The sequence below is a fragment of the Neopelma chrysocephalum genome, unplaced genomic scaffold (assembly GCF_003984885.1).
Source record: "Neopelma chrysocephalum unplaced genomic scaffold, ASM398488v2 Primary Assembly neopelma1_43, whole genome shotgun sequence".
In the NCBI taxonomy this organism is placed as follows: domain Eukaryota; kingdom Metazoa; phylum Chordata; class Aves; order Passeriformes; family Pipridae; genus Neopelma; species Neopelma chrysocephalum.
The window spans coordinates 8,384,627-8,498,050 of record NW_020897702.1 but is presented as its reverse complement, the minus strand read 5'-3'; the positions used below and the strand labels follow the sequence as shown (position 1 = coordinate 8,498,050).

Here is a 113,424-nt window from a genome sequence, read left to right as displayed (position 1 = left end):
ATTCAACCTAAGGCGACTGAAGGCCCACACCAAGACCCTAAACCATCTTGTCCGGGAGCTGCTTTACGCTGATGACACTGCCCTTGTTGCCCACACAGAAGCAGCTCTGCAGCGTTTAACATCCTGCTTTGCAGATGCTGCTGAGCTCTTTGGGCTGGAAGTCAGCTTAAAGAAGACTGAAGTTCTCCATCAACCTGCACCTCAGGAAGTCCTCCATCATCCCCACATCACCATCGGCCAGTCAGAACTCAAATCAGTCCAACAGTTTAATTACTTAGGCAGCCTCATCTCCTCAGATGGTAAGATCAACGGGGAGATAGATAATAGGTTAGCGAAGGCATATAGTGCCTTTGGAAAACTCCATAAAAGAGTATGGCGTAATAAACACTTGAAGAAAAGTACCAAGATCAGTGTTTACAGAGCCATAGTGCTGTCTACTCTTTTATATGGTTCCGAATCATGGGTCATCTACCGCCACCACCTGCGTCTCCTAGAACGCTTCCATCAACGCTGCCTCCGTACAATCCTGAACATCCGCTGGTCAGATTATGTGACCAATACATCTGTTCTTGAACAGGCAGCAATCACAAGTATTGAGGCCATGTTACTGAGAACACAGCTGCGATGGGCAGGGCACGTCTCCAGGATGAAGGACCACCGCCTCCCTAAGATCCTGCTTTATGGTGAACTTGCCTCCGGCTGCCGCAAGAGAGGAGCTCCGAAGAAAAGATACAAGGACTCCCTGAAGCAACAACTCAGCCTCGGGCATATTGATCACCATAACTGGTCTACTCTGGCCTCCAATCGGGAGACCTGGAGACAGACCATTTATAACGCTGCTGATGCTTTTGAGAAGGCACGCAGGATCACTCTTGAGGAGAAAAGACAACGCAGAAAGAATCGAGCCTTGCAGAATATACCATCTAAGGAGTCTTTCTGCTGTATCTTTTGCAACCGGACGTGTCTATCTCGTATTGGCCTTTTTAGCCACCAACGCGCTTGCATGAAAAATGGGTAGAGCCCTTCCCAAATCTTCGTTCGCGAAGCCTAGCCATGATGAAGATAAGGGAAGGTTTTAATGAAGATACAAACCACGTGTGCACTCCCTGACCCAAGCGTTATAATTTTATAATGATGTCCAGCCAATCCCCATTCGTCCATCCCCTGGCCTTTGCCCCCTTCCGCCCCCACCCCACCCCTCAGGAATTGAGTCTGGGAGTGTTTTGGGACCCTCTCTTCCTCATCTTCTTCTTCTTCACAGCACGTAAAGTCCTTGGAGGCTTTCCAAAGTCCTGGGTGATATCTTGTTGTCTAGGCCAGGGGGCAGATATTCTTAACCAGAATGAAAGCCTACCTTGAAAAGAAGACTAAATATGCTACTGGAATTTAGGGGAATTGATATGGAATTGGGGTAATAGGGTTGGGTATATGTGTAACTACTATGCTAAAGGGTAAGGGATGTAATACAGCTACTTCTAAAACTTACATTCACTACATAACTACTTCTAAAACCTATAAAAATTAAAAAATCAGAAACTCCAAGGCAACACTACATACAAAACTCATGTCTGAACAGCTTCATCCAGGGCTACATCCTCTGTACGCTGCCTCTGCCAGGCATGGCTCTCTTCCAGTGCTGATAACTTTGATGTGCTCCTTAAAAACATTATCATACTTGCTTCTGAAGAGATGAAGCAGCAGAAATCTGGGGCCTGCTTCTCCATTTACTCCCAGGTGTATTCATGGCTCTGATGCCATCTGTAATGTCAAAGTACTCTTTTTCTAACTTCATAGCCTTGGTATTAGGGCTTTTGGCAAAAATCCCCATTGCTGACAACAACTTTTCAAGGTCCTGGCTGGGAGCTTTTTGATTTCCAAACTGAATTTCAGGCTACATTATTTTCACAATTACCACTTTTATTTTCTCATTGAAAATGTGAAATAAACTGCTGAATAAAATAATTCTCTTTTTCTTGAAAAAAAGTGTGAAATTTGAATATTTTTCTTTTTGGATTGCTCTTCATACAGTGAAATCTGTTCATTTAAAAGGCATGTGCAGAAAATCAATTCTGCTGGTTTACACATGATACCATTTAATTCTGATAAGCTTATTCATAATGTTTTCCAAATCTGAATGCTGAAATTATCTCACTATAGCACAGGCTCTAAAATATCTTTTCTAACATTGCAATGTTTTCCAAAATGACAGGCAGAGGACTATAAACCCCAGATATTTGGCTGGGGAGTCACACAATCTCAGAACAGTTTGGGTTGAAAGGCACCTTCAGAGAGCACCCACTTGAGCCGCCTGTGTACTTGATTAGGCAACTGCATAAACTTTGTGCATCTGATGAGATTATTGCATAAAATTTCTAGTGTATCTGATAAGTTTATTGCCAAACTTGTCCAGATTTTTTGAGGAAATGGATTGTATTGAAAGTTGTTGTGTTTTCAAAGACTTCATTGGTTTAATATGCTAAATAATTCATGACACATTACAAACCTGTTGTCATTAACATCTTTTTTTACTCGAGTATAATGCCAGGAGTGTTACACACATGTGACAATTTCTCAATATGATCTATAGGGGGAAAAATTTAAATTTTTTTCCAATTAAAAAACCAAGAAGTATAACAAGTAAAGCAAAAAGAACTGGAGGTGTGGATCCCATCTTCCTGGCGAAGAGCTTATTGCAATTATAAGTCCATGGTAGGCGGCCACTAGACAACTCTCAACATGTTTGAAGGGTAACAGAGAGAATTAGTGTCATGTTGGACATCGTCTTGTTATGGTTTAACCCCAGCCAGCAACTGAGTACCAGCACCCCTGAGGGAATGAGCCACCGCAGGGACTTGGTATTCACAGGAAGAGTCCGGATACAAGATGGCTTCAGCAGCTGAGCAGTAAAAAGTATTACAGATGAAAACATTAAGAATGGATTTAAAGAAAGGAGCTATCAGTCAGAAGCCTACCAGGAAAAGTCAGTCAGCATTGGCAATTTGTAGAGAAAAGTCTAATGAAAGCTGTGCAGATCAAATTGCTACTTCTCAGCTGTGTTTGCTCATAAAGAGTCAAGTACCAATAAATCTAAAAGTTACCCTAAACTACAGCCCGTTGCACTGTCACCAGATCCTTGGAGGATCCTGGGATATAAAAGTGGGTTTGTTTTTCTTTTTCATAAATAAAATCCCAGGAACAAGGATTCAGTTGAAGAGTTAGTTTAAAGGTTATTTTAAGTGTAGAGCTTCTGGTGTGATATATGTGAACCCAATGTGCCCTTCCCTGACGTGAGCTGAGTAGCCACCTCAGGAATATGTTGCTTTAGGAGGCAGAACTGTTCTCTTAGCAAATGAAAAAAATCTGAAAAAAGCTCTTCAGACATCAGGGCTGAGAAGGGGAAATAATAATTGTTAGACACTACCTAGTTGGAAAAACCAGGTTCATAGAGTCCATGATATTTAGTGTCTGAAGTAATCATGAATATCTCTTCCAAGTTTTACTTTTTGAAAGTGGCTGTATCCCTTGAGAATCAGAAGCTGAGAGCCAGAAATGGAGTGCTGTGAATTACCATCTCTTGTGGGTAACTGGATACTTCTGGGTCTTTATCAGCTCTCCCAGTTAGTCAGTTTTAGTCACTAATGGTCATTTAGTTTTTATTCATATAATTTCCACAAAGGCATTTTGATTGAACACAACTATCACCCATGGTTTTTAGTGTTTCTATCACGAGGACACATTGTAGAGCTGTATCAGCCTGTTTTGCATGTGCTTTGGCAAGATCTATCTCCATTAGGTGTTTGCGGAAGACTAGGTATCTTGCTTCTGCTGATGAGATTGGAATGGCTGGGAGGTGCCTGGAGGGCGAGAGAGGTTGTGGAGAAAAAAAGGTAGGTCTAAGAAAAGTTATTTTAAAGTATGACCTTTAAACTAGGTTGTAGTTATTCAAAATTTTTCAAGATATACCCAGAAAGATGAGAAAACATATGATCTTGGAGGGATAGATGGGTCTTATTGTTTTCCTGTCAGTCTGCACAAAGTATGTAAAAACTCAGATGTTATCATTTGTCTTGGGAAATTAAAGAAATTGGAGTGGGAGGATTAAAGACATTTTTAATTGGCCCTGGCCCTTCATCCAAGGATTTTTTTTGCGATTCACCTTCATCATGGGCAAGGAACTTCTATGCTGTACCTCAGAGTGTGCAAACCCTCAGGTCCATTTGCCACTGCTGAAGGGTTGACTTCTAATCTCTCCGTTTGTGGATCTGGGGCTGTTTTAGTTGTCTGCCTGTAGGGAGCTTGATATGGTGCACCTCTGCCCCCCGGGCTGTGTACCCCCTCCCTACCTGCACTGCCCTGCCTTGCCCAGCCCCTCATGGGAGGCTGCGGCTCAGGGACAGCGCAAGGACACACTGACAGCCCTGTGACCACTAAGGTACCTACATAAGATAAGTATGTGTGTCTCTCCAAAACCTTCTGTCTGACAAAGTCCATATGACAGAGGATGAGGGGTTATCGGAGGAGTTTCATGGTTCACTTCTTTCCCTGTAATCTCTGGAGGCAGGTGCCTTGTTGGTCTTTTTGATTTTGGGGGTTTTTTGGGGGGTATTGATGAAGGGTGACAGTCATCTTAGGTCTAGCCGAGTACCTCACAACAGATCTTTCTGCTCACTGGGTGTTTGCTATGCCTGTGTTTGGTTTAGGTTTTATATCTCATATTTGATGGAGCTCTATGCTCAAAATATTTACTAATCCCAGTTTTATCAGGGACTATAAAACCAAGTGCCTTAATGCATACTCTCTGCTTAATCCTTGTAGTTCAAATGGAATTTGAAGCCCAAATTGATGTCTTAGGAAACTTGGAAGGTGCCCTGAGAGTGTATAAATACAACAATGTTGGAAATAGAAATGTGACATTTACTTATTGGGCCAAATATCAAGAAGTAAGCAGAGAGTTAAAAGGATAATACAGCAACTGTGTTATTTAAATGAATTTAGTTGGTAATGCTGATGAGTAGTGAGGACATTATTGGAAAGCTTTTGTTACAGGGAAGGATAAAAATAGAATATCTCCCACAGGCAATTACTTTTAAAAATCACAGCTTGTTCCCTGTGTCAGAAGCTCAGTGGGACGATGGAGCTCTTGTGGGAGAACAGAAAGGACAAAAATGATAAAACTTGACCCTTACTTTGTGCCAGGTTTCTGCCGGTGAATTTCACCGCACCCTACCACATTTTGCTCTTACCTCTACAAGACCAAGAGTAGGCCACCCCTAGGCAGCTCAAGGGATTCAAAGGGCACCTGCACACACAGGAGCTCCCTCGGTAGTCCAAGGCAGGTTATGTGGTGGGTGACAGCTGCAGCGCTTTTGCTAAAGGCACCTCTGGCTTCAGGCGGCCTCTGGGATGTGCAATGCACAGACCCCCTAAGTTGCTCTCTGCAGGCACCTGATCTTAGTGTATGGTGAACAGAGAGCAGAAGAGGCTCTGGATTAGGCTTTGGAAATTTTAGTCCCCAGCAAGGGAGCCTCAGTGTCATAGCACCACTTGGCTTAACTTGGAAGTACCTCCATCTACCTGGCAGGCAGGTGGTGGTACTAAATCAGTGGTCAAGGCACTTTTTGGGGGGGTTGAAGAAGGCACTCATTCATCACAAAGAACAGCTCAGAGTGGGAGAAGACACCTCTGGACAATCCTTCAGCTGTAGAGGAAACCTGGCACCAATCTAACACTAATTCTTGGATAGATAAAACCTCACCCAGGCCTTAGGAGAGTGGGTCATCTCCTTCAGTTAGCAGCATCAAATTCAGGCCCAAATAGGCCTAATAAGGTTAACACTCAATCTGTGTGTAAATGACCTGGTTCAGCAGTGAGAAGAAAACAGCAGCTGTGTTTGGAAACTCCCAGCAATGAGCCTATTTTTTTCTCAGATGAAGGCACAGCTAAAAAAAAAAATGCATTTTTTGCATGTTTACTTATTAAACATTAAGGACACAACTATCTCTTTGTTGGTAGTCCCTGTGTGTTTGTCCTGAACAAAATAAGTAAGCATTATGGAGTTGTAAGCAGCTACTGAGGACTGGGAGTCTGATTAAAGTCTGTTCCTGGGTAAGTCGTGCATGTCCTGTATCCTCACCGTGGTCCCTTGGGCTGTCATGTGTGGCAGGCCCCTGGTTTACAACACTTCCCTAGGCAGGATTTTCATTAAAAACTGTGAAGTATGGCTCAGAAGAAAATCTGAGGTGGCCATGACCAGAAGGTCTGAAAACTGTGGAAATAACAGATGCGAATGTTATCCCACAGTCCTCCTTAGGTCTCCAATGCATGGCACCTTCAGCAGCTTTGGCTCCTTTGTTTTCCTCAGTCACTGCACACATCTGAGTCCCAGATTCTCCCACCATCAATCATGGCTCCTTGTCTTACATGCAAGCATCACCACTGAAGTCTTTTCCCGTTAGTGAATGACTAGTCCCCATGGACTATGTTAGAAAAAAATCTCTCTGCTACATGGGGGAACATCAACTCTGTCCTACAGCTGACTGCCCAGGTTTAATTTAAAAAGGGGTTTAAGACATTCTGGCAGCCACAAAATCAACAGAGCTAGGACAGGGGCACCCAACCTCCCTGTTTGCTGCCCCTGCACCCCTGAACTGCTTCCCAAGAATTTAATAAGCACAGAAACAATTTGATCTACAGAGAGTCCCAAAGACAGTCCTTGAGGGTGAAATGTGCTCTTGGTCTAAAAGAATAGCAGCTCAATTTTTCTTTAGCTTATGACAGAGATTCCCTCAGTGAACTCTCCATACAAAAGCTAGAGCAGATTTTCTGTAGGAAAGGATCTGAGAAATGTAAATAAATTGGATTGATGCAGTTAGTTAAGGGCATGTTATAGGAATGTTTGATGCTTTCCGTGGAATTATCTTCTTTTACAAAACAAAACTTTTGGCAGTTGCAAGGACTGGCAGGCAAAGGAGTAAGTCGTTGTAACTCCATTGCTGGCTGTTTTCCCCGTTGCTGGCACAGCCATACCACATTGGGTAAAGTACCAGTTCTTCCTCCCTTCCCTTCTCCAAAAAGTACATAATCCTGGGTGGAAAGCTATTGAGTACAGCTTGCAGTGGAAATGTCTTTCTTGACACCATTCAACAACATCTAAGCAAAGGAGCTTTGAAATAGAATAGTGCACCATCTCAAGAAGGAATTATTAAGAAGCAACATCCCTATTTCTGCAGCATGTTAGCATGAGTTCCCCCTCATTGATGTCCAAGCACAGCCTCACAGCATGAGGAAGTGTTCATTTTTGTCACGTCACACTGGAGTCCAAAACTGTGTAATAAACTGCTTTAAAGTAAGTACAGTTTCAGAGAAAAACACAGGCTGGATCCAGCCCCGCAGATCCTTCAGCTGCAAGGCAGCTTTGCCTTGAGCCAGCTCACAGATTAAGGCAAGGGACACTATTCCTGAGAGCCCCTATAACTTTGTGGTATATGTGTGATGGCTGGGATGGGTGCCTTGTGCTCCCAGACCATCATGCTGAGTTGAGACCTCCCACATCACTTGCTCTGGAGCAGGAACTTATTGGGAGCTTGCAGGGTTGCAGGAACAACAGAGGGGCTTGAAAACACCCCAGGAGACAACCATGAGTGCATTGTACATGTGTGCTTAGTGTGAGATGAGCTACCCCTCCTCCCGAGCTGGGCTGTGGTCACTTGTCCCTCATGGTTAATGAGAAAAAACTTTTCCAATAATTATTCCTAGAGCAAGATGCTGAATGTAGAGCTCTGACCTTTGTGTTTCAGAGCATTATGAGATCAGCGTGCTTTGCTCTCCTTGTCTGAGCTAATTTCTCTGATACAGAGAGATTCTCACTCTTCTTGCTCCATTAGATGCTGTTCAGCATGTCACTGGCTCCTGAGGGTGCACACTAATGGTCATTGTAAAAGCATTTTCTCAGTGGCCTAACTAAGGAGGAAGAGTTCATTTGACTAGAGAGAAATAATAAATAAAGCCTGAGCTACTGTTCTGTGAAAAGTTCCCCATAATATCCGTGAGAGGGAGAGTAATGATGGTTCTGGATGCAGAGCAGGTCTCCCCGGCTGAGCCCAGTGGAGTTCTCCTGCTCTGCAAGCACACACGTGCTGGCCGGGACCAGCAAAACTTTACCCAATTCAAACAGCAATAGAAATCTGGAAAAAAACCCAAAACACTTCATTCAGAAAAATCTATTGTAAAAAATACTTCTTGTCTGTCTATTCTGTCTCCTCATTATTTTCTTACTCTGAGAATTACCTCAATAAAAGGAGATGAAGGAGGCAGTAGATACTCTCTATCTTGGGTTTGATGCCAAGCAGCATGACATACTTACAGGGAATAGTGGAAATATGGCATGGACAAACAGCTACCTTTTTGTTTTGCTGGAGAATTGTCACCAGCAGATGGAAGGCCCCATGACTGTCTGCATGGGAAGGGGCTCCACAAGGTTCCTTCCTTCCCTGCTTGCCTCTGAACCTCAAGACTGTTTAGAGATTTGAACTGAGAAAATGCTTTTACAGACAATGGTAAGATAAAAGGGATGTGAGTCTGGGATTCAGGCTGGGTGTGGGCTCTTTGGGTGCCCATCAAGGATTAGGGGTGTACACACAGGTGTCCACATGTGAGCTAAGTGCTGATTTCCCATGGTAGCTCCTGGGGATATAGCCACTGTGGTCAGAAGAGTCCAGAGAATGAATCCACTCCTCTAAAGCAAGCACCAGGAAAGTATCTGGCTGCCAAACCACAGATGCCTAGTGCCATATTGGAGATTGTAGACCCTATTTGGTCTCCAGGTGCAGTCCCAGGGGCTCAGGGGCCCTGCACGTCCTCTGTGGCATCTTCCAGCCCTGTGCAGATTCATCTACCATCCTAGGACATTTCAAATAAATGATTCTTGGGCAAGATATCTCACCTGCCAAACCCCTCTACACACCAATAGGAAAATCTAAATTCATAAGGACCTGATAACACTGGAGTTATAACAAGACATCAGGAAGCTGATGTTCAGCCATGAGGGGCTGTAGGACATCCAGGGCAGGATAGTTGTCTGGATCATAGCACAGGAGGACTATCTGACCATCTTGGACTCAGGGCAGGGAGCCAGGTCTTTTTCTCCAAATATATCCTAGCCAGATATTTTTTCAGTTAAATATGGCACTTTACATCCCATGTCCTGCCCCTTGTCAGGGACCTGTCTCCAGATTCAGACTGAGCTGGTTGGTGTAGCATTGTTTGATTGCTGAAAGCTCTCTCCCTTGCTCAGCCACCCCACATCCTCTTCCCAGCAGGTTGCTAGGGCTGCAAAACCTTAGAGGCTTCTCAACAAAAAGAGAAATGGAAGGAAATCACATGGAATCAAATGGAACCTTTAATTCCACTTATGATATTGATTTTCGAACTTTTTTCTTGACATTTGTAAAAGTATGTCATAAATTGAAGCAAGATCTGATGAAGAATTTAATTTTTCTTTTTTTCATCTAAAATGTCAGAAGAAAATGTGGATTTTCATGGATAAAGGGAACAGGGCTTCAGCATTTCTTGAAGAGAAAAAATGAAAAAAATGCATGTGTATTTATGAAATATTTCAATATAACCAAAACCCTTGTCTTCCAACAGAAAAATATTTGGACCGAAAATCTAAATCTCCACCCACCCTTTTTTTCTGACCTACAGCATCACCCACAAAGGGCATACTGTAGCAGCTGAAGACAAGCTCCGTAACCACCCAGCACAAGCCCCCTATCTCCCTTTCTGCTTGCAAAGGGCAGCTCTCTAGTCACTACTGCAGCAGTAATGATAATTGCCAAGAATTTGCATTTCTGCTTATCCTAAAGCTTCGTATTTCAAAGCAGAGAGTTCAGAGAACTAATTAGCACAGAGGTTCATTAAATCTAAAAAACGCTCTCACTAAGTAGATGGAGCATCCAGACCCTTTACCCATTTCCCAAAGGGAAATACCTTTCTGCCTCCCAAGGCATTACCAAGAGCAATCTGAATCCCTTATGCAATATACCAGCTTTTTGCCTCAGCACTGGGAGGCCTGGGCGCTGCCCCAGGGCCATCATGGGGCTGTCAGGCAGCACTAACCCAGTGCTGCAGCGCCGTGGGGCAGGACCCCCAGCACAGCCTGACCACGAGGGCAAGGGGGCAGTGCGTTCAGTTCATCCCTCCCTTCTGTAATAAGCGACCTGCCTGTGCTCCAGCACAGGATGGTGCTGCCAAAAATGTTGTTGTGAGCCAAGATCAGCCTGCAGCCAATGGGCGTCTGCAGAGAGACAGAAAACCAAAGGGACATTATAGCAGCTCTGTGCTCTCATTCTTTCTCAGAACCTAAAGAAATGGATGTGGTTTTGTGTAGAAGTTAATTAATGGTAGTAAATAATATTCCTTTGTGCTAGGAGTGAATAGTGCTCTTTATGTGGGGATCTCAGTGCGCTTAATACTCTGTATTTAATCCAGCTTCACAGCAAAAGCTAGCTGAATTATTCATTGCAAATAAATTATCTGAAGAATACAGTCCTTTTTTCACTGCCTGTGAGCCCAGCCTGCTTTCTTTGATGCCCTTTTCCATAGCCAGCAGTGTCTTTACAACAATTTGGACAACTGACCCACAGTGCACTGCTCATTGTGCTGTCTGCTAATTGTCAGAGTGTGTGTGCACGTGTCAGGGAGGCAGCAGGAGGGGGGAGACAGCCTCCAGGTCCTGCTAGCGGTCTGAGTAAACCTTTGAATGGGAAAGAAAGCAATAAACAATGCTGAGCATGTTCCTCATCTGCCTACATAGATGAATACACAGACATGCATATGTATATAGAGCTTTTCATATGCACCATGCTGGTGGTTCACGCAGTGCCCAGACTCCAGTTAGAACCAATTGCATATGGTAAATGCACAAATAAGGAACTGAGATGACATCCTTCTGAACTGATTTTGGTATGAGGCTCAATGTTACGTGTAGAAGACATCCACTTCCTGATATTCAGACAAATTAAAACCTCTCCCCAATACTCTCAACCAGCAAAAAGCTCTGTACTGAAAAGTGGAGAGATGTGGTTACTCAAAGCGAGTGTGAACTCCATTGCTTCAGGAAAGCAATAGGTGGGATGTGACTCAGCTGCTTGAGGAGGACAAGGTCCTGCAGTACATAGGCTCAGGCCTATCAACATCTTGATCCCAGGGCTTTTTTGATGCCCTGGGCCTGGGGACACTTTGGTTGTGATTTTAGCCGGCCCTTCATCAACACTTTGTTGCAGGTGGCAGGTCTGACACAAAGCCCCAGGATGCCTTTTTTATGCAGGTAGAGCTCAGCCATGAACTCGCTGCTACCAGCAGGTTTGAGATGTCAAAAGCTGATGTGGGCCCCAAAAGCTTTTTGCCTAATTCACCTACATAGAAAAGTGCAGGCATCACTGTGCAAGGAGGCAGAGATGGCCCTCCTCTCCCATGTACCCACTAACTGCCCTCAAGGAGGGAAAAGGGAAGCAGAGTCAAAGCTGCGGGGAAGTTCTTCCCATATGAATGGTCCAATCACCGAACAGATGCATGGGACAACCCTGTCCTCACCTTCCCACCTCCAGAAAGAGTTGCTGCTCTGGGAAATTTTGTCAAGAATATTGGTTACTTGAGTATTTGATGCCATCTGTGTTCTTGAGCAATGAACCATCCAGATCTGAGAACCACTGGGGAGCCTCTCAAGGACAGCTCTCAGTGGGGAATGTTAGGAGCTGGACTGGACATGGATATTCCCCAATAAAGAGCTGAAATGCTGCACACATGGCAATGTGTCACTAAATGCCTAGATTAAGTCTCATGGTAAATGAGTGCAGGACTAAAAATTATCTTTTTAACATAAAATTTTTGCTTGCTGTTTTTTGTTGTTGTTTTGTCTGTTTATTTCTTTTAAACAGTAAACTCACCTTTGTAAGAAGGGCTTGGTATTTTGTTTAAAAAGATCATTCTATGCAAATTTTTTACCTTTGGAAACAGCTAAACTGACAGAAAAAGAAATCTTAGGTGCATGTTTTTGTCAGTTCCTTTTCATCAATAACACCCCTGTAAAAAAAAGCCAAAATCAGCAAGGAAACAGGATGAATCCATAACAGTTGGGCTGGTATTTTGTAATAACATTTGTCAAGAAGAAAATAAATGAAAGCAATCCAGCCTCCTGCCTAAAACCTGATGTGTTATCTGCTCTCCAAGCACCTGGTAAGAAAAGCACGCAGACACCTTGGCTGGGTTCAGTGAGGATGTGATACTCAAGAGATGACAACAGCAAGATTTCCCCATCCTAGGAATGAACTTTTGAGGTGGGATAACCTTGTCTGAGTGCTAGGTACCCACCAAAGTCCTTCCATCACTCCCCTCCACAACTGGACAGAGGAGAGAAAATATAACAAAAGGCTCATGAGTTGAGATAAGGACAGGGAGAGATCACAAACCAATTATTGTCACAGGCAAAACAGACTCAACTTGGGAATAGCAATTGAATTTACTACCAGTCAAAATCCCCCACCCCTCCCTCCTCCTCAAGTTCTACCTCCTGCCCCTCCATGGCGCAGCGAGACAGGGAATGGGGGTTATGGTCAGTTCATCACAGGTTGTTTCTACCGCTGCTCAGGGAGAGGAGTCCTTCCCCTGCTCCAGTGTGGGGTCCCTCCCGCAGGCTGCAGTCCTTCAAGAACAACCTACTGCAGCATGGGCTGTTACTACCATCTCTGATGGGCTTGGCCTTGGCCAGCAGGGCATCTGTCTTGGTGCTGGCTAATATTGACTCTGTTGAACATGGGGAAAGCTTCTGACAGCTTCTCACAGAAGCCAACCCTTTAGTCTCCCCTCCACTACCAAAACCTGGCCATGCAAATCCAATACATCCCTTTTTTTAGAAAACAATCCAGAAGACATTTTTGAACTGTTTCTCTTGCAAACAAGCAGCAAAAGGTCTCCTGGGATGCTTCAAGGACGCAGAAGCAGATCAGTGTTCGTTCTGCACCTGAATCCAGGTTCCAAGTGTCCCTGACCACCTCTGTCCCTATCCTGCTCTAGAGGACTGTCCTTTCACTGTCCCTCCTCCGGAGGTATTTCATATCCCAGCTGATGATATAGACCTGAAGAGCAGAGAGGTGTTGTCCCCTGCATTTGAAAGTTTGGCAGCCAATCCTGCCTTCACCCATTCATTGCAATATACCCCAATAAAATAAATTTGTTTTAAAATAATAGGTCTCAGGGCCTGATTCTGCATCGGTCACAGAAGAAAATCAGATTTCAGAGCACTCATCGTTTCATGAGAGCCTAAGCATTTCCAAGAGAAAGCTAAGTATGGGGACTGTATTAAGGCTATAAATACCCTGGAGTGATGAGCCTGGACTAACAACCTATTTTACAATGGGACCCACTCTGCACCTGCATCGTGTGGGTCTCCTCACCCCAAGGCAGGGCTGAGATTTTATTCACAGAGACATGTTTTAAGAATTATGACTTTTATGAGCTTTTTGAATGTGAGAAAAGTGAAGAATTTACACAGTAAAAATTCTTGGCAAAGTTGGAACCTCCAGTTTCTGTGTAATAAACCAATTACTACGCTGTTGAATTTACACACGTCAGACAAGTGGACCGTAAACTTATATCCCAAGATAAAAAAATGCAAGAAATTCAGACTTTGGCTTTGCCAAACATTTTATTAGACAAATTCTTCTTTTTTTATTATTTTTTTAAATTAAAACTAGGCAGAATGCATAAGTATTGAATACTTTTTATTATTTCTTACACAATGAAAGAGTATTTTGAAGTCTCTACTTTATAAAATAATGGATAGATCTCTGTAATATAAGTTAAAATTGTAAATGGAAACTTCATAGGAATCTTTTTTTTTTTTCAGCAATGCAGGAACATCTAGTATAGTTTTTAATTTATTTAGAAAATAGGCACATGGGCTCCAGTCCAGTAAGGAATTTAAGTGCAGAAGCACTCTTATTTCACTTCTCTGGGACTATTTACACATTTAAGCTAAGACCAAGCCCCACGCTCTGCTGAAGGTGACCTGCCAGACTCCTCATGCTATCTCTGTATGAAAAGTATGATGTCAATTAGATGCTGCACATTTCTGCAAGTATTTAGATATTTAGTAGAGGAATAGCAATGCCACAGAAGTATTCAGATGGGCCTGAGCAATGAAGAGCATATTTCAATGACAACCATCTGTGGAAACCAAGTCCTGCTTGGAAAGGTGACTTTGGAGCATGAACTTCCTTGGCTGCCTGGGCACCTCTGGTTCCTCAAGTCAAAGGCACTTGTGGGCGTGGTGTGAGATATGCCTTTCCCAATCAGATATGCCAATAAAGCATCTAAGCACAGCCCCACCTCCTTCCTGCCACCCCCACCAAGTCAGACCCCCAGCTCTGCTAGGGGAACTTTCAGTGGTGCTTTCAGTGGTGTTTTAGATAAAACCAGTTTGTTCAGATAAAACATTTAAGTAGTAGCATTAACAAAGCTGCTATTACTTACTGTGAGGTCAGGGTCCATCTGACCTGCTGCCTGTAGTGACTAACCCCTTGGTGGCTTTGACTGATTCTATGGAGATCATCCCCCTCCTGCACTAAGTCCTTACAAAGCATTTTATACTACATCCCCTGTGCAAGCTATCCATGGGGCACTTGACTTTTAAAAACCCCCTTCTTGATCAAAGCTGTTCACTGACTGTTGTAAGGCAGTCCCTTGCACACAGTGCTTGCACAGTGAACAAGCACAGGTGACAGATATTGCTTCTCTCCAGCTCCGCAGGATTGGTGTCTGCTTGTGAAATCTGTACTCACACATGGAAAATGGGTCTCTGCTACCTGGCATTAGCTACTCACTCTGCCCCAGAACTGGCCTCCCTCAGGGCTGTTTTCCCAGGTTCTGGCACTGGCACCCTCCAGACTCTGAGGTTTGGGTTGCGTTCCAGTTGCCAGCACTTGGCTCAAGTGCTGCTGCCCACTCATCCAGCTTGAAGGTTGCTGGTGGTCTCTCACACGTGCTCAGAATAGAGTGTGTGCCCACACAGAAGGTTAACAGAGAATGTAAGAGTAATTATTATTAGTAATAAGTAATTAATTGCGTTATTATGTACAAATATTTAGTAAGACTATAGGGCAGGCTGTGGTGATGTGGTACTGGGCTCAGTTAGAGGAGTGTGTACTGACCAGCTGTCACTTGTCACCCAGACCAGCCCCTTTTTATTCCCTTTTCCCTCTATTTTCTCATGTGGGTTCCTCCCCAGTCCACCTTGATCCCTCCTTTTCCCTGTCTTTGATCCTTACCCTAAACATCCCTTAACAAGTCCTGTACATTCCTACAGCCCCCTTAAAACACATTCTGAGGTTGTCTAGTGTCCTCAAATACTTCCCCCCCCAGCCCCCTGAGTCTTGTGCCCCTGCAAGCACTGATCCCTGCCATTCTGCAGGGTCTTCTGGGGAGGGGCAGACCCACTAGTGCCTTGGTGGGGGAACCCCAAGCTGACCACCCCTCTCTGACAATCCAAGAGAATGGGTTGGGGCTCCCCTGGAGCAGGTGGGGTGACTGGCATCCCACAGGCAGCATCACACTCTAATCCCTGGGGGGATCCTCTTGAGTCCAGGCTTTAACCGCCAGCAGGTCACAGGTCACTCTTCCTTCATCAGCCCTTACTGTCAGGGCTCATTGTCTAAACTCTCAGCTGGGATTGTGTAGCCTCAGCTGTGCACATTGGCAGCACAGTCCCGTCCCTTCCCTTCCTGGTTGACATTGGGGCTGGTAGACCACCCAGCCCCCACTGCTCGTCCCAGTCCTCAGGGCAGCAGGGAATCCTATGGATGTTCTCCAAACCCAGGAGGAGGAGAAGGAGGAAGAGGAGGCAGCCTTGCCTTCAATGGTCGCATCAGAATTACTTCTGCGCCTGAGAGTAGGTTTGTAGCATGTTGACGGAAATACTTAGTGACAGGAGAATCAAGTGCAGAGAAATAATTTCTGTACTGAAAACACCTCTCCAATGTAGGGTCATAGAATGGCTAAATTCTGAAATATTTAACTTAATGCAACTGGCAGCAGCTACCGAGTACTTGTCCTCAAGGAACTGCTGACATTTGCAGTGAAGCCACAATGAAACCGACAAAACAGGGCCTGGAGCAAACTTATTATCGAGGAAAAATCATTGCAGACTGCATTGTACATATTTATAAGTCACAAATGATGTCCAAAACCTTTAGGTCCTGTGTGGCAACCATGTCCTAACAGAAATATGCAACACCTTTAACCAAAGGGTCCCCCCTTTTGGACACCAGTGGGTCAATTAGTTTAGCTTGACAGTGGCCTCAATACAGAGACATCAGTAGCTAATCTTGAGAGTAAGTGAAATCATGCAAGCGCATCTGTGAATGAGAGAGCTGGCTCCCTTCCCGTGATGTTTATGTAGGGCTCTGCTTAGCTGGCAGACATCAGGCTCCACTGCCTCTTACACTTGGCAGGAGCAAAAGACTCTTCCATGGGGAAGTGGGCTTGCACAAATGCCAAGGAGGAGGCTCAATGCAGCTGCAGCCACTTGCTCAGGCTCTTCCCATATTAGCCCTTGATGAAGGAGAAGCATCTAGTGTCAGTGATGCCTTGAGTCTCCCTCTAGATGATTCCTCGAAACACTGTGAGTGCATGAGGATGTCCAGTGGTGTCACTGAGCCTAGTTCCTTATGCATACTCAGGTTTTCTGGATACAGGAGATGGGGAGATGTTAAATAATGAGAAAAAAACATGTATCATAGCCTCTGTTCCTAATATATAAGCTTATTGGATAACCTGAAGATTGGGTGTAAGACTATAGCTTTTCTGGTTTCTCAGACATTTTCTGGGTTATTTAAGAAATCATCATTATAATCTGTCCCAAAACATTTTATTTATTTGTCTGACTTAGCTACTTTTAGCAAAATTTTCTGGCTGTGATGAACATTGCTATTCCTCCTCTGGACATGAGCTACATGTCTTTGACACAAGCCTTCGACACTGTCTCCTGAAGCATTCTCCTGGAGCAAACTGCTTCTCATGGCTTGAACAAATGAACTCTTCACAGAACGAAAAACTGGCTGGATGTCTGAGCCAAGATAGTGGAGGGGAATAGAGTTAAATCCAACTGGTGGCCAGTTACAAGTGATGTCCCAAGGAGGAATGTAGCTGGAAAGCTGCCCAGCGGAAATGGACCTGGGGGATGCTGATTGACAGTGTCTGAACATGAGCCAGCAGCATGCCCAGGTGTCCAAGAAGGCCAACGGCATCCTGGATTGTATCAGCACCATTGTCCATTTCCCCCACCTCCAGTACCCAACCCTCTGCTGGGTGCTGCGCAAACACCAGCAACCACCAACCTGTCCCAGCAAACCAGGATATTTAGAGAAAAGACTAGTGATGCAAAACAGGGAGCAGAGGAGGCAAATAACTTTGCCAAGTGTCATAGAGCAGATCAGAAACAGAGCTGGAAATGAGATGTAGACCACCAGGTCCTGGGACCACATATGTCCCTAGAACAAAAAAGGAGCTGGAACATTAGGTCTTAACAGAAATCCAGTGATTTAGAGTCATGGATAGAGAGACACCTTCAGTTTAAAAGTCATGCTTCATTTCCCAGACCTATAATCTATTTCGCTTGAACTCTACAAACAGCTTAAACAAGAATTAGATGGTACATGTCTTTCCACTTCCTGGATTGGGCTGTTCTGGAGAGAGAAAATTTACAGGGATGAAGGAATAGCATTTATGAGCTCGATGAAGAAGATTGGAAAAGCACACAAAAAACCCCCTGATAAACCCAAACAGTAATATTTCAGGCACAGAAGTCTTTTACCAGGGCTAAAAAAAGACAAAGACTTTCAATGTAGGTTGGGAATAAATTGCTCTAAATTTATGTTATATTAATCTCTGAAGTTATCTGAAAGAAATAATGGTTAGTACTTGTGAAACAGAGGCAGGATGATCATTAACAATGCAAACATGAACCCTTGTGGGACAGAATGTCCGAACAAGCAAGGTAATTTTTCAGTTTGCTTCATTTTGTGTCCTTGAAAGCAGTGGATGAGGAGTCACTGCCATGTTTCTTCCTTAACTCAGTCATCTTTTTATTCGATTGTTTCCTGCAAGGTTTTGCTACTTCATGAAAGAAGAAAATATTTGGGAAACATCTCACCTACCATTTGTCACTAAAATTTGGGCACTTCCTCCAAAGCAGCCACTGCAGTTTATGGAGGCAGATAAACTGGGCCCATTTGCTGACAGGACTTGTGACCCTGCAAGGGACCTACTCAGTCTGTTCCTGAGGGATTGCACCCCATGGAAGGGACCCACACTGGAGCAATTAATGAAGAACTGGAGCCTGTGCGAAGGACTCACATTGGAGAAGTTTGTGGAGAACTGCCTCCTGTAAGAGGGACCACAGACTGAAGCAGGGGAAGAGTGTGAGGAGCCTCCTCCTGAGGAGGAAGGAGCAGCAGAGAAAACATGTGATGAACTGACCAAAGCTCCCATTCCCTGTCCCCATGTGCTACCGGTAGGAAGGAGGTAGAGAAAATTTGAAGTTGAGCCTAGCAAAAAGGGAGGGATGGGAGGAAGAAGTTTTAAGAACTGGGTTTTTATTGATCATTACCCTACTCTGATTTGTTTGGTAGTAAACTAATTTCCCCAAGCTGAGTCTGTTTTGCCCATGGCAGTAGTTGGTGAGTGATCTCTCCCTGGTGTTATCTCCCATGAGCCTTTTGTTGTAATTTCTCTCCCCTGCCCAGCTGAGGAGGGGAGTGATAAAACAGCTTTGGTGGGCATCCAGACAGGGTAACCCCCCACAAAGGCCATCAGCAAAGACATAAAAAAAGTTACAAAACTTTATTTTTATTATTACTTGGACCCAAGATTCCATTCCAGCCCACCAGGGTGCCCAGGGAAGGAGAACAGCTGGGACCCCCGTACATTAAATTGTTGGCTTCCCAACAATAACATACCTAAAGCTGCTGCTTACTGCAGTGTTTAGAGTCGCATCTGACACTCTGAAAACATTCACTACAATTCATTTTGGATCCTAACAGCATTTAATTGCTTCACTGAGGCATTGCAGACAGTGATCTTCTCCATTAGCGCTCTTTTTTGTGCTCGTCACAGAACATGCCTTGTGCAGCAGCAGGGTGTATGTCTTGTAAGAAGAAGTGCATTTTAAATTGTGCTGGGTCTACATCCAACTTGTTGGCTATATATTTAAAGCTGAAAGCACTCTAGCATTAGCTACAGGTCAAAAGCAGACACATAATTTGTTTCACATCGAAGCACACTTGGATATACTCTTACCTCAGACTAGCAGAGATAAATGGCTTGCTGGAAGATACCATTTGTAGGACAGAACATTTATTTTGCAGAGACTAGAGATTTTCTGAAGCTTTATTATTGTTGCAATGAATCAGTATTTGCTACTTGATGTAATCTTGGCAGCTTAGCAATACGCTTTTTACCATTTCAAAAAGAAATGCAGAGTAGCTGTTTTATTTCAAAATAGCATCTTTTTTTGTTTGTTTTGAAGGAGGTGCATATGTAGGGCTATTAGATGACAGGTCTCAAAATGCATACGAAGTATTTTACCTTCGGAAGGTGACTATTACAGATCAGATTCTGCATAGTACTGTTTTCATTAAAATAGGTGAATGTGAAAAAGAAGAACAAATTGCAGTCAAGTCTTTGAGCCTGCACACAATTATACATGCTGGTATTGTTCTAAGCACATGATGGCTTATTGCATTACGTGGGTCTCCACAAATGCAGCTCTGCTTACAACATTTGCAGGACTAGAGCCCAAAATAATAGCCTTCTGATTCTATATTTTCAAGCAAAGGTATTTCTAACCTTATTAACAGACTTTCTTCACTCTTCTGCATCAGCTGGAGAGTATCCATTCTGTTTCATATACAGCTAAAAGCCCGTTATGTTGATAATACCTGGAAGCAGCTTAGTGCGCTGGACAGTGTTTACATTTTTCAGACATGTGAGTGACTTAGGAACATCAGCACCTTTAGGACAGCATAGTTAAGCAGAACAGGATCTGAAACTCCAGTACCGGCCAGTATTAATTTTAGTTGGGGAGGGCTTTTGAAAACAGAAAGCTAAGGGAACAATCAGTGCAATTTCAGAAGCACTGTATACATGCACACACATTCAGATGTGTTTAGTTTATCCCTGCCATTCTTGCTTTCTCTATAACACTCCTAAATTTAAAGAATAAATCTTGATTTCATCCAGTGACTTGCTCCTCTCCTTTCCTTGCTCCTGACTGTAATATCTATTACCCCAAAAGATCTCTCTTCACCTCCATATTGTTAACTGCATCCCATTAGCTGAAAGCACCCTCCTACCTCTAGATGAAGAAAAAAAGAGTAGGTATTCTTGTTTGACTATTACTATAATTTACAAAAGTCCACAGGATGATGGCATGTAGTATGAATTATGCCACCCAAAGCAGAAGAAAAATGCTTCAGTCCCTCCTCACACAAGATTTGCAGTGGCATCACTGGGACTTTTGCTTCAGCAATAGCTTGTAGAACTGACAGATAAAAAAAATTACACAGAATATAAATTGAATTTATGACATAACAAATAATATTTAATAGATAGCATTGAATGCATATACATATCAATACCAGTGCTGTAACAACAAAACAGAACTTGTAAAATTAGCAGCAGATTTTGCAAGTACAAAAATACACATTTTATTCAGAACATATATAAAAGCAAAATTTAACAGGATATATTATACAAACTCAAAGCATTTAGATAATGCATCACTTTAATATATTCTATGATGTATGACACAGACAGTGAGATCATCGAGTGCACCCTCAGCAATTTTGCAGATGACATGATGCTGAGAGGTGCAGTTGACACAACAGAAGGACGGGATGCCACCTAGAGGTACCTACACAAGCTCAAGAAGTGGATCCACGGGAATCTCATGAGGTTCAACAAGTCTAAGTGCAAGGTGTTGCACCTTGCCCTGGGTTGGGACAATCCCAGATATGGGTACAGACTGGGAGAAGAACTCCTTGAGAGCAGTCCTGTGGAGAAGAGCCTGGGGGTGCTGGTGGATGAAAGGCTGGACATGAGGTGACAATGTGCACTCTCAGCACAGAAAGCCAGTTATATCCTGGGCTGCATCAAAAGCAGTGTGGCCAGCAGGGCAAGGGAGGGGATTCTGCCTCTCTACTGGTAAGACTCCAACTGTAGTGCTGCATCCAGCTCTGGGGTCCACAGCACAGGAAAGACATGGACCAGTTAGAGGCGTCAACAAGAGGGCCACAAGAACATTAGAGGAAAGGAACATCTCTTCTATGAGGAAATGCTGAGAGAGTTAGGGTTGTTAAGCCTGGAGAACAGGTGGCTTCAGAAGACCTCACTTCAGCCTTCTGGGGCTTTTATAAGGGGGCTTATAAAAAGGAGGGACATTATTTTTTTTATGTGGGAAGACAGTGACAGGACACAGGGTAATGGTTTTAAATTGAAAGAGGGCAGGTTTAGATTAGATGTTAGGAAAAAATTCTTTCCTATGAGGGTGCGGAAGCACTGGAACTGGTTGTCCCAAGAAGTTATAAATGTCCCATCCGTGGAAGTATTAAAGGCCAGGTTGGATGGGGCTTTGAGAAACCTGATCCAGTGGAAGGTGTTCCTGCCCATGGCAGCAGGGTTGGAACTAGATGATTTTTAAGGTCCCTTCCAACCCAAACCATTCTATGATTCTGTGTTTTAGATGCTGCATAATAAAATTACGTGTGTTCTGCTTGCAATAATACATAATGCCATTTACAGCAACCTTAAGAAAATATCCACAACTTAAACATAAACAGAACAGCCAACAAAGCACAATAAATGAAACACACAGAGTTGCAGGGTGTTAGTTACAAATTTCTGCATTTCCCTTTACATATTGAGCTTACTTTTGTCTTTCTTTTGCAGTGTGAAAGGAATAACTACACCTATCAAACATACCACATAAACATACAGAAAAAAATACACTTACTCCTTGGAGGACAATGAAGGGAATATTTATCAGTTTCAGAACAGTAGTATAATACCACAGTTATGGAATCTATGCTGACTTTGCACACTACATCAAAAGCACAACGGACTGGGACTCACATCTTCAAGGCTCAACACTCGAGTGGTCAAGAGGAGAGGCCCAGCAGGCACCCTGCTGCCCTGGCAGGGTCAGAGAACAGGGCACTGGCCTTGGTTACCTCCTGGGTCCCTTCCAGATTTTCAGGAGACTTCTGTTTGCTTGCTTTTTAGCAATTTTTATTATTCTTACAATGTTCTTGCAAAGCTTTATGTCGGAACATTACTCAAACAGTTTCTTAAAAAAAGAAAACTTGTGAGTCTGGGGACTGCTCAATTAAATTTGAACAACCTGGATGTTAAACTTAAAATGAACACACATTAACACCAAAGGCATTTTCTTTATGGTGTTTATTTTAAGCATTAATATTCCTCTGCAAAAAAGCTTTGGTCAGTCTCTTTAAACTTTGGATTGCTGTAATGTTTTTCTAGACTTCCTCTTTGATCATGAAGACTGTCTCTTCCTGTGACTTTCAGAGGCAATGCCTGAATTTTAGGCTTAATCAAATAGCCATCAACTCCATCAGTAGGTTTCAGGGGGGCTGGCCTGCTGTTGGGCTCCACCAAGCCCCTCTCAGCCACAGTGTCAGTAGGTTGTGGAGATGGTGGCACCTTGGTCGGTGTAACCAAACAGTCACCAGCCACAGCAGCAGCAGTAGCGTCTTCGTGTTTCTTTAGCAATTGAAAAGTGCTGTCGAAAGGGCAGGAGGTTTCACTTAGGGTAAACAGAGTCTGGTCTGAAAACTGCGAGAAAGCACTGTCCAAAGAGCAAATTGATGACACAGATGGAGATGTCCCAGAAGAAGACTGGCTAGAACAGCTAAATCCTGAGCAAATATTTAATCCCTCTGGCGTTGGAGGCAGGAGACAATGGGACAGGTCTTTCCTTTCAACGTTTTGATTTGTGTTGTCACTTTTACCAACATTAATCCCCATAATCAAGCTCCGATTGCTAAGCTTTTGCCTTTCCATCTGCAACGACCGAAGCTGACAGAGATAGTCTTCATCTTCATGAGACAGGACAACATCACAGCTGGCTTTGCGTGTTGCCTTCTCATGACCATCATCAATGTGGACAAAACTGGAGGTGAGGAGGGCAACTGCAGGCTCGGAGGAGCGTCTGTGTCTCCTTGAAGTTTTGAGAGCACCCGAGGTAGTGGCTGAGGAGAAACCCAGTGTGCCAGAGCACAGAGACTCATTCTGTGAGTTTTCTTGCGATGAAAACTTCAGGTCCATGCCAACAGAAATTGTCAACTGCTTTGATTTGGTCTCGTTTTGGATTTCAAACACCTCTGTCTGCTCCGAATCACCATCACTCAGAGTGAAGACAGACTCCCTGCTCCGGTTATCTTGATCGCGGGTTTTAATCCAGTCACTAGAAGAAGAGTCAGCTTCATCATTTGCCTCATTTTCCAGGCTGTCATAGGAAGAGTCATTCTGATGGAGAGAAGCAACATCTGCAAGGACAAAACCAAGTGTTAACACATCAGTGACTGAACCACCCTATTGACAAGCAGCTTCCTTTTTTAAATTTTTTTTGGCAAGTATCCTTTACTTTCAGGAGTATTTGCCCTTTAAAGATTCTTCAAGCAGAAATACCAATAATTTCAGAAAAAATTACTGTCTAATTTTGAAATGGAAAAGATCAAGTGAGTGCTAAGCTGCAGTTCAGTCAAGAAATACAGGATAATAGCACAATTAAAGGTTAGAGGGTTTTTTTTGTTGTGGTTTCCTTGGCTTGATTTGGTTTGGTTTTTTTAAGTGGTGAACTTTAGTAGTAGACAATCTAGCTGCAAACAATTATTTACATACATACATGTATTTAACTGGTAACTATTGAATTTTTCTTTTCACTATTGAATATTGAAAACAACATTTAACCTTTCTTTCCTTCTTTTAGACAAATGAAGAAAACAGGGCATACTTCATATTTCCATGGTCTTCCAGAAAATAATTTTCTTCCAGGATATATATTTTTAAGAGCAACATGGTGAGTTTTAGTCTCAGTTTAAACAGGCACCTCGTTTCCACTGAGCAGTGCACACCTGGGTCCTAATCTGTATTTGCGATAATTGGAATTACATTAAATCTCTTTTGCTCCGGGCCACTCTAAGCTGACTTATCTCACATTTGCAGCAGACATAGCTCCCACAAGGGCAGTTACCACACCTCAGTGCATGCCTGAAAACTTGTTCAGCTGCCATAACCTATTGTGAGTCTGAGCTCTCAGTCCCAGCACATCCCAGCACAGCAGATCCCATGTGCTTCACTCCTGGGGAGGGGGCAGGCCAAATTTCACTGGATTTCATCAAATCTCACCTGGAGCATGAGGAGTTCAGAACAGCCACACTGAGTCAGTCTGGCATGCCAATGCAAGTGCCATTACCACTTTCAGTATAGGCCAGCCGTGACAAAATCTATTTTACAAAAAATGCTGCTTTAGAAACACTTTAAGGAGAGACACAAAACTCCAGTCAAAATCAATGCTGTCACAAAGTTGGAGAGAAAAAGAGCACTAAGAATAATCTGGAGAGTTCTGTCAACTAGTCTGTCAGACAATTTCAGTCACCGGTTCCATCATTTTTCTGTGCTAGTAGCAAAATCTGGATGTCCCATTGAAATTATGGAGGTCTCTCGATAGTGAAGAATAGACACTTTCAATCCTAATATAATGGTGTGACATGACAGCTGCATTATAACCATCGTTGATCACTGACTTCATGATATTCTGGAGGCTGAGGCAAAAATTCTAGACTTAAGATGAAGCTTTCTCCATATTTTTTTTCTTTTTTTTTTCTTTGTTTCCCCTTCCTCTTTTTTTTATCATAGTGGCTCAAATGACTGGTACAGGAGCAAGAAATTCTTTGCAAGAGCATTCTATGATATGGCTCAGGTCTTTGGTAAGTTGAATCAGTTTTCATGACCAATACTTTGGGCAGAGGAAAGAGAAAAACAGTATCTGGAAACACTGCATCAAAAGGGAACAGCATTTTTCCTTGGAATAGACTGATCTTTTGTATGGATAAGTTTAGCTGTCTTAAGGAGATCAAAACATCAATCTGTATTACCTGAGCTGTTCTCTCTACTGCATGTCATCAGTATTTCTCCAAAGAGGGAGGTAATTTCATCTCCAAAAATCCTGCAGCAATTCTCAATGAGGAACTGTACCAGACTGGAAATCTGCAACAAAGCAATGGGAGAGAGATGTCTTCTCAGATCTTCTATTATTGCACTCAGGGCAAGCTCACCATACATATGAGGAACAGGAGCAAACTGTATTCCATGATGGCAGCCAGGAACTACTCTCTCAATCTGCTGGACCCAGAAAAAATGTCCTGGTATACATCATCATATACATCTTCTCCATTTCTACTCTGTCCTGTTCTGAGGTCACTGCAACACAGAGCTTCTTGATGAGAGAAGCACTTCACTAATACACTGCGTATTGCTTTATGATCTCCCTCCCCTTCTTCCAGGCAGATTATGAGAATGGATAGATGAATGTTTCTAGAGCCCTGACAAGAGGACAAGTCCTGATCTGAAGAGGTATTGACTGTTTTCATGTTGGTAACCAACAGTGTGGTTGAACAGGAAGAAGGTTGGTTTGTTTTTTAACTACACTTAAGTGACTCTTACCTTTTTTATAAATTCACTTTCTATATCAGGAGTGGAGGAAACAGGAGGCCAGAGCAGGCTAGGTGCAATGCAGATAGCTAGATTAAATGCATTCATCTGGTTCTCTTCAGATCTCATTTCTATACCATGCAGCACTCCAAAGATGTAACGTAGGAGAACAACATTAGCTCTGGGGAGCTGCTCTAATAACCTGAAAACATACACAAATGTAAGTCTTCAAGTTAGTGACCATTTTCCATAGATACACACAAGTCAAGGTAATGGAATTACAGAAACAGGGTAACATGGTCCACTAATTAAAGCCGGGAGTGGAGTGTGTCAAAGAGATGTTGTTGCTCAGCTGCTTTCCCTCACTGTGCCTCTGAACAGTTTTCTGGAGCAACAGAAAACACCATAACACATAATGAAAATAATGCTCTGTCAAACTAATGAACCACGTAAATGTATGTCATGAAACTGTACTTCACCTAAGCTCCCTGATAATTCACTGTTCACTTAACGAAAAAGTTCAGCTGTCTCTCCATGCCATCTAGTTGCCTCAAGTATATATGTGTGTAAGTACGTGTGAGGTCAGCTAGCGCACCAAGCTCTGCTTCCCGTGACATAAACTTTGCCTACTTTCTGTTTTATACCACCTGCAAGGGTAGAGGCTTCCCTTGTCACTCTACTCCAGCATTTACACCCAATTCCATCTTGGTTTCAGAATGGTCACTAAAATTTGAGATGAATCAGGGAACTATATGAGGAACAGATTTCAGCTTCCCTTTCATCCAGGACTCCAAAGTTCCCTGTAGGTGGTTTTGAATTTGATATCAGGAAGAAATTCAGGTCTTGGACAGCATATTTCCAAATAATATAAGATGGTTTTGTTTTCTTCATGAAAGGATATTTAATTTATTTACTGGTATCCACAAAAGGCAAAAAAGTGGGACAAAAGAGTCAGAAAACTGTCTCATACAGACAGTCATTTAAGTATATATATGTTTGAATGTTCTGTCATATACATGGAGACTTTCAGCATCTATTTTTTAAAAATGAATTGTAAGTTGAATATTTGTGATTCTGCATTCTGGGATTTACATTTATAGGAAAAGAATGCAGAGAATATAAGTAACTCTACCTTTGTATGCTTTTTATCTTCTCTTCAGTATTTCCTTGATCCAGCACAGAGACCCACTTATCACACAGCTGGGATGACAAAATGCTGCCTGGGATGTTGCGAAGAAAATCCTTATCAAGAGAAAAGAATAACAAACCACGTGAACAGCTGTTCTAGAGCATGTGAGCGAGTAGGAGTAAGACATGCAGATAGAAGAGGATGTATCTGTGCGACGGTGCTTGCTGACAAGCATATTGTTACACACAGCAACCAAAACCAGAAGAAAATCATCTGAGATATGGAAGTACTTCAGATTATGCTTAAAGTGAATATTTTCTTGCCCTTTCCTTACCCTTTCCTGTCAAAACAGAGGTATTTGGAAGCTTCATCTGATATTGCTGAACTAAAAAATCTGCAGTGAGACCAGTTATTTTGATGTTGTATAATGTCTGTCTTCACTTATCCCTTAACTTCATCTGTAGACCCTGTTTCTTCTCCTTAGCTGACAAGCTCAAATACGTCCAGACTATAACCACTGCAAGACATCCCTGCTTTCTCTCCCCTAATCAATCCCTTTTGGTAATGGAGTACTTAAACTAGTCATGAATAGTCATGCTACTCCTCTTTCCTAATACCTCAACCACTGGCAGAGAAACTGTTGCAGCTTAGGAAGAAGTCCAAATCCTAGCTTTCCAAACAAGCTAGGGTAAGGGAAGCTATGAAGCTTTTTTGCACAAGGAACATTGGTTTTTACATAAAAGATTGTAAGAAAAGATAGTGCATAAAAAAAATCCAAATATTTATGGCAACACTATAAACTCACTGGGGTCTGCAGTGTAGGGTATTACTGACACGTAAGGAAACAGGTCTGCAAACATGCCTTTTTAGTATTTCATATGCAGAGATAAAGAGAGTAGCAGAACCAAGTTGTAACAGAGACCTCAGAAAAACCATCAGGAAAACAAGCTGGCTAGCCCTTTTCCTCATCCTAATTCAGTGGTAAACGCATTTGGAGAGTTTCACAACATTATTGTGCCAGCCCATTCTTCTTAATTCAGTCCACCAATTCCTCTTTAGGCCTATCCCTGGAGAAAAGCCCTACTTGCTTGTGCATGGGATCTGTGCTGCTCTCACCCAAAAAGGGAGAAAGGAACATTCTTCACATACCTTAAACAAAGATGCTGTCACAAATATGGATTCACAGGCTAGGTCCACTTCAGAGCCTGAATCAAGCTTCTCCTTGAGCTCTTTGAAGGTTTTTGCACTTCCAGAGCGCCTGAAAATACCCTTGGTGGAAGGGCCCTCTTGGTAAAGGAGAGAAAGCATGTCCTAAAAAAAATTAAAAGGCAGACAGGATTTCTCATAAATATATTTTATTGTCCAGTGCCACGAAAATGCAGTTTTGCCACTTCTGCCCCAGCTGAAAACCTCTGAGTCCTAAAAAAGCTCAGAAGTAAAACACAAGTCAACGCTAACCCTCCAAACCATGCCAAACTGCACAGCAAAGCTGTGATCTGGGGCTTTCATTTTGGAAAATCTTATAAATGCAGTGCTGCCACTGCTGAGCTCTAGCTTCCTGCATGATCTTCCAGGACCCATGCAAGTTTCAGCCAAGTCATTTCAATATATAAACATTGTGATATGGGAAAAGGAGAGGGGTCTACCTAACTCAAAGCTCTGCATCTGACAGTGGCCTCAGACAGACACCACTTTGCATGAAGATATCAGGCCCTCACTGCTCATCACTGTAGACAGTATTATCACTGACCAGAGATAGACTTCTGTTCCATTACTGATGTCTGAAAGAAATTAGATTTTTATCTAAGTTGGAAAGCACTTGGCTAATATCTATCTGCACTTCTTCAGCAGATCAGAGTCAGGTTTTTACTCCCTTTGCTGCTTGTGAGTGGTATCATACTTTGCAAGCAGCTCAGGGCTGTCAGAGGGATCACCTCTGGGGCGAGGTGTTCCCTCCTGGGAGGTCACCCAGAGAGGGCTAAAGTTCAGCCTTACAGCTATCCTAAAGCCAATGAGGCTGCACAGGATTAAACAAGTGGGCAGCTTACTACATGAGATACTTAAAAGGAAAGGGAAAACAAGCGGATTCCTGCCTAGCTTTTAAAATAACAGGAGGGACTGATTTCTTCTGCTAAATAGGAGAGGAAAACAAGAAGAAAAGGAAATGCTGAAACTTCTTCTGAGGTAATATGCTCATGATATTTGCCAGATGCTTAGTTCTCTGCAGTCTCCTGTAGGTCATCTCCCTGACATGCTGGTCACTTCTTGCAGGCCTGCTCCAAGCGATACAGAATTTGTCACGTTTCTCTCTTCCAAAGGAGAAACACATGCAGATAGTCTCTGGGATTATGTGTATACACGCAGTGGTCTGAGGACCAAGTTGTCAAAAGAGACGGCAAGCAAAGGGACACTGGGGAGAGCCCATCATCATAAAACTGAATTACTTAACAGTAATGGCTAAGAAGTGGGGTTTGGGGACTTTCCTAGTCTGGGCTGTAAGCTAGGTCTTCCTGACACACAGTAGTGCAAATAAGTCTAATAAAAACTATTATTTTTACTTTTCCTCTTTAATGTTTCTTTCTCACTCTTGCAGACATTGAAGGCTGAGAATTCATGTAAGTGCAGATGCTTTGGAGAAGCACCTTCATGTCAGCAGGACTCATGTCAGCATTTTCATTTTCTTTGCAGGAATTTAGAACTCTGTCAACAAAACAGGCTGAGTTCCACACCACAGGATATTAGCACATGAAAAAATGCTTTGAAAATATATTTTGAACAAAATATCCACAAGATAAAAATGGGAAGCCCCTGTTAAACTAGCAAACCCTGACAAAATTACATGAATGAAGCTAATGGTGTAAGACAATTCAGTGTGGCCATGGCTAAAAGAGAGCCCTTCAGCTGCGAAAGCAAGCTCTGAAGCAGATATTAAACACGCTTGCTGAATTCATCCCTGGTATTTTCCTTCTCTTGTAGGTAAATCCCACACAGTTCCCCAGTATTCCATTCTCCAGAGATGCTGTATGAATTCAGAAGTTATATTTCGTGGCATAAACACAGTGTTTAAGATTCAAAGCATGAAGTTTACCAAGCTATGATTCTATTCTTAGTAACTCTGGGGATTTTTTCAGATAAAAGTTTACTAATATTTATGTTTTGGAGAAATTTCTGATATGCAGCATTGGCTCATCTCTTAAACAGAGAGCACGAAGGATCAGGTGATCATATTCTTACAGAGTCTGTCTCTGGAGGGCTTATTTAAATAATCTAAATTATGAAAATACACACTTCTCCTTCAAAAGCAAATAACAAACCCACACTATTAAAAGACCTGAAAAGTCCTAGTATGATTCACTATTCAGGCAGTGATAAAGCAGCACATCAAGCACAAGCTTAGGAGACAAAACATCTCTTCCTGTAAACTGGTGTAACCTCACTGGTTACCCCTCAGTGGGGTTCTGGCAAATTCTTCCAGCCAAAAGTCAGGCTATTAGGATGAAGGGGGCTCACTCCTACTCTGTAAATACTTAAACTGTTGCATTGACAACAGGGCAGCCCTCAGTCCTGACCAAAAATGCCACATATCTCTCTTAATTATGCCTAGGAATGGGCTCTAGGAAACCCTTTTTCGTGTTCTTAGGCTGGTTTTGAGAGCACTCACAGCACTAGAGCTCTCTCAAGACAGAAGGAAAAGATGCTTCTGCAGCCTCCAAATTCCCACCTGTTTTTGCAGTGGCGTTATTGGATCAAAAACAAGGGCTCAGAGTGCTTGCCTGTCCTGGAATGCCTTCAAGAAAGGCTCTGAAACTGTCTAGTTACGGGCAGGTGGCATTTTTATGCATGCGTGGGCTGTCTATATAGGACAGTAGATGACATATTTATGGATTTGGGGATTTTACAGAGATCTTGGGAGTGGTTTAAAAAGTATGTGAACGTGGCATTTATTTACACTGTGTAAGTGAGGATTAGGGAACTAGCCTTACAGCATGGGGTATAAAGAAGAAATAGCCCAGAGCAGCAGGCTGATCACATACATTTCTCAAGCTGTTATTAACTAAGCCTGACCACAGCATATGTTAAAAACTGAAGTTCTTGCTGAGAACTACAAATGAGGTTTCCTTCTGGAAACCTTTCTGGTTTCTTTGCTTGGGTACTTTTAATGTCCCATAAACAAACATGTTCTCATTTACTACACAAAGAAATTCCACCACTGTAAGACCCAACTCTGAGCCTGGGACTCACCAACAGGGGTTTGGGCAGGTTGTCATCCTCACAGATGGTTGTTAGCAAGAGGCCAAAGAGCTTCCCAGGAGCAGCAGATGTTGTGGAGAGGGGTGCATTGTCCAAATGAGTGCCTGGGCCACGCCAAAAAGCCCAATTTATGATAGATCTTTTTCTTTTAAATGACTTTTGGCTTAAGTCTGGGGAAAGAGAAAGGTGTTTATTAGAAGAAATGCATTTCAATTCTAGTTCCAGTATTTGGTTTTTGGTGGTTGCTATGGTTTCAAAGGAAAAAATGTCATGAACTCAACCAACTCCTTGGCATCCAGCTAAGCCTAATCCACCATGAATATATCTGTGCGTGCATGTGTGTGTGTGGAGAATGTGTTGCCTTACTCACGTCCTGAAGAGGATACAGGATCTGCACTGCGCTGCTGGACCACAACATCAGCACTTACAGGAGTGCAGGAGGGCAAACTTCAGCCTGCTGACATCACACAGAGCTGGACTCTGCTAAATAACTCATTTTCCACCTACACCAGTAAACCAAAGACCTTCTTCAGAAAAGAAGGTTTCCATCTTGGCTTGCTGACCAGAGGCATCCTAGTGTCCCCGACAATGCAGGAGAGCACCCACTCCCCCCACAAGTAACACCAGAGAATCAGCTGATGGGGTGAGATGTTTTCAGACGATGAAAAGCTACTGCCTTTGCTCTCTTATCTGCAATGCAAGAGCATCATTAGTCTTCTCATTCCAAGCATTTGATGACTATGGCCCAAGGACAGTGCCTGCCCTTTAATCAACACCTTCCAGATGGCATTTCAGCGTGCTGCCCACACACTGATGGGCTCCGTTTGCCCTAATTTTAGCATGTTTCATGAGATATCGAAAGACCACCACTAACTGAAGCTCTTATTCTCTTATTTGCCATGTATAGAGAAGGAAATACTGGTGTTGGGATACAAAAAGGGTTTTTTCATATGACCTTTCTCAACATCAGACAGTGTAAACTCTTCTTAACAGCATGGGCTACTGCTAAGTGGGGAGGAGGTGGGGACTGTTTATGATAGAAATGCTAACTGGGGAAGACTTATTCTGATATTATTTTTCCTTTCCAAGGTGTTTTCAAAGCCAATCAGCATTGATTTAGTTGCTTGCCTACCCTACACACTTTTCTATTAGCTGGTTCTTCCACCTGGTCAAACATTTTACTTTTTGCTGTTGTGGAGGGCAGAAGCAAGGCTTGCAGAATTAAGGATTGTGGCTTAATACCAGGTTTTTCTCCCCGATACTTTATTCTCTCCTACACTTTACTACAATTGTTTTTTGAGCTCAAAGAGTAATTTTCATTATACGTCATTCCATTCCAGATCATACTCCTTTTGGGAATGGGTGGAAATCTTTTCATTAGGATAAAAAGTTACAGTTTAATTCAAAATGTGAACATATGAATGTCAAAGCCTGATGAAAAATTCTTTTCATAAAAAATAACAAGGATATACATTTTAAGCAGCCCAAAGCTTCAAGAAATGTAAGTCTGGCAGTATCTAAGGCTTTACTTGACACATCATGTTTTGGAGAACATAACTAACCTGTAACTTTCAAAGTGACATTTTTTTCTTTCAGATGAGCTGGATATTAGCATACAAATAAGGTTTTCTTCACTTGGAGTTCTAGTCACACAGCAAATACATACTGGTGTTTTTTTCTGTCAACCCTGTAGGTCTCAGTGGAAGTAAAAATTAAGAAAAGATGCTATTTTGGACAACAAGGAAAAGCAGAAGTGAATAAAAAAGGGGTCTTAAAATTAGGAACTCTTCTTAGTCTCTGTTTGCTCCCCTCTTAAAAGCCATGTCTCAAACTGACAGTGTGAGCAAGGGGTAATTGTAACTAACTGCAGCTCTCTCCAGGGACAGGAAAGAAATCTTAACCAGTGCTCTTCAGCACACCAGGGCAGAAACCAAAAACTGATGTACAGCAATGAAATGCCATGTCACTTAAAAAACTAACATTCACTGAACAACATGAAAACTCATCCTTTTAATATCCCCTTTTTAAAAGGCTTGAGAAGTCTTAAGCTAAAGAGCAGATGAGAAGGCATGGATGTAAACTTCCTTTCCTTGAACCTGTGCAAAGCTGCAATACAAGGAGAAGCCCAGGCTTCCCTCAGCCAAGACAGTCACCAACTATTGCTCTGCAGAAGCACTTCCATACAAAAACCTCAGGACCCTGGTGGATTATTCCAGGCCGGAATCAGAAAAAAAGTAACACTACTTTGATGGAAAACTTTGCTTAGAGCTCACAGCAGCCATCTCTTCTGCTCATATTTTACATGAAGGGAATTTCCATTCATAGGTAGTGTCCCAGTCATGGAAGTGGCATTTCCTCTTCTTGAAACTAATCAGAAACTTCTAAATAAAACTTAAGATCTGTTTAACAGCATAGCATCCTTTCTGATCAAACCCCTAACCCAAACAGTTTTCAAAGACCTTCCTTCTGTATCAAGACTAATTGGTTGAATCTTTGCTTTCTAACAAACAATAATAATTTGGATTACAGAATAGCCACTGGCAGCAGTTGGTTCTTTCAATACTTTAGACATGTGCTCATGAGCACTACTTAATGGCTATGTTTAACTGGTAGGTGACCATTCCTGTTACATGCTGAAAGGCCATACAGGAGAGGCAGGAGAGGTGACAGAAACACTCCAGTTCTTCCACACATTAAATTTTCTGTACTTTTTTTAACCATCCTGCCAGGACAGCTGATGCAACTACACCACCACACAGGTACTTATTTAACATGACAGCCTAGTGTTAGTCATGTCTGCCTGTCAACACCAACACTGCTGCCTAACCCTGGTGCATACTGGTGCAGCTGGTCAGCTGCTCCTTGCTGCCTCCAGAAGGCATAGCATGTCCAGCATAGTGGTATCGATGCAGGGAAGTGATGGGAGGGAGGATAGCACAGTATGTGGCAGTGAAATGTGGGATTACAGATGCCATTCTCTGTAAATTTGCCCTGTATGTGGCAGTGTGCCTAGTGGTTAACCAAAAACAAACACAGAGATTTTGGCTTGCTGATCTGAAGATGAGCCCAAAGCCAGATCATAGCCTTGGCTTGCATACAGATACCTTTTGCCATTTTCCAAAACCGAAACAGGTGAGAAGGAGTTAGGAGGAGCACAACAAAGAGCGCTGTATGTGAGATAGCCTGCTTTGCAAGCAGTCAGACTACACATCACTTTAAGAGGTTCTGTCTGATGAAAGAAGGAAAGGTGAATGGACTAAAAGCCTTCCTCCCATTTAGACCAATCCCTGTGCATGACATGCAGGCTGCCCCAGGCTTCTGCTGCCCCAAGCTAGCCTCACCTCCCCTCTGCAGCTTGCACAGCACCGATGACAACACATCTGCATTAGAACTCTACAGGCCTGATTTGCATTTCTATTTTCTCTTGCCAGTCAACATCAGCTGCCAAAGCGGGGTCTGTAAACCTAATTACACCCCTTTGCTAGATTGCCTCATTCTTGAAACATGCCATGAAGTAATATGTGATACAAATTACTGTGAAGGGGGGGATGAAGGCATGCAGAAAGGAAATTAATATATATAAAATGTAATCAATTTTCAGAATAATTTATAATAGACACTAGTATAGTTTACTATATTTAATTTCTAAAAACATTACAAATGGATTCTATTCATATATTGTGGGAGATATTAGCTATTGAGGAGTGCACAGGGTAACAGTGTACATGTTACTTTTTTATGATACAGTCATCAGTGGTGAAATAGGGCAGAGTTCCTAACTGAGCTGCATATGCCCGTGTGTTAAGCACAATTAAAACACACCATGGGATGTATCCTTGCCCTAGGTGTAATGTCTCAATCCTGTAAAGATCTCCTTATTTCTTTTATGATGAGCAGTGCTCAGTCATTGTGTTGTTGACAGCAGAGTGCAAAACAGAGAGCAGGTGCTCATATTTTTGCAGCATCAAGGCCAAAGGCAGAAGAAAATACTACTTTTTTCATTTTGTTCAAAGAGTACTGAAATAAAGAAGTTCTATTTGCTCACCTCATCTAAGTACTCAAGGACATGTCTAGACTTTGCCACTTGAGGGTCCCAGTGAAGTAGGTGTACAGCCCTAAGTACCTTATTGAGATAAAGGATGCTGCCAAATGTAGCATAGGAATTCTGTGCCGAAGTCAAGCCTTGACACCAGAACTGTAAAACCACTCAGCCTTGCTACAGAGCACAGCAAGGGCTGCAGAGAGAAGAGATGTACAAAAAATTACAGGGGAGAGATTTGGTCTTTCTTTTGCTTGTTTTAGAACAATCATTTGACAGGCAGCTTGTCAAAATGTAACTTACAAGGATGACACATATGCAACAGCACACTGAAATCAGGGAGAGCTACATTGCAGAATCCCTTGTGCAGCTGGAAGGTACAACTGCATGCTCCTCTTCACTTTCAACTACCCCGAGTGCTGGTACATTTGCTTTCTGTAGCAGAGCCAGGCAGGAAGTCAGGCTATGAGTGAATGTTGCTGGGGTGAGCGGGGCAACGTACCGTTCAGCTGCTGGCACACGGCCACTTGGCTTGGCTTCAGCACAAACTGGCACTGCAGCTCCTGGGGCAGCTGCTCCGTCAGGAAAGACTCCTGAAGCTGCCTGGGGCAGGCACAGTGCTTTGATCCATGGGGCATAGCGTCGCGAATGTGGCTCATTTTAATTCCAAAGGGATATTCATGTCCTGTTCAAAGAGAAATCATAATAATCTGTGTTGGATTGACTGGAGACTTGCAAAACTCCATCTGCCCTGGATGGAAGCAGATTTTGCTTGCTGGCCTGCAGCACTTTCTCTCTCCGTAATCTAAGAATTGACACTTTTCTCCATATTTACACGGGCACAAATCATACACTGGCAGATAGGGAATTACTGTGTTTGGTGTAGTTAATCAGATATAAAAGTAAAATCAGACCTATTACAGCTGTATTACATAAAAGCCCATCAGAAAATACAGATGTTTACTATTTCTACTGCTTTCCTTGTAGCACTGAAAGTTTAGGTATTGATTGCTTGTATCATTCTGCAGAGAAATGAGACTTTGGGAGCAGTCATTTTTGCTAAGCATGTAAAACCCCCAAAAAATCCAGTGCAAAAGTGATCTTCCCTCCTTCTCCGTGTTAAGTGCAACAGCCATCAACTCAGTCAAACGAGATACAATTATGGTTCTCGTCTGAGGCTGAAACAGGAAGGAAACATTAATCACAAGGCTAATGCAAATGGGCTACGCTTGGCTTTAACCAGCATCTTTGGGGACTACACAGACACAATTCATTTCTGGAGGAGCTTTCAAAAATGCCACCGGAAAGATGTTTTTCAGACTTCTCTAAAGACCTGGCAGATGAAATATATTAAATATGGATGCAGTGCTAAGATGTTTTAGTTAGCAGTTAGACTTGAGCACTGAGATTGGAAGAGACGTTATTTGAGATTACAGGTAGAATGAAGCTTTGGCACAGTCAAAACTCTGCTTCTGATGCCTACCTATGATAAAAGCTGGCCTTATCTAATAAACCTTTGCATAAATATCAAGAACAGCATCACTTTCATACTCCAAGGATTCTTCTTTTCCAAGGATTCTAACTTGAATTTGCAGTGAAAGTCAGTCAATTAGAAAGGTCTTTACCATTTCTGAATTCTCTGGCTCTATGTTTAGAGCTGTGGCTGTGATTTGTTTTGAAGAAGATACACAATATTGGTCAGAAAGCCAAAGTCTGGTATGTTTCAAAGCCTAAACAGTTTGTACTGTCTATAAGGTGCACAAGGTAGACCTTTTATAAATATTCATGTTGTCTGACTCCAGCGCAGCATTTGTAACTAAGGCTGCTTTCAGAAGGAATGCTAAGATTTACTGGGGTTAGATCTGCAAGAGGTAAAACCAGAAAATTCATAAGTTTTTCTTGTTATAATCATCTGCAAACTCATACAGCACAAGTGAAGCTGGGCTTCTACAGGGAAAGGTTCTTAATAATGGGAAGGGATTTTTTCTTAGTGAATCAAGGGCCAAAATCAAATCACTCCATCCAATCACTTTTGAGCTTTGGGTTGGTTCCTGAAGACAAAATATTTTGAAAACCATTTTAGAAAGAGAATAAGCACTGATTCGCTCCTAATCAGAGGGGAGCTGTCAGCCAGTACGAAAAACAGAGGACTGAAAAGGACTTCTTGAATCAGTGAACTTGAGTTAACAACAGGACATTTCTCAAAACTCTGCTGAGTTTTACTGAGGAGGGAAGTAATCAATGCTATGGAGGTGTAGGAAGAAGTATGGTAAAGCTGAACAGCCTGGAGGATGATGCCCCCAGGAGGGGGTGAGTGGAAAGGCCAACTCTGCAGAAAGACTGGGGCTCATGCAGCAAAACTGGGGCAGAAATAAATGACCTTTTCCAACCTCTTAGTGACACAAGCTCTTCAAAACAAAGGATCAGCATCTGACTAGCTCCCCAAATAGGCAAACTTGTGTGACAGGGAAGTAAGAGAAAAAACAGGAAAAACAAAAGAGGAAACTGCGTTTCAGTCTTCTCCGTTATTTCTTGCTTCCTTCAGCACTAAAAGCTGAGTGCATACTGAAAAACAAAACAACGTCAAGAACTTACCAATAAGAGGGTAAGGAGCATGTTCTCTTCCTGAAATCACCCACAGCTTGTAATCTTTTTCAGAGCCCTTTAAAACCAAAATTAAGAATAAGTTTGCCAGCCATTAAGGACAGGTTCATGTAACGTTTCTCACAATGTAAGGATAATCTGCACCTTGTCAGCAGCGTTTACTTTGCAGTGCCTAAGTTTGCCACCAGCAAAGTTTCTGTATTGTGTCTGTCATGTGCAATCTGGTTATGTGACCAGGATTCAGCTCTGAACATTGAGAGGTGCTGGAGCCCATCATTTCTGAAGGTAAAGGGGGAGGTTTTCCCCAATTCTTTCAGTGCTCCTGGAAGCAGAGGGATGGATGTCTCAGCCCACTCTGCCCTGCAGCACTGAGCAGCACCCAGTGCCGAGGAGAGACAGGTCTGATCCCCCAGAAGGATTACAGCTAGGCAGCACAAGGAGGAGGAGGCCTGCTACAGGGCATGGGGCAGACAGCAGGCAGTTCCTGTGAGCTGAGGTCACTCTTCAGCTCTGTCCTGAGTACCAGGGAAATCCCACCCTCTGGGATGTGCTCTGCCACACAGGGACCCCCAAGTCTCACATCTGAGAACTCTGCTCCACTATCTCCCCAGTTTCTCTACATCCCCCACAAGCAGGAGGAGCTCAGGCTTGTGAGCCTGTGACCCATGCTTAAAGGCAGGGCAGGAGAACCTTCGCCCAAGACCTGAGCCCACTCTGATGATGCCAAGGCAAGGATGGCACCCAATGGGCTCCTGGCATTCAATGCTGCCCCAAAATCTCCCTGTAGGGCTGCTGTCAGCCCTTTTGAGCAGTCCTTTTCTGTGGAAGGGCTTGGGAGCACTGAAAGGTATTTTCAGACTGCCAAGCCCTTTTTAAAATGTACAGTGGAGAGAATAAATTTACATCAAAGGAGACAATTTTCAAAAGACTGGAGAATGTGATCATCTTTGCAAAAAGCTGTGTAAAACCTCTGATTTGAAAGCAAATTCAAAATATTGCCTTTAGCATAAATACAGAAGTCAGTGTTGCAGTTTAATTGAAGAAGGAGAATAATACTTATTTCAGATATGATGGTGAGACAATAGAAGTAAAAGCATGACATTTAATATAAAACACACTCAGGACAAAAGAAAATAGCAAGTGGATAAATACACTGCATTAAAAGTGATCTATTTTACCTTAAATTACTTTTCAGTGATACTGCTAAATCAGAATAATTAAAATCTAAAAGTTTTCTGGCTACAAAGGTGGTAAATACCTCATGACAGTATCTACTTAGCTCTAAAGTTAAATACTACCTCCTTTTAAACAATTTGCCTACTATCCTGCATTGTCTGGACCTTCACCCAGTGTCCCCAAGGCTCTTGAGACTTGCTGCACGCACCTGGTGTAATGCTGATACATCCAATAAAGCCTTTGCAGTTTGCTCTCTGACTGACAGAGCTTTTTGGCCCATATTAGCACTGCTGTTAAGTCAGCTAGCAGGGGGCAGAAGGAAAATAAATAGGCTTTGGAGACATCTCTGATGCCTCAGGGCAAGCAGCCAGGAGCAAATAAATACAGCTGAGGAGCACAGGAAAGGGTATTTGCTTTTCCTTTTACACATATATGTGAAAGGGATTGTTGCCATGAAGGGGAAGCAGGGGAAGGGAAAGAGCTAGTAAGTATGGCTTTCAGGAGGCAAACTGTTCATGTCCCGACTGCAAATCCAGTCCTTTATGGGCTTTACAAGGCCATTTGTCAGTATAAATATGACTGTCCCAGAAAAGTCAGAAAGTGTAATTATAGAGCTGGGAAACCCAAGGCCCTTCTTTCTGCCCCACTTGATAATTTGGAACAGATGATCAATGCCATTTTGCATGAGCTAGTTGTCATTTTACCAGAGAAACCACAGAGGAAAAACCCTGGTGTGTTAAACCAGAGTGAACTCAGCCAAAGTAATAGCCCCATTAATCACATAATACGTGAAATGTAGTTTTTATAATTGCCATTGAAAAGTCATAAAGCTTCTTTCAAGTGGTCCTCTCTGGACATAAATAAAAAACCTCACATAAGGCAAAGCTTCCTCACAGTCAGAACAATCCTACAAGGGGTTTGGGTGTTTGACTGATACCCAGGCTACAGCTTAATTTATTTACCTTGTTTGATTTTATTGCTAATCTTATGATATGCCTATAATGAAAAAAGGCCTTATGCTCTAAAGAAGCAGTGAAAAAATGTAGTATATTACTTGGGCAAATAATTCTGCAGGCAAGATTTTACATCTTTTAGATGGCTTTCCTTCTTTTTCCACTTGAAATAAAAATGTAAAGAGAAGGAAAGGGTTGATTGTAACACATACAAAAGAACACAATGCTGAAACCTAACCAGCTCCTCCTCCTGCTCATCTCAAAGTATTCTGTTTGAATACTACCATTTTCCTGTTTTTTCTGTACACAAAATGAGGAAGTGCAAATGACACCCATAAAATGGGTAAAAATGAAGCACATCACAATAAAGACTTGCAGTTGTAATATAGCATAGTCTCCTGATTTTTCTTGCAGACAATCTGCAATTAAAATCCTAATTTTAACTCACATCTTATCCTTTTCACCTTGCAACCCCTTCCATGAACTCCAGAGCTTCCTTAATTGAGTAGACTACTGGATTCTAAGCTCAGGCCAGAGCCCCAGCCCTGGTGTAAATGGGATGTCTGAGACATAACGAGGTGGGTAGACAGAAATTGCTGTGTCTGAGAAATGCCAAGCTAGCAGAATAGACCCCTGTATTAAAAGCCCGTATAAACTAGGGATAATGGATGTTAGTGAATGCTAATTCTGAGGTTACTCCAACTTTTGCTGTGAATGTCCAGAAGCCCCAGGGAAGCACAAGAGTGGCATTTTGCTCATATTTAACTCTTCACACCCAAGGCTGTGGTAAGGAAAGACTTGTCAGATTCTATGCAATGAGATCAACATATGCATCAAGAGTAAGACATTTAAAAAACTCTTATTACCCAAACAGCAGACTGGCAGGCCAGTTAAAAAGCTGTCATCCAGGAGCTTCTATGTGACCACTGATGTTGGTTGGAGCCACATTGTGAAACAGAATAAGGGAGCCAGAACTCTGTCCTTGGCGCTGATTCACTATTACACCTGAGGCACTACCTGGTCTGGTTTAGAGCAAAGGAAGCCAGCTGAGGCAGTACTTGATATCGTAGGGATCGCTGCATTTATTTGGTACTATCCTGCATTACCATAAGTCGTGTAAAAGCCTTTTTCCAAAACAGTTTCGGGACATTGCTTGAATTGGGCGCATTCAGATCTTATGCATTCAGATTCCCTGCATCACTGTAAGTCCTGTAAAAGCCTTTTTCCAAAAGAGTTTCAGGACGTTGCTTAAATTCAGATTTCGTGCAATCACTTAGTTACATTCTTGTCTTACATAACTCTAAGGGCCATGGATATTTAAAGTACCTGATTCAGACATTTGAGAGCAGTGCTTGTACTTGCTATCTGGGGACACAGCTGATGATGCATGTTTGCACATTTTGAAACCAACTAACAGACAGGTCAGTAGGTTTCCTGTTCACACTGAAGCATGCAAAAGGAGCTCTACCAAACTCTCAGTTCTTGTGTCAAGATGTCTCCTCTTAGGCTTCAGCAAAACAGATTTAAAAGCAACTTGAAACATGACTGATCCCTTACAGGGATGAGAGACCTACTCGAAACTTTTAAAGCACTTTTTAATCTCTGGAGGTCTATATATTAACAAGGCACTTCTGCTGCACTTCAATAACTCTGAATTGCTATCTTAAAGGCTTTAATTAATGTTCATATCCTAAAACTTGGAAATAGTGCAAGGCAAGATCTGATTGTTATAAGAGACTACAAAAAAAGACTCATTAAAACTGGTGCAAGGACTTACATTAATTCCCAGCTGCTGCAGGGCCATCAGAATTACATCGTTTGCTGTATCAACATTGGTTACACTTAGGGTTTTTGACTGTGAACAGAAAAAAGGAGAAGGGGAAAGTGACATTAAAAATTTGGATCTGCAAAGAGTATCTGAAGTGCAGTAGCTCTGCATAATTCATTGTTGGAAAAATTGAGAATATCCTGTTAAAATTTTACTTATTAAATAAATTATACTACATAGATAAAGGTCCAGCTGTCTGAGATCAAGGTTTGATTTCTTCTGCTTTGTCACATACTTTCTGTATTTGCTCCCTGCTTCCCTAGCAGCTCCATCAGAAGAGAGAGTGCCATGATTACTGGGGACATGACTTCCACATTAAAATATGCAAAAAGACAGAACTACTAAGTGCACTTTAGACACTGCATAAGGGGAACGCAATGGTTTGATTAATTTAAAAGCACACAAGTTTCCTTTGAAAAAATTAAACATTTCAGTGAGTTTTTTCAGTGAAATATCAATTGTTAATAATTTCTGTCCTTTTCAACTGAAGTTCTCCCTGGCAAGAAAATATTGTACACAGACCATTCATCTCTACCACCTTTGCCACATTCTATATAGATTTCTCAGAGCTAGATCTGGCTTAGTACCAGAAGCACTTCCTCTTGGTAATCTTTCATCCAGTTAAAATGCTACCTTTCCAGCAGCCTCCAGAATCTGCTGATTGGCAGTATGGAAAAGCACGGAGCAGCAGAGATACTACTTTCTAAATAGTTATGATGACCAGCATGGAGTGCCAAGCTTTGGTTGGTGAAAGTGCTGCTTTCCACAGGGCAGTCTTTCCAGAGTGAGATTTCAGCATCTGCTGCCTGGAACCAGTATTCCTCCCTTACTGCTGTGCAATGCTCTGTACCTCAGCTGCGTGGATTGCTCTTATGCATCGAACACACTAGGATTAATGACTCTGTCCTCAGCCCTGCTGGAATGTGGCAGCACCACTGCCATCACGTTGCAGAGGCAAAAACAAGTGGTGAACATGTGTCCAGAGTGGTTTTTGCTTGCAGCATCGTACCCATGCTGGTCTCACTTCCAAGCTAACAGGCAACTCCCACACACCAAGCACAAGTTACTAAGCCCTCTTTAGAGTCTTGGCTCCACCAACAGCACCACACAGCTTTTGGATTGCAACTAGTTCCTGGCCAGACTAACACCTTGGCAGAACAAAGGCATGCCCACTGCAACAAACCACCCAGACATATCTGATGGCTCAGACAAGGGAAGGTGGCAGAGCTGCGATGTAGATGTTCACTGACAGTCCCAAGATAGTTTGCAATACGCTGATACCTTCTGTAGCATATCAATTTTATGCTGGCCATAAGGTGTTCAGGTGAAACAACCCCCTGACATTTTGCATTTAGAAAAGATCTGAGCTGTACATTTGTGTAGGTTCCTGACGGTAACAAGCTGCCATGGCAATGAAAGGAAAGTAGAGAGAATACTGTGTATCTTGCTTCAGGACATATCTGAACGCTCGTACCATAAAAAATTTAACATTTGCCTGAAGCAATGACATCTGGCTCTCAGGAGTAGGTCAGCACATTTGCATAAGTTTTGCTCTTGGCTACAATATAATAAAATGGTTTGTGCCTTGTGTTCACCCTTCCTTACTGTCCAAAACCAAAACAATTCTTAGGCATCTCCAGCCGCTATAGCAGGAACCACAGTGCAATAAGAACTGTTTGCATTACAGAATTTCTATCTGTTCCTCCTCTGTTTTATTACTGATAATATCCAGACTATAGTGTGTCATTTCTAGGACTGTCAGGATCAGGAGACCATATCTATCATACGAGCTAATTACGGCTAAGGAGAAAAGGCATTTAAAAAAACCCCAACAAACTCTGGTACAAGACTGCAACCCGAGAGCATGTATGATTTATAGACTTTTACACCTGAGCAGACCTTGATCTGCAGTCTTGCATTTGAACTTCACAATTTTTGGTATTGTTTATTAATTTTTGTCTTAGTCACCTCACAATTATATTATTGTTTAATTATTATTTTCTGAAAAAAAGGCAGACTCCTTTATGCTTTCATCTATGCAAATACAGAATTCTAAGTGGAGATTCACCATTGGGCAAAGATTTCCAGTGAAATCTAACTTCTGTCAAAATTTCTCATTCCCTTGCACATGCTCCTTGGGGTTCTGAGCTTGAAATACAGATACTACAAGAAAGAAAAGACAAATGTAGAAGAAGCAAAGGAAGAATGGATGGATTATCACTGAATGCTAGGGTATCCCTATAGAATTGGCTACATGCAAGAATTTATTTTAAATTGGTTAATAATTACTTAGTCAAAAAGGTGTAAATCACCCTGTGAATGACCTTTTTTACTACTTATACTTTGCCTATAAATTTACCAGCATCAATTAGTTGATGAAAAACATGCTTAAGGCAATTTCAGGGTGTTCTTTCACACTGCTTTCCTGACTTAAGATCGCTATAAACAATAAAACACGCTGCAGCTTTGCAGAATTGAATTAAGGTAGTTATGGCTTTAGATAAGATTTACAAGCAAAAAAAGGGTATATTGTGCTGGTATTTCTGAAGATGCTTACGCATAAGTTCCACTAGAGGTTTTTCTTGGAACTTCACACTGTACAGTCTTTAGTTTGTATGCCAGAACCATTATTTCTTACCAAGCACACTGTCTTTAAAATGGAAGTCATGTATTAAACACAGAGAACAAACATTTCAGGGCTGCGTATGCCAAGTCTTTTCAAGGTACTGAATCCTTAAAGGAGATTGCAAACCAAAGGAACCCTTTCAATATCCAAAGGATTTGCAGGTCACTAGCACTCATAGGTGATGTGGATTTAGACCCCTGTTTAACTCAAGAGCACTTACATATGCACAAGTTCCCACGTCTTTTGCAATTATCGTCACAGGAATCCTTTTAGGATTGTCTTTTTCCTTCTCTTCTCTTATTCGACTGACAAAACAAGTACAAAACAAGTAAATTTTTAATATTGCAAATATAAATAGCAAGACATATTTAAATAGCAATCAAGCAGTAACTGGATAAGAAGCAGACTGTTTGTAGATGTACTGCAGTAGATCTCTGAAGAAAAGAAAGCATCCAGCAGCAGTATCTGGAAGGGATGCCCGTTGTGGTCCGCAGTAATCCCCTGTTGTACTGAAGTTCATTGTAGAAATCAGAGTAATCAGCAGAGAAAGTGAATAGAAAAAAATCAAGCTAAAACTACCCATCATCATGATGCCTCAGTCTACACTAAAAGCTCCTATTGGAATCAGTTACCTCAGTACAGACTAATTCAAAGGACTGAACAGGAGAAGAGTGAACTGGAAATCATCCCAGTAAGAATGATTTAAACAATCCAGGAACTCTGAAGAATCAGATTAAGACAGAAACCTCAACCAGAAGAACTGGTGACCAGAAAACAGAACTATCACTAATAGCTTTCTGCCCAGACACTGAATGAAATAAGACAGCTCTATTTAGACAAACCCTCCCACCACACCCTCCGGCTTGGGGTATGTTCTGTAAGACCAAAATATAGCTGGCCATGAGCAGCAGACAGGTTAGAGCAGAGGTCCTGAGCTGGGCTTGCTTAGCTACCATCACCATGGAAAAAGCTCCAGGCTCAACTAGAGCAACAGCAGCAGAGGCTTCTGATGCTGCATTGGGAAGGAACAATGTGTATTAGGAATTGCCCTGGTTTTGTGCTGAGCAAGGAAAGCAATTCCCTCCTTGCACAGTGATGGTTGCATAAAAGGCATGCACCATCTTCTGCAGGGAGAAGACAAGATATTTTTTTTCCTAATAGCACTTGGAAAGAGCTCATCTATCACGATGGCATAGGCACCACAGCTTCGGAACCACTGGTCTAGACTGGGACTCTTTTCAATGTCTTTAAAGACCATACAAAAAAAGTACCTTTGCAAAAAAGAGAGCCATGTTTCCTTTTGTTCTGCAGACCTGAAAATAAAAACAAAGCAGGGACAAATCAACCATCATTCTAATACCAAAATAGTCCTCGTACAAACCACAGTGGAATGGACTGTTTCTTGGTTGGAATTTTATAAATACCTACAAAAACTAAAAGATTTATCCAGATTTGAATGAAAAGTCTGCTTCCCTGCAAAGTAAACTGAAAAGCCTACCCATGGAGACCAAAAGCCCCAGTTACCAGTTTCTGTCACAGAATTCAAAGCTTTACCAATGAATTCAGCAGGAAAAGCATTGACTTCTTAAACTAGTGTCCAAATAGAAGAGGAGGGCACTTTAAAATAAGAGGTTAATTCAAAAGTTTAAAGGTATTTTCGCAGTACACAGACTTCTTTCCACTTTCACTATTCTAATTATCTTCTTATTTATTAGTTGTTTTGTCAGCACATCACAAAGTACACATAAGCCCATTGTGCTTAGTAGGGTTTAACTTTGGACATTTTAAGGCTTATCTCATTTATCTTTATCTCATTTATACCCTTTCAAGGATATCAAGCTATCCAGTCAAATGTAGCTAATAATAGGACTGTTCAAGGAATCTAACCTAATTTTGCTTCAACTTTCTTGATTTAAATCCTGTCCCAGATGGAGTAACTGCTATTCCCACTGCTGCTTTTGTAAATCAAGTTCTTCAAATTTTCAGAGAAGGCATTTAGGGAACTACAAACCTTCTGAATGATGCTGTGAGGGGAATGCTACAAATGTAAATGCTACAAATATGACTCTGCTTTGGCTGTTTCAGTTATGTTGGACAGGCATCTATGGACTCACCCATGGCATTTTAGATTTTTCGGTGTACCTCCAGACATGAAATAATTTCACTGCTATAAAATCTCTGACTGTTTCTTGATTGAAGCTATTGCTTTCCTATTCAACTACTTTCGGATATCTATAAACGATCACATACTGTCTCTAGATCAAAGCTCATGTTTATTGGCAAGAGTTCAACTGAAAATCAATTGAATATTTCATCTCTGTTTCAGGGCTATTAAGTGTAAAAAACATAAACAGCACAACCATCTCAATAGAGTGCAGCATTGTACACAGCATTCTCTTTGGCTAAGGACAATGTGACACAGAAATTAAGCTGGATACTTCAGCTTTTGCTCTCTGTGGATAAAGAAGAAAATGCACTTTCCAAGACTCAGACAAATTACCGTGGCTAAGCAGCTGGGATTTCAGGGGGATGTGCCCTCCCCCCTCCAAAGTGACGACAGAGCCCTCCTGCTGAGACTAAAATTAGCCTAATCACTGAAATTACCTCTACAGCCCTTATGTGTACTACAGTCAATGCTGTGAAGACAGATGAAAAATCTTTCTATTAAAATTCAGAGATTCTGCCTTAAGAGGAATTTTGACATTATCTCTGGCATAATTAAATTGAACAGAGAAATAGGACAAGGTCAGTATTTCACTGTATGTTTCCTGCTATTTCCAATACATGCTCTTCTGTTTAAAACTGTCTTATGAGAGTCTCTTTGATCCTTTCATTAGCTTGTCTGTGTAATATTTGTAGTTCATCTTATTAATTAGCCAAGGTGTTCATCAAGTTATACCAAAAAAAAAAAAAAGATAATTTCCACTGAGCAAGTTTGCAGCACAGACAGTGCTTTGCCAAGTTACATATTTTCTCAATTTTTAAAATTATAAGTAAGTACCATCACCCCATTTGCAGGGAGACAGAAGATGAGGTGTGGAAGGTGACTTGCTCACAGCAGTAGAAGGAATTGGTTTAACAATCAGCAAGTTGCTGCTCCCCACATTCACTGGTGTTGAAATGAATCTGTGATAGTCTCATTACCTGCCAGCCTAAAAACATATAAGTAACTTGGTAAATAAAACATACCTCAATTCTTACCTGAAATTTGCCACACAGTTTGTGGTGGGCCAGCCCAAAACAAAGGACCTCTCTGGGTCTGTGCTGCCTTCACATACTTCTTCTGTACAAAATGCTGTCCACATCTCACAGAGACGTGCTTGGCACTTTAGTTTGAAATGAGAGTGTGACCTGCAGGCAGAAAATCATAGGTAAGTCACACACATGAAAACATAGCAAGACAGATTAAACAACTAGGGATTTTTCTTCCTTCAGGCACATGTGAAGCTTGCATTGGAGCTGATAGAAGAAACTCTTCTGCTTCAGTTAAAGAAAACAATGTTTTATTGGGTTACATGTAAAAACATATCAATTTCTTATTTGAATGGGATCAACAGACTTATCTGTGGAATAAACAGATAGCTTGTGGCATCCCTGGGAATCACTCTTCTTGGGGGAAAACTTCTGTTCATATCTAGAGTTCTTCTCCAAATCTCACCATGAGGCAAAGATTGCCACTTGTACTTGAGTCTCCTTTCAGCGACTTTAATGCTATTGAGGAGTTTATAATACAGTTCTATTGCTTAGCCCCAGGGTCAAAAACTATGATGAGTTTAGGTAGTGACAACTAGGTCAGGGCAAATGAAGCAATCCTGAAGAAAGAACAAGCAGAAAACTGCCATTTGTGTTAACCACAGCACAGGTCACCATACAGCCTCCACGAACTAGCTGCATGGTAGCTTTAGGTCCACATCACTCAGAGAATGAGCCAGAACTTTGTGCATTCTCAAAATATTCACTCATCTATAAGGAAGATACACAATTTCCCCAATTTTTAAAAATTTGGCCCTTCCTGTGTTTTATCCTACTAAACAATAAAGGTCAAATTTACACAATTTCACATTTTAATTTCAGCTCTTTTCTTCCACCTAATTTCTCATTTTAAGTCTCTTTCCTTTGTAGGATTGGTGAGCGCTAGTGCTATGTGAGAAACAAGTAAAAACTCAAAGTCAATGCAGCTCTGTAGCACTGCAAAAGCCACTCACTTCAAGCCTTGCAGTCAGAATTACCTGAGCTATGGTTCTCCTGGGACAGCAGGGAAAGGCTGGAGGAAAAGTGTTCCCTACCTGAAACTGAGGGGACATGCAAGCAAGAGCATGTCAGCTCACCACTGTGTTGCAAACATGATGGGGACAGTGCCAGGCACCGTGGTGATTAGGGCTCTATAAATAAATATGCCATGTAAGCAGTTTCCTAGAGCTTTGATACACATGGGCTACCTTCTCTGAGATTAGTCTCATTTACAAGGTATTTGTCTTAGAACAGACTGAACTAATACAGTCGGAAACACGAAAGCACTTGAACCTTGTGGCTTTCAAGAGGACATAGGTGAACTTGCAGTCAGCTGAACCCTGACCGTCTGAGGTTTCCAGTTGACATTGTACTAACACGTGTGGCGAGATGGTGTGCAGCAATGCTTACAGTGTTGGGCAAGAAAGGACTGTCAGTGTATATCAAACCTGGTAAAAAGATACACTTCAATTTGATTGTCATAAAATACTGTAAAATACCATCTGAAGTTCCTGTATTTTTTAAACTAAAAGCTAAACAGCATGTTCAGCTAAACCAAGACCATGGTGTTTCCTGATCAGCTGAACATTTCACCTCTCTTCACTATATTATGTTCTGCTACCCAATCAAAGAGAAACTTAAAGTACAGGAGAATGTTTCAACATGCTTGTTAAAAATTAGTTTATGATGCAACAAGTAAGGTCTGTCAAGAATACAAAAATAACTGCATTCTGACTGACCACAGAATGAACTGTGAAAATGTAGATTTACAAAAAAATACAGCTGTGAATTCTAATGTAGATGTTAATAAATGGATGTCTGGTCTTACGCCACTGAATCAGTCTGTTGATCCTTTCTTTCTCCTTAACTTTTTTTTCCCATTACCCAGTACAGTGAACACTCTACATGTTGTTTCACCTTTTTAACATTTACAGTTCATAAAGCCAGATCCCTACAGTGCCAGTAGCAGGTGTCAGCAGGGTGTTGGCAGAAGCACAAGGATGTTCTCCAATCATGCTTGATGTATGTTCTTACCCTTTTTGCCATGCCTAGTCACAGCTTTCAGCTATTATCAGTATTCAAGTGGCCTGCTTTCCAGAGGCACTGAAACAGTAGCCTTCATTAACATCTAAAGACCCTGAAGTATATTTTTATCCCTATCTGCCATGACCTTTATGCAATCCATGGGTTCTCAGTATTTGTGAAAAGTGGGCCTTCTACTTAAGTGCCAAAGCATTACCTCTAAAAATGAATATATCATTGCTGACTAAGGAAGCAGCATGACTGAACGTTTTAAAAATGGCCAGATTAAAATCTAATTAATATTGTATATATTTTTAAGGAAGTCCCCTAGCAAATGTTACTGTAAACATCAGGCATATCTCAAGTCCACTGAAATCAACAGAAAAATCATGAACATCAATGGTGTAGGTATTGATGCACTCCATGCAAGGCACTTGCAGTTCCTTTTTCTTGCAACTGGATACTTTGCAACCAATAACAGATGGAAGATTAACTTCTCACTGGATTTGCTAATCTTCTTAATACGACCCTGTGACAAAAGCATTAATGGATCTACTGTGAGACTGCTACTATAATTCCATGTATGCACTCAACCACTAATTTCCATGTCCAGACATGTTGGGAAAATAGCCTTAAAAGGCATGTGTATATACACGGGTGCATACTACAAAGGAGAAAGAAGAAATCATTTCTCTGTGACTTCCACACAAAAATTTACGTGAGAAACCTTCATCATTGAATTGACAGATCCTTGAAGTATTTACTCTGCCAAATAAAAACACATGCTCTCTGTAAGAAATCTAATCAATATATAGAAAAGACTATATAATATTTTACATACATAACTTCGATTTAGTGAGGAAAAACTCTTTCAGTCAATTCATTTGTGACTTAATCCCCATATGAAGGCAGTGAAGGACAGGGCAGCAGAGGAGCACAGCATGTGAGTATTATTCTTATTTTTTATAAGCTGGTATAATGCATGATCAGAAAACATAACAGTCTACATTTCAGAAATTATTACAAAGTAGCAAAAAATTAACCTAGAGGTCCCTTGTCCAAAGTCATATATGGACCAGTTGTGGAGAGGACTTACCCCTCACAAATTTCCATGGGAACAATGCCAATTGGCTGCCTTTAAGCAGGAGCTCAGTGCTATACAGTACTTTACTCAGCAAGCTCAGAGGACACAAGATACTTGTTGCTCTCTTTAGGAAAAACTTGTACCTGTTTGCTGATCATACAAAGACTAAGTATACATGAGCTCCCTTTGTACAGTTACTGGCTACCTGCAGCTGAGCCGACAGGAGCACAGCACTGAGCTGTACTGAAGATACCGCAGGGGTTCATATGCCTCAGATCAAAAAACTACTTAAGACAAAAAGAGTATTACAAATTTTTAGCACCTTCACAAGGAATAATTCTGAAGTTAAGTCAGATTCAACTGCATCATGAACTCTGTCCTGGTCTGACTGCTTTGACTCTGCACCAGGCTATTAAAAAGTCAATAGCAATCAACAGTCACGGCCACATAGCAATACACATGCTCAGGTCTTCCATCTAGGAACCAGCACTGGTAAGACAGCTTTAAAAATGCTGATTTTTAAGTAGTATTCATTAGTGACAGCTCTGATGCTTTAATTGCTGACAGGGTAGCTGTAAAGAGAACATCCCAATTAGATCTTCAAAATACATGAAGTAATATCACTCAAAACACTATTTTTACCATTTCTAGCAAAGACTTGCCCCCCCCTGCTTTTTCACATGTAAAAGCACAATTGGTTCTCTTCCACCTTTTTCAAACATTGCAGTCTCTGCTCCACAATAAATCACATGCTGTAAGAGCTGTTATTACTCCCTGGGGACCAGGGTTTTGTGCGGTTACACTAGTAGTGCTTTCCTATGCAAATAGTCCCATTGGGACCCAGTCAAACCTGCAGTAATGTGCAGCTCAGCTTGGGACTGTAACACAGCTTCTGCTCAGCATGCTGACCAGGGTGGGAGGGATTTACCCCTTCTGACTTCAGTCTTCTACAATTTAGGAGCTAAGCTATGCTGGATAGCCAGTGTATGGAGTGAGAGACCCCCAAGAACCTGACTCTCCTCACCCACTATCGACAATCTTTCAGCTCCAGGTGAGTTTGCTGCAGTAAGGTGCTGGTTTTGCCTCAGTGACTGTAAGAGGAGCCTAGAAACCTGGGTAAATTGCAAATAGTTCACGTTTTAAAGCTGAAATTAGGTGAGGTGAATTCCACTCTAAACAAGCAACAAACATAAATCAATACAGTAACAATGTTGTTATTGCTACTGCTGGTAGAATAGCAAGATTTCCCCTAAATATCCTTACGTTCACCACCCACCCATAGTGGAACATGTTTTGTGTAAAACATCCTCTGTGTTGTCACACCACATCAAGTGAGGGAGTTCAGCTGGGAGGGTTATGTTTACCATGTGTGATTCAAACAGACAAGGCTCAGATTTCTACAGAAAACACAGATTTCTTCTGGCTTTTCCCAGAAGCCCCTGAAACAATTGCTTAAGCGAAATGACACATTGCAAAAGCCTAGGATTCACATTGAGATTGCCCACCCTGTGAAACCACAACACAGTGCCTTACAGAGAGTGAAGCTACATCAGGATTTTTTATTATTATTTCCCCATAACCCATAACAACAAGTGAAAGCACCCTCTAAAATTGCCTTAAACCACAAATGCCGCATGAAGCTGGCATGCTAAACACAGCTTGTAAATGTGATTTAATTGTGAATGGTAGAGTGAATAATCAGAGCTCAGCAGCAAGCCTGATTACACATGAACACTACCCAGACTGCCCAGCATCGCTTCCCCTTCCCCATGCTCCTTCTGGCACAGGACAAACTGCACAGACATACACTGTAATACCATCTGCAATCTCTATTTTCATACAGCTGCTCATAATTGGTGTGTATCCAAAGCAGCTTCCAGGTAAGGGTTAAGACCTCTAACCCCTCTGCGACCCACCACTGGTGTTATGCACATCCCATGGGACTGAAGATGCCCTGTCTAAAACATGACAAGTTGAAGGTAGCACAATGGACACAGCCAAGCACCAGTGAGTCTTTTCTGTGACGCTGCACTCCCAGAGCAGAGAAGATTACACAATGCAAGCAATACATCAAAGAACATCTGATACTTCCTTAAAATGTTGCATCCTGGAATTCCTCTATGGCTACGGGCCATACTCACTTGGACTTGGCAACAACCAGAATGTCTGTGAAGAGAAAAAGGTGTCGCTCCTGGGTTTGCAGACTCGTCTTCAGCTGCACATGGCCATCCAGGATGAACATTCGGTTGTGGCATATGAAAGACTGCACAAGAGGCCATGCCTCTGGGCTGATGGGGGACAAGCAGCCTTCCCTGAAAAAGAAAATAAAATAAATGGGATAAAGAAAATCAAATCAGTCAGTTGCCTATAAATTGAGAACCAGGCAGTGAATTCCCATATCTGCTGCCAAAAGGCAATTTATTTGACCACATTTCAGTGAAAGGTGAAAGAGACTAAGAGGATAATTCAGCAGTCAGATTCTGACACAAAATCTATTAGGGACTGTCTTCACTGAATCTTTTACAGCCTAACCACATTTAGCATTTAGCAAAGGACAATAATTTAGACATTTTATCTTTTTGTATTTGCTTCCCTTTGTATTGAAACCTTAGACAAAATACTTCACCTTCTCTAGGCTCTCCAAAAAGAGAGGAGACATATGCATGATGAACAGATAACTGCACAACCACCTTGGTCAGAGTAGGACTCATATTCAGGGTTAAAAGTGATTTATAGAAAGTATTCCAACCAAGGACAAACATAAGGTGTAACTGAACCTTGCTAGAGACAGACCACGTACTAGATGCAACACGAGACAAGGCTGCTCAGCCTTTCTCTCTTCCAGCACACAACCCGCAAACATTGAAGTAAGCTCCTGTTGCAGGTTTTGGTTGTGTGACCAGAGCTATGCCTGTCTAAGGCTGCTGGGTAATCCAAACCCAGGTCTATAGGGAAAAAATCAGGCTGTCTCCTGGAAGACATTGATCTTTTCTAAGGAGGTATTGCAGAGTTTATAGTCCAAGGTGGAGACATGATTCTCTCAACCCCTCCTGTTCTCCATGAAGTAGTGGAATAGTTATTGAAGCAGAAATAGTTTCCCTAGCACGATGGTCAGCTCACTCACCCAGACAGGATATCCCTCATTTCTGAGTCTAGCTCTAACAAATGACAATTTATATGGAGCCGAACCGAAAGAATGTGAGGTCTGAGAGGATGACACTCCTTCTCTAAGGCTCAATAGATGCTTGTTGCAGGTCAGGCTCTCCCTTTGAAAGCCAGAGACATGGCTTCCAATTCTTACAGGAAAGTGAGAGAACTGAACCTGGATCTCCGTCACTCTGGTGGACCTTAAATAATGAATTTCTGGATTAAAACCAGGATCCATCAGTATCTTCACTCATGATTTTAAAATCCAACTTTCCAGTTATTTGCTTTCCCTAGAGATGCCTCCAAGTGAACCATTTCCCTTTGGTAAAATGGATCAGTTCAATTTTTATTAAAATGTATTATTTTTTCTTCTTAAAAGAAAAATTAAGCTAACACTTGGCAGGATCAGCTTGGCAAGGACAGGCTGAAGTGAACAGCTTTGCAATTCTAGTTTATTCCTGGCCCCAGTGGAATGAATGACAAACACCTAATGACTTTGCTGGGAGAAGAAATGGAGCTCATACAGTGAAAGTCACAAAACGAAATAGGAGGGAAATGAAAGAAAACAAGAGTGAGCAGAGAAAACCTTCAAAGAAGGTCATAAACCTTCTTGTACCTCTCTTAGAGCCTAGATGACTCACAACCCTCCTCTCCTTGATACTTGTGGCTGGATTATGAAGGAAATTATTTAGGAAATCCTGACAGCTGGGAGAGAAAGGATAAGCTCTGAGATTGGCCTACATTAGCAGGACATACTTTCATTGATGTGCAAGGAGCTGGTGAGGATCTCTGCCTGCTGGGGAGAGCCTTGTTTGGCCTTGGATTCCCCTTTCTGGCTGGGAATCTGAATTTTTGAAAGAATTCCTCAACTTATTTTGTTTTAAACTATGTCTTAATCGTGTCTTTCATTACATACCCCTTCAGGGGAGAGAGAAAGAAGCAGAAGGGGTGTTTAGGAGTGTGGAGGTTAAAGCAGAGAAAGGAGTTTTGGTCCAGTGCAACAGTGATACATGCTGTGTGGCCAGCAACAGGAATTAGAGGAACAACAAGCACCTCTTCTACCCTTCCACTTCCATGGGATGGGAATTTGCCAATTCACCAGTTCACTGGTGAGTGTTAGGCAACTGGGACTCCATTTCAGTAACTCCTTAGCAGCCTTTGGCATAGAAACTTAAGCAGAAATCAGGAACGATGATGAATTGACCTGCATGAAAGCCATACATGGTCCTTACCTCAAAGATTAAGTCCGTGATATAGTCACTTGCATTTGAACCCAGTACCAACAACAGCTAAGAAAGCCCTCTCCATGTTACACTGCTGTAACCAAGTTAGCAGAAGCACTCTTAAAATCATAGGGTCAGGCTTTTATGTCTCCATATAGGCAACTTCATTTGATTATTCCTGTTTGTGTATTTTCTACATCCTGATTTGTAAGCCCAGGAACCTCTCAAATTAAACTAAGAAAAATCTTTGTCATATAGGTATGCAAATGAAGGTGTAGTAGGTTTAGTAATGCCAGTAGGGTCAAGCAAATTGAACTGCATTTTGACCCAGTGCCTTTCAAGCACATCTGTCATCTGAACTCTAAAACACTCTTACATACTCTAATATTAGGGTTTACCTGATAAGCCTTATTAAAAAAAAAAAAAGGAAAAATATTTTCTTCCCTAGAAACTGAGTGGAAAAAAAAAATCAAAGTCATTAATTCATCCAGAATCTTTTAAGGCCTCGGGAAGAAGAAACACGGAGGAAATTCATGTCAGCAGTGCCAAAAATGTTGTTTGGAAAGCATGCGTTTGATCCTCTCAATTATATGTTCTATTGTTACAAGACGTGAATGAAACCAAGTGTTGTTACATTGAAGAAAATGCAGATCAGTAATATCCTTGGGCATAGGGATTCATGTGAGAGAGGTATTTCTGCAGTTCAGTTTTTACTGGCTCAATGATTTTTCTGGCCACTAAACGGGTCTAGTTTTGGAAAAGTGCTAAGTACACAAGTGCTAAGTACTGACTCTTTGAAAATTCCTTTTAATAGAGTTAGGCAAAATTCTGTACTTAAGTCAATGTGATTTCTGATATAATTAAAAAATAAGTCAGCGATATAGGGCTCTTTCTGCCTTCGCTGTATTTTCCTAAAAGTCACTTTATGATTAAGACATGTAGAAATCCCACAAAGTAACATCTTTCCAGTTTGGCAAGAAAAAAGCCATCACCCAGGTTCGTTAAGAAAGAACTGTGAACTGATTCCCGAATAATGGGGATAGACAGGGATCCTGCACAGCCAGCAATCAGTCATGTTCCATTTTGTGTAGAAGCAAGGTTGACACTGATATTTTGATGGCATTGGCATTGTAAAATGCTAATCTTAAGCAGACATTTTTTCCTAAAATACTATTTCGGAAGACTGAAATTGCTATGTGGGATTTTAACTAAGGAGAAACTCTTGTAGTTTGAGGATATCTACAAGATATTCTTGACTTATTCAGAAAAAAACTAAAATCATTGTACTGGTTGAAATTAGTGTAAAGATAATTGAAGATTTCTCTCCTGGCATTTCCAGAACATAAATTTTTGCACCTGTTATTTTTCAAATTAATCAAAATAGGCATTTTGTGCTTATTCAAAAGACACTATGATTTAAAAGAACTCTTCAGTTTTGTAGGTGAAATATATGAAATTGAATTCCACACTAGTCAGCCAAACACTGAAAAATACATTCCAGCTGCATTCAGTGTGAAAGCAAACACATCAATGCTCACTTCATCGATCCTGTATTTACCAGAAGCCATAAAGTACAAAAATTACTTCTTTTTTCCCCTGCAGAGCTTCCTTGGGATTTCCAATAAAACTGATACCTAAACAGCATGACCTACAAAATGTTTATTCTTGGTGTTAATGGAGATGTCAGCTTTATTATTTGTTTGTATTGAAAACAATGAAAGAAATTATACTTTCTTAAGGAGAGTTTAACAGCCCACGTTAAGTGGTTACTAAATCCATGATCCAAATGTCATTTATGCCAAAGGGAAGCTTTCCCCTGATTTCAGTTGATGATTACTTCAGCCTATCGATGATTTAGATTAAGCTATAAGATGCCTCAAGGGAACAATCTGTTCCGAGGTGGCTCAGCTGGAATGAGCTATTGCAGGTATCTCAGCTGTAAGACATCCCTCTCAGAGACTGCTCATGCTCCATCCTAAACCTCACTCCATTGTTTTATTTATTGTTCTCTGCCAGAACTTCTCTCCGCTGATGATATCGCTGCAGTCGCAGAAGTTGATTTCCTCTTATGATGCAGCACCAACACTCTCCACATGACTGATACCTATTGAAATAAAATGCCATTTTGCTTTTTAACCTCTGAAGTCCTTCACGAGAGGTAGGTGAGAAATCCACCTTTTCAGTAGCAGAGTAGTAAAATGGTAGCTATTCAAATGGCTGAAACCTGAGTCAGCCCAGCCATGTGAGAGGCTGCACTTGGTCTGTCAAACACACATACATAATACCTTTCCAAATTCCTCTTAGAGTGAACAACTTAGCCTTTATTAATTTCACACATATGTTCTGTAAGCAAAACTACTGCGTGCCTCCAGCAGTGCTGAAGCCTGAGTAAGGACAGAAGCTCTTCCCAATTTTCATAGGATCAATCATAGAATCATAGAATATCCTGAGTTGAAAGGGACTCAGGAGGATAATCAAATCATAGAGTCATAGAATAGTTTGGGTTGGAATTGACCTTTAAAGGCCATCTAGTCCCATCCCCCTATAATGAGCAGGGACATCTTCAAACACATCAGATTGCTCAGAGCACTGACCAACCTGACCTTGAATCTTTCCAGGCATGGGGCTCTTAACACCTCTCAAGGCAACCTTTCTTATAGGCCACCTTTAGGTACTGCTCTAAGGTCTTCCTGGAGCTTTCTCTTCTCCATGCTGAACAGTTCCAATTCTCTCAGCCTTTCCTCACAGGAGAGGTGTTTCAGTCTAATTATCTTAATGGTTTTCCTCTGGACCCTGTCCAACAGGTTTATGTCTCTTCTGTGCAGAGGACCCCAGAGCTGGACACAGAACTTCATGTGGAGTCTCACCAGAGGAGAGCAGAGGGGCAGAATCACCTCCCTCGACATGCTGGCCACACTACTTTTGATGTCTCACAGGACACAGTTGGTCCTCCTGGCTCCCAGGGCACTGCTGACTCATTCAACTTGCCATCAACCAGGATCGCCAAGTCCCTTTCCACAGTGCTGCTCTTCAGCCCCTCATTCCCCAGTCTGTACATACATCTGGGGTTGCCCCATCCCAGGTGCAGAATCCAGCACTTTGCCTCATTGAACTTTATGTGGTTGGTGATTGCCCAGTCCTTTAATTTGTCAAGGTCTCCTTGCAGGCCTCCCTGCCTTAAAGGGAGTCAACAGCTTCTCCTAATTTAGTGTCGTTGGCAAACTTACTCAGTGTACCTTCGAGTCCTGTATCCAACTCATTTATGATGATGTTGAAGAGAATGTGCCTACACATATAGAGCTTGCAGCATAAATCTAGCCTTGTCTTGGCTAAAGGCTAGAAAGGCCACCAAGCAGAACCCCTGCCAACTCTCCTCACAGTGTTCAGAGACAACAGAACTTATTATCTATATCTCAAAGGCCAGTTTTGAATGGCTTTAAAAAATGTGCAATGTATCTTTTAGGAATAATAAAGTCAATGAATTTTCAACCTCAGTGTCTCTCTGTAAAGCATTTACTTTACCATCACTGAGTCACAGCTTTGGGCTAGAGCAACCCACTGAGAGAAGCAGGAGCTACTCACATCCTTTCAAGGCTAGTGAAAACAGCAGCTATCTGCACAGTAAGAAACGTCTACAGTTAAGCCCACATTACGGATTTTTGCCAAAATGGATTATCAGTCAGGGACAACGTGTGATTTGTGACCATTAGAGACATCCCCAAAAGCAAGCCTGATCTAGAAGGTAAGTTCCTTCATTTTCTTAATAGAGCTTGTATTGGAAATCAGGTAACAATATTTGTACTTTTTTTCTGTGCCTCCTACTCAGACCCTTAAGCTCCTAAAAGTCCTGTGAGAAGGAACTTCAATTACAGCTTAATAGATGCTTGCTTCACTTATTTGCTAATGAGGCAGGTCCTGCTAACTGGAGCTTGGAAGCCAAGATGGTTTACAACTGGAAATCCTTTAACACATAAGACATATTACCCATATTGCACAGCTAGAGGGTGTTTTGCATTCAAGATACTTAACTAAATAAAGTACTGAGAGCAATTCTTTAACTAACCAAAAGCAAAGAGCTCCAATTTAGTGTGCAAGAGCTCACCAAATAAGATGAGATAAGACGAAAAAAAACCCCAAACCCCTAACACAGCAGCGAGTACTGATCTGCCTTGAAGGGCTACTTATAGTGCACCACAGTGCAATGTTAAGATTGTCAGGACTTTGACACATATCAAACTTCATTATAAATGATAACTTGGATGTGACTTGCACTATATTCTAGCCAACTTGACTAAATCACCACAGATTTTGACAAAATCATCACACAAAACAGAACATCACGTTCTGTATGCAAAAAGAAGAGTGAAAAACAAAATGAAAGAAGAGCTTTTCTTGTACACTGAAAAGAACTGTCCGTGCTTGGGACTGAACATAAGACAATGGAGATGGTCCTGCTCATGCTCCCAATTAATTTAGCCTCTATCATGTTGCCAGCTTATTAAAGCATATGGCTTGAAGATTCACTCCCCATGCTAGAAGGGCTGTGAAGAGAAAGGAGGCTACAACTGCATTACACACAGTAGACCTACCTCCAAAATTTATCAGCAAGGGACTTCATCTTTGAAAAACAGCTGAGGAACAAGCAAAGCCCTGTGTAGGTTCTTAATCATTTGCTCAAACCAGTTGTAGATGGAAAAGGGCAGAAACGGAGATACTACATGGTTCTGCACATTAATGCTATCTAGCTGGAGATGTTCTTGTGACATGGCTTCTTGCTTGGCACAAACTCACAAACCATCTATAGATGGAGTAAGGAGCTGAAAACAGGGTGCCAACAGTCATGCCCATTTCCCATGACTTGCTCAGTCCAGCCTGCTCCATCCCCACTACCTGTTCAGCATGACCGTGCAAAGCCCCATTGGCTTCAGGGACAGGCATTCACAGCTCCTCTCACCATAAACTAGGCAACATGCAGACAAGGTTCACCCACAAAGAGCAATCTGCAGCTCAGAGCCCTACTTAGACCAGCAGATATTTATATATACATATATATAAAGATGCTATGCATTTTTAAAGGTGCTAACTACTCCTTTCTGTCACTGCCTCCCAAACATGGCCAGTGAGTGCCCTCAGTGAGTCACTCACATGCTCAGGATCTGCCCATTTCAAGTCCTCATCATCCAGAATATGCATTTAATCTAAGTTTATATGGCACTTTATTGTAATAAATAATAATTATACCTGGAGGGTGGAAGTAAGCAAAAAAAGTATAAGCTTGGAGTATAGGAGCGTGTTCCAGGAAGGCGGTAGGTAAGATAATGGGCCAACACAAAGTTAGTATGCAATTGTAAACTTATACTGACTATTTATAGAGCAGACTTGAATAGACAAGCATAAAACTCTCTTAATCACATGAGCTGCCAACCTGCTTCTGAAAATCTGCTGTCAATCGATCCCTGCTATGCCAAGGGAGCTTCGTTCTGAGGATGCTGGGCATGTTTTCTTGCTGTTATCTATGGTAAATCTTATGGAGTTGAAGCAGTGCTTTGTGAAAACAGTGCAGCATTCCAGAAATAGCAAGTCTATTTTCTGCAGCACTCTGTTAAAGTCCCCTAGGCCATCACTGTTGTGCGTACAGTAGCTTTTGTACCATGAGGTAAGTGAGATAATGCTCGGTTTTTCAAAGAGCATTAGTTACTAACTTTTAAAACGCCTGCTTCTACTTTATAAGTGTTCTTTACTGGTTGCAACTTCTTTTTTCCAAGTAATGTATTTGAACAAATCCAAGGCACTCACCCCTTACCCCTACATTTTTCCTTATGGTCAGTGGATGTCACAGAGAGCCCTCTGCCCCGGAGCATGTGTCGGCTTCAGTTCACAGCCTCTAGTACAGGGCTGTCCTCACTCTCTCTGTGCAAGTAGCCGGACCTCAGAAAGATACAGCGGAAAATACTGCATCCAAGACCAAGCAGTGAGTCCCAATAGGGTCACAGAGACTGCAAACCAAAATGTGCTGCAACCCTCTCTCCAGCACTAGCAGGGCAAGCACAAGCCTGGACAATGGAAGGAAGATGAATATTAATTAGGAGCAAGTTCTACTCAGATAAATAGAAAAATTTACATTTTAGGGCAGAAATCAGTTTATCTATATTTTATATATCACTTATATTTAGGAAATTGGATACTACTCCTCTGCTCCTAAAACCTGATGTACTCATTTTAATGCAATACACATTGAAAAAAATATTCCAACTTAGATTATAATAGGATTCTAAAAATTGTTTTGTATAATCTCTGCATGATGTCAAAATCTTATTAAACATAATAAAAATTATTATGATGAATAACATGATTAACACTAAATGTTCCAGGTGTTGAGGCATGTAACTGTATTACTTTTCTGTAGTCTGGCAGTAAAATACCACATAGCTGTAGGGTATAATACATCGTTAAAACAAAATCCTCACACATTTCAGGATGGAAGCTTGGCAGCTTAACTGAAAACAAGCTCCACTTAAATAATTTTTACATAGCCAAAAGGACAATATTCTCCGCAGAGCAAATATGCACTACAGCGTGGAGGCTGGAGACAGGAAACACGCTTGTGGTTTGGTTTGCTTCCAAGGCTTTTTGTTTTATTTTAACAAACAGCTGCAAGGTGTTTACTCTGAAAATTTAGCACAAGGGCAAAATTCTCTATTGGTATAAATTAGCACCACACATTTTGGTCATATTTTGCCTGTTCCCACCAGAAAATAAATTAGTGCAAGTTATTTAAATCCTATTGAAAAGCTCTTGCAGTGTGGGTGTCCTCCAGTCCTGCTATATAGCTCTGAGAGCAATCAACAAGTTCAAGGGGTTTTGGTTCAAGTCCCCTTGAGCAGGGGGGAGGTTTAGGAGATGACATATGCACATGTAGAAGTCAATAAAAGTTTTTTGGCCTTTGGAATAATTGTTCCTCTGTTCCCCACTGCAGCCCCCCCTCATTTTTACCGACTGACATAGTAGCAACACCTTGAGTTACTCAGCTTCCCAGTTGCACCAGGGAAATGCAATCCAGGCACTGTCTATCCAAACAGAGATTTCATTGTTCAGGCAAATAGAAAAACTCAAAAAAAATTATTAACCAAAAAAGCGATCTTGGGGGGGGGGGGGGGGGGAAAAAAAAAAATAAAGAAAAAAAAAAAGGAAAAAGGTAGGATAAACAAAGGGCAAAGAAAAGGCCCAAACTTAACACCCCAGACCTTCAGTTCTTCACTATTGTTGGGCTTTTTTGAGCTTCTCATGGCCTACAAGAAGTCTGGAGGCACAGGCTACTTTTGCTACTTTCAACACAGCTTCTTCCTACCCATTCTGAGGAGGGATACAGGGAAGCACTCTGGGATCTCAGGTTCACTCATGTCCCATTAGAAGGATCAAGTATTATTTTAGTAGGCTAAAGGGATAAGGTTTCTGTTCTACCTTAATTTTTTTGAGAAGCAGTAATTGCAATTGGGACATTTAATTCCACTTAATTTAAATCGGGACATTGAAAAGCCTAGCTCAACTCCATTGATTTTGACTTACCTCACGGATGAAGCTAACCTTTTATTCAAAAGGGGTTTACATATATCTTCTTGCAAATTGTTTTACAAGAGTTCAGCATAGGTCATATAATAAGCCAGGAATTCTGGGCTACCAAAAATAGCTAGACGTGCTGCAGATCTCTATAGAAACAAGTTATTTCAAGCTGATGTGCACATGAACTGAAAAGATTGGTCTGGGCATCTTTGGAAATCCCTTGGGACCATCATGTATGGCTGTTAATGAGCCTGCATGTATCTGCCTGCCCTATTGTCTGCAGCTACCTGTCACACAGGCTGTAGATGGGCAAGAATAAGGCACTTGTGTGACTATGTCCTTTAAACCAGGAAATGGCATTTTCTAGGTGACTGCCTGGGTTTACAGCCTGTCAGTCACCTCATTCATCTATCAGATAATACCAGTACCAGTGGGGCTGCTCACAGTCTCTCAAAGTCTCATTGCTCAATCTTCCTGCCCCTTTAGCCTCTGATTTTCCCATTTTCCAAGCAGTAATTCAGCTAGGCTCTTCTTCTCCTTGGCTCATGTCATCTGGGTAGTCAGCAGTTAGGCAACAAATTTTAATTAAAAATACACTCAAAACAGTGTAAGACTTCAAATATGTGGCCAGGTAAAGCAAACCTGGAATCCACTATCTGCTGTTCCTTAACTCCCCCTTTTCAGGAGAAAACTTGCTGATTATAGACAAAGTAATCACACACAAAGTGACCTAGAAATAGCTGCATGTACTGCCTCTGAAAGATAAGCTCCTTCACCATGCTTTATCCTTCCACAAACTACAGCTGTCATTGGAGTCACTGCTGACCAGCGTTGCCTGTATGCCCAAAACATAACAGCAACTTGGGAAGAGTATAGAGAGGAAGTTCACTTCTGTAGGAATGGTGTGAGGAAGGCCAAGGCAAAGCTGGAACTGGACCTGGCAAGGGACACAAAGAACAACAAGAAGGGCTTGTACAGGTATGTCAGCCAGGCAAGGAACCAAAGAAGGGGTTCCCCCCGATAAACAATGCTGATAAACTGGTAAGAGCAGATGAGGAGAAGGCTGAGGTACTCAACAAACCTTTTGCCTCAGTCTTCAATGGCAGTCTTCAGTGGTTCTCTTCCCACACCTCTCAAGCGGGATGGGAACTGGGGGAGAAGAGAGATTCTCACTCTAAGAGAAGATCAGGCTCATGACCACCTGAGGAACCTGGATGTACATAAATCTATGGAATCTGATGAGATGCATCCCAGAGTCCTGTGGGAATTGGCTGATGTAGTTTCCAAGCCACTCATCGTGACATTCAAAAAGTCATGGCAGTCAGGTGAAGTCCCAGGTGAGTGGAAGAAGGGAAACATTGCACCCATCTTTAAAAAGGGTAGAAAAGAGGACTCTGGGAACTAAGAACCTGTCAAACTCACCTCTGTGCCTGGGAAGATCATGGAACAGATCCTCCTAGAAGCTATTCTAAGGCACATTGAGAACACGGTGGTGATTTGAGACAGGCAACATGACTTCACCAAGGGCAAGTCCTGCCTGATCAACCTAGTGGCCTTCTATGATGGAGTGATTACAGCAGTGGACAAGGGAAGAGCTAAGGATGTAATCTAACTGAAAGGACAGATCACGGAATATTCTTAGCTGGAAGGAACCCACAAGGATCATCAAGTCCAACTCTTAAGTAAATGGCCCATATGGGGATCAAACCCACAACCTCGCTATTATTGGCACCATGCTCTAACCAACTGAGCTAATCTCAGCGTCAGTGGACTTCTGTAAAGCCTTTGACATGGTCCTCCACAACATCTTTCTCTGTAAATTGAAGTGATGGATTTGACGGGTGGACTGTCAGATGGATTAGAAATTGGTTGGATGGTCACATCCAGAGGGTAGTGGTCAACGGCTCAGAGTCACAATGGACATCAGCGACAAGTGGTGTCCCTCAGGAGTCTGTATTGGAACCAGCGTTATTTAAGATCTTCATTAATGACATAGACAAAGGGATCAAGTGCACCCTCAGCAAATTTGCAGATGACACCAAGCTGAGTGGTTCAGCTGACAAACCTGAAGGAGGGGATGCCATGCAGAGGGACCTGGACAAAGTTGAGAAGTGGGTCCACGGGAGTCTCATGGGGTTTAACAAGGCCAAGTACAAGGTGCTGCACCTGGGTCAGAGCAACCCACGGTATATCAGTACAGGCTGAGGGATGAAGCACTGAGAGCAGCCCTGGGGAGAAGGACTTGGGGGATCTCATGGATGAGAGACTGACATGAGCCAGCAATGTGCATTCAGCTCAGAAAGCCAATTGTATCCTGGGCTATATCAAAAGCAACATGGCCAGTAGGGCAAGGGAGGGGATTCTGCCCCTCTGCTCTTATGAGACTCCACTTAGAGTACTGCATCCAGCTCTGAGGTCCTCAGAACAGGAAGGACATGGACCAGTTGGAGCAAGTCCATAGGAGGGCTACCAAGATGATTAGAGGGGTGGAGCAACTCTCCTACAAGAGAGAATTGGAATTGTTCATTCTAGAAAAGAGAAGGCTCTGGGGTGACCTAATTGCAGCCTTCCAGTACCTGAGCCTGCAGCCTACAAGAAAGATGAAGAGAGACTATTTACAAGGTCATGTAGTGACAGGACAAAGGGGAATGGTTTCCAACTGGAAGGGGGTAGGTTTCAACTAGTTGTTAGGAAGAAATTATTTCCTAGGAGGGTGGTAAGGCACTGGAACAGGTTGCCCAGAGAAGCTGTGGATGCCCCATCCCTGGAAGCACTCAAGGCTAGGTTGGACTGGGGCCCTGAGCAAACTGGTCTAGTGGAAGGTGTCCCTGTCCATGGCAGGAAGGTTGGAACTAGATGATCATCAAGGGCCCTTCCGACACAAGCCATCCTATGGTTCTGTGATTCTATGAACTGTGGGACACCATGGAATGAACTTCACAAAGCCCCATGACAAACATGAAGAGAGAATCTGCCCAGCCCTTGTACTGGCTTAAGTTTTTAAGGATCACTTCAATATGGGTGCCATATGGAAGATAGGACTGTCACTTCACCTGTCCCAGCTGTAAGAGGAACAAATCTGGCTTTGGTTTGCCTCAAGGGCTTTAAACTATATTTTAATACTAATACTACAACACAGGAATTATCCTATTACAGAGAAGAGATTACTTGATATACCTGCTGTTGCCAGCTATTGCAAGCATAATGACCCAGATTCCTTATGAATAGCCGTGCAGCCACATGCACCTGTTTCACACTCTGTACCTATCTGCCTACCTATTCAACAAGTTTTTTACATAGCTACTCAGGTGTGTTAGTCAGAGGTTCCTATGCCACCAGTGATCTGAGCTGTGGAAAAAAGCTATTAGAGGATTTCCAATATCCCTACACCTTATGATGGTAGTTACCTGTTCAGTGCTGCTAGCAATCATGCTGTACTGGGATGCATGAAAGCACAACTACAGGTGTTTGGGAACTCTCTGGTCAGCAGGAGAGTGTCTAAAGAACAGAGGCACTTGAGAGGTCAGGAAGCCTCTGAGACGATGTTTTTTCGATCACGGTTTTAGATTCAGGTACTGAAATTATTCCCACGTCTTGCCCTTGAGGCTTATTATCCTTTATTGGATCTAGCCCCTGGTACTCAAACACTTAAGACATTGGCACAGAAGAGATCTAAAGACAGACTGTTACTCCCATGATATGATTACAACTCCTCACCAGCAGCTTTGTACACGAGGAAGCAGCTGGACCAAGAGAAGCAATATGTATCAGCCCGGGGAGAGTGTTCAATGCCTATTTAATGCTGACCCTTGTCAGAGGTGAGAGCACCAGAGGCTGCATATCAGCCTTCACATCATTAGAGCCTTTCTGCTTGTTTACACAAGATAAATGATCACAGAGCAGTCTGAACGAGTTGATCTGTTTCCTCAGGTATGCTGCTGCCCAAACTGCTTGGCCAGACTGTCATTTGGCAGAGATTTTGTTGTCTAAAATCAGGGATACACAATAGTTGGACAACAGCTGCATTCTGCCAGACCTCAAGGCCTAATCCAGAAAGTCCTTAAAACGATCTGCAGCCAAAAGCACATGTGGACACTGAGACATCTGGACAAGCACAGCCCTGCACTCATCATGATGAGCAGTGCCTCTCACTGTCTTGATCTTAAAACTGTCACAAACTCTATCCAAAGGGAATCAGTTTAAAGCACTAGTGTTAAACTATTAGTCACTTATTGAAAAATTAATCCCTTATTTAAACTTCAATATCCTGCTTCCAAGGCTTCCTTCTGGTTACCTCTAGTCCTTTCCATTTAATAAAAAATGCAGCATATCTCTAGGAGTTGCAGCTCATTTCGATCTCCAGATGTACAAACATCACTATAAGCCAGTTTCAGTGTCATAAATGAAGAACTGAGGGGTTTTGTCAAAAACAAACATATGCACACATACATACACTGCAAACAAAACAGAAAAAACGCAGCAGAGGGACAGGAATGCCAATCTCTAAGTTAAAAGGCCATTTGAGGCCTCAGAAAGTTCATTTTGTTCCTTGTTAACAGTTAATAAATTTTTATCCCAGCTACTATTAGGTAAAAATAAGTTTTGTGTTCAAGCACATGGTTTAAGGAAATAATACTCCAGTGTCATAATTAGATTAAATCAAGCATGAATTAGAAATACTATAAAAATGACAACTTGCACAATATCATCACAAGTTTTTTTAATTATGTGCAATTCCATTAAAAAGGAAGAGCAATATGATACAAAATAACAATTAAAAAAACCCTCAACACTATTTTTCTACAAATTCATATATCCTTATCTTATGACATACTGAGGGGAGAAATCCAGGAAATTTCTCATGCAGAGATTTCTGCCTATTCTGACTAAGCATAAAATGATAAAACATCAAAACTTTTCATGAAATGAAAAAAAATCATTAAAAATCCTGATCAACTGTTTCAAGGGTGAATTAAATCTAAAAATTAGACCCAGAAGCAAAGAGCTTTTCATTTTCTTTGTTGACTGAGTCTTTAGGAACAGTATTTCCCCTCCTTATTGATGACTAGCTGGAGCTTTGTGGAAAAAGTATCATAAATCAAGATAAAATGAGTGGTGACTGTGTTCAATCTCTCATATTGGGAAACTCTATTTTGTGGGATTTTGTCCTTTTTCTTACTTTGATTCATAAAACAGCTTTTCTGTATTTTTGAGTGTATTGAGTCTCTCCGACAAAAGACTGTTAAGATGAGGGGTGGAGGACATAGGGCTGTCCTGGAGGTGCTGCCACTTTGATTTTCACCTTGGGGAACCACTCTGACAACAGTGACAGCCCTTGCGCTTCCCAAAAAACTCAAGCCCTCTGGCTTCAGGAAGACTCGTCTCATAAGGACTTCTTTCCATGGCATGCCTCTTCTAAGGGTCAATGAAGATGCCATAGAGGCCTCATCCCTTGTGACCACACCTTTTGGGTGGCTGGGAGCACAGGAGGAGGCTTTAGAGATGCCGTTTCAGTTGTGCGGGTGAGTGCCCAGCATTACCTGCCCATCCCTTGCTATCCCAGTCACCCTCTCACAATCCTTGGTGTGGCAGCCGAGGTCCACACCAGGGAATAGCCGCGAAGCAGGGCATGGCCTTGACTGCCCCAAACAGAGGGAATCTGCCTCTGCTGCCCAAGGCACCAGTGTAAAGTGAATGTTTGCCCCATTGGCTTCTCCCCTCACCAGTCTTTTGCAGCTTCAAGGGAATCCCCTCCCACGCAAACTGTGGAATCAGCATTTGGAATGGGAGCAGGCTAGGATGGTACCTGTCCATGCTAACTCCCACTCTTGGTTCTGAGCCCACCCCTTCCTGCTGCTGGCTGCTCTGGAGGCAAACCCCCACTGATCACACCTGTATGGCACACACAGAGACTGACACACATGGAAACCGGCACACACACACAGCATGACAGCCTTTGCCCCTCAGAGCCCCTCAAAATCAGCCACGAGGCGTCACCTGTCTCACACCATCCCAGGGCTGTGCCCTGCAGCAGGGTGACCCTAAGGCATGCCCTATGAGCTGCCAGCAGTGGCACCATCGACTGGCCAAGCTGTAGCGGCCCTGGCCAAAGGTGCCGCTCCTCTGCCTGGCGGGTGCTGACCCTGGCAGAGGGGCGGCCTCAGCCCAGGGGGTGCCATTCACGCTGATTCTGATCTCACTCCGACAAACTCTGTCATGGTGCCTATGGGGCTGTGTGAGAGCAACACCCACCTCAGCATTGACGGACAAGGGAACAGGGGGATGAGCCTCTTCCTCATGAAGGCCTCGTCCTGCATCAGCCGGTAAAAACGGCTGCGGCATGAGACGCGGGGCAGGTGCTCCTTCTCCACCCCTCCACGCCGTAGTGCACCGGTGCTGAGCTTCACCAAACAAACACACCTCACAGAGATTACACTGTGAGGCAAAATTATTCACTATCGTGGACATGACTGAAGAATGAGCGAAATTATTGGAACCGAAATATCTACTTAACAAGCTAGTTGCTTGCAATGAGCTTTTATTCCCTTCCTCCCTGCAATTAGTTTTGCCTGAAACACCAAATACTCATCTTCCCTATAAAAAAGCCCTCTGGCAATTTACATTTATTAAAAGCCTCTATTTTTGTCTTCTTCTAGTCACATAGCTTGGATCATCCACATATCCTCTGACTAAAACCCTGAAAACACAATGTCCAAGACTCTGGGAACACTCTGTATTTGACTAGCGCCAACTGGAATGTATTACTAGATTACACATATGATCTTTGTTATCTGGGATATTTAGCCTTCGGCACAGGACCCCTGGAAGATAACATGCCAGAATCACTTATTGTGCACTGGGAGAAGGAAGAGCAGCCTCTCTGTGAATGGCATAACACTACTTCTACATAGCAAAGGGGAGAAAACACCTTGGAAACTTGTGAAATCCTCAGTTTTTACCTTCCACTTTTTCAACCATAAAAGCCACATCATAAAATTAGGTAGGGATGACATTTTAGGACCTTCCTTTTTGGGTTCTTTAGAAATTGGTTCATAAAACCTTTTAGAAAATATACTTCAGGGATTTTTTGAACAGCCCCTGCTTCCAGCTTACACCAAAATATCATCAGAAATACGCTTCATGGTGTAAAAGAAGAGTTGTTTCATTTTTAGTATTTTAACACCTTTACTGTGTAGAGACACAGATCTCCAAATGGTCGTGCAGACTCAGAAATTGTGAAATTATATTAATAAATTTCAGTATGTAAAAATATCACTTTCAATGATCTGGTCAGGTGTGCAATAGAATAAGGGAAGCTGCCAGTGACTGCAGCACATAGTTTGGCTGTCCTGGTGAAATATCTGAGATGGAAGCAGAAGTCTGACTACACAGACCAAAAACTTGGGTTTTGTCACAAGTGAAAATTGTTTTGAGGGACAGCAGAACAAAGGCTGAAAATCTGACTTGAAACAAATCTTTATTATTCTATATCAACTACTTTGAGATGACAATACCTGATGCTTTAAATCCAGGCCTCAGACATTTCTGCTTCAAGCCTGTCATTTGTGTTGCACTGAACTATATCATTAAAATTACAACTGCAGAACAGGTCCAGGGCCAAATATAACTAATCCAAATCCTTTGCTGATTTCATACACATTAATGGAGTTAACAATCAAATTAACTTTTCCTATATCTGAGAAAAATACCAAAAGCTTACTTTTCCAGTGTATTTCTACTATAACTTTGCTCAAAGTGCTTCCAAAGAGGACATCTGATGATGTGGAACAGTCCTTACATGCCTATTCATCACAATTTTGTGATGAAAAAGAAGCTGTGCAGAAAAAAAGGAAAAGAAACAAGAACAGGAAGCCATGGAACAGTCTCCATATTTTCACCTCTTGGGTGTAAAGGCCCAAATTCCACTATAATAGCTGTACTATTTACTATGTTCCTCTGCTGCCTGCAGGTACAAGTCAAGTGAGGCAGGGATTACAGCATGATTGGACATCTGTGCATCAACGTGCCACACAGCCATCCCATAATTCTTCTGCAGGCCAAATATCTTGTATCTATCTTTATATGACTGACGTGCCAAGGTAATATTTGTAAGGAAGGCTGAACTTTCATTAAACCAAACGCTATAGCTGGAGAAAACAAAGACAAGCTTTTAAGCACACAAGACTTTCAGATCTGCTTCTCTTTTAGGACTTGATAAGAGGACAATGGCACAAAACAAGCATCTGCTATTTCCAGTTAGATCATCTTGCCTTGATCATATCCTCATGACAGCTACAACAACATTGCCACTAAAAAACCTTAATCCTCCGAATGCTCAATAGACATCTCCAGATGTCACAATGGTTTCTTTGAATAAATAGCATTAATAAACTTTAAAATGCCCCAAAGTAAGTCTGTCCAAAGCAGGTGCCAATGCATTTTATGAAAATGCTCTGTATATAAACCAGGGACACCTGACATATAAAGTGGTATAAAAATACAAACCGACTTGGCTTCTAAGTATTTCCTGCCCTTTTAAACTTTGCACTTGTTCATTAATTTCAACAAATATTGAGGTGAGCCAGCTGCTGAGGTGAGAGCATTCAAATAAATCCCTCACAGATGTTTGTTAACTTCAGATAGGAGCATTATTATCTACAAGTCATTAATCAACCATTAACAAGTAAGTGTTATGGAGTCCCAGTATTAAGGTTCGCTGCCAGAGAAGAATAATGGATTTTGCAGACTGGCTGTGTCGACAAGAAGGGGAACTAAGAGCTGAGACAGGTCTGAGGTAAAACATTTGGAGGAGATTAGAAAACATGAGAAGTCATTTTGTTGCTCTTCAGCTCTCCTTCAGAGAAAGCACTTCGCAAGAGTTAAGCATTTACACAACAAACCGAGTGGAAAGATCAAACTCATCCATCAGTTCAGTGAAGAGGCATGTGCTTTGTACAGCCAAACAGGGAAGCCAGGCACAGGTGAGAATTGCTGCTCCTGTGAACAATAATAAACACCATCCAAAGTGTCACCCTCTAACTCAAAGTCTCTGAAGCTACAAAATCACCTGCTCTGACTTCAGGATCCTCGGACTTCACCCGATACCTTTCACAAAGGCCACAGACTTCAGTTCAAACCAACAGGAGCAGCTAAATTGTTGCATGCCACAGACAGAGGACAGACATGATTGAGGCAGCATCCATCAGTTATTAAAAGAGCAGGGTCAGTCAGGTAGGCAAAGCATTGCTCTTACTGCAGAACAAGGCAACATGTTCCCCGCTTCAGTTCTCTTCAACACAAAGTTTCTGCCAACTGGCCTTAAAAAAAAAAGTCCTTTCACAAACCAGAAATAATTCTGATCTGGGCTATACAAGCAAGACATATTTACACTTCAGAAAGCATAAAATTCTTAGGTGAAAACATACATACTGAGTGTGTATCACACTCGGTGCCTCTCCACCTATCTCCAATTTCTGATACTTATGGAGCAGGCAATAAAACAAATTAAAAAGTAGAACTAAAGAAAAATGTTAAGGTCTGAACCTCAGCAGGCAAATGAAATTTGCCTCTCCTATTTTGCAACTCTCATTTTTTTCACAGAGTACTTTCACAGGTTTCTGAAATACTGTGGAGTTCTACATGATATCAAACCAGGTACTAGTTAGATCAAATACAAACAACTTTCCAAAGCTCTGACTTCTTATATATTGACTACTTAACACACCACAGAGTAGGAAAAAATATTCCTTACAAAGCCATACTCTACTTTCCCTCAATAACATTTCTTCATAAAGAGCAATACACAGCTGGAAGCATTAAGAGCCTGCCAGATGGTTCACTTCTCGATAAACACTTACATTTTGTAAGTTTAAAGTCTAATGAACTGTATTGCAGGGAGACAAACGTTATGTATGCAGAGTGGTTCAAATGGCAGGTCAGGACTGGGGCTGGACAGGGGACTAGCTCCATAGAAATTCCCATTTCTATGGCAGCTTTACATTGGCGGAGGGAGGAGGAATGGCTGATTCTGGCAGAGGACAAGGACAAAAAATGCTGAATGCTTAACACCCACATATGTAGCCCCACAAGTGCTAATACTGGACAGGAGAAGGCTTGATCATCAGATCCTTGTCCACAGCATTGTCCTGAGTCTGCAGGTGCTTCCAGAGCCCTGGAGAGCCTGTACCATTCAGCAGGAAATGACAGAAGAAACTTAGCTCAAATTAAATTGCACAATTCCACAATAAACAATCCTGAGTTATGCCTGGCATTGCATAAGCACAAAAGGCAAAAAGTAGGGAACATCTTCTTCTGCCCATGCCACCTCCCCAGGAGGCAATCACAAACTATTTAAAACTGAACAGCCCAAATGTCCCATGCCCAGTTGCAAATTGCAGAGCAGCTTTGCCCACCCAGTTGGGTACAAACAGCTTAGTGTGGCAGCACTGGGGAAACCCATGAGAGTTCTGTCACATCTTTCATCAGGCTTTATAGTTGTGCAGCTACCAAGCAGCATGAATTGTGTTTAACAGCCTGGCGTGGACAATAACTCAAAAACATTTCAACATTTAGCGCTGAAAAAGTACAGAACAGTACAGCAAGCAAAACTCACTGACTCACCTTGAGGCCGATCTAGATCTGCTAAGTGCTTTGACAAAGATCAAAGACGGTGCAGATTGGCGTCTCTGGGCCAAACTCTTCATTTTCTGATTGGAAAGAGAAACAAAATGAAACCACAAGTGAGATTTGAAACAGTAACTGCATGCATACAGACTGGTCGCAGCCAGACTCCCATTTCAGACCATGGGAAAAAGGCTGAGTTACTGCCATCAGCAACCCAAGAGAGGAAAATGGTTGTAAAATATCACCTTTGAGAAAAACAGGAGCATGACCAGAAAGCCGGTGATAAAAAAAAAAGCTGATTATTAGTGTCTATACACAGATACCTGTGGTACACTGCACACATGAAATAAACACCTAAAGATGGTCCTCAAACACTTTTTGTCCCTTAATAAGGGACACAAGTGCTTCATACATTTCTGTGTCAGATCTGACATCTACCATAAATTAAGGTTTGGAATCTATCCACCTAACCTTATGTGCCATGTTGGGCTACCTTCAGAGATGAGTTCATTTTCCTTCTCTGCTAATCTAGCTGGAACATTATATCTTCCCTCTCACTAGCCAATCCTGACAGTTTTTTCATTCCTGATTATGTATGGGAAAAATAGGATAGTGGGAGGCAGGACAGTTGTTAGCACAGAACTAGGAAGAGACTGAGAAAAAGGAGACACTCAAAGACAGAGAACGCAGCATGAAAAAAAAAAGACAAAGCACAAGGAAGAGATGGAAATATCAGTAGCTAACAAGGGAGCATGGATTTCCATTCAGTGAAGTTGAACACTACAATAAAAATACTGAGCAAACAAACAATACTGCTTTCCCCAGAGGTAAAAAATTTCAAAAGCACACACAGGAGACAAAACTACACATTTCCCTGAACACAAATGTATTCACCACATCATATTCACTCTCCCTCCTGCAGCCAGAAGCAGGACTGAGTAGTCTTGGCCCTGACCCTGGAGCTGCTCTCTTCAATGGGTTGTGCAGCCTGCTGCCAAGGTGCCTGACCTCTCCTCTCACTGACCCTCCACCAGAAGGGTGATTGTTACCTTATTTAGCTTAAATACTTTTCAGAATAAACTGGTGAACAAAAGAACTGGGATCAAACTCCTCCTGAGATGCCAACAGGGGAGTATCCAATGCTGTAGTGGTCCCTTACACTACCCTGGCCACCACCCACAAACCAGGTGAACTTTTAACAGTCATGAAGTCTCTGTTCTCAGCTAATCGCAAAGCATGACTTTCTTCCTTCGTCCTAAAAATAACCACTGACTATCAGGACAAATATGTCAGAACAGTCAGAACAACTGATTCTTCTGCCAATGTATGTGCTGGATGTGGCATACATTTTGTTTGGGCAGGTGCATAGCATGCTCCCCTTGGAGAAATTGAACTCTACAGTACTATTTTACTTGCTTTTGACAAGGACATTTCTTTTATTCACTGCAATGCATCTGTTATTGTGTCATTTTTTTTTTGGTTCTCCCTTTATTTATGTAGAGCACGCTTGTTTGTTTTGTCAGATACCCAGTTATAGCTATTGTGCAGCAATTGTTATAAATTCAACCATGTAATTTCAATTCACCTTTAAAAATTATCCCCTTCTCCCTATTTGATCAAAAATTAACCTTCTCAAGACTGATAAATTAAGTCTGGGAATATTTAGCTGTCTCAGATCAGACTATAACTGGGTAACAGCAGATTACTAACAAAAGAGATGCCCATTTTTCATAGATTTGAAATAAACAAACAGATAAATATGTTAATTTTTTCTATTGAATGAAATCAGTTTGTCTTACTGCTAGCAAATCTGAAAAGCTGTTAGCAGTTTTAAAAGTAGCATAGCTGCAAATACGAAGGCAAAAAAGAAATCTGTGTAACAATGCAGTCTAACATCCTACAGAAGATCAGCCACATATTTCACACCAGTAGATTGTAGGAGTTTATATAAAGCATTTACTCCCAGTGGGAAATGTATTGTAATTTACTCATTATTGGGCAGGTGGCTTTTGGGGGGATAAAAACTGGAACATCTCAGGTCCTGCAAATGCAGTGAAAGTTTGTATATTTTCAAAGAGATCTTAATTCCTTTGACTTCTCAGGTCTGAAAAGAAAGCAGCATTTTAAAATCTATGGCAATTATGGCAATTCTTTTCATGCTTGGGTTAGCAGTGCTGAATAGTGCCTGTGGCAGTGAGATTCTAGTCTTGACTTAAATATCTGAAGACGAAGGTGAAGTCTAGAACTACAGCAAGTTTAATAAGAGCTCAAATAACTGGCAGAGATAAATCTGTCGGAAGACATTCCAGGCAGTCTGTGATCCAGCCTCTCTGAACTTGCTGAGAGCAAGACCCATTTGAGCAGGCTGCTCTGGGCCACCTCTAGTCCAGGTCTGTATTACCTCCAAGGATGAGATTCCACAGCCTCTCTGGACAAAATCTTAGTACAGCTATTAAGCCAATCTCAAGAGAAAAAAAAAAGCGCCTCAAAACGTAAAAGGATCACTGATGAGAAAAAAAAATTCACAGCAAAACTGAAGTGAGTCAGGTCAGCTGTATGCAAATAAAAACATTACACAGAGACATTGGCTACAGAAAGAAAGGGGTGATTTGTTTTTATTTTGCTATGTACAGAGTTCGGGAAGAGAAAATAAGTGACTGTCATGACAACTTAAATTCATTTACTTTGAGAAGGAAGAAGATAAATTCATATTTGGTTAAGTTGGATCGAGATGCCTGCTCTCCTCAATTTCACTGCCTTTACATGCCAGGATGGCAGTGTGGAGAAGAGGAGATACATCCTGAACATCTGTAGTAAGAGCAGATGTTTGGGAGCAAAAGGAGATGCAACGACCAATTTTCTAAGTATGGGACACAGAAACATTTCTCAATATATGTCCCACATCATTACCTCCCATTTTTTCATGTAAATATTAGAAAGGTCAACACCAAGAGAAATCCTCATACTTGCTGGCTGAGTCACACCCATGTGAAATGTATCATAAAATCAGTATCTATAATGAATGTTTACAGTGTGCTAAACATAAAGATGATAATCTTGTATCAGACAGGACAAACTAGAGTTATTTTTGTCTTCCTCACATTCAAAAACTTGAGTTCCTGCCCACTCCCCTCTGATTCAGGTTTAACTTCATATTTTCTGCATTTCTGGTGGTGGTTGTCTTGACTGCTTTTTAACAGAAACAAAAAAGTTTTGCATTATTAGTTGTTGGACTGGCAGTAGTATTTGGCCAATTTCTGGTATAAACAGACACAGGCCTATAGATTTCAAAAGAATGAATTTACACCAGATATTGATCACACCTACACTCTGAAACACTGTTTCATAAACTGTGATGAGCAGATCAGCCCACCACGCTGAGGACAATAAGCTTGCAAACCATCACTGAAAATATGCTATCCCTCCTCAAGAATCAGAACACCCTAGGGATTACAGTAAAACTTGCATAAGTATCTCACAAGTCATCAGATGGAGGAAAAATCTATTCCTGACTGCCAGTATTCTGCCTCACAGTTAAAGTGGATGATAGTACTATATGGAATTTACATAAAATAATATATTGCCAAGTTATGATATTGATTTCCATTCTGTGAAAATGGTAACATAGAACAGCATCTTCATGAGGAGATCAAAAGAACTGGAACTGTCTTGCACATTATATGTATCACTTAACTATATCACGCTTATAAAGAGAATTGCAGAGCATGAATTAAAGAACGCATTAAAAAAAATTAATGGTACTTGCTATTTATTTTGTGAGGGCAAATAACTGAAGTAACACATATATAGTGTATGTAATATTTTCAAGTATTTAGAGGAGTTAAAATCTATGCAATAAGTGGACACCCTGCAGCAGCTACTGCAACCATATAGGAGATAGGAGCAGGCAGGCTAAAGCAGGGACTGTGTGCTGTGGTTCCCCAGGAGCACACTGCCCACGTTGCCAGGTTTAAATGCCTGACCCACGCAATGGTCAGACGTGCAGGAGGATTCATCTCACTCAGCCTCTGACTCACACACCTGAGCTATTTGCCCTGTGCTGCTTTTTGGGACAAGAGAGAGAAAAGGACACGTTTAGGGCGCAGTTCATCTTATCTGAGAACTTTTCCTTCGCTGACTGTAAAAGAAAACTAAGGTGACCAAGAAAATTGAGTTAATCATCTCAATCCTATTCTAGCTATCTGAGCAAAGGACAGGGAATGAGCAAATTTGTGAGCTCAGTAACACAGGGAACAATTGTCTTCTTGTATTGGTTTGAGCTTACAATGAGAAAATGATGTTACCTGATGTCTATTTAAGAGACTCATACAAAATATTTGAAAAAATTATTTAGCTCCTGACTGACAGGTAAACATTGCAGAAATGCCTCCTCAGCAACGTGCAGATAACCTTGTTAAAAGCCTCCTGAGACACTAAAGGATTTCAGGCCCCTGATTTACAGGCTCACTCCAGAAGTGGGTCAAGGCTGGGACATCTGCCTGGGTCATTTAACTGGGTGACAGGGACAACCCTCAGATGTGCCAATGCCTTGAGCTGAGGCTCAAATGGCTAAGCTCTCCCTTTCACTGATTTATTTTTCTAATGAAAGGAAGTCTGATTTTAACAAAGCCTACTCTTTGAAAAAAGTATCTAAGTTAATAACTGAGCAATTTCATCCATGCAAACTCTAGTCCTGTTGTCTGAGCAACAAACCATATCTGTGGCATGCATTTCTGGTTTAGCTAGACATGAGCCAAAGCACAGAACACAAATCCTTACCAAAAACTGTGAGGCAAAGTTCAGCTAACAGCCTCACAATCAAAAAATCAAAACAACCCTCAGCATGTATTCCAGAACAACTGGGCATCACTCTTTCCTCTGTATCACGGGGCCACTTATGAGAGGCAATATATAATTTTTTTCTACATACTATAATCCAGTATTTGTTAGACTCACAGAGTAGGGTCGTCTAAAAGTACTAAAAATAATAAGAATGTCTTATAGTTTGGTAAAGCAAGAAATAGACCTATACTGACCTATAACATTCTCAGGCCCTCATAAACAGGGTGAGAAGATGACTGCATTTGAACTGCTGGCTCAGGCAGCTGAGATGGAGGTCCCACAGAGAGACCATTTACTATAAAGGCAGAGCAGGTGACAAAACTATGTGCCTTTGTTTATGCTGGCAGAATAGTTTTACTATACAAGGACTTTCCTAAAAAGAAAGCCATTTTTGGATGGATGATTGAGGAAAAATTTGCAGGGTCACAAGAGGAAAGAGCTATCAACACAGTGGAAGCAAAAGCACATCGTTGTGGAACAGCAGCTGCTAGAGAGCAAAGCAAAGATGAAGATGGAAGGCCATCTCAGAGCAGAAAGAAAAATGGATAAAAGAAACTAAGAGCAAGACATGTTCTGCAACTACTTCCCAAAGGATGCACATCTTTGGAAGCACTGATATGGATGTCTTCAAAAGATCTCATCCATCTACATCACAAGATGGAGATGTCGAAGACCAGTAAAAATGTAGATGAGGGAAGCATTGAATATTTTGCTTGTGGGTCCTACAGTCAGCTCACTGGGCTCATAGTGCTCAGACCACTGACTCCATGGTATTTTTGGATGAAGCCCAAAGCTTCCCTTCAAGTCTGACAAAAAGCAGGAAAGTCAACACATGGACAAAATTCTGCCCCGGTTTCTGTACAGTAAGGCTTTCTCAGGAGCAGTTTACAGACAACAGAGAGAGGAGATTCAAGCAAAATTAAGTAAACAGGCAATAATTTGACATCTGCTCTTCTTGAGTATTAGATCCCACGTGACCTGTCAAGCGCCTCTCTTTCCTACTGCCACCATGAGGGACAAAAAAACCCCAAGGCTGAGAAAATCAAGAATTAGAACACATTGTTTTATGCATAATTTTCATTTCTCTCATGGACAGACAGAAGAAGGAGTGGTCATAATTAAAGTAGTACCAGGAGGCATTTCACAACAGTAAGTTACCATAATCCAGCACAGGTCGCCAAGGTGATTTTAACCTAAGGACCAATTAGGCAGATGATTTCATTAAATTAGGGTCTCTTTTGGTCCTTATCAGAGATAAAATTGCTGCAGGATATATCGGCGGGATGACAGGAATTGTCCATCACTTCACTAAAGAGTGTCAGAAGTGTTCCTGGACATCTGAGATTTCCAACACTACTAGGTGTGATTTTGGAAGCAACCCACCAGATCCTTAGCCAGGATCATAGTAAACAGGATAGAGTCTTGCAGGAAGAAGAAATCTCTGCTTACGAAGCTTTATGTTAAAAAACATACATATAGGGGCATGAGATCAGCTAACGTGAGATCAAGGTATCATCAAATACAATGGGAAATACATACTTTTTTTGCACAGTGAGACAAGTAAAGGGATGAAGATTATGTATGACTAGCATTACCCTTCCGGCGCCAATAATTTGCCTGAATTTTATCCATTTAGTACACTGTTGGGGGACACTATAACTCTCCTTTCCCTGCCAGTAAACTGTTGCTGTATTTGTGATCAGAATCACAAAGAAACATATTTTTATGGTGATGGAATACCTTATTTGAAGTCTCAAACCATAAATACCAATTTGCTAAGTGTGCAAAATGGTTATTTTTTGCACACATTGTAGGAGTAAATATTAAAAATTGCCGACACTCAAAACATTTTAAGCAGTTACTTAAAAACTCCAAGGAGGCAGCAAAAATGCTAAGAGTGACTCCTTCTGTTGCCAGATACTGTTTTGTGTAAAATATTGAGGGTTGGTTGGAATCTAGCCCTTCTTAGAAGAGAGAAGTGAAACACCAGGAACTTACAAATATGGTTAAATGACTACAGCTGCTACTGCTGACATGGTTACCTCGATATAAAAGACATCTCTGCTGCATAGTTTGTTTTGATAAATTTGTAGAAATAAGCTCTATCTGTATAATCACTCTTACTCATGTTATTTCAGTCCACTTCAGAGTTGCATCAATTTACTGGTATTGGTTACTAAGGTAAACAGTCAATACAAAACTTCTCTGCAGGTCAATCACACATAGTCCAGTGACTCCAGTAAGTCCAGTAAAGGAGGGAATCTAGTCCAGAATTTTCCAAAAGCATTAACTAAAACACTGCACTTCAATGTCACCTTTTAGCAGGGTGCCTTGAGTGCATTGTAAGCATTTAATAGAGAGAACCTCCCTCCCACTGCCTGTGAGGTAGGTTAGCAGTGCAAACCATTTCGCATGCCAAGAAAAGGAAAAGAAATGGTTCCAGGAAATTAGTTTAAATAGTCATACAAAATACATGAAAAAAACCCTAGACATTTTCTGTCTCTCTTCTGGTTCTATGGTGTGATCAAGCATGCGATCTTTCAGCTTCATTTTGACAGCCAAGCAGGAGATGAAGTAGGAGTTCAAAAACTACAGAACAATGTAGCAAATCTCAGCTAATTTGAGAAAGGTATAGTCAGGAGAATAAAAAGGCAGAAAGGTTCAGTGGTTGCTTAATGTCACATAGTTGGAGATATTTTTTGCCAGAAAGTAAAATAATTGATGTTAAACACATATTTGCAAACAAATTGCTGTATTGCAAGTATCAAAACTGATTTCTTGCCATCACATTCTTCCATTTAACTGTATGCAACCAATACAAACAATATAAGCTCCCTGGTAGCAAGACTTTCTGTATTGTAAAAAAAACTTGATGCTTTGGCACTGAGTGGAAGATAAAACAGAGGGATATACAGAGTCCATGGGACCCAAGTGGTAAAAGAAATATTTGAACTGTCACTGAGATCCAGCTTCAGGCAAAATTAGGAATAGCCTACTGCTGTACATGCGTAAAGGTAGGAATCTTATTCCACAGAGAGGCACAAAGAGGTGGTGTGCTAGTAGTCTCAGGGGAGCACCACGGCCGTGGACAAGCAGCTGAGCAGTTGGCTGGATGTTGGTGGCTGCCTGTGTCGGTTGTGCATGATGTGCAAAGCTGCCATATGCTGCATGGCCCAGCCAGGGTCTCAAGCTGCTTCTCCACAGGAGGATCTCCATCTGTACCCCTGTTGCATGTGCCTCCAAGCTGAGGAATTCCAAAAGGGCTGCCAAGATCCGTAAAAAGTAATATCCCCGCTCTCTTGTCAGCGCTGGCAAAAACAAGGTCTGCATTCCTTTGACTGTGGGCTCTTTGGAGCAGGAATGGGAAACGCAAGTGCTATCATTAATATTTATCCTCAGAATGCTGAATTATGAAGTAGAACTTGTAAGAAAAAAGTGTTCATCTTCATAGTACTTGAACATAACTTCTCATTTCAGGTGGGTGCCTGGCATCAGGGCCCTGCCAGCTTGGAAGGTACATGGTACTCTGTCTTCAGCAAAAATGAAAGAAATGGTTGACAAAAATCAAAGCCACATATTTAGCCATCTCAAATTAGACCACAGTACTCGGAGAGGGTGAGTATCTACTGCATCATTTTGCCCAACTGGGCAGCAGAAGGTACTCCACCACTCTGTGTAGGTGTATCACACACCCACTTCAGAAACCAATCAGGTATTAACTGCAGTGTAGTAGAAGTCTTGGTCAAACTCCCTCCAGGTAACCATCTCACCACTGACAGCAGCTGTCATAAGAAGAGGTCCCCAGGGCTGCAGTCAGGCTGTAGAGCTATGTGGCTTGGTGGGACACAGCACACACGGACACAACGCATGGAAATAGAGCATCACTTCCCAGCCCTAAGAGACACATCAGCAGGAGAGGGATCAGGATTCCTTTCTGCACCACTGTGCCATAGCCAGCAAAGTCCCAATGACTGCTTAGCCACAGGACTGAACACAATCTCAGCCTCTAATACCATGCATCCCAAATTCACCAGGTGGACAGATTTAGTAAAGGACACTGTAGCCTGGCCAGTCATTCTAATCCTGCCAGCCTATTTGGCAGTCCTCTGAAGTGCACCTCTAAAGACAAGGCAGTGCATAGATTTAAATGCCATTGTGAGGCAAAATTGGTGAGGCAGGAAAGCACCAGCTCTTCTTTGGATAGAAAAACACTACAGCACTTGCTAAACCAAAGAGAAAAAAAAATTCCTGTTTTATACAGTGGGAAGAATGTGGTTATTACAGCTTGCTCATTTCAGCTAAATATAAGGCAGAAACAAGTGCTTGGCTGTACGCAGAAGGGAGCATTTTGCACTCGATCGTGTCAGATGCTGAAAAGCGATTTGAGACATCAAACAGATTTTACAAGCAGTTTTGAAGATGGGATGAAGCTCTTCTGCCATCAATTGTGATATATTTAGCGCAAGGCGCCTCTTCAGGAAGCCTCCTATATGTCTCTTGCACAAAGCACGTGTGAGAGCAGCCAGCAAACATCCTCATCTCTAGCAAACCCTTCCCTCGCTCTCCCCAGGCACATATGCAGCAGATACCTCTTAGATCCCCTGGATAACCATTCTGCAAATCTTTCCCCAGCAAAACCTCCAGACATCCATACAGCAAAGCTCCCTTTAGGTATCCCCAGGACATCCATGCAGCAAACACTCTTGTCGCCCCAGGACATCCATGCAGCAACATCCCCCGCGCCCGATCACCGGGAAATCCATGCAGCAAAGCCCCCTGGCTCCACCGAACACCATCCAGTAAACCCCTTCTCGAGCTCCCCGGGACAGCTGTGAAGCGGTGCTCCTCACCTACCCCGGACATCCAGGCACCAGCCTCCCTTTGCCGCCGGGATATACATGCAGCAACCCCGCTGAGGTCCTGCAGGTTATCGACCCGGGAGAGCCTGCGAGCCACACTGGGCAGCGCCGCACCTCCAGTTCCCCGGGGCACCCGTGCACAAGCCCTTCCCGCCGACAGCCCCCGCTTCGCCGGCTGCTCCCCCGGCAGTCCCGGTCCCCCAGGTGGCGTGCAGGACCCGGGGGCGATGGCGCGGCGATGGAGCGCCCGATGGGGCCGCGCTGCCCCGCGGTGCCTCCCGCGGGGGGCTCCCGGGCCGTGGCGAGGGCCGGGCAGCTCTTTCCCGTGTGGTCTCCAGGGACGACCTCACCTTCTTGCTGTCGGCGGCGGCAGCGAAGCCCCTGCCCTCGCCGCTCACCGACGACGAGCGGCCCGGGCCGAGGTGCTCCTGTTGCGGGGACATCACGTCCATGCAGCCCCGCGCCGCCGCGCTCCCGCCGCGGGGACACCCGCACCATGGACAAGGCGCGCCGCGGCGGGACACGCCCCCGCTAGCGGGGCACGCCCCCCCGCTGGACACGCCCCCTGGGACACGCCCTCACAGGCCACGCCCCCCGGCTCGGGCCCCGCTCTGCACAGGCGGGTGGGGGGGTAACACGCATGCGCGGCCGGCGGGCTCGGGGGGCGCGAGCAGACGGCGCTGGGGTGGGGGACGCGCGCTAATGCCGCGCCTGCGCGCGCTACTGAGGCGGGAGGCGCTAGGGGATCCGGGGACCTGCGGGGTCCCAGGAATGGAGTGGTGCAGGGTCAAGGCACTGGGGAGCTGTTGTAGGGTCCTGGGGTAGGGAGGGTGTTGCACTGTCCCAGAGCTGTCGTCCCCTCCCCGCAGTTCACCACGAGACATCGTTCTCCCCAGAGCCCTCCCGCAGGAGGGTCCCCATCTGAGGGCAGGCAGCGGGTTGGTGCGGGTGTGCGTGTGGGTGTCCCACGGCAGCACAGGCTCCTAGCCCACTGGGGCAGCACAGGGGATGCCGTCGTGCTCCAGAAAGCCATGAACAACAAGGAGGAACCACTAATTACACTAATGGACGGCGCTGGCTCAAGAACAAATGGGTGCAAGTAGGCTATAAATAAATCTGAGCTGGAGGAGAGAAAGCATCCTGATCGTACTGATCCTAAGAGGAGGAGGTTGTGGAGGATCACTGCCAGGCAGGAGCAGAAGGTGTAGGTGCGTGAATGGTGGTGGTTTGATACAGCTGTTGTGTTCGTATATCCCCATTAAGTATGGTGTCTTCAACAGCAAGGGGCTACTGCTGATCACCTAGGAGGTTCTTTCTAACCCTGTCTTTCTACACTTTGTGAGGGATAGTTTTATCTCCAGCCTTTCCAGCTGTTACAGACTCTACATGCATTTTCTCCCACGTTGATCACAAAAAAAAAGCAGAAAAAAGAGATCCTGCCATCTCATGTGCAGCTTTTCATAACTACCGTTTTTCTTCTGCAAGAAGAGTTTTTACATCTCTGTGGTGAATTGGAGTGGGAATTGTTTCACCTCTAACAAGGTTACTTTTCATCTGGAGAACCAAGGCTGGTTCTCCTCCTGGAGGCAGAAACTGATGTGCTGCTTCCATAACTTGGTGGCAGTGGCTCTTGCCACATACGACTGAAACAGCAATGAACAATGAATTTGGTTCCGTGTTATGTAGCCACCTGGACAGGTTATTTAGGCTCAGCATGTCCATGTGATAGTGCTTCAGTCATCTCTTTGTTGAGATTGATGTGGGCATCTGCCCTCTGCTTGCACCCTCATTTCTGCAAATCAATGAAATCATGTAAGTAAAGGAAAGATGAAATATTAAAGGCAGGGATGCAGTGTGAGTAATTCTGCTTCCTCAGAGGGGTTTTGTGGATCTGACTCGGCTTTTCCTTCTTACTCTGGCTGACCAATTAAAAAACCATAGATATCTCTGACCACCAGGAGATACCCCCTGTGGTGTGATTTCAGAAAATCCAGCAGTCTGCCCCTAATATCCTTAGGAAAGAGCAGTGGATGGTTAGGGTAGAGGTTTATATGCACTGTGTATGTTAACATGTCATGAATTTCACTATTTCCTCTTTGTTGTATTTGTAAAGTCTTTCAGCTGAAGTGTAAAACCTTGAAATGATACATTCTTGGTATCTGCCCTTATTTATAGACAGATGGACATTCATCACTGAGGCAAAACAGCGTATAAAAAAGCCTTCTGAATTTTTAAAGCATGACTCTCTGAAAAACCACTATGTCAGCTGATTTTTGCACCTCTGGGCCTTGGCACAGGCTGGGCGTCAGGCCAGCTCTGAGCGCCCATCCCTAGATGTAGTGCAGACCTTGTCCCGGTGCTCTCACAGCTCCTCCCATCCCCTGTTTCTCTTCCTTCCCCTCCTTCCACCACAGTCCAAGTCCCTCGAGGGGTTAGCAGCAAGTGAAGAGCAAGCAGCGTCATAGGCTTCCCCTGGCACGGCACCCAGCTCTATAAAATGGGGAGGCAAGTCCAATTACTGCTGCAAGCACCTAAGCCAGTGGGATGCTATCCCCAGACAGGTCTTCAAATTTCTGTGAGAGGGCTAAGAAAAGATTCATTAGGGTAGAAAGGAAACAGTATGAAATGTCTATTCAAAGCCCAGAATATATTTAGCGATTTGGCAGCCTCTTTTCCAAAAACATTTGCAAGTGATGATATTCTCAGTGACGTTTTGGAAGCAGGGCTGTATGTATATGTTTATTTTGCAAAGGAAATGTTACATAAGCTTTCCGAAATACTCGCACGTGCTTAGGAGTGTTCTTTTATCTACCTTGAGCACATTTGCTACATTCTTCATTAAATACTGACTCTTTTACCTACTCAAAGAGACAAATAGATTAAAGTCTGGCCATTTGGTGACCAAGACTGGAGAAGCTGCTTCTCTTTGAAGCAAAAATATGTTTACATATGCAAACATACAGCCAGCATGTTTTTGTTAGCTTCAGTTCTTCCCTGGTGCCAATGTTTCCATACCTTTCCTTAACCTGCTCTGCCAGAAAAATGGATAGGAATTATAGCACTGGCGATGTGAACTGGCAGGAGTGACTGGGAGAGAGCAGGGTTTTACAAGCCTTGCTTCCTCTCGCTGCAGCACAAATGACAAGGAGGGAGCATGCAGAGTACAGTAGCAATGTACAGGCAGCCTGAAGCACCTTACCTTTAAAGAGACCTCTGGTGTGACACAGGCAGCGAGTGTCTTATGGTGATTAATCTCAAAGGGTAAAAACAAGTAAACCCAAATGGGAAACAGGAAAAGTAGGTTTTCCCAAAAAACTGTTTAGAGCTTAACCGACAGTTTCTTTCTGGCAGACCAGGACTTTGTTAATTGATTTCTGCCTGGATTTTGAGAGATCCTTGAAAATTGGGGGAGTGATCAAGGCTGGGGATAGGATGTCATTGCAGCCTGTGCAGAATCCCCAGGACTGCCTCTGCCTGCCGCTTAACCTGCCTCTGTGCAGAGAATCCCAATGGGATAACCACCAGGTCTCCCTCACTGCTTGTTCAGGGATGCAGAATTTCCCACATGGGCTGGTGTGGGGCCAGGCCAGCCATGTGGCTGCTGCTGCTGCCCAAGCCACCCCAGGTCCTACCACCCCACAGCACACAGCAGGTACACTATGACATTGACCAGGCTATAGGGCACCTACTGGGTGCTACCTCTCATAACACCAATGCTGTCAGGGTTTTGACATCTGCTTGGGCAGTTCCAACCCATGTTGGTCTGAACAATGAAAAGATGAAGTGTATAATTACACCAAAGCAATCTTATACTGCACCATCATCACCACTAGCTAAAATCCTGCTTGAGCCCTGCCCCCAAGAAAAGACGTACAAGGCTCAGGAAATAACATACATGTTCATTAAAAGATTTTCTTTCTGTTGCCTTGGCCACAGTGTTGTGTGAAGAAAAATACCAGAGAGATGGGGAGGAATTGGGGCAGAGAAATATATGGGTGTTGTAGGAAAATCATGCTTGTACACAAGACAGAGGAGAATTATTCATGGGCAAACCCATCCAGGTGGAAATGTGACCCCTGTTAATCGGCCACATTAGGGAAACCCAGAGTGAACTGTTAGCAAATGCGAGATACACAGGCTGCCTCTACCTCCAGTTTTTATGAGCTTTCCAAGCACGTTAGCACTAGCAGACATTCCCTTCCAAGAAAATTATGATATCCAAGGAACTATGTGAGGCTACAAATGAGTGAACAGTACTTAACTTGAACTAAAATAATGTGGTTCTACCAAATCTGCCCATAAGGGTACATTTGCCTGAACACTGATTTTATGAACTTCACAAGTGCCCCGTGCAATTAAAGACATGAAGTTGATCTGAATTAGAAACTCCAGAGGCAGTTGTATTTCAATGAGATCTGATACAACAAACCTCTAATATCCCAGTACCTAGAATCTCATGCTTCTCATGCATGACAGCTAAAAATAGGACCATATCCTGGACAGATTGGAGCTACTCAGATGGAGAAAAGCTGAACTGAAAGGAAAGCTTGGAGAAGGAGAACCGGATGGATGGAATGGAACTAGAACTCAGCACAGGAGCTCTTAATGGCAGGCATTTACCCTACAGTGTGAATCCTTCATTGTTCATCTTCACAGTGTTTACTGCTGCTCCTTTCCAAAAAAGTTGTATTAAGCTGAGAGCATCCTCCATGCTCTCTGATTCCAGAGAGTCTGGGGAGAAGGTGGCCCAGCTACCAAGTCCTACCCCTCTGTTTTGATAGCAACCTGCTAATAAAACTGTTTAATGTTGTGTGAGTAGCTGCTAAGTGGAATTCGTGAATGTCCTGGGATTCAGGCTACAGCAGTTATGAATGCTTTGTGCAGATAGGTTCACATTAATAGGAATTGCCCCCTTCAGTCCCTTCCCATGCTATAAAGTTTCCAAGGCCTTTGGAGCCAGATGCTCTGCCTCAGAGACTTCATAAGTGCTGAGAAACACCTCACTTGGGTAGTTCTGCCAAAGTTCATCAAATGAACAAAGATCTACCCACTCTCTCTATCCCAGAAATACAGGTGGTCCCTTGTGAATGTGGAGTCCAAGTTTGCAGCAGGTGACACGTTTCCAATGGCAGGGACAAGTGTGCACATTGAACAAGGACCCCAGCTGACAACTCTGCTGTAGAAATAGAGTGCAAGTACTGGAAGAGTAAGCACTGGGTGCTCCACAATGCTGGGTGCTCCACATGGGATCACCACTGTGGCCACCTAGAGCCATCCTCCCATGGCTACACCTGCTGCCCAAATACAAGGGAAGACTTTTATGTCCTAGCCTTACGGATGAACCTACCAATGATCTTGCCAATTCTTAACATCCCCTTAAGCCTTATTACATATGCTGTGTGAAATTCAGTCCAGTGCGTCAAAGGGAAGTTTGCCTTTGAAGGGCTGCGTGCTTCCTGCATGCAAACATTGCTCTGATTTAATTAAGTTTGATTTTATAATCAGTGTAGTTAAACCAGTACAATGCTTGCAAGCAAATATGGCTGGTGTAAGCATCTCGATGTCTACATGGCCCAATATCAACACCTCCCATAAGAAAGTGACGTTTGAATTTTCCTACCATTCACATTTTCCCTGTTTTTCCTATATCTTGCTTCTTATTTTTATGCATTATTTCTTTTGTTTACGTTAATCCTCTCATAAGGTTGTTTATTTTTGGTTTCTCTGCACTGAAGATTTTCTTACGGTCCTTGTCCAGCATTCAGTCTTTCAATTGCAAATTGCAAGGCAAAGCTGAAAGTCAGTAACTGGATATTCATCCATGAGGGACCTCACATAGGAGCTAAGTATTAGACATGAAAGGGTAGCATTTCATTTAAGATAAGGCCTAATCTCTTCCCTTTGTGAGCAACATTTCTGAACTTAATCTCAGCACTTGTGCCTGAAGTGGTTTAACTTTGCTCTCAGTTAGGTGGGTCGTGGTGGGAATACACAGTACTGAAACTGCAGCCTAATCCTGAGTACAAAAGGCAGGTGCCTTTAAGAGAAGGGAGGAGGACTTAAGGAAACATCTACTAAGTGTTCAAATATGTGCAGAACACACTTTTCTTCAGTATAAGCTTGAGCCTTTAGGATCTCACTGTACCCATCACACTTCTTGACCCCTGGAAAACCCACGGTCCACAACACTCACAGCGATGCTCAGCATCAGGGTTGGTTTCTATTCATATTCAACATATTCTTGAGAAAAGACATTCTATCACCTAAAATTTGATGAAGGGGTGTTTTCAGATGCTTGTCCCAAAATTAGAGTTGAGAAACATGGTTATCAGCATAGATCATAAATAACCTGCACTGGTTTTTGTATTAGAGCCAGATGTTGCCGACAGACTCCCCGGAGCTCCACAAAGCATTGGCCGTATTCACAGCCAAGTTCCCACTTCGGTGGTTTGAGGCACAGAGTGATAAATTGGGTAACATGAGTCAGGTTGGCATATAAGTGACCAGTGAGCATTATACATTCTTAACAGAAACGTTTATAATAACTAGAATGGGAAGTTACTGAGGTTGTACTAAGAATAGAGCATCTTTGTTTTATGGCTGATGGGACTTAAATTTATGGGAAGCAGAAAGTGGACTGTTGACATTGGCTCTTTAGGAAACGTGAAGGAAACTCCCATGAACAGGGGACCCTTTCGAGTGTAACATACACTCATCCATAAAAGTTATCACATTATCATCCTTGCTCTGGATTCAGTTCAGGCATCACTTTATCTGTCTCACTAATTCATAACCTAGACAGTTTTTACTGTTAGTGTGTTTAATAACCCTGAGTGCTATATTTTTTGTCAGTTAGTGTTTTTAACATAATGATGGATTGTGTTGTACTTCTCATCCCACCCTAGATTTGCTATTTTCCATTCACCATAGAGAACTCCCTTTTCCTAATAGCTTGTGGGTCTGTCAAGCTGTGAATGACAGACATTAGAAAAAAGATGGGCAAGATTTTTAGTTGTCCTTTCATAACACTGCAAAATTTTTCACCAAAAGACTAGGATATTTTCAAAAGTGACTCAGATGAATAAAAAATGAGCTAGACATCCTCCCACTGACGGGGGATCCTAGAGGAAACAGCTCTATTTTTCTTATACAGCATTGAATTACTCCATATAAACTGATATACATATCTTCGGCTTCTGTAATCCAAGGTAGGAGCCCAAATTTCACTGCATTCCATGGAGCAAGGAGTCATGGAATCATAGAATCAGACAGGTTGGAAAAGACCTCTGAGATCATCAAGTCCAAACCTTGATCCACTACCACCACAGTTACTAGACCATGTCACTAAGTGCCACATCCAATCTCATCTTAAAAACCTCCAGGGATGGAGAATCCACCACTTCCCTGGGCAGCCTATTCCAGTGCCTGATTACTCTCTCCATAAAAAATTTCTTCCTAATATCTAACCTAAACCTCCCCTGGCAGAGCTTAAGGCCATGCCCTCTTGTCTTACTGATAGCTGCTTGGGAGAAGAGACCAACCCCCAGCTGGCTACAACCTCCTTTCAGGTGGTTGTAGACTTGGTCCTCCTACTTGTCTCAGCCATAACAACACCACTAGCAATTTACGGATTAAATGGTCTGTTATATGAGTGTGGTGGGTTGACCCTGGTTGGATGCCAAGTGCCCACCAAAGCCACTCCATTACTGTCCTCCATCGCTGATGGGCTCATCCCTGGCCAGTGGCAGGTCCATCTTGGAGCCAGATGGCGTTGGCTCTGTCAGACATAGAGGAAGCTTCTGGCAGCTTCTCACAGAAGACACCCCTGTAGCACCTTCCCATCCCCTCCAAAAAAAAACTCCTTGACATGGAAACCCAATACAATGAGGGGTGAAATTCCTGGATCTTCTGTTTGATATGGACAATGAGGACTGTCAACCTCCAAATGGAGTTTAACTTTCACTGCAATGTAAGGGGGTGTAATTTCTGGAAAGGGGCAGCCAGCAGGAGCAAGGTAGAGGAGTGCTCGAGGTCCCTGCCAGGTTCCTATTACAATCACTCTGCCTCTCAGGTGCTACTTCCAGCATCCTAACATCTTAGGGAAAAAAGCAACGTTTTTGGAGTGTTCCTGACTCCAATGCGGTAATTGTAAGAAGCAGATTTAGGAAGGGCCTCAGAAGACCATCTAACCTCATCATCAAGCAGCTTTACCTGGATCTTTCCTCAAGGCCTTTTGGATAACTTGTTCTTAGAAATGAGGGGTGATGGGGATGTGTGGCCTCCCTTGTGAGCCTGTCTTTGCATTGTCCCCCCAGCTGGAAACTATTTTCCCTGATAGCTGACTGAAACCATCTCCTCCTCAGTTAAGCTTATGGCAACTTGTCCTAAGTCCAGGGGATATAAACAGAGTTTATTCTTTCCTCCTTAGAGCTACCTTCTACATATTTGGACACTATGTCCCCACAACCTTTATTTCCAGACTAAACAATGCCAAATTCTTCAGCTTTCCTTGCAGTCAATGATTCCTAGTCCTCTGACTCGTCTTGTTTTCTGAATTCTTTCCATTTGGTACATTTCTATCATAATTTCTAAAGCAGGATATATTTTATTTGTAAGGATGACATGCACAAGTTTCTCTTTCGTTCACACTCCGCTTCCAACCCAAATGTTTCTCCACTTTTTTATTAACTAAAGAAAGGTGTAACCGTGGGGAGAGGTATGAAGAGGTTGGCAGTACAACCTTAATATTTTACAAAAATATTTTATATTTACAGAAAGGTTATTGCTACTGGGGTGCATACATTTGGGTGAGAAGCTAAGCTGTAGGACAATTCTAGGTTGAACTATTTTAGGATTTGAACTTGAGGAAAAAAAAAGGGATTGTTACTGAAATCATAGAACCATAGAATGGTTTGGGTTGGAAGGGACTTTAAAGGTCATCTAGTTTCAACATCTCTGCATAAATTTCAGATCCTTCGAAACAAAAAACTGTTTCATAAACTTTGTTAAAAATTAAATTCTTAGATCACAAAGAAGGAAAAAAAGTAATCTGGGGAAAAAAAAAGGTTAAAGGATTTGGGAAAAAAATTCCATCAATTTGCTGGAAGACTGAAAAAGTTCTTTATCATGAATGCAGATAATTTGGAGCAGAGGACCAGCAGAGAGGACTGGAAGGGTTGGAAGAGGTGCAGACCTGGCAGCCGCAGAGCTGCTGAGTCAAGAAATGCCACATGGAGCAAAAGGGGACAAGGAGGCAACAGGGGCACAGCCCTTTGTGTCTGACCATCAGCGACGTGGGCTTTGCTGGGTTGGTGTTGGGGACATCATCACATGTTCACAGCTCATCAGACACCTGCACAGAGAGGACAGGACACCTAAGGGCCACTTTGCCAGGCCACCAACCCCTGGTGAGCAGGGCAGGGAGCAGCATCACCTTGGCAAAGGAATAACTGGATCTTCCCTCAGCCTAAAAATAGCAACATAAATATTGTGTACGCATTAATTATAACTGCTAATAGGATAGACTGGGGGGGAAGAACCAATTAGTGTGAAGCATGTTCAAATTTCTTCACTGAAAGCCATTATTTTTCTTAAAGGAGCATGACTTTTTCCCCAAAGTGCTTTTAAATGTTGCGCTTAGATGATTTACTTCTCATGGGGGGTTTCCTCTCAAGCGAACTCTCAGGCATGGGGTCGGACTGTAGCAGTGCCATACATTACATATTTTGCACACAACCTGAATATAAGAACACCTTATAATTATTTTAAAGTAATTGGGATATAAGCTAATGGCAGGCCTGAGGAGAAAATAAAACATATGGCATAAATAATTACTGTTGGATGCTACTGGACTATCTTCTTGGGACATGAGACAGTATGCAACCTAGCAGCTTCACATTTTATGTATTTGCAGTTATCAAAACATAGTTGGCTGTGAGGATGTGTACTTGGTCATGAAAAGAACAAAACAAACAAACAAACAAACAAACAAAAAAACCAAAAACACCCACCACCACCAAACAGCCTAAAATTAATGTCAAGAAGAGCACTAGTATTTATTAAAAAGAAACCTGAAATTGTTATCATGGGACTATCATGTTGATTCTGCTGTCGTTCAAGGTTGATAGATTAATTCTGCACTAAAGAGATTTGCTCTTACAGGTCAGTGGAAACTGTTGATCCTGAGAGGCCTGTCAAGAAAAATGAGTGAATTATGGGGTATGGCCAAGTCATATGCTTACCAGGCCAATTTCAGTAACCAAGGCAGCAAAAAATCCATTTCAATGAACTGAAGTTAAAATGTGTAAAAATGTACAGTCTAGGTTTTACAGGATTTTCAGTGTTCTGCAGTATGACATAATGACACATATTTTTATGTCCTCAGGACAATTCTACTGGTTTCAGAAGGTTGAGCTGACACTGATGTCACAGGATCCACTTATTCTACAATGTATTCTGTCTTTGCGCTTTATTTAATGCTTTGCAATTTTCTTTGGATGTTATAATTTTACAGTTACCTCACTGGATCCATGATGAAAAGTGAAAAACTGCTAGAGGAAGGTTATTTCACACACAAAGTTTCAGCAGCCCAGGCCTTTCCTAGCTTACCTTTCATTCTTCTCCACCTGAATGAAAATCCATTAAAAATGGTCCAGGAAACCTCCACCTCTGCATTCACATGCAAGATGCTCGTAAATCATATTTCTTTAGCAGAGGTTTATAATCTGATGTTAATGAAGCCTCTGGGGTAGCACTGTGTCTGAGAAGGAGCTGGTGCCAGAAAGGAGGTTGATGAATTGTTGCAAACCTCCAGTATTATCAGTGGAGTACATCAGTACAAGACCTCTCACATTCTCTTTAGTTCAAAAGTTTCTATTGGCAGAATAATAAAAATCCCCCACTGCATCTCGTGAATAGTTTACACTGCAAATTCCAGAGCCCTGGCTGCTCCACTGCATGGGTCCCAAAGTGCCACAGCCATACTGCTTCTCATCTGCTGCTAGCCCCTTCAGACGACTCCAGCAGTGTGAAAGGCTCCATACCCCACATGAAAGACACCTTTCCTGTAAGACCCCTTTCCAGAGTTGTGTGAGTGGGAGGAGACTGGGGTGCAGATGCAAAGCTGTGCTACAGCCTTGCAGGACTTCACGGGGAAATGCGGTGGGTGCTTTGCTAAGCGATGTGGTGGCTTGCGGAGCGTAGGAGCTGCTGCTGTGCCTCCTAGGTCTGGACCTGTAGGATTAATGTCAGCTCTTTAAATCGTATCGTAAAAGCACATCTCTTAAACCCCATCTCCTCACGTTGTCCAGTAGATTGAAGTCATTTGCAGACATTAACTTGCTAAATAACCAAGATATGCCACAATATTGCAGGCACCACCTATCTTTTCCCCTTTCAAACCCTCTGAAAACAGAGAGCTGCTGATGGCGTTCCATCCCAATATTTGGGGATAACAAATGATTTGCTCTTCCAGAGAGTCACACCAGAAAGCTAACGGTCATTACTGAAAGCTCCTTCTTTTACTCAGGGCTTTGAATAGTATGAAGTCTGACAGTAAAATAAATACCATGTTAGAGAACGATAGTACCCTGCTGCTAAATTAATATCTGAATGGCACTGTGGAAAGATTTCCACTATAAAAATTATTTTCTTTCTGGCCTATATACTGATCAATGTGGATTGGGTATCATTTTGTCTACTAGTTGTTGCTGTTATCAAGTGGAAATGATCCCAATCAGGAGCTTTCTTGGCTCTCATGCCATGGAGCTTTCTGCATAAAGCACTGTAATTTTACACATCCCAGACTGTAGCATTTTATCAACTGCAGTGAGCATTTTCATATTGACCAGTAATTTTCATTTATGAGTGGGACCAGAGAGTTACTGGAGTAAAATACTCCCACAACACTGTAGAAAATTTCATAGGATGGTGATAAATGTAAAACGACAAATGAAGTGCACCTCAGTAGAATTATTTGTGGTTGATATGAAGTCACCGGTGTCTTAGCTGCCCTGAAAGAGGGATGAAAAGGATGATCTCAAAGTTAAAATTTTCTTACCTCGTAATCACTTCTCCCTCTTTGCTTTCTACAGTTACCTACAGCAAGGAATATTTTCCCAGGCATAAAAAAAATTTATTTTCCCTTATTTCAACCCTGTTTGTTGTTTGTTCATCTTTCTGTATAACTGCTAGCATTAGTCATTTGTTCTCCATGGTGCTCATGTCCTGCTTGTGCTGTGAGGACTTTGAGGATAGCTGGCAGCAGAAAGCAGGCTGTAGACCAGATACTTCATTCTGGGCAGTATATTGCCCCAATCTGCAGGTTGGCTACCACTGATCCTGGCTGTTAGACCCTGCTTTTCTGTAAGAACGAATTGAAGGCCAGTCACCCATGAGATTGCTCTACTAGATGTTTTGTTATGCTTCATAGCTCTGTGTTTGTAGCTCTCCAGCCAATTTTCAATCCATGTGACAATGTTCATTTCCAGGCCAGTTTTGATTATTTTTCTTTAGTGTGAGATACCCTATCATTTACTTTGCTAAAATCCCAGAATATTTCCTTTGCGTCATTGCTTTTGTCCAGTAATGGTAAAACTCCATCATAAAATGTAATCAAGACTGTCTGGCAAGATCTTTTATTTAGAACCACATGTGGCTTATTGCACATAATTCCACTACCCTCTTGATGTTTCATGATTATATTTTCAATCTTAACGTTGTATTAAAGTGGAGGGAAGGCGGATACACACACACATTTGTTTCATACCTGGTCAATCATTTTTTATGCATTTACACATATCCTATAATGCAGAGCACATATGCAAGGGAGATATGTTATTTTTCCATGTGGTTTAGGCTGTTTGTTTATTTTGTCATTAATTCTCAGAGAGAAGGTCATCCTTTCCTCCAGATGTTTATTACTTTCCAAACCAAAAGAGATTTCTCTCATAACTTGCATTGCAGACCTAATACTTGTAAAATGCATGAGCCATGCCAACACAGTAATGGTTTCAAGAACTTTCTATACACAGAGATGTGGTTTACCACCACACCATGTCTTATCACAATTTAGCAGAGAGCCATATCTTTTGATTAGTAAACCAAGTCTTGGCCAATCTGAAAACACAATGCATGGGTGGCGAGAAGCAGGAATGTGTGTGTGTGTGTGTGTGTGTGTGTGTGTGTGTGTGTGTGTATTTGGGAGAGATTCGATGCACTGGTTTATTTCAGTTTTTCAATTTACTTCCATTTTTTAAATTATTATCACATGTTCCCTCCAAGGAGAAAAAGGGTGATAATCAGGAAACATTTGGATGTTGACAAACTGGAAAAAATTAGTCCAAATTTGTCAATTTTTAACCTTAATCTTTTTACTTCTCTGATCCTTTCGTAGGTATATATATGTTTCTGATGTACTTATGCAGAGTGCATAAGCATGGATGTTCCTGGGGTTTAAATATGTTATCTCTACTCAAAAATTTTCTTTCTGCAGAATTTTTAATTACTGTGGGTGTACTCAGATACTTCTGTATAGGTTACTACTGACTGCAAGGAGAGCAGGCTTCAAGATAAACTCATATATACGTTATATAGAACTGACAAGGGACAAGTAAATACATTATAGTTCCATACATCTATGAGCTGGGAGGTGTATATATGTATATATGTTCTACCATTGCAAATCTTGGATATATGTTTCCATTAGGAGATTAAATATATATATTCAGTATATAATGTAAAAATTAGCTGGTTGTTTGGAAAGAGGTGGCTCATATTTCTGATATATGTGAAGTTGAATTTCTTCAAATAGAGTCTCTATTTTTGCCTTGATAGCATGAAAATGCAGTTGGGACTTGCTAGAGAGATTTATTTTGCTAGCTGAAAGCCGAGTAGGTATTTCTGAGCAGCAGGTGGTAAGGACAAGAGATAAGTTGAATTAAATCACCATAATGAACAGAGTTTGATTTAAGAAGAAAGAAATTTTTTTAATTACATCAAATTCCACTTGTGACTTTCTCCTCAGCACAGAAAAGCTGTGACTACTTTATGCTGAGCAAAATATAAATCTTTTGGTCTGGTACTACAATAACCAAGATGTCAGGGGTAATGTTACTTGATTTAGAGTTTGTGGCATCCACTTGACAAAGAGAGGTGAGAGCCACACTGTAGAGCACTGCAGCAATAATCCCACCAAATGTTGGGACAAAAGCAGTTTCTTTCTTTTCCTCATTGTGGGATTTTCACTACAGACAAATCCCAAACCAGTATTTTACATCAGTTGTCCTGAGGGCAAGGTCAGCAGCTATCTGCAATTCAGCATTTTTGTAGGCTTCGCCCAGAAATATTTTCAACTGAGTCTGCTGCACTTTTAAAGAAGCCAAATGTCACACTGATCAACATCCCAAGTACTTGGACAGGCAGCCTTTGGGTTTGGCTGAGAGGTGCAGTGAATCACCTGTGAGAGGGTTGTGACATTTCAATATCTCGGGAATGGGGAATTCAGACCCTGTCTCTGAATTAAGTAATCCTCTGGGAAAAAATTAAGTAATCCCCTGGGAAACTGCTGAGTCAGCCTCTGAATTAACTCAAAATTGTTTTCTGTTCTGAAATCATAGCACTCATATAAATTAGTTCAGCTCACAGTGGTACAGTCAGAAGCAGCAGAATGGGAAACAGTGGTACCCAGATGAAAATGAAGGGCAATGACTAGGGGAGGTAAATAATTGGGCAGAAACAGGCTCAAGTCTGACAGAAACCTATCTTAATAAAATTATTGAAAACATAAAAAAAACAGCTCAAGGAAGTCAAGGTTTGAAATGTTTTGGATTTTGAACATACTTTAGTTAAAAAACTTACTAAAATATTGTTTAATTAATAAAATTCACCTGCATAGGTAGAAGCTGTAAAAATCCATGTGCTTTCTGATGCGTTGTCTTGGCTAGTATTCAGAAAGAACCAAAACATCAAATATTTTGATAAAGTATCTCACAAGCACTGCAACAGACCAGAGCCTCAGCTGTCCTTTGCACCTTCACAGCGACACGGTAGTCACCACTCCCGGAGACCTGCAGGAACAGTCTATACAAGGAATGCTGTGGGTCAGCTCCTTCCCACCTTAAGGATGGCTATTGGGAGAAATAATCTCACAAAGAAACAATTAAAACATATTTCTACAAATCTGATACTCAAGAAATTTGCTTTTTTTAGATAAGACTGACTCAAACGAAAAAAAGTAGATTTCACTTCCTTCCACAAGCTTTCTGCTGATAAAACTGGCTTTGAAGAAGGTGATTATTATTGACTGTCTAGCTTTTTATGTAAAAACAAAGAATTCTGAGTGAGAGTTTCCTTCCTATCTGTTTAAATTGTGAATGAAAGGATATGGAATGGATATGCAAATGCAGAAAAGAAAATAGACATAGTATTTGTGTGTAAAACTAAAGAAATATATATTCTCCAGTTTATGATTACTGTCATCCACGGGCAAGATGATTGCAAATGACATCTCTGACTGTGCGTGTCTGTAGTGAGCTTCCCACTTCCCACCATCGGAAAAGACAGGAACGCTTCCCTTGTCCTTCCTAGCTGTGACTGCTCCCTGGCACGGTGTGTTCATGCATTTATCATCTTCTCTCCATCAGTCAAAACTCAGTATCACACCATACCAACTCAGGCTTTCTGGACCAAAATAGTGGCAAATCAACGCATTTTTACCTTGGTCACCATATAACAGTAGCAACATGTTTCTTTTCCCCCATGACATAACTGGGAAATCTCCTTTAGAGTAAATCAAAGGCACTATAATCTGTTCTGTGTGTCCTGGAGGGCTTGCTTCTATGCATTTCTGGCTTTACATGTTCCTCAGCCCCTCACATGTACACACAATCACGTGCACAGACACCTGCCTGGATGGATTCATTATTTTCCTGCCCACCGTCTGCTCCAGCTTCCTCCTCAGTTTTCAGCCAAAGGCTCTGGCCACTCATGGGGCAGCTTGGCCCCAGTGTGCAAGCTGCCGACCCAGTCTCTCAGCAAGCCCTCATACGTTCCTCCTGCCCAACCTCTCCACAGGCAGCTGCAACAGGAGCCAAGCAGGTAGTCTCTCCTTCCAGATGGAAAGAGAGCATACATCCCACTCTCCTGCAGCTGCAGAGATGGGAGATGTCTGCAGTCATAAAAGCCAAACTGTGTGATCTTCATAAACCCACACAACTGTCTCCACAGGACAGATGAGTGCTCTCTGGCACAAGCAGGAGAGCAAACCCACCAGTAAACAGCTACTACAGTCCCCAGGTAAGGCTGAGCATCTTGAAAATCAAACCTCAGACACTGCTTTTCGTGCTGGACTCGAGGACTGGATGGACATTATTATTTACTGCATTGTTCATGGCCAGAAATGATCCCTAGCAGTAATGACCATGACCTCTGCTTTTACCACCTAAGGAGTCTTTCTGCTGTGCCTTTTGCAACCGCACATGCCTATCTCTTATTGGCCTTTTTAGCCACCAACGCACTTGCAAGAAACGTGGGTAGAGCCCTTCCCAAATCTTCGTTCGCGAAGCCTAGCCATGATGATGATGGTTCGTGGCCAGAAATGATCCCTAGCAGTAATGACCATGACCTCTGCTTTGAAACTGAGGGTAATTGCTGTTTACTTACAGCACCCATGGCATTGTACTGCAGTCATAGCAGCTCCAGGGAAGCAGCAAGTCCACATTGCTTTCCAAGAAATCATTTCAGTCCTTTTGCCCAGAGCTTGGCTTTGCACAGCCTGTCCAGGCAGCTGGTTTGCATGAAGACCCCATCAGCTGGTAGTGTGTTGAAATCCCTCGAATGCCTGTCCTTGAGCTTGGAGGATAACTGGGAGGAGACCTCCTTTTCCCACTGCACCTTTGCTGGTTATGGCAACAGCAGAGGACCTGCCACTGTTTCCCGACTCTGCTTCATATGAGGTCACTACTGGCATGGGATTTTGTGGCTTGGCCTCTGGAGAAGATTGAAGCTATAAACTACTGAAAGTGAAGATGCAAAAGAGGCCAGATAAGGCAAACCAGTCCTTTTTCTTGTCTCCACTAAAATCCATCCCTGCGTTGGCATATCAAGCGGAGATGAACATTTCCTAAGTAAGAAATCATATGTTGATCTGGCTAACAAATTGCCAGAGCCATTCTGTGAAGTGCCTCAGACTGTAAATCGGATATCAATTCTCTTTTCTCGCCCTACATCCTGCTTTTTTTATATCCACAGTTAATCATTCCTACCTTTCGCACCATGTGTCGTGGCGTGAACCCTACCATGGGAGCATAATGAGCTTGCCTGTCACCATTTCAATACCCTTGGGCCTCTCTGATTACCTGCCTCTGGTACGACGCTACCCAAGTACTGGCACTTTTACATTCCTGCAAATTACCACATATTTCTTGATAAAGCCATCTGCTGACTCAAAAGGCTATCACTTACTGCATGCAGTTAGTTCTCCATGCAAAGGGTCCAGTTCCTCTGTTGTGCAATCTGTCCATTTGACCTTCTGACAGCAAAACAGAGACACTTGCTATTTCCTCAGCATGCAAGAGGCAACCAGCTCTTATATAGGGTAATGACTTGACAGAAATAATGTACAGTCCTTTCCTATTCTTAGAATAAAGCAGTAGCATGTAAATCCACTCTGAAAATATTAAAAATTGTCACTGCATTGTCTTCACATGTACTCCCTGTAGCCTTTCGAGAGGCCTACAGTTATAAAAAAAGGTGAGAATTACAGCTTCACTCTGGAATTGTACTGCTGGACATCAGTTAATGATAATAAAACAGAGCAACTACCTGCATGCTGGATTACATGAGTAATGTGTAAAGTTAGGCACCTGGTTTGAAACTATTTGTTCCAGTTAACTTCCAGCAAGAGTCATCTACTCTGCTGTTTCCTTATAGCTCAAGTTATTGATACTTTACCCCTTAAAGTGGCTTCCAGTGCTGCCTTTCAAGTTTGTCCTGCCAGGCTGGGATGGAGGGCTTGGAGATGGAGAGCCTCTGATGCAGCATCACCAGGGCTCACACTCTCTGTCCCATGGGTTTCATGTCCACAGCCAGATCCAGCACCACAGGGCATGAGATTCAGCACACCCAACCCGTGGTCCAGCCAGCCCATGTGGTATCTCCCAGACAGCCCTCACACACTTTCTCCACGGTACTTTTCCACTTGCTCACTGACGTATCTATCCTTATGTCTGTTTGCTAAATATAAAGCTAGCCATAGCCTTCAGCAAGCAAACCACAGAACCCAAACAAAAGAAAACTCATTCCTCATTTCCTTGGCCAGACCCAAACAACATCTACACTTCCCCAATTTAAACATGTGAGATTTTCTTGCCAGACACTGCAAAAAACCCACCCAAATCATCCTCTCCGGGACATGGTAGTCAAGCTGAGATGTAGCACTGCACATCTCTGCATCTTGTGCCCCCGTCATCCATCTTGGGCACCCAGACGCTGGAGATCAGCCCCTTGCTATCTTGGTTATCCAAGGAGTTGCTGCTACAATCTTTTTGACCTGTTGAATATGTTTTTAGCACTGTGCTCTGGATTAACTACTGATGTGAAGGCAGAGCTGTTTCTTGTTGGTCTTATGGCACTGTGGCATCTTCTTGATGCACTCTGTATGATCAGCACCCACTGCCCTGGTGCACTTGCACAGGCCCCAGGCACCTTCTGCCAGAGAGTTCTTGTCATTTGGGTTCAAAAGAATAAACCCAGTGTATCCTTTGATTACCTTAGAAGAGTAAATTTACTTGCTTTTAGGTAGCATATTTTTTTTAAATGTGATTTTCTGCAAATAGTTTTGCTACGAAAGTGAAGCGACTCTAAAGGATTGGGCACGAGTTCATTTGTAAAAACAAGTCTTAGATTTCTGTGGCAATCCACTCCTTTTATGCAATTTCCTTTTTGCTACAGCCCTCAGGATAAGATGGAGTGGCAAACCATAGGCTGTTTCTATTCTAGGGTAGCCTGTAAGAAATAACTGTTAGGTTCAGCAAAACAACAGCAGCCTTTGGAGACAGAGAACATCAGCAGTACTGCTCTCCTGTTCCCTTTGCCCTTTCTGTGGGCACTAAGCCCCACAGAAACCATTGGCTTCTTTCCTCCTCTTCCATGCAAAACTTCTTTCCTCCTTCTTTCTTCACCCTCACATATTTACCTTTTCCCACTCTGTTTCCCTCCTTGCTGTGGTGCTTTTGCACTGACCAACACGTCTGGTTTTATTCACTCATCCTTCCCTCAGGACACTGCTGCTCCAGTGGCTCAGCATCTCTGGCTGTTCCAGAAAGCTACCCCTTCCTTGTCCGACCCTCTCATCACTCTTCCACTTGCCTTGGAAAGTGCTTGCATCCTGCCCAGATGCTGAGGGTCCCTCAACCATATTCCACCATATGGTACCACATCCCTCCGCGTTATCTCACGGAAAATATCAAGATAATCAGACCTGCCTTGCTGTGATTCATGTAACAATCTGTTTGGGCTTCCCACTATTCGAGTGCTCTAATACCCAGTCTGCTAGCTAGCCAGAATATAAGTGGGCTTTTACTTTCCAAATTTCTTAATCTAAACAAACATGAAAGGCCAAATTCTGCTCTGGGCTCCATTTGCACAAATCCCATTTGTGACATTAAATGGAGCTGTTTGAATCAGTGAGAGCATGGAGTTTGGCCCAGAGTTTTCCAGCTGATTTATGGTGTCCATCTGGCTCCGCTTAATCAAGGAGAGCCTGGCCTGAGCACAGTTTTTAAACAACACTGATATACACAATACTCAGCTATGGCCACAACCATGTTTGGTACCAAGCCTGGTGACCCAGCTCTGTCCCTCCTGCATCACTATTACATGTCTCTTGAGCTTTCAGACACTGCCTATCTGGTGGAGTGGGACCTTGCCTTAAGTAAACTCTCTGAAATGGGGATGATGAACTTTTAAAGAAAGCTTACCTGTGGCCAATTTAACTGCTATCAGGAGTGCTTCTGTAAAGCACTTTTCACCAAGGGCTATAACATGTGTCTTCAGTCACAGGGAGAAAGCTGGAAGGCAGACTGGTCATCTCCCAGTTCTGCTTAATACCCAAGATATTGGTTACAGTTAGCAGGACCTTGGGCAGACCTAGTCTCCAGAAATGTGTGCTGCAGCATCAGTGCTCCTGAAATCCCTTTCCCCAAAGGCATCGGCCACGCATAGCTTCAGTCCTCTGCCCCGGGAATCAGTGCTGCAATGGGAGTCCAGCTCTCACCATGTAGCTCTGCCAGCACCATAGGGTGTCATCTTCCCTAGGGACCCCAGCAATCCATGGGGTCCATTTCCTGGCCCTATCTGGATAGCCAATGAGGGAGTTCAACCCAGGTTTGCAGGAAGTGTTCAAAGGAGACATGGGTAGGAATGGACCTCTTGAGTACCTTAAAGTCCATTGTAAAGAAACAGGGCACTTTCCCGGTATGTATGACTAGCAGTGACAGGTGTACTTGAATCAGAGAAGGGCAATGAGACCTTTTCCAGTCATTTCAGGAGTCTGTTAAAACAGATTTTAAATCCTCCAGGATGCAGCCCTCAAAAAATCATGTTGTACAAGCTGTTTCTCCTACCAGACACTCTCTGCTTTGTACCACTGGCCAAGTGAAAGCCCAACAGCACCCAGTCAGTCCAATTCCTGGTGGAAATGTGTAACACTGAAAAGAGGAGTTTTTGAAACTGAAATAGGTGCATTTTCTTCATTTGGAAAACGACTCCTACAGTTCCTTATAGCTTTTGTGACATGCCCAATATCTGCAAGATTTTAAGACCACAGTTCTTGAAACCCAGTGAACATCAGGGAATCTCAGCTTGCTTTTAAGAATTAAAAAAAGCTCCTTGTCCTCGACTTTTCAGGGAAAAAAAAAATCCCTATTTTGAAACAAAGGAACCTGTAGTGTAGAGGTTCCAAAATCAGTCAAAAAGCAAATGAAAGTCATATGAACCTGTTAATTTTAAAATCTCAGGATTTCTGAATGCCAGGAATTGGTGACACAAAATTTCCATACAGACAATGAAATGAGTCTTCTAATCAGTCAGCATGATAGAAAGTCTTTTGGATGCTACCCACACGATTTGTTATTTTTATAACTCTTGGCTGGTTAAAGTTATTTTAAATTATTCCCTCTCATTACAGTTTGATGTTAATTAGCATATAGCTGAAAAAAGAAAATGTGTTAAATCTAAAATCAGGAAGCAGGAAAAAAATAGACCTAAGTTTCTGAAAGCAATGCCATCACAGCCATGTTAGGCCTCCTAATCATTTCATGCACAAATTGATATGAAAGTGGTGTCAAGAACCTACATTTTCACCTTTTTGCCTCAAGCCAAGAAGGTCTCCAGAACTCCTCAAAGAGGGCTAGAGCTCAGGGATATTCAAAGCGATGCATTATAACCAATTTTTCAAGGACTCTTAGATAGTAGAGGTGTTGGAGCTGTGTAGGGTCATTCTGCAGGGTCTTCCCAAAGGAGAAGCCCAGGGAGAAGATGTGAGAGCAAAGGGGGAAAACTTAGTTCTGTTGTGTGTGCAAGCAGGGTTCCCACAGCAGCAAACTGACTCCTCTGCTCATCAGCTTCTGCTTTCTGAGTTCAATCTGCGTCTGGTACCCAGCTCCTTAGGACAGAGAGGAGCAGGCTGGAAGGCACTTCAACTCTGCATTTGCATCCTTTGCCATCCTCCCAGGCTAGACCATCTTTCCACTTCACTGTTTTCCGAGTATCTTCCTCAAGAGGACTGGAAGCAAAAAAAAGGGGTCTAATAATAAAAATAACTTGCTTAATATTTTCCTCATTAATGACTTTGCCTTTTCTCTGGCCTTAAGCCAATTAATCCCTTTCATCATTTTCATGCCTATTCTACGCCATGCTTTCTGACCTCACAAATCAATCTGTCATGCAGTGCAGTATGAAATGCACCCCTTACAGCTGGATGAGCTGTGCCTACTGTTTTTCCCTTGTCCACTAATCCAGTAAGCAAATTCATCAGGTATGACCCGCATCACTCATTGGGGACCGACAGTAACTCACATGAGAGCCTTCACAAGGCTGAAAAACAGAAGCCTGCAGCCCAAATGCTTTACTAAAGTCAAATTCTTCAGTCATCATCCGTGACCCAGTCCTGCTCTCCAGCATGAAGCAAGAGTAAAATTAATGTCATTGAGATGATACATGAGTGGTTCTGGCATAGATGGGAAGAGATTTGGCTCTGCCATTTACAATGCAAGATTATATTTGCTTTTAACATTCTCATACCTGGATAGCCTCCCACCTTCCTTGTCAGAAAAAGCCTCACACGGCACAGTTGGTGAGGCAGGGTGCTGCATCCGGAGCTGAGTCGGCTGAAGCCATCCAACCGTTCAAATCAGAAGGTGTGAAAGCAGAGGGCTGGAAAGTGCCTTGGAGATCACACAGCCCAAAACTCACACTGAGACAGGCTGCAAGACATCCAGACTGCCCCTGACAGATGTTTCACTGTTTCACTGACCTTGTCTTAAAAAAATTTTAATTATCCTTATAATTAGAAAGTTGTAAAATTAAACGTCTCAGGCTGCAAATTTAGCTGATTACCTCTTGTGTGCCAGTCTGGTCCCCAGGGAGGTAATGTAACAATGGATAAGAGGAGCTATGAGTGCTCACTGGTATTTTATAGGGGTTCAGGGTCAAAATCCAGGCCAAAGTAAGGATTTTCTTACTGCCTTACTAATGAAACTGTTATTGATACAGTCACATTTTTTTAGAGGATGAAAAGAGATGGGAAAACAAACGAGCATGTCAGAGCATGAAGGTGAGAACTGCTGTTCTACTGATCTCTCCCCACTGGCCCAGGAGAGGAGTTTGCTTTTCTAGCTTGCCCTGGGCATGTCCCTTGTATATTCTGTGCTCATCACTGTTCAATATGATGTCATTGTTGAGAAAGAAAAAATGTGAATTTCAAACAGCAACATTCAGGTTTTTATCCATTTTTCCTCCAAAACACATGATAAGCAAAGTGTTGCTTTCACAAAACATTTCCATTATTGATGACACAAATTCTTGGAGAAAAATTTGTTTCCCTGATCTTTCTGACAGTCCCTGCTCTCATTCCTGCCCCTTGCAAACCTAGGAGCTGGCTCAGGACTTTGACTAAGTTCCCTCTCTAACCTCAAAGCATCCTGAAGTTCTCTTCTCTATTTTCTGACAGTTTTTTTGAGATGTGAACACCAAAACTCCCATCCATATGCAAGGGTAATTACTGGCCTCTGATCCAAAAGAAGTTTGACCAGAAATTGGTAGTTTCACAAAGCTCTGTTAATGGAAATATTAAATAATATGTCAGATGGAGCAGGTTTCAAACTCCTACAAGACACTAAAATGATGTAATATCTCCTTGGAAACACTGCAGTGTGAGGGTTTGGCAGTATGCGTCGGTGATACTACAGATTGTATAGTGTGGGACTACTATAGCTGCTGGCCACTGCAACTGTGCCCTGAAAGTCTTTCAAGGCTTTCAGTACCCTGCCTGTTAGAGGTTATCTATACAGCGACAGACTTTTAAAGCTAAAAACTGTGATCTATGTTTCTGTTATTTTTAGACTCAAGCAGCCAAGACACAAAATGCACTTAGTCCCAAATTATGGATGTTTTCAAAGGGTTTCTGCACATCCTGATGTATTTCACTAGACATCAATAGGGACAGTCATGCACTGGAAGCTAAGGATGTCTTTTGATGAATCATGACCCACATTTAATATTTAACTTGAATAAACTGGCTTTCTAATACCAAAGATACTTATGGGGAAATCTGTGTGTTTAGACACTAAAGAAAATCTTTACTTTCTGGTTGCTTTGACATGAATAACCCATTTTTATCATATTTCCTTTTTAAGGTTGGATAAAGCCACAAATGCATTTGTACAAAGCAAAATGAGATAATCTAAGATGAATATGTCAAGCCAGACTGCAAAAAGAGGTGATATTTAGAGTGGATGAAGGAACACTCAATATGAGATGCTGGTAACTTGGAACGTTACGTACCAGATTACACTAAAAAAAAAAAGAGAAGAGACAAAACAAGTTCTTTTTTCCCTTCCTTCTGAGAAATCACTTTCAGGCAAGCCTTGGGAATTAACCTATGATCTCATGTTCCCTCTTCTTATCCTCTCCCCACTGCAACAAGCAAAGATTTCTCAGAAAGCTTCCCCAGCCCAGTCTGCTGCTCTGTATAGCTCCAGCTCAGAAACTCGTCAAGCAGGTGTAGATCCACACGGATAGTAGAGGTGTAGCAAACTGGCTCCTGGGTGTGATCCCAAGACTAGGCTTTTGGAAGCAGTAGAAAACTCTCCTTTGGTGGGGGAAAGCCCCACTCCCTGAGATGTAGCCCTCCCCCGTGGGAGATCAGCTGGGCTGGGCTGTCATTCATGCGATGCTGGATGCAAACCTTGCACTGAGGCTCTTGGAGTACGTTGCTTTCTGTGCAGCAAAACCACACCTGAGGAGCTCCAGCAGGGCCTGCACAGAGTAAGGGTGGGATACAGTGGTTCAGCATCACCATGCAGCTTGCAATTGCAACATGCCCTGCAGTCTGCCATCCAAGGTCCTGCTTTTGCACAGATACGTGTCTTCAATCCTGTAATAGAATCATAGAATGCTTTGGGTCAGAAGAAATCTCAAAGATCTTCTAGTCCCAACCCCCCTTGCCATGGCCAGGGACACCTTTCACTAAACCAGGTTGCTCAGAGCCCTGTCCAACCTGGCCTTGAACACTTCCAAGGATGGGGCATCCACAGCTTCTCTGGGAAACCTGTTCCAGTGCCTCACCAAACTCACAGGAAAGAACTTCTTCCTAACATCTAATCTAAACCTACTGTGTCTCAGTTTGAAGCAATTCCCACTTGTCCTATCACTACATGCTCTTGTAAAAAGTCTGTCTGCATCTTTCTTGCGGGCTCCCATCAGGTTGTAACCTCCCTGGAAGGCTGCAATGAGGTCACCCCAAAGCCTTCTCTTCTAGAGGCTGAACAACCTCAATTCTCTCAGCCTTTCTTCACAGGAGAGGTGCTCCATCCCTCTAATCATCTTGGTGGCCTATGCATGGTGAGTAATTCCCTTGGCTTTGTATGCGTGGGACTAATTTGGATGTGATTGTCTGCAGGAATGAGACTTATGTGTCTTTATTACTATTATTAACATAAACATATGCTCAGCATCAACATAAAGCTGTTCCAGCCACAACCACTGAAATACAGCCACTCTGTCCTAATTCCTTGCTAGGTTAAAAAAGAAGCTAAATCACTCTGCATGGAAGCAGCTAAAACTGGAGAGAGTGTGAAAGTTTGCCATGTATCACATTTTCCTGTTTATTGTCCTGAGGGGGCTAGAGTGCTTATGATACGCAGTAGTACAGGTGACAGCAAGGGCACAACAGTCTGTCTGGCAATATCTTCTGGTCTAACACACACACGAAGGCTATTTATTTCTATATATTTCTATATGTTATTAATCTGATTTTTCAGAATGAGGGCACTGCAGAATGATAGCTTCTGTTCCTGCAGGGTGGAACACAGATCAGTAAAGAGGGAAAACATAATCCTGTATTTAGGGATGAATTTCATCCACCTAGCACAGCAGCGCAAACTTCCCCAACCACAGCATCCTCCAGAACTGCTCAACCGTGACCTGGACAATACCCCTCTGGGGCTGAGAAACTGGATGGTATTCTGATTTTCAACTCCCTTTTGCTGTAGTGAAATATTTCCAGTAATAATAGGAGCTGTTCAATGTGTGGCTCAAACATTTGCTGAATGACAGCAGCACTGGGACTTTGCCGCTTAGAAAATTCCTTGTTCACCCTTATGCGATGTGTGAGATCATGGAAAGACAGAGCAATTCACCTTCTGCCTGCCAAACACTTAATCACCATATAAAAATTTTACAGCATCCCTTGGTAGATATATATTAGCACCATTTAACTACTTGCAGATATTTTTCAGAGAAAGCAAATTAAAAGTATGAAAAAACGAGAGATAAGCAGGGCAGTCATCTAAGTGGGAGGAAGCCACAAAAGGAGAGCAAGTGAGTCTTGGGAAACAATTCTCCTCAAATGGGCAAAGAACTGGCCTTTTAGGTAAGTACATGTTCACTTATTATCTAATGCTAGCACCACTTACAGTAACGTATGTGCTTTTTTGGGCAGTAACCGGAGAGAACATTTCCCTGGCTAATCTGCATGCCATTAGGTAGGTCCTCAAGTGTCTCTTGCTGTTGATAACAGGGTTGAACAAATGCAGCAGAGTTCATTCTTGTGGCTGCCTGCCTCCCTGGTCCCAGGAGGAGCAGCGGGCAAAAGTCAGGGATGAAGAAGCTCTGTGCAGCAGCTTCACAGGTTCCCATTCCAGAGGTGACCCTGGGACAACGGAGGAGCGGTGAACATAGCTCAGGAGGTTGGTGGCTTGAGGCCAGTGTTGCGGGCGGCTGCAATGGGAAACCAGAGTACTGGTGTGATTAGCTGGATCAGCTGTCCAGGCATACATACAGCCCTGCACCACGGGCTGGGAAAAGTGCCCACATACTAATGGGTACAGAGACATGGCAATTAGCTTGTAAGCGCTTTGGATTAGGACCATCTGTGCCATGCTCATACAGTACCTGCTGCAATGGGCCCCTCAGCCTGCCTGGCTGAAACGGTCCTACAGGACAAACGCCCAGAGCAAGTAGCTCACACTTTTCCTGCTATCACTGCATGTCTTTTTGGAGAAAGCAGGGAAAACAATTATTTTTCAAAAGAACATTGTGTTATAACAGCTCAGCACTATAAGCAGTTGTAACTGCTCAGAGCAGGTCAGTCTTGAACTCAGTAACACTCTCCAGACGAAGAGCATAGCAGAAACATATGCAGGTTTTTGGACAGGAAGGGAGAAGATGGGCTGAAGACAATTCTATGGAAGATTCAAGTACATTCACAGGAAAAGATAAATGATTCATCACACTTCTAATAGGGTTATAGCCCTAATTGCAAAAGCAGTAGCACAGCACAAACGATCAGACTAATTAAGAAGGAGCAGAATGACATCAATTCGGAAAATCAGAGAGGGGAGAAGAGTTTTGGTGCAGTATCTTCAGGGGACAAGCTGAAACTTTCCAGCATAAAATCATTAAATCAGAATTTACAGCTCAAAACCATGAAAGAACACCCAGGAAAGGGGTCCTGAGAACCACCGGGGTCCAGTACAGCACCAGGGGAGCTGCTCATGCCCTCCTACCAAGACTAGACATTCTATTCATTGTACCTTATAGTCTAACAGTTTATGGTAGGAAAGATTGCAAAAATTTAAAACAAATATGTTCCTGGGAAAAAGTTCATCTACTTGCTTTTTTATTTGTAAGACAGCCCGCAATTTATGGGGAGAGGATATGTGCAGCTAGTTTTGCATCTGTCAGGAAAAAATGCCATCCACTATCTGCCAAATTTATTTGATCATTCAACCCATCGGAAATGAAATAACAGTGATTTTGAGACAGAATAATAAGACAAGTGTCTGACAGCGTGTGTGATGCAACTGGAGATATATATTATAAGGTTTACTGGGTTACATGAATGTGCTGCTGGACCAGCAGTGCCACCTGGCATTTTACCATCCTATGTAGACACTGTAGGATTTTCTCTTTAAAAATCCAGCTGTGCTTTAAAAATCCAACATAAATTAAGAAAGTTATGCAATTACTGTATATGGTACATCTAACTATGCTTTAGGATCCATTTTATGCAGAGGTACCATTTGTTACTGATCTCACTGTATAAGTCCATGGTTCCAATGAAATCTTGAATAAAGCTCCAAGAGGCTTCAGCGTAGCTAATTTTTCCTACTGAGTTCTCAGAAGTCTCATTTCTGAGTGCAGACCACAAGCTGAGAGAAGAAAGGTCCGGTGAATTGGGTCGTACTTGAGTCTTGAGTAGTTCCCTGCACTCAGTTCCCTCCCCTGTGAGAGATTTTTCAGTGTCTTGTGAAAATGATTCAGGATCTCTGTCCCCATCTCTCAAATGAGGCTAATGCTCCCTCACTGAAACAGGCAAGTCTGTGGAGGACAGCAGAGAGGTCAGAACCACAATGGAGGCAAGGGAAAGAATTTTAGGTCCAGGCTAAGTCCAGAATAGCTCAAAGAGAACGGGCAAAATCCCACATGGAATGAAACCACCACAAGCAGAGGGGCTGGGCAGCAGAGAAGGTCCTTTCTTGCAGGATCATCTGAGCTGTAACGGAACTCCCATAGGAAAGATGCGGTGACATCATGGAAGGAACTCTGTTAGGTAGTCTCCTGTCCCCTTCCAGAACATGATTACTTCTGTAGTACACAGCTTGCTGGTTTAGTCTTCAGTCTCCAAGGACACATTTCCTAATGCCTGTAGCAGAGACCTATGCCATTTTAAACAGTGGAATGATACCAAATATTGTCAAGAGTATCAAACCCTCCAACCAACATGTGCTACAAAGTTCAATTCAATCCTGAGCATGCATAACCTTAGCACAGCATCCAGAGTCCAGACTGAAAATCGCCTGTATGGCTTCAGAAACAGAAGAAAAACATGAACTAAATAAAAAACATGAATAATAAGAAACTGATCAAAGCCAGCACCCTGTGGAAGTCACAGTGGATTGAGCTGATGGGTACACACATCATCTGTTCCCTAGGAAGTTTTTCAGAAAGTCGGGTATGTCCTGCTTATTCTTCTCTGGGAAGGAGCTCCCCAGCCATCAACCTAAGCAAAGAACAACATGACAGGAGAGCGAGACCTTCATGCTGCTGATTTGTGAGCATGTGGAAATAACTATCATACCTTTTGTGGTGTGCAGGTGTGCAAATATTAAATGCTGCTGTCCTGTAGACTCATCCTGGCTGGAAAGAACAATGTGAGTCCCCTCCTCCCGCAGAGGCGATCTGTGTACATGACTCTCAACTCACTGTGACCACATTGACAGTGACAGGAGCCTGTGACAGTGAAGCCATGTCACATTTGGCCAAGATTTCTTTCCAGGACTGATCCATGTTCTGAAACACGGAATGTCGCAGGCAGCTGGATATAGGGAGTGAGGCAGATTTTGGTTACCCAAGTAACTCACATGTTATGATTCCTAAACAACTGAGATGTTGGAAGGCTGAGGACACTGGAGGGAAATGATTATGGAAAATAGAAATAGTTTTCCAGCACTACAGACACACGGTGGTAAGATCTGCTTATTGACATGTTTTCAACTCCTCATCATTTTCTGGATGGCCAACAGATTACCAAATATCAGACCAGATATTTTATTTTCCTGCTTGTCCTTATTAAATTCAGACACCAGCAAAAGAAGAGCCTGCCCAGGAAGAGTCCAAGGGGTGGCTGTGTCCTGCACTCTGACATGGCACAGTGCCCCTCGGGTGTGCTGCCTGCAGTCAGTCCTTCACAGCTTACAAATGTCTCATTAGCTCAAGGAGCTGCAAAGCGCCAGCTGAGATTGTAAAAATAGAATGATGAAAATTACTGAAGGTCAGGGCATCAGATCTTGATGCAACACCAGTCAGCATTGCTCCGGAGACACCAACACAGCAGCTCAGTTCACTGGACACCAGCGATAGCTGCTTGCAGACCATCCTCATTGTCACATTTTGAGATTTTATTAATGTTTGCCTGGAAACTGTTCTAACTGGCGAAGTGCTATGCTTGAATCTCACACACCAGGCTGATTTCCAGCCCCCCGTGCTGAACAGTTTCCACTGCAGATCAGTGCCTGTAACCCCAATAACCTTAATTTAGCTTCACAGCTCCTGACCTGAATCAGTTCCCCAGTCATTTAATTTGAGGCTCATGATTAATTATGTAGGTAACTCATGTTAATCAGCAATTTGTTAACTGTCAAAATGTCCCCACCTCCTAAAAGACTGTACTTCTCTCGTGTGAGGTGTCCTCACAAGGAGGAACACAACATGGAGCTGGTCAGACAGAGCAGAAGTTTTGTGTCAGCTGCTGTCAGGTATTTCAACTTTGGAAAAATTAGTCCAGATTCTCTTTTTCCTCTTTACCTCCCCCAAACTGTGTTTGCAAAGGTTAGCTGGCACTCACAGGATATAGCATTAACAGAAATTCTGCCAATTACTTGAGATACCCTATCAAAATATGGTCAAGGCAACTTTTTTACAAGCACAACATGAGTCACACCTGAAGTCAGCCTCGAAGTAGCAGCCACTGTGATAAGCAGGATAAATCAAATCAATTGGTCTGACTCACATTGTCTATCCATCAACTTAGCAGTGATCTGTCTTTTATGATAGCCAGGTTACTTGCCTGCACACCTTTCTTAGGCAAATTTAGAGCAAAGTGCAGGCCAAGAGGTCTGCTAAGCAGCCCCATGCAGAAGCAAAAGGAATGAGAGTCACAGAATGT

General features: G+C 42.5%; 1 protein-coding gene across 4 annotated transcripts; it reads right to left on the bottom strand.

Annotated features, from left to right (window-relative positions):
- Positions 1–22,491: 22,491 nt before the first annotated feature.
- ARHGAP20 (Rho GTPase activating protein 20) lies at positions 22,492–83,444 on the bottom strand. Of its 4 annotated transcripts, XM_027677248.1 has the most exons (16): positions 68,908–68,989; positions 68,462–68,547; positions 67,478–67,570; positions 52,867–53,037; positions 47,590–47,739; positions 45,660–45,701; positions 44,609–44,693; positions 41,712–41,789; positions 37,797–37,863; positions 35,704–35,886; positions 31,154–31,332; positions 28,061–28,222; positions 26,915–27,024; positions 25,795–25,984; positions 25,227–25,338; positions 22,492–23,615 (listed from the first exon to the last, which is right to left on the bottom strand). In XM_027677248.1, the coding sequence occupies exons 3-16, from the start codon at positions 67,516–67,518 to the stop codon at positions 22,522–22,524; spliced, it is 2,664 nt and encodes an 887-aa protein (XP_027533049.1). In that variant the 5' UTR covers positions 67,519–67,570; positions 68,462–68,547; positions 68,908–68,989; the 3' UTR covers positions 22,492–22,521. The 4 variants fall into 4 exon arrangements, with proteins under 4 accessions (XP_027533049.1, XP_027533048.1, XP_027533050.1 ...); XM_027677247.1 differs by lacking the exons at positions 67,478–67,570; positions 68,462–68,547; positions 68,908–68,989 and adding exons at positions 73,276–73,361; positions 83,330–83,444; XM_027677249.1 differs by lacking the exon at positions 67,478–67,570.
- Between the last annotated feature and the right edge of the window lie 29,980 nt (positions 83,445–113,424).

What these genes read in the sequence shown, in the direction of transcription:
- ARHGAP20 (XM_027677247.1), bottom strand. Translation starts at nt 83,431, where the DNA reads ATGGACGTGATGTCCCCGCAACAGGAGCACCTCGGCCCGGGCCGCTCG. An exon ending in TGACAGCATCTTTGTTTAAG is followed by an intron (nt 27,025 to 28,060) that starts GTATGTGAAGAA and finishes TCTCTTGATAAG; the next exon opens with GATTTTCTTCGCAACATCCC. An exon ending in AAAGTGAATTTATAAAAAAG is followed by an intron (nt 25,339 to 25,794) that starts GTAAGAGTCACT and finishes GCTTTGTTGCAG; the next exon opens with ATTTCCAGTCTGGTACAGTT.